General features: G+C 47.6%; 1 protein-coding gene, 1 long non-coding RNA gene and 1 pseudogene across 8 annotated transcripts; 2 read left to right on the forward strand and 1 right to left on the reverse strand.

The window, feature by feature from the left end:
- Positions 1–4,100: 4,100 nt before the first annotated feature.
- Positions 4,101–69,877, forward strand: LOC133069551 (uncharacterized). Its single transcript, XR_009695895.1, has 5 exons — positions 4,101–4,177; positions 13,418–13,501; positions 60,655–60,677; positions 69,168–69,433; positions 69,541–69,877. It is a non-coding gene; the product is annotated as an uncharacterized LOC133069551 (long non-coding RNA).
- LOC133069508 (small ribosomal subunit protein bS21m-like) lies at positions 60,046–60,306 on the reverse strand (annotated as a pseudogene).
- Positions 69,878–75,813: 5,936 nt separating the features above from the next.
- SOX13 (SRY-box transcription factor 13) lies at positions 75,814–121,099 on the forward strand. 7 transcript variants are annotated; one of them, XM_061159859.1, is made up of 14 exons: positions 75,814–75,927; positions 105,791–105,989; positions 107,139–107,280; positions 107,366–107,452; positions 110,886–111,058; positions 111,971–112,039; positions 112,420–112,534; positions 114,953–115,038; positions 115,218–115,380; positions 115,732–115,841; positions 115,964–116,060; positions 116,777–116,920; positions 117,731–117,947; positions 119,410–119,832. In XM_061159859.1, the coding sequence occupies exons 2-14, from the start codon at positions 105,792–105,794 to the stop codon at positions 119,684–119,686; spliced, it is 1,878 nt and encodes a 625-aa protein (XP_061015842.1). In that variant the 5' UTR covers positions 75,814–75,927; position 105,791; the 3' UTR covers positions 119,687–119,832. The 7 variants fall into 7 exon arrangements, with proteins under 7 accessions (XP_061015842.1, XP_061015843.1, XP_061015841.1 ...); XM_061159860.1 differs by lacking the exon at positions 75,814–75,927 and adding an exon at positions 104,491–104,507 and having other exon boundaries at positions 117,731–117,990; positions 119,410–119,550; XM_061159858.1 differs by lacking the exons at positions 75,814–75,927; positions 117,731–117,947 and adding an exon at positions 104,491–104,507 and having other exon boundaries at positions 119,410–121,099.
- Positions 121,100–121,896: the final 797 nt, after the last annotated feature.

A 121,896-nucleotide genomic window follows, 5' to 3' on the forward strand; every position in this document is an offset into this window, starting at 1 on the left:
AGTTTGCCCAAGTTCATGTCCGTTGCATTGGTGAAGCCATCCAGCAATCTCATCCTCTGATGCCCTCTTCTCTTTCTTCCCTTAATCTTTCCCAGAATCAGGAACTTTTCCAATGAGTCAGCTGTTCTCATCAGATGACAAAAACAATGGAGATTCAGTTTCATCATCCATTCAGTAATGGAATATTACTCAGCCATAAAAAAAGAACAAAATAATTACATTTGCAGCAATATGAATGTACCTGAAGATAGGCATACTGAGTGAAGTAAGTCAGACAAAGGGAGACAAACATCATATTATTTGTGGAATCTAAAAAAAAAGTAAAAATACAAAAAATTACGCATGCTATATGAAAATCTGCTAAACTTTACATCCCACATTTTCTTTTTTTATGATTCACTTTTCTTCTTGTTGATGTAGTTCTTTCAGTGGGAGTCTGTGATTACTAAGATTTCTGAGATCTTTCGTGCCTAAAGATGTCTTCACCTTTACTCTGGTATAATAGTCTCATTGGGCATAGAATTTTATATTTAACACTGTTTTATTTCACTATTTTGATGATTTTATTCCATTGTTTTTTGGCATCTGCTGTTAAATATGAGAAAGTCTGGTATCAATCTGATTCTTATTTCTTGTTATGTAATTTGTTTTACTCCTTGGGTAGCTTTTAATATTTCCTTTTCTTGTTCTCAAGTTTGGCTTTTAAATCTATTTTCTCCCTCATTTTCTGTGTTCAGAGAAGAAAGAGGAGGTTTCAGCAATTGTTTCCCAAGCTCTCTTGACCTAGAACTTGGCTCTTGCATTATTAAATGGAGTGAATTTTTTTGATGACACATACTCATCATTTTGAATTGTCCATTTTTATATGATGTTGCAGAAGCCTGATTAATATTAATAAATGGTGTCTTTTTAGTTCTTGTGTCTTTCTGTTTTTAGCGATTTCCCCCTTTTCTTTCCAGCTATCAGCTGCCACTTCATTCTAATGTCCATATAACTAGCCATAGCAATCTTCTACATGTTGGCCTCTTCACTTCTCCCAGACAGTTCAGAATGATTTCTTCTACTTCATTGTGTAGAACAATTGTGTTCTCTCTAGCCCCTGCTTCCAAACTCAGCTTGTGACTTCACTTTGAAAATTTACAGTATTATTCACATGCTCTAGTACACAATGGGATATCTCTTTTGACTTTTCTTTTTTCTAGCAGTTCAACAAACAGAAAGAAATGGTATAGAAATTTCTTCCCTTGTTGATGTAAATCATGCCACTGTGTTAGTGAGATTTGTGTCTGAGTCCTAATAATAAAGGCCCAAATTAGAGGGCTTAATCAAATAAATGCTTTTCTACCCCACATAAATAAACCTCATAGTAGGAAGTTTGAGGCTAAAATTGTAGTTCTTCAGTCATTAGGGATCCAAGCACTTTCCATTTTTCTGTTTGGCTTTCCTTAACAGAAAACTTTCAAACTCTCTTCATTGTCCCTTTGTGGTCTCAAGATGGTTGCTAGATCTCCAGCCATCTCAACCATATTCCAGCCAGGTCAAAGAGGGAAGTGAGGGGCTTCCCTGGTGACACAGTGGTAAAAAATCTGCCTGCCAATGCAGGAGACAGGGGCTTGATTTCTGGTCCAGGAGGATATGTGCCACAACTATTGAATCTGTGCTCTAAAGTCTACATTCCACAACTACTGAAGCCCTTGCAGCTAGAGCCGGTGCTCCACAGCAAGAGAGGCCATTGCTATGAGAAGCCTGCATATTACAACTAGAAAGTAGTCCCTGACCATCGCAACTAGAAAAAAACCTGCAGCAGTGAAGACCCAGCACAGTCAAAAATAAATAAATACATAATTATTTTAAAATTTAAAACAAGAAGTGTACAATTCAAAAAAAACGAGGAAAATGGGAAAGGGCAAACAGTTCCACCCCTTTAGGTGAGGTTCCCATAGGCCTCCCTGCTGCAAAGACAAAATAGAGGGATGAGTTCCTCGCTTCTTTCCTGAGAGCAAAGAAGATAAAGAGAACAGTAAGCAGGACTGATCACTCCTACTTTGTACTTTAACTGTTCCTAATCTGTAGTCTGTAACTAAGTTTGCTTTTCTGACATTTTGCACCTATTATCCTTTCACTATGCAAATTACATCCTGTATCTGATGCTCACCTTTATAACACTCTCTTTGCAAACCACCCCTTGTAGTAGTTCTTCTCTTTTTGAAAACAGAAAAAATGCCACAGTAAAATACACAAAAGACAGTGGACCCAACTACTGGGCTACCAGACTGCCAGACCCGATTACTGGATGCCAGCCTATGACTGTTTTTGAAACAAAGCAAAGAAAGAATAAGATCCTCATATCTTTGTTCCTCATCTCTCACCCCTGACTGCAAGCCCTCTTGTTTCATAACCCCCAGATTCCTCATGGAGAGGGGAAATGGTTTAGAGGCATGAACCTACCGTATTTTCCCCCTCTGCTGGGTGAGGACTAAAACCACCTTTCTATTTCCTCCAAACTCTGTCTCTGTATTTTTTTTTTAATTTGTCTTCAGTGGCAGAGAAAGCTAAGATTTCAGCAGTAGTGTCACCTATTCCATTTATATTTCATTGGTCATCCCTAGCTACAAGGGAAATAATTTAGTCTCAAATAAATTGAATATATTGCCTGGTACACAATCACCTTTGATGGTTCGACAGTGTACCTTAGCTTACGATGGTGCAACAGACTCAACCCTTAAGGCAGAGAAAATTATTTTTGTGTCTCCTTATGCTTAAGAGTATTAAGAATTTAGAGTTAATTTTGGCTGGAAAAGAGGAATGGGGAGAAAGGCAGAGCAAAATCAGAGCAAAAAGGAGAAGTGTTGAATGGAGAGGAATAAAAATCAGGAGGGCAAGTTCGTCCTCAAGGCCCACAGCAGCTTCCCCTAACCCCAGACTGCCCCCTCCCGTTCCTTTTCCCCTTCCTCCTCCTCTTCTTCCTCCTCCTGTCTCCTCCCAGCCAAGCCTGGCTTCCATTCAAAGTTTCCGGAAATCCCCTACCCAATCTCCAGCTTTTGAAACAATGACCCTCTGGAGACTATTCCCATTGTCCTTGGAACTAGAACAATGAGAGAGTAGAGGCTTCTCTCTGGCTTCAGGCTAAGTCCGTACTCTTAGCCTTCCCCCAAAGTAGAAACTTCCTCAACTCTCCAATCACTGTCCTCTTCTGTACAGAGGCCGGAAGTTGGGGGAGGCAGACAAAAAGCACTTTCTATCAGCGGCTTCGGAGGCTTCAAGTCAATGCCAGCCCCTTAAGTACAGCCTGAGGCCTGTCCTCTCTTGGCTGGAACTAAGGAGTCTGTCTGCAGGGCTGGGTGTCCACTGGACACCTGAGCACACTGGGCAGTGGCAGGCAAACTCTAGGCCTTAGTCCTATATTTTCTAAGTCTCTTTTGATGACTTAATGTCCCCTGTCATTGAAATGACAGAACCACAGGCCATTCTAAAGGAACTGGCAGTTTTATCTTACTGCCAGCCTCTCTTCCACTCCCAGCTCTGACCCTAGGAGACCCCTGTCCCCTGCCTTACCCAGTTCTGCCAAAAGAGCTGTTAGATAGGGGGAGGGGTGCGGGCGGGGCTTTTCTTGCACCATCCTGGCGCCTGACTGGATCGGATTACTGGAGGCAGTCTGGATTTGAATGTGCAAATAAACAGAAGTCGCTTTGATCCAGGAGGCTGAAAAGGAGGGGAAAGAAAAATGAGTGCCCTGGTCAGAGACGTGCATGCGGGGGGCACTTGAGAGAACGTTTGGGGGAGGCGGAGTGTGAGCATGTCCTATCCCTTTGACTTGACCCTAAACCTGATTTTTAAAAAAAAGAGAAAGAGATCCAGAAAGAGACAGGGACCCACTTTAGGCATTTCAGACTTCCTCCTGGAACCAAATACCCCATTGGCCTTCCGCACTGTTACCAGGAGGGGAATGGGTAGTTTGTACCCCACCCTCCCTCCAGGCTCTCCCGCCTTTGGGACATTTTGGGTGCCACTTAGGAGAGCAAGAACTGTGGTGTGTGTGGCTCAGGGTGGGGCCATAGGTTGGGAGTGGGTAGGGCCTATTGTCTCCCTGGGCACCAATCCACGGCCACAGGCAGGCTTAGAGAAGTAGAGACAAAGGAGGAAATGGAAGAGCACAAAGGCAGCAAGGAATGAAAGGGTAAGTAAAGGCAAACAAAAGTGAACCGGGGGAGACAAAAGCTGGGAACAATATTCCCCAGGCAATAGGCTTGGGAACAATAGGGACACTGACAGCGCCACAAAGACACCAGTGTCTCCAAGTAGACGTTATCTCAGGCAGTGGTTGGCAGCCCCGCTCTGGCTGCAGCTATTTTCAGTGCCGCTTTTGTGCCATGCTGAACAATATTCCTTGCATGGCTGCTGATAGAAAGATGAGAAGGTTTCTGTTTGATTCTCCTCTTCCTTCCCTCCCCCTTCCCCCTCTTCCAACCCCCACCAGCTCAGGCATTCTGAGCTCAATCAACTGGCCTGGTAAGGGGAGTGTGTGTGAGTGTGTGTGAGTGTGTGTGTGTGTGTGTGTGTGTGTGTGTGTGTGTGGACCAAGGGGCTTAGGGGGAGGCTCTCTATCAGGTTTTCCAGTTGGCCTCCACCTTAGCAGGGCCACCATGGAGGGTAGAGAGTGGGGATTAGGGCTAGGCAAACAGGGACTGGAGAACTGGATTGTAGCGGGAGGACTGTTCAGGGAAGTGGTTTCTGCTTTCACCAACAATCATGAGTCTAGCCTGAGCTATTCACTGTGAAAAGGCCTAGTCAGCAAGCGTTTTGCTTGTTGTGGCCAGCTGTTCATTTCATAGCTAACGCCATAAGGGGAATCACCTGGTCCTTCTGCCACCTTCCTCCTCTGGGCCAGTGAGGTTCCCCACCCCATCCCTCATACTATCGCATTTTCCCACTTTTGTTTACAGTTTTACCGGTTTTTCCGACTACCTCTCAGCTCCTCCCTCCCCAGCCTTTGCCACTCTGAGTTGAACCTAAGGGATCAAGGTCCTTAGCTTGAAAGACTGCTTGATAATACTGGCCCTTCTGAACGCCCCATGACCATTCCCATCCGAGCACGCATGATCCCTATCCACAGTAATAGCCATTCCCTGCTGAGTATCTCCTCCATTCCTTCTTGGGGGAACTCAGAGACATCCTTTCTCAGAGCTATATTGTGCATAAGGCTGTGTACTCTTAGTTTTCTCAGGGATGCAGCCCAATACATTTGACATTGTGGGATTAGAAAGAGCACTACACTTTTTCATTGAACTGATTTTCTTCTTCTTCTTATCCATCTGTTTGGGTTAGTTTTCTAGGTGGTTAAAATACCACATTTCAGATTCCTGGCTTTCACCATGGGGCCAAACTTCTTGGGAAGGCAAGGCATTGATACAAAAGCTTCAGAAAGAATGCCTTCCTAAGAGTCCAGACACTCAGAGGTGGACCAAGAAATTTGAGCCATCACTTAATTTGAAGCTATTTGTTCAGATTTCTCAGTGTAAGTTAGCACTTTGAAGGCAGGAAATACATATTTTACACCTCTATTGGCTACTTCATACTATCATGGCACCGAATAAATTCATCGAGAATGGCTGAATTGCACCAAATTTTGAGAATCAGAAAGGACCTTAAAACTCATCCAGTACCTTACTACTCAAAATGTGACCCCTAGACCAGCAGGATTAGCATCACCTGGGAGTTTATTAGAAAGGAAGAATCTCAAGCTGTACCTCAGAACTGCTGAATCAGAATCTGCATTTTGATGAGCTACCCAAGTACTTCATATACTCCTTGAGAAGCACTGATCTAGCAGAGCTCCTCCCGCCTTGCCTCCTCGCAACTGCTGCCCGTTTCACGGCAGTGCTGACATTTAGAGCCTAGTCACTGAAACTGCGAGCTGTGCCGCACCATCCAGTAGGGAAGAGCTTAGGATCTGCGCTAACACTCCAATCCACTTGGAATCAAGTCTTGGGAATGGGACCTTTTACCTATCACATACTCAATCAAAGGCTGTTCTTTGTGTGTGTGTGTGTTTAAGATATTTACTTGTTATTTATTTTTGGCTGCATCAGGTCTTACTTGCAGCACAAGGGAACTTTGCTGCAGCGTGCAGGCTCTCTGGTTGTGGTGCCAGGGCTCAGAGTGCATGGGCTCAGTAGTTGCAACCACTGCACCACCAGGGAAGTCCCTCAGTGAAAGCTTGTTAAAGGAAAGGCTTTAAAATTCTATTATGACCTCCTTGGATAATCTCTGTGGTAGGTACACTTATGGACCAACTTGACTGGGACGTGGGTACCCAGACATTTGGTAAAACATTCTGATTGTGTCTGTGAGGGTGTTTCTGGATGAGGTAAACATTTGAATTGATAGACTAAGTAAAGAAGATTGCCCTTCCTAATGTGAGTGGGCCTCATCCAATCAGTTGAAGACCTGAATAGAACAAAATGCTGAATAGAGGAAACTCCTCTGGCCTGGCAGCCTTCAGTTGGGACGTTGGTCTTCTCCTGTCTTTGAACTTGAACTGAAACATCAGCTCTTCTTTGGTCTCAAGCCTGCCAACTTTTCAACTGAAATTTACTTCATCAATTCTCTGGGTTCTCAGGCCTTTGGACTTGGATTAGAACTTAAAGGTGATTCTGGTGAGATTTCAGCTGGAAATAAGGAACATGTTGTTGGAAATTAGAGGAAAGGTTATGCTTGTCACAAAGTGGCAAAAAGCATGGCCACACTTAATTCTTGATGTTTTATGGAAGGTAGAATTTATGAACTATAAAATTGGAGATTTTCAAGCAAAGTATTGAAGGAGTGGCTTGATTCCTCCTAACTCATAGTAAAATGTGAAAGGAGAGAGATGAATTGAAGAACCCCAATATCAGAACTGTGGAGATGGGACCACTGCTCTACCTCTTAAGCAAAAAGGAATAAGAACTTGAAGATTTGGAAAATTATCAGCCTATTCACATTGTAAAAAAAAAGAGAGAGAGAGAGAAACTTTGTTGTGAAGAGAATCCTAAGGGTACATGAACAACCATTTGATAAAGTGATCATGGATGCAATTCCTGGACTTAATCAGTTCATCTCAGCAGAAGCCAGGAATATAGATGTGATTGTACCTGATTATACCTGACTTCCTTGGTGGCTCAGATGGTAAAGAATCCAGCTGCAATGCAGGAGACCCGGGTTCAATCCATGGGTCGGGAAGATCCCCTGGAGAAGGAAATGGCAACCCACTCCAGTATTCTTGCTTGGAGAATTCCATGGACAGAAGAGCCTGGCGGGCTGCAGTCCAAGAAGTCATGAAGAGTTGGACACAACTGAATGAGTTTCACTTATTTTCACTTATACCTGGAAAGACACAGTCAATGTGAACTAAAGGAGACAGAAAAAATGAAATAAAGTGAAGGAAGGCTATTGGACTTTTTAGGTTTTAAGAACAGGACCATTTGGAATGGGAATGTCTACCCTATGCCTGCCCACCACTGTATTTTGGAAGTGCATAGTTTATCTGGTTTGGTGGCACTAGCGGTAAAGAACACACCTGCCAATGCAGGAGACATAAGAGATGCAGGTTTGATCTCTGGGTCAGGAAGTTCCCCTGGAGAAGGGAATGGCAACGCACTCCAGTATTCTTGCCTGGGGAATCCCCATGGACGGAGGCGCCTGGTGGGCTACAGTCCATGGGGTCACATAGAGTCAGACAGAACTGAAGCTACATAGCTTGCATGCACCAGGATCACAGCTGAAGAATTTTGCCTTAGGATGATTTTACCCCTCAGGCATCATGCATACCTGCTTTCGATGATATTTACCTGAGACTTTAAACTTCAGAGTTGATACTGGAATAAGCTGACTTTGGGGGCTGTTGGGATGGAGTTGATGTATTTTGCAGGCAATAAGACATGAATCTGGGGGGCTAAGAATGGAATGCTATAAGTCAAATTGTGCCCCTCTAAATTCAAATGTTGAAGCCCTACCTCCCAGTGTGACTGTATTTGGAGTAATAAAGTAATTAAGGTTATATGAAGTCATAAGGGTGGGACCCTGATAAGTTTATGTAACAGGAGACACCACAGAGCTTATTCTCTCTCCCCACCCTGTGAGGACACAGGAAGAAGGCAACCAGGAAGAGAGTCTTTATCAGAAACTGACCCTGCTGGACCTTGATCTGGGACTTCTCAGTCTTCAGAACTGTGAGAAAATATATTTGTCTAAGCTACCCATTCATTAGTAGTTTGTTATGGCAGCTTGAGCTGGTTAATGCAATCCCTCTGATGGGAGAAAGGAGAGGTCTCAAGGCCTGCACAGGGTGGGCTGAAGGACACAGCAGAGGACACAGTGAATCTCATCACTCCTCCAGAGCAACATGGTAACATCTCCTTTCCTCTGATGCCTTCGGTGCAAACAAAACAACAGCCAAGTGAGCCACTTGGGGCTGCTGCATGTCCTACAGCTCAAAGCAGTTCCTCGGCAGAGATGAACATTCAAAATCCTTACGATTGTCTCAATTCAAAACTCTGTTCTTAGATTGAAAAATTTTGTTGCTGTTGTTCAGGCAATGCCCTATCTTCTCAATCTGTGGAAAATTACAAAGGAATAAAGGTTAAATTTTTACAATTACCATTTTTTTCCTCCCATCGGCTGGGGAGAAAAAGCACCTTTGGTGGTGTCTGCTTATAAACAGCTTTATTCATGTGGTTGTTTTAATCCTAGTATATAATTTCATCACCTTCTATAAAGATCGTCTTGACTCCTATGTACTCAAGCAATCTAAAAGAATTTATAAACAATTGCTGAGGGTTTATTTGACAGTCTTCCTCCACCAAACCAGTCAGTTCCCTCCAATGAAATGAGTAATAGTGTAGTTTCTGATCTACGGGCATTCAGGTTTTGGGAGGAGGGGAGAGTAACTGGGGCTGGCAATCTACTGGCCAGCCAAACTGGAAAGTCAGCTTTTCAGCAGTTTCTTCTTGACTCCTCCCAGCCCATTTATCTCAGATATCCTCCACTCCCACTCCCCAGATTAGGGTAGGGCAGAGAAGAGAACAAATATTAAGGTTTGGGATAAAGGACCAGTGAACATATTTATAATCAGTTCTGCATTCTCAGCAACAGAGGACCGGAATGAGGCATGATCATTATTTTCAACACTTGGCAAAGGGCAGCCACTGCAACAGCAGCTGTGTCCTGGCTCCCCTAGTCCGCACACGCGGCCATCAGGACGACTGCGGTGAGCCTCAGGGGTTCTCTCCTTCCTCTCGCCTGTTCATGTGCGTCTTTTGACAAGATCTGATCATCCCAGATCGACTGCCTCCGTATACACGAGTGTGGGTACAGAGGGTGACATCACCTTCCAGAGTCTGAGAATCCTGTGTGATCAAGGCAGCTGGTGCTAGGTGATGGCTCACAGTCCCCAAGAAGTTCAATGAAATGGAAATTAAGTTACTACAGTGGTGACCTAGGAGGGGGAGCTGGGAGCCTACTCATAGAGCTATGAGGGTTGCAGAATGTACTGCCCCCAAATATGCCACCTTGGCATAAGAATGATTTTGAGCTGAAGGCAACTGAGGAGAAGCAGACACAAAAAAAGCTCTCTGTTCTCCCCCTACTTGCCCAGAAGCAGGACATAAATCCGTAAAGGTGTCCCCATTCCCTGTTCAAGGGCAGAGGTAAATCACAACTCTAGACCCTTATTAGCCCAGAAATGTCACCAGAGGGATCTACATCGCAAACTCTACTGAAACAACTCCTATCACCCATCAGTTCGTCCATATGTTAATATTCACCTTCCCTCCAACTGCTCCCTTAGAAGCTCAAAATCCTTTTCCTTTGTCTTGTCACTTCTCCAAAAATTTAGTTTTAAGAAACTATATAAGCCCAAGTTCTAACCACCACTTTGAGTTACTCATCATTGAGGGCTCTTCTGTATATGTACCATTCACATGTTAATAAACTTGCGCTTGTTTTCTCTTGTTAATCTGTCCTTTATCAATCTAATTTACAGGGCCCCAAGCAGTGAATCTAAAATGGGGATAGGGAAAGCAGTTTTTCCTCTCCCATATCAGGGGAATGCCAGGGCCTCTGGGGCCCTTAGAGAAATGATGGGAGGGTTGTTGTTGCTATTGTGGTTCTTCTTCAGTCCCTAAGTCAGGAATGACTCTTTGCAACCTGATGGACTACAGCATGAGAGAGTCCCCTGTCCTTCACTATCTCCTGGTGAAAATGAAAGTGTTAGTCACTGAGTCATATCCAACTCTGTGCAGCCTCATGGACTGTGGCCCACCAGGCTCCTCCGTCCATGGAATTCTCCAGGCAAGAATACTGAAGTGGGTTGCCATTTCTTTCTCCAGGAGTTTGCTCAAATTCTTGTCCATTGAATGGGCAATGCTATCTAACCATCTCATCCTCTGCCTCTCCTTCTCCTTCTGCCCTCAGTCTTTCCCAGCATCAGAGTCTTTTCCAGTGAGTCACGACTTTGCATCAGGTGATTTAAAGTATCAGAGTTTTAGCTTCAGCATCAGCCCTTCCAATGAACATGCAGGTTTGATTTCCTTTAGGATTAACTGGTTTGATCTCCTTGCAGTCCATGGGACTCTCAAGAGTCTTCTCCAGCACCACAGTTTAAAGTATCAATTCTTCAGCCCTCAGCCTTCTTTATGGTCCAACCCTCACATCCATACATGCTACTAGAAAAACCATAGCTTTGATTCTATGGACCTTTGTCAGCAAAGTGATGTGTCTGCTTTTTAATATGCTGTCTAGATTTGTCATAGCTATTCTTCCAAGCATCTTTTAATTTCATGGCAGCAGTTACTGTTCACTGTGATTTGGGAGCCCAAGAAAATAAAATATGCCACCGTTTCCATTGTTTCCCCATCTATTTGCCATGAAGTAATGGGACCAGATGCCATGATCTTCATTTTTTGAATGTTGAGTTTCAAGCCAGCTTTTTCACTCTCCTCTTTCACTTTCATCAAGAGGCTCTTTAGTTCCTTTTCACTTTCTACTATGAGAGTTACATCATCTGTGTATCTGAGGTTGTTGATGTTTCTCCTGGCAATCTTGATTCCAGCTTGTAGTTTATCCAGCCTGGTATTTCACATGATGTACTCTGCATATAAGTTAAATAAGCAGGGTGACAATCTACAGCCTTGTCATACTCCTTTCCCAATTTTGAACCAGTCTATTGTTCCATGCCTGGTTCTAACTGTTGCTTCTTGACCTGCATACAGGTTTCACAGGAGGCAGGTGAGGTGGTCTGGTATTCCCATCTCTTTAAGAACTTCCCACAGTTTGTTGTGATTCACCAAAGTCTTTCATGTGGTCAGTGAAACAGAAGTAGATAGTTTTCTGGAACTCCCTTGCTTTCTCTGGGATCCAACAAATGTTGGCAGTTTGATCTCTTGTTCCTCTGCCTTTTCTAAACCCAGGTTGTATATCTGGAAGTTCTTGGTTCACATACGGTTGAAACCTGGCTTGAAGGCTTTTGAGCATTATCTTGCTAGCATGTGAAAGAACTACAATTGTACAATAGTTCGAACATTCCTTTGCATTGCCCTTCCTTGGGATTGGAATGAAAACTGACCTTTTTCAGTCCTGTGGCCACTGCTGAGTTTTCCAAATTTGCTGACATATTGAGTGCAGCACTTTAACAGCATTATCTTTTAAGATTTGAAACTGTTCAGCTGGAATTCCATCACCTCCACTAGCTTTGTTCATAGTGACGCTTCCTAAGGATGACTTCACACTCCAGGATGTCTGGTGAGTGACCACACCATCACAGTTATCTGGGTCATTAAGTATAGTTCATTTTTGTATATAAGGTCATTTTTGTATAGTCCCTCTGTGTATTCTTGCCACCTCTTCTTAAGCTCTTTTTATTGTTGTTATTGATGGGAGGGTGAACCTCCAAAAATAAACAATCTTTTGAGTTGTAGAAAGTGAAGAAGGGATTTTAGCTTCTGCTGATGGATATGTAAGGCACATGTAAAATAACTGTAACTTGAGCTCTTATTTTTGAGTTAATAATGCAGGGTTTTGTTTGTTGTTTATTTTGCCATAAACGCTAATTAGACCAGCAGAGTTCCAGCATTATGTACTATCTACAACACCCATGGCCCCCATGAGCTCCACATACTTGATATACATCTGGAAGCAAGCGGGTTGTCAGTCAGTCTCCCTTTTAAAGACTCATTGGAAGTTGGAACATAGGAGGTTCACAGAGACTGCCATCAGAATGATGCCTCCTGGAATGAGCAATGATGTGGTCTGACCCATTTTTGCTTCACAAATTGATGCCCCATCAATAAAGCCCCAAAGTCACCCCACTCCCTTTTCCAAACCATAGCCTTTGGTGCCAAGATTGCTCTATCACCCATTTTGTGGCTTTCCCTGCTATCTTTGTAGAGAGATATAATGTCAGCCCACCCTTGACTTTTCAGGAATTATTAATTTAGGCTGTGATGGTGAACTAGATGTCTAATACTAAGAACTACTTTCCTTCCAGGCAAGAAATTTTAAATTCTGAAGCAAAATTATCCTTCTTTTCTTCAAAATTCATTCATTCTAGGGTCAAATCCTGATTAAACCAGCCAGACTGCGGTCAGTGAACACAGCCCGTTTCGGGGCTCATCACCTCCTCAGCATTGCATTCATCTTGACTCTGAGGTTTTGGTTTCTGGTCCTCATTCCGGGTCTGAGTTTTCTCCCTGAGTGACCCTGCTGTTAACATTAGGGGTTAAGCTATGAGATGAAAGGCCTCATCTAATCCTGCCTCAGGATCGAAATCAAATCTGCAAATAATTTTCAATAGCCATCAAATGTAAGGCACAGTCCCAGGATGAGTACTGGAAGATGAGAAAGAGATACAATGAGTTGGGGCTACTCCAGCCTTGAAGTAGTTTATAGCTAGTTAGAGAGAGAGACCTAATCACAAGTGGAGTGAACTGATAATGAGGTTTCAAGAAGACAATAAAAGAAAAGTGGGAGGGAAGCATAAGAATGTTCAAAAAAGATAAAGTTTATGTAGGTAATAAGACAGGCAATGAAAAATAAACCTTGAAGTAAAGATGGAATTGGCTAGGCAAAAAGGAGAAAGAAGACCATTATGGCCTTAGGAAATTATATAAACAAAGATACGGTCAGTTTTGCTCTGAGGCTTATTTTGGAAACATGAATTTGTTCCAACTTGGTTCATATATTAGGGAGAAATTTGAGCACAATGCAAATCTTGGTTTTGCTTAAGCTTGCTCTTACCCTGAGAAACACTAGGTGAATGGACAAAAATGCCCTTAACTGCACTAAGTAAGGTAGGAATACACAAAATGTATACAAGCACACCCCTCAAATTTCTGCCACCTAGCTAAGCTCAGAAACTGTGTTATATCTTTCTTTCCAATTTTAGATAACCCCTCTCCACCACTGAAACTCATAAACTGCACCCCTTCTGACACCCACTTCCATATGCAAAATTCAAGTCCGTTTCAAGGTATGTGCCCTATTTATTGTAATATTCATGTATTTCTTAATCATTTAGTAGCATAAATTGTGCTGCCCTTTTATTAGGTTCTTATGCTTTTTGTGGCTGTGGCTGACAAAGTTAAAGTGTATTGAAGTTTTGTGACCCCATTTTCCCCATGTGGTTTTTATTGTATGGCGTTTGCATAATGAGGTGATTTTTAGGAGCACATACATTATGTTATAGCAGAAGTGACCCCACAGGCTTTGAAATAAAAGTGATTCTTGGAGAACTGTGAAAAAGATTAGAATTATAAGTAAATTTATGTAAGAGAATTTTCAGACAGAAGGCTGGAATCAGATTCATTCATTTACTTATGCACTTATTTAACAAATACTTGTTGAGTGCAAGCTATCTGTCAGACTGTTCTAAGTACTAGGGACATGACAGTGAGCAAAACAGACAAAAATACCTGCCCTTCAGAAGTTTACATCCTAGTTAAGGAGGAAGACCAAAACAAGATAAACAAATAGCATAATTAATGCTAAGAAGAAAACACAAAGCAGAAAAGTCAATGTAATGTCAGGGAATGAGTTTGGATATGGTGTGTCTGGATTATTTATTGCTGTATGACAAATTATTCCAAAGGTTAACAGCTGAAGACATAAACATTTACTATTTCACACACTTCTAAGGTTAGGAAGACAAGAATGACTTAACAGGAATGGTTCTGGCTCAGGATCTCTGATGAACTTGCAAACAAGATATTGACTATGAGCTTCCATGATCAACTCGCCTAGCTATTGGCAAGAGGCCTTGGTTCCTTGCCTCTCCATAGGACTACTCATGACATAGCAGCTTGCTCTCTCAAACACAGAGAGAATGATTCAAGAAGGAGATCACATGCTCAAGATGGAAGCTGCAGGCCTTTGTCACCTAATCTCAAGCAGCACATCATTACTTCTGCCATCACAAAAAAAAACCCATGGTACAATGTGGGAGGGGACACAAGGGTATGAATATCAGGATGCAGAAATCACTGGGGCCATGCTGGAGGCTGGCCACCACAGTGACCAAGGAAGCTCATCTAATGTGATGACCTTTGGATTACTTTATTTATTTTTATTTTGGCTGCACTGGGTCTTCATTACAGAGCAATGAACTCTCTAGCTGTGGAGTGCAGGCTTATTTGCCCCACAGCATGTGGGACATTAGTTCCCCAACCAGGAATCAAAACCCATCCCCTGCATCAGAAGTGTGGAGTCTTAACCACTGGACCACAGGGAAGTCCCTGGATTACTTTTGAGGGAAGTGGAGGAGATGTCCATTAAGATGTCTGTAGGGGATGCCTGTCTCCTTCTATGGAGATGAAACAGCGTGAATAAATACACATGCCTGGTTTGTTTGAAGGACAGCAATGTGCAGTGAGCTAGGGTAGAGTGAATGAGAGGGAGAGAAAGAGAAGAAGTCAAAGAGTTGATGGGGAGAGGAATGCTTTCATCTTTACTCTCAGATACACGTTTAAGTCAAGAAGTGACATAATCTGACTTAGGACTTAACAAAATAAGTCTGGTTGCAGTGTTAAGAATAGACCAACAAAAGCAAAGGCAGGAACAGGAAGACAAGTTAGGAACTTGAGAAATAATGAGAGTCTAATTCTAGAAGCATGCTGAAGGTAGAACAGACAAAATTTGCTGATGGTTTGGCTATGAAGAAAAGTCAAAGATGACACCACTTTTTTTGTCAAAAAATGGAGTTTTCATTGATCTGCTTGGCAAGGCTAAGGAAGGAAGAGTGTTAAGGTAAATAGCAAGTGTTCACCTTTGGACACATTAAGTTTGAAATGCTTATTAGGCATCCAAGTGGAGACATAGAGTAAACAACTGGATCATCAAGACTGGAGCTCTGGAAAGCGGTTCAGTTTAGAGATGCAAGGTGGGGAACAGTCAGATGTAGAGAGAGTTTAAAACTCTGAGGTTGGATAAAATCCCCTAAGCAGTGAACGCAGCCAAAAAGCTGCCAGACCCAAGGACTAAACCTTGGGGCATTGGAATCTTTAGCACGGGAATGTGGGGATTGTGTGGACCAGCAAAGAGGACTCTGAAAGGGTGGCCAGAGAGGTAGGAGTGTAGTGATACAGAAGTCAAATGAAGAGGTTTTTTAGAGAGAAGACTTAGAGAGATCCCCTTTGTCAAATGCTGCTGAAAGGATGAGACATGATCACTGGATGTAGCATGCAGAGGACATTAGCTACCGGAACAGTTCTGATGGACTGGTAGAGGCAAAATCCTTTTTGAAGTGGGTTGAAAATAGAATAAAAGAAGAGAAATTAGAGACTGAATATTCTTTCAAATAATTTTGTGTGAAAGGAAGAAGGGAATTAGGGTCATAACTGAAGGGGAAAATGGAGTCAAGAGAGGCTTTTTTAAAGATAGGAGATATAACACCATATTCGTGGGCTGAGGAAATGATAGGGAAACACTAATCTAACCAGGGATACAAAGGGGACAATCACAGAGGCAAAATCTTGAGTGGGTAAGAGAGAGTAGGTATAAACTGGCATATGTTTGGAGGGGTTGTCCTCATCAAGAAGGATAGATAGTATATACACAACAGCAGAGGAAGAGGCAGAACAGGTACATGGAAGTAGGCACAGAGTGGTAAGAGAGTTGGGTTTAAATGAAGCTGTGGTTTGGCTGAGCATGACAATGAATAGGAGGTGTCATGCCTCTCCCTCAAGAGGTTCCATAGCTGTGAGGACCACATGTGCTGGTTTCCCAGAATCCTCCTAAATTTGTGCCTGGTTTTTCAAGGCAGCTAGTAATAGTGGCCCCTTTCACTTTCAACACTACTGATTTGGGTAATAAATGAAATGATCATTCTACCTAGAGCCACATGGAGTCACTGAAGTTTTCTGAACAGGCGCATTCATCATTGACATTTTAAAAACACTAAATAGATTGTAAATTCCTTGAAATCAATGTCACATTTCATACGTCTTGTCCCACTTCTAGCATATCTTTTATATGTGATCTTCTCATCTCTCAGTTAACCCAGCAAAGGCACAATTGATTCAGAACTAGAAGAGCCATTGAGGATAATGCCAACATTAGCCAAACTCTCCTAAATCTCAAAACAAAGGAAGAGGATTGAGTCAACTTACACACCAAGAGGACTGTTCATAATCCTGCTGAGGAAGATTATTAGGGCAAAGTCTTGAGTAGGTAAGAGTAGAAGGGAGGCCACTGAAGACTTAGAACCAGGCAGGGAACAGGCTGGCCGAAGGAAGGATTTCAAACTCAGATGTTCTGCTTATCTTTGCTATGCAACAAATGACCCTAAAACTTAAAGAGTTAAAACCACAGCAATTGCTTTATTATCTCTCATGATTTCTGTGGGTCAGGAAATTGAGTAAAGTTTGACTGGGCAGTGGTGGCTTAGGATCAAGTCTTACCCAATTACAGTCAACTGGTTAGAGCTGATACACTGGAGATCTGAACAATTTGGGATTGGCAAGACATCTCACTCTCTTCATGGAGTCACAGGGCCTGTCCATGTGGCCTCCTTGCTTGGGTTGATTTCAGGTTGCTCCCAGCATGGTGGCTGTAAATCAGACTATTTACATAGTTGGTGAAAATTTCTAGAATGAATATGCTGGTGACTTTGCCTTGGAAGTCAGAGTGTTATTTCTGTCACAAGTCTGCCTAGTGCAGATGAAGAGGATATGGAAACTACTCTTCAATGAGAGAAATGTCAAAGTCACTTTCTAAGCTGATCATGTGAGATAAGCCATATTGTTTTGACCATTTGGGAAAAAGTATAATTGTGATATCAAGTTTGGGTACGTATACCTTACTTCCTTTCAAGGAGTCTTATTGGAAGACTCAAGATCCCATTTTTTTAATTTGTAACTTTAACCACTTTGTTAATCACACCAGATAACCATGATAGTGTGATCACTCACCTGGAGCCAGACATCCTGGAATGCAAAGTCAAGTGGGCCTTAAGAAGCATCACTATGAACAAAGCTAATGGAAGTGATGGAATTCCAGTTGAGTGATTTCAAATCCTAAAAGATGATGCTGTGAAAGTGCCGCACTCAATATGCCAGCAAATTTGGAAAACTCAGCAGTGGCCATAGGACTGGAAAGGTCAGTTTTCATTCCAATCCCAAAGAAAGGCAATGCCACAGAATGTTAAAACTACCATCCTCATCTCACACGCTAGTAAAGTAATGCTGAAAATTCTCCAAGTCAAGCTTCAACAGTACATGAACCATGAACTTCCAGATGTTCAAACAGGATTTAGAAAAGGCAGAGGAACCAGAGATTAAATTGTCAACATCAGTTGGATCATCGAAAAAGCAAAAGAGTTCCAGAAACACATCTACTTCAGCTTTGTTGACTATGCCAAAGCCTTTGTCTGTGTGGATCACAACAAACTGTGGAAAGTACTTAAAAGAGATTGGAATACCAGACCACCTGACCTGCTTCCTGAGAAATCTGTATGCATGTCAAGAAGCAAGAGTTAGAACTGGACATGGAACAACAAACCAGTTCCAAATTGGGAAAGGAGTATGTCAAGGTATATATTGTCACCCCGCTTATTTAACTTATATGCAGAGTACATCACGTGAAATGCTGGGCTGGATGAAGCCCAAGCTGAGGTCAAGATTGCCAGGAGAAAATATCAATAACCTCAAATATACAGATGACACCACCCTTAAGGCAGACAGAGAAGAACTAAAGAGCCTCTTAATGAAAGTGAAAGAAGAAAGTGACAAAGCTAGCTTAAAACTCAACATTCAAAAAACTAAGATCATGGCACCTGATCCCATCACTTCATGGCAAATAGATGAGGAAACAATGGAAACAGTGACAGACTTTATTTTAGGGGGGTCCAAAATCACTGTAGATGGTGACTGCAGCCATGAAATTAAAAGATGCTTGCTCCTTGGAAGAAAAGTTAAGACCAACCTAGACAGCATATTATAAAGCAGAGGCATTACTTTGCCCACAAAGGTCTGTCTAGTCAAAGCTATGGTTTTTCCAGTAGTCATGTATGGATGTGAGAGTTGGACTATAAAGAAAGCAGAGTGCCAAAGAATTGATGCTTTCGAACTGTGGTGTTGGAGAAGACTCTTGAGAGTCCCTTGGACTGCAAGGAAATCAAACCAGTCACTCCTAAGGGAAAACAGTCCTGAATATTCATTGGAAGGACTGATGCTGAAGCTGAAGCTCCAATACTTTGTGAAGTAGTGACTCACTGACTCATTGACCTGATGCAAAGAACTGACTCACTTGAAAAGACCCTGATGCTGGGAAAGATTGAAGGCAGGAGGAGAAGGGGACGACAGAGGATGAAATGGTTGGATGGCATCACCAGCTCAATGGACATGAGTTTGAACAAGCTCCAGGAGTTGGTTATGGACAGGGAAGCCTGGCATGCTGCAGTCCATGGGGTCACAAAGAGTCAGACATGACTGAGTGACTGAAATGACTGAACCACTTTGTTAGATCCATGAACCAAGGAAAATTGGAAATGGTCAAACAGGAGATGGCAAGAGTGAACATCGACATCTTAGGAATCAGTGAACTTAAATGGACAAGAATGAGTGAATTTAATTCGATGATCATACATCTACTACTGTGGGCAAGAATCCCTTAGAAGAAATGGAGTAGCCCTCATAGTCAACAAAAGAGAAACACAATACTTGGATGCAATCTCAAAAATGACAGAATGATCTCAGTTCCTTTCCAAGGCAAACCATTCAACATCACAGTAATCTAAGTCTGTGCCCCAACCACTGATGTCAAAGAAGCTGATCAGTTCTATGAAGGCCTACAAGACCTTCTAGAACACCAAAAAAAAGATGTACTTTCATCATAGGGGACTGGAAGGCAAAAGCAGGAAGTCAAGAGATATCTGGAGTAAAAGGTAAGTTTGGCCTTGGAGTGAAAAATGAAGCACAGCAAAAGCTAACAGAATTTTGCCAAGAGAACACACTGGTCATAGCAAACACCCTCTTTCAACAACACAAGAGATGACTCTACCCATGGACATCACCAGATGGTCAATACCAAAATCAGATTGATTATACTTTTTGCAGGTGAAGATGGAGAAGCTATATATAGTTAGCAAAAACAAGACCTGGAGCTGATTGTGGCTCAGATCATGAGCTCCTTATCGCAAAATTCAGACTTAAATTGAAGAAAGTAAGGAAGACATTACTACACCATTCAGGTCTGACCTAAATCAAATCACTTATGATTAAACAGTGGAAGTGACAAATAGATTCAAGCAATTAGATCTGATAGATAGAGTACCTGAAGAACTACGGACCAGAGGTTCATAACATTATACAGAAAGCAGTAACTAAAACCATCCCAAAGAAAAAGAGATGCAAAAAGGGAAAATAGTTGTCTGAGGAGGCCTTACAAATAGCTGAGAGAAGAAGAGAGGTGAAAGACAAAGGAGAAAAGGAAAGATATACCCAATGGAATGCAGAGTTCCAAAGAATAGCAAGGAGAGATAAGAAAGCCTCTTTAAGTGAACAATGCAAAGAAATAGAGGAAAACAATAGAATGGGAAAGGCTAGAGATCTCTTCAAGAAAATTAAAGATACCAAGGGACTATTTCATGCAAAGATGGGTATAATAAAGGAGAGAAACAGTATGGACCTAACAGAAGCAGAAGATATTGAGAAGAGGTGGCAAGAATACAGAGAAGAACTATACAAAAAACATCTTAATGACCCAGGTAACCACAATTGTATGGTTGCTGACCTAGAGCCAGACATTCTGGAGTGAAGTCAAGTGAGCCTTAGGAACCATTACGATGAACAAAGCTAGTGGAGGTGATGGAATTCCAGCTGAGCTATTTTGAATCCTAAAAGATGATGCTGTTAAAGTGCTGCACACAATAGGTCAGCAAGGGACTTCCCTGGTGGTCCAGTGGCTAAGACTCCAAGCTCCTAACACAGGGGGCCTTGGTTCAATCCCCGGTCAGGGAACTAGATTCCACACACTGCAAAGACTGAACATCCTGTAGCCAACAGTAAGACTTAATGCAGCCAAATAAATACATACGTTGTTTAAAAAAAAAATGTCAGTGAATTTGGAAAACTCAGTAGTGGCCACAGGACTGGAAAAGGTCAGTTGTCACTTCAATCCCAAAGAAAGGCAATACCAAAAAATGTTCAAGCTACCACACAATTGCTCTCATTTCACATGCTAGCAAGGTAATGCTCAAAATACTTCAAGCTAGATTCCACAGTAAGTGAACCAAGAACTTCCTGATGTACAAGCTGGATTTAGAAAAAACAGAGGAACCAGAGATCAAACTGCCAACATCCACTAGATCATAGAAAAGTAAGGGAATTGCAGAAAAACATCTACTTCTGCTTCATTGACTACTAAAGCCTTCACTGACTTCTGCTAATGCCTTTGATTGTGTGGATCACAACAAACTGTGGAAAGTTCTTAGAAAGATGGCAATACCAGACCACCTTACCTACCTCCTGAGAAACCTATATGCAGGTCAAGAAGCAACAAGTTAGAACTGAACTTGGAAAAACTACTTCAAAATTGGGAAAGCAGTATTGACAAGACTGCATACTGTTACCCTGCTTATTTAATTTATATGCAGAGTGCATCATGTGAAACACTGGGCTGGATGAAGCACAAGATGGAATCAAGATTGCTGGGAGAAATATCAACAACCTCAGATATGTAGATGACACCACTCTAATGGCTGAAAGTGAAGAGGAACTAAAGAACCTCCTGATGAGAGTGAAAGAGAGTGAAAAGCTGGCTTAAAAACTCAACATTCAAAAAACAAAGATCATGGCATCCGGTCCCATCACTTCATGGCAAATAGATGGAGAAACAATGGAAACAGTGACAGACTTTATTTTCTTGGGCTCCAAAGTCACTGAAATGGTGACTCCAACCATGAAATTAAAAGACACTTGCTCCTTAGAAAGTCACTCAGTCGTGTCCAACTCTGCAATTCCATACAGTCCGTGGACTTCTCCAGGACAGTTCCTGGAGTGGGTAGCCGTTCCCTTCTCCAGGTGATCTTCCCAACCCAGGGATCGAACCCAAATCTCCTGCATTGCAGGTGGTTTCTTTACCAGCTGAACCACCAGGGTTGGGAAGATCCCCTGGAGAACGGAATGACTACCCACTCCAGTATTCTGGCCTGGAGAATTCCATAGACTAATCCATGGGGTTGCAATGAGTCGGACATGACTGAAGAACTTTCACTTTGCTCCCTAGAAGAAAAACTATGACAAACCTAGACAACATATTAAAAAGCAGACACATCACTTTGCTGACAAAGGGCCATAGAGTCAAAGCTATGGTTTATCCAGTAGTCATGTACAGATGTGAGACTTGGACCATAAACAAGGCTGAGTGCTGAAGAATTGATGCTTTCAAACTCGAACTGTGGTACTAGAGAAAACTGTTTAGAGTCCCTCGAACAGCAAGTAGATCAAACTAGTCAGTTCTAAAGGAAATCATCCCTGAATATAAATTGGAAGGACTGATGCTGAAGCTGAAGTTGAAGTTCCAATTCTTTGGCCACCTGATGCAAAGAGCCCACTCATTGGAAAAGACCCTGGTGCTGGGAAAGACTGAGGGCAGGAGGAGAAGGGGAAGCAGAGAATGAGATGGTTGAATGGCATCACTCCAGGATACAGTGAAGGGTAGGGAAGTCTGGCATGCTGCAGTCCATGGGGTCGAAAAGAGTCAGACACAACTAAGCAACAACAGCAATTGTTTAGGTTGCTTCCCCTAATGAAACTTCTTACCTAGCTCCCCCTCTTGATATGTGGTAATGTGTGTAAATGGTTTGCATAATATCAGAACAGAGGCTGGATGTTGTAAGCTATACCTCCTTAGAGAGAAAATTGACAGCATAATATGAACAAACTGCTCCATTAAGCAGTTAAAAAAATTATCACTATGATATCACACAATATATTAGTTTTTATTGATATGAATCAAATCACCACAGGTTTAGTGGCTTAAAACAACACTGAGTTGTCATCTCATAGTTTCTGTGGGTGAGGAGTTGGCATGTTTTAGCTGTATCCTCTGCTCACAGTGTCACAGGCTTAAATCAAAATGTCATCTAGCTTGTCCTTATCTGGAGGCTCAACTATGGGAAGGCCCAGTCTCAAGTTCCCTCAGCTTATTGGCAAAGTTTCTTTCCTTGCAGTTGTATAACTGAGATATGCACATTTTGGCTAGCAGTTGGCTGGGCACTGCATTTAGCGACTAGAGATTACTCACAAATCCTTTGCAATTTGGACCATAGGCTGTTTAAACATGGTGGCCTACCTCTTCAAGGCCAGCAGCAGAATCTCTTTCATACTTCAAATTTCTGAGTTTTAAGATGGGTCCTGTCCCTTTTAAGAGCTTACATGATTAGGTCACGCCCATCCCATCTGGGATAATCTCCCTTCTGATTAATTCAAAGACTGGAACCTTAAGTACATCTGCAGAATCCCTTCATCTTTGTAATATGACATAATCTAATATTGGAAATGAAATCCATCCTCCTCCAAGGTCCCATACACTCACGGGATTATATAGGGCCTATACTCTGGGGGCTGGGAACCTTAGGGGCAATCTTAGAATTTTACCTGATCATGGGGGAACTTCTGACTGGTGGGCATCCTATATCAATCAGGATATAGGACGAATATACCCTATATATTCACCAGGAAGGGAATGTTGGGCCCACTGAAGGAAGCTAGAAGGGTAAACTAGAGGGGGAAAATACTTCAGCCTCCTTAGTTTATGGAGTGGGTCATATATAACACAGCTCATTTTAGAACTGTGTTTGTAACTCCCACTTGGCAGTCCAGTGGTTAAGACTCCATGCTCCCTGGGCAGGACATGAGCTTAAACCCTAGTGGGGAACTAAGATCCCTCAGGCTGCACGGTACAGCAAAAGCAAAATAACAAATAAAGGTATCTTTAAATAAGAGCAATTAATGAAGAGATAAAATAAAGAAAAAAGATATAAACAAATGAAAAATTATATCTTTTTAAAAAAGAAAGAAGTACAGGCTTCCCTGATCACTCAGTTGGTAAAGAATCCACCTGCAATGCAGGAGACCCTGGTTGGATTCCTGGGTCAGGAAGATCTGCTGGAGAAGGGATAGTCTACCCACTCCAGTATTCTGGCCTGGAGAATTCCATGGACTATCCATGGGGTTGCAAAGAGTGGGACACTGAACGACTTTTACTTTCACTTTTCAAATGAAAAATTAAAATTGTAATAATAAGGTAAAGAGATAAGGTAAAGAGAGGATAACCATAAAGTTAAAAGTGATAAAGAGAAACAAAAAAAGTAATTGAGAATAAAAAGTTTAAACGAAAATAGAAGAGGTATAAAATAGTAAGAAAAGACAAGCACACTCAGAACAATTAAACTGTGGCAAATCAGTTCAAATTAGACCGAAAGATTAAAAGGACCAAATAACTTTTAAAAGCAAAAATGATGAAAATAAATAAAATGTAAAAAGGAACGAAGGACCTCATAGTAAATGTGTCTAAATATGAAGTATTCACAACTTAGTTAGCAATCTCAAGCTTGCTAAGTCAACCAGAATTCTTTAAGCTGAAGCAACCGTAAAATTCAGCATACCTGTATGAGTATCCTTGTCAAGCAGGTACCGCATGTGAACTACAGAACACAGAAAACTGAGTAATGATTTTTCTCAAATCTCCCAAGGATGGTACACAACTAGTACAATTTAAATGCAAAGGAGAGAAGTTAATTCATTGCACACAGTGGGTGCCTCAAGCACTAGGGCTTAATTCTTTCTCCAAACTGGCTAATCCATGTCAGAAAGTATGCAACTGAGAAAAGATCAGTCTGTTAGGCGTAGAGTCCTGTGATGGTTTGAGGAACAAGTTTTTTGTGAGAAGTAGAAGCTGAAGTCAGATTCCTGGGACATTTTCTCCTCAAGAGCTGTTCAGTCAGATGATGACTGACTAAAGTACAAGTCATTTTGGATCACTTACTGAAAATAATAAAGCCATCAACAGATGTCTTGACTTCACCCAGAGGAATTCAGAGAAGTAACAGAGAACATTTATTTGATTTTACTCTATAAGCTTCCTGTCCAAAGCTTAAACATCCTTGGTACCATTAAAAAAAAAAAAAAGACTCTTAGCCCAAATTCACACTGTGATGGACCAAAACCATCTTATAAGTAGGACGATGCTGGATCCGCTTCCAGATGCTCCTTTCTTTTCTTTCTTTCCAACAATACATCAGTGAAAAAACAAATGACTGTTAGTTTCACATAGTTGAACTCATTCTGTTGTTGTGTGGTCACTAAGTCCTATCTGACTGTGATCCCATGAACTGCAGTGCACCAGGCTTCCCTGTCCTTCACTATCTCTTGGAGTTTTATCAAACTCATATCCATTGATTCAGTGATGCCATCCAACCATCTCATGATCTGTTGCCACCTTCTCCTCCTGCGCTCAATCTTTACCAGCATCAGAGTCTTTTCCAGTGAGTCAGCTCTTTGCATCAGGTGGTCAAAGTATTAGAGTTTTAGCTTCAGCATCAGTCCTTCCAATTTATATTCAGGGCTGATATCCTTTAGGATTCACTAGTTTGATCTACTTGCTGTCCAAGGGACTCTGAAGAGTCTTCTCTAGCACCACAGCTTGGAAGCATCAGTTCTTTGGCGCTCAGCCTTCTTTGTGGTCCAGCTCTCACGTCCATACACGACCACTGGGAGAACCATAGCTTTGAGTCTACAGTCGTTTGTCAGCAAAGTGACGTGCCAGCTTTCTAACATGCTGTCTAGGTTGGTCACAGCTTTCCTTCCAAGGAGCAGGCATCTTTTACTTTCATGGTGCAGTCACCATCTGCAGTGATTTTGGAGCCCTAGAAAAGAAAGTCTGTCACTGTTTCCATTTTTCCCCATGTTTTTGCCATGAAATGGTGGGACCAGATCTTTGTTTTTCAATGATGAGTTTTAAGCCAGCTTTTTCACTCTCTTCTTTCACTCTCAAGAGGTTCTTTAGTTCCTCCTTGCTTTCTGCCATTAGAGTGGTATCCTCTGCATATCTGAGGTTGTTGATATTTCTCCCAGCAATCTTGATTCCAGCTTGTGATTCATCCTTTTGCATGATGTATTCTGCATATAAGTTAAATAACCAGGGTGAACTCATTCTGGCCAAGGTAAAACTGAGCGGAACTCTGTGAGGCTGTCCCAGGTATAAATCCTTTCTGCATCTCTAGTTTTGTATTTGTAGGAAAAAGGCTTCATTCAGCCTCCTTGACTCTCCCTGAGTTCCAAAGGTCAGATTCAAACAGTTGCTAATCAGGGAAGGGAGGGATTACAAAAATAAAAGAGAAGCAATCAAGAAACAATAGAGCCGCATAAAACAGGGTCCTGGTTCTTCCTCAAAGTATACACATAAAAATACCTCTGAGTTCTTCTGCAGGAACTAGAGCCCCCACCCAGGAAGGGAATGGTAGCTTCAGTCTGAGTTTCCTGGAACACCACCCTGTTACCTTACCACCAACCAATCAAAAGAAAGTCTGTCCACAGTGGGAAATAATGAAAACTCTGACCCTCTCTTCAAATGATTTACTGTGGTTAACTTCCCCTTTATCCCTTTAAAAACTTTTGTAGTCCAGCAGAATCGTCAGAGTTGGTTCTTGGACACGAGTCCTTCTTCTCCCCATGTTGCCAGCCTCCTGAATAAAAACATTTCCTTCCAACCAACACTTGTCTCCCGGGTATTAGCTTTAGCTTTAGAGTAGCTAAACTTGAGTTTGGGAACAAAGGGACTCCTACAAAATTTATTTAGCTTTCCTCAACTCTGGATTTTAGTACCTACCAGAAGGTTACTATGGGTACTGTTGTAGGAAAGGGGACCCTTTTCAGGACCCAAAAGGGGGTTCTTGTCTAACATTCAGAAATGAATTATCTATACAGTCCATGGAATTCTCCAGGCCAGAATACTGGAGTGGGTAGCCTTTCCCTTCTCCAAGGGTTCTTCCCAACCCAGGAATCAAACCCAGGTCTCCTGCATTGCAGGCAGATTCTTTACCAGCTGAGCCACAAGGGAACCCCAAGAACACTAGAGTGGGTAACCTATCCCTTCTCCAGTGGATCTTCCCAACCCAGGAATTGAACTGGGGTCTCCTGCATCACAGACGGATTCTTCACCAACTGATCTACGAGGGAAGCCCCAAGGAGACACACATGCTGGCAAAGCGAGAAGCTTTATTGTGGAGGGGACGCCTGAGCAGAGAGCAGGGGGTAAGGGAACCCAGGAGGACTGCTCTGCCACATGGCTGTCGGTCTCATGATGACGGGATTAGTTTCCAAGTCGTCTCTGGCCAATCACGCTGACTCAGAGTGGCGTGTACACGTTGCTCAGCCAAGACGGGTGCCAGGGAGAAGGATTCTGGAAGGTGGAAGGACAAGTGACCTTTTGACCTTTCCTGAATTCTTCTGGTTGGTGGTGGCTTGTTAGTTCTATGTTCCTTACGAGGACCTCCTATCATAAAATAATTAACACAAATGCTTACTATGGTGCCTGGCCAGAGTGGGCAGTTTCAGTCAGTGTGTTTCCCCTAACAGTACAATCTACTAATTTCTACTTGACTTCTTAGTTGCATGGCTCTTCCCTTGAAATACTTTTTTGTTGTATTAGTTATCTGCTGTCATGTAACAAATTATTCCAAAACTTTAGTCACCTAAAACATCATATGTTTATTATTTCATGCTTTCTGTAAGTCAGGAATTCCAGAGTATATTCTGGGTGGTTTTGTGCAAAGTCTCTCATATAATTATGGTTAGGATGTTGGCCAAGGCTGCAGTTATCTGAAGGCTAGATTAGGGCTGGGGATACACCAAGGTGGCTCATACCTCTGGTTTTTGGTAAAGGACCAAGTTCCTCTCTGGTTCGCAGCTAGAGGGTTTAGTCCTTTATCATGAGGATGTCTCCATAAGCGGTTTGTGTGTCCTTACAACGTGGCATAACTTCCCCCAGAAAGAAAGAGCAGGAATTTGCCATCCTTTGATGACCTCACCTTTAAATTCACACACTATCACTTCTGTTTTATTCTATTTCTTAGAAGTGAGTCAATAAGTGTAGCTCACATTCAAAGGGATCAGAATTAAATTGCACCTTTTACTTTTTAAATTTTTAAATTTTTTGGCCACACTGGACATCATTCAAGATGCAGCATGTGGGTTGCAGGATCTTAAGTTTCCCAACCAGGAATTAAACCCTTGCCTCCTGCAGTGGAAGTATGGAGTCCCAATCACTAGACAGACAGGGGAGTTCCTAAACTCCGTCTTTTAAAGGAAGGAGTATGATAAAGGAGGAAAGAAACTTTCTTCCTCTACACTTTTAGGTTGATTGCCTGAAGCCCTGAAAATTAGACTGACAAAAGATTTTAACAAGACACTGCTGCTGCTAAGTCGCTTCAGTTGTGTCTGACTCTGTGCGACCCCATAGATGGCAGCCCACCAGGCTCCCCCGTCCCTGGGATTCTCCAGGCAAGAACAATGGAGTGGGTTGCCATTTCCTTCTCCAATGCATGAAAGTGAAAGTGAAGTCGCTCAGTCGTGTCTGACTCTTCGAGACCCCATGGACTGTGGCCCACCAAGCTCCTCCATCCATGGGATTTTCCAGGCAAGAGTACTGGAGTGGGGTGCCATTGCCTTCTCCGTTAACAAGAGACAGAGTTTAATTAACAAGAGACAGAGTTTATTATTACTTGCAAAGCTCATGTATTCAGGGAAAACAGTGATGAGTAACTCAAAGGGTGGTTAGAACTTGGGCTTATAGCATCTCAACAAAAATTAATTAATTAATTAAATTTGTAGAGAAGCTACAAGAGAAAGAAAAAGGGTTTCAAGCTTCCAGGAATGGCAAATTGTGCAAAGTAAATTTATCCAGAAAATTAAAGGAAGAAAGGGTTATTTCAGTAAGGTTTGTTATGTAGTCCTTTTGGTGCTGTGAAGAGACAACACTAAGTCTCTGGTAATTAATAATAAGAGTCTCTGGTGATTAAGAATTCAAGCCTGCTTTTAGGCAAACAGTTGGGGAGGACAGAGAATTTTTTTTTTTTTCCTGGTGTTTGCTGTTTCTCATTTGTCTTTAGTTCAACATAATCTTTATGCCTGGTGCTGGCGAAGACTCTTGAGAGTCCCTTGGACAGCAAGAATATTCGTTAAAAGGACTGATGCTGAAGTTGAAGCTCCAATACTTTGGCCACCTGAAGCAAAGAGCCACCTTACTGGAAAAGACCCTGATGCTGGGAAAGACTGAGGGCAGGAGAAGTGGGCAACAAAGGATTAGCCTGTCACTGACTCAATAGATATGAGTTTGAACAAACTCCAGGAGATAGTGAAGGACAGGGAAGCCTGACGCGCTGCACATTTCATGCGGTCGCAAAGAATCAGACACCACTTAGTGACTGAACAACAACAATCTTCATACCTAAATGGCATATTTTGGGGTGACATAGTCTGACCTCCTACAGTATCAGTGAATTTGTAGACATGTTTGAAGACTGTCATACTTGTCTTCTGCAATAAGACAGCACTCCTGGTTGTCTCCTTATGTCTCTGGCTACTTACTCTGGATGTCCTTCTATGGCTCCTTGTATTATTCCCATTCCTTGAAGGCTGGGTTTTTCAGGTCTGCTCTGCTAAAGTAGAGTCACTTCAGTCTAACTTATATCACCCTCTTCAGACCCTTCTTCTGAGCTTCAAATACATGCCCACCTCCCCTCTGGCTCTTTCTTCTTAGATGTCTCAGCGGTAGCGTACACTCATCTCTCCCTGTTTTTTCCATCCCCCACACCTGGGATTTCTCATATTTTTCTCTATCTTGTAAATCACAGATATCCCTATCTGGTCAGTTCCTGGAATCCAAAAGTGAGAAGTGATCCCTGCTCATCTTCCTTCATCTCCCACATCAAATTAGTCAACAACGAATATACCTCCTAAAGTTATCTCAAATCAGTCTTCTTGGCTCCACCTCCATTGCGCCTACTCAATTTAAGCTATCATTATGTTCTGCCTGAAATTCCACCATAGCCTCCTATGATGGGCAGAAGAAGGGCCCCCAAAGATATCCATGTCCTAATCCTCAGAACGCGCGAAAGTGCCACCTTGCATGACAAAAGGGACTTTGCAAATGTGATTAAATTAGGACCTTGAGATGGGAAGATTATCCAGGATTATCTGAGTGGCCCCAAAGTATTCACAAGGGTCCTTATAAGAGAGAGGCATGAAGGTCAGGCACGGAGACGGGACGTGACGATAGAGGCAGAGACGGGCATGAAGCTCCTTGAATATGGAAGAAGGGACCAGAACCCAAAGGATGCACCCTCTGGAAGCTGAAAAAGAAAAGAAAATGGACTTCCCTCTTAAGCCTTCAGAAGGAAACATCCTACCCAACATCTTAGCTTTAGCCCAGTGAGTCTGACTTTAGACTTCTGACCTCCAGAACTGTAAGATAATACAGTTGTGTTGTTTTAAGCTACCAGAGTTGTGGCAATTTGTTACTGAAGTGATAGGAAATGAATATACATCCTAATCCTTCTTCCAATCTCACTGTATTCTATTCTGCATACACCCCAAACACAGATATCATCTGTCCAACATCCTCATTCAAAACACTTCCATGACTTCCCTGCATCCTTAGGATAAACTCCAGGCTCCTTACAAGACTCTATCTCCAGCCCCTCAGCAGCTTATGCTCTATAAATTCATATAATAAATTTAAATCATCCTGCTTTCTCCCCGTAGGACTGAAGGCTGTGTCTATTTAGACCTGTTTTCCTCCCCTCTCTCACCAAACTCCTCCAAGCCAGTTCCCAGCTTAGACATTGCTTCATCAGTGATGATCACTACCCCCATTCTGAGTTCAGGTCCTCTGTTGGAGACATTACTGTAATTTCCCTATCATATCCTCGACCCACTAAACTGCTGTGACTTGTGAAAACAGAAAATATACATCTGTCTGGTTTGCCACTCTGTGCCCAGCACCTTCCATGATGGCTGGCACATACCAGTGTGAAGTGAATGAGACAGTGGTGGGTCCAGGGAGCCTTAGTGGAGGTGGTGGTAAGGGGCTCCAGGCCTGCTTCGTTTCCACTTAGAAAACTGGGGAAGAAAAGCCCAGGTGGGAGAGAGATCTGGAGCTCACCGGGGAGCAGGTGAGAGTCTGAATTGCCCTCATTTCCCTTCCTGCTCAGCCTGGTGGGGAAGACGCTGGGAAGGAGAACACGGCGTCACTGCCCTCCTGCTACAATTAGCCGAGCCTTTCATTCTCCCTCTCCAAAGAGGAGAGAGCAAATCAAAAGAAGATAAAAGTGCACATCCCACAAAAGACATCAGATGAGGGGGAAGGAAGGGAGGGTGGTGGGAAAGAGAGGCAGAAGCAGAGAGAAAGCCCTGCGGCCCAAACAAAAGCCTAAAACCAGCCGATCCCAAGGATCAGACAGTGGAGACACAAGGACAGGAAGAGAGCGGGCTGCGTGGGGATCAGCAGCCCTGTCAAGCCAAGGAGGAGAGGAAATGAAGGAAGATAAAATACCTATGTGAATCATGTGAATGGCCGGGAAGAGGGTGGTGAGGGACCCCAGATGGAGTCAGGACAAAAGCATGAAAAGACAAGATTGCCACCATCCATGAGCTACTCCACCCCAGGGAAAGCAAAGAGGCGCTAGAGATAAAGGCTGAGAGAGAAAGGTAGAAAGGGAGGGAGCTCGGCACTGGTGGCAGGACTGAAAGCCTGGGGGGACAACGGTGTGCATTACCCATGGAGGTCAACCGAGGCTCTAAGGGCCAAGAGGTAATCAGGGTCCTGGCCTGTATTTGCTGAAAGAAGTCCTACCTGACTGTATGTCTTATGTTTGAATCGTATGTGTGTGTGTGTGTGGTGTGCGCACTCAGTCATGTCTGACTCTTTCCAACCCCCATGGACTGTAGCCTACCAGGCTCCTCTGTCCATGGGATTTCCCAGGCAAGAATACTGGAATAGGTTACCATTTCCTCTTCCAGAGGATCTTCCTGACCCAAAGATCAAATCCAAGTATTGCAGGCGAATTCCTTACCTGCAGGGAATAAAGAAAAGTAACATGGTCTTGAGCCTTCCAACAGATATGCTTTTGTGTCTGGCTTCATTCTATCAACATGATGTTGCATGTAGCGTAGATAAGTCATTGTCATTGCTGTGTAATATTCCACTGTGTAAACACACCACTGTTTATACATCCATTCTTCTATCCTCTGATGGAGGATTTTGATTCTGGTCCACAATCTCTTACCTGAAACCTTGGGGCCAGACGTGTTTCAGAATTTTAGAAAGACAATAAGGTGCATACAATCTTTATTACACAATCCCCCATGCAAACACCATCATTCCCCTGTAATCAAACATATCAATGTTTCTGCAAGGAAATACATGAATCTTCCTCATAGAAATATCTTCACTTCCATTCAGGTTGGGTTTTGCCACCGAATGAATTCTGGCCAGATCAGGTTATGTATCCAGATAAGAGAAGGCAAATTCTTGGTTTTTAGGGCTTTTTTAATTTTAGAATTGAGACTTGGGCATTGTGAACCTATACTTTACTAGTTTCAAATAATATTTGCTTTGGGAAACCCTGGCAGAAAAATAAATAGGATACCGCCCTACAGATATCAGCAAAAATCAGGACAAAGTTCCAACGATATTGATAGATGTAATTTAGAAGGGTTGTCAGAGTGGCTAAACGTGGTTCAAACCCTGACCCTGTGTGAGAGACAAGAAAGACTCCTGCTGACTCTGTACATCCCTGATTGCCTTGAGCTGTTTGAACACCATAAACTTTCTTTGTTTTTATAACAGCTCCTAATCTTACAAATTGCTGATTATATTTTGTGTGTAATTTTAAAATTCATTTCTTTTTTATTCTTTTAATTTGTTAGTTCTCTATTTCTGTTTTACTTATCTTGATCATTCCTCATCTTTATTTTGTCCTTTGTAATTTTATATTACATTCTTTTACCTCATCTTATCTTCTCATTTTTATTCTTATTGTGCTAGTTTTTTAGTGATAGGGAAAAGACCCCTGGGGTTTGGAAGAGCAAGCAGGGATAATTTATCCCTTCCCTCCCTTGAAGCCAGATTGCTCTGTACTCAAGAAAATTTCTTTCCTTGAGATTTCTAGGTGGTGGGGAGTCCTCAAAATTTAAACTCAAGACTTAACAAAGAATTGGTCCTAGGACTTTTGAAGCCTTGGAAAACCCCTGGTCTCAAAGCAGGAAACCACTCTAAGTGGCGGAGATTTTTTTCTGGGCAGATGTTTCTTTGCTCTGGGAGGCCAAGCCCTGGAATTCAATAATCCGGCATAAATACCTTTCATTGTCTCCACATACAAGTACTTGTCATCCTGTCATGAGCTGAGGATGCAGCAATATGTGTTTAATCTTTTCCCAAGTTGCCAATATTTCTTTTCTATAGGGTTGTGGAAGGCATTGTTCCTAAGTCAGGGATGAGTGAAGATATGGCCCTTTCCAGCTATTGCTACAGGGGGGCCCAGAGAGAAGCTACCAGAAGGAGAGCTGGGCATTATATTCTCCCCACCTGGCAGAGATGCCCTTGAACTGCCAGGCTGATAAACTTAGACACTCCCCCGCCCACCCCACCCCCACCCCCACCCGGCCCAGGGAGAATGCTGAAGTCTTCTCAAGGGTTAGGCCAGACTGAAGAATCCAACTCTGGGAAATGTATGAAATGGGGAAAGAGGCTGGTTAAACCCTTTACTCAGAGCCAGTCCAAGTCCTAAACTAGTTCTTCTGTCCCAAAGGGATGCACGTTCTGTTAGCTACCCCAAGAGGGAGACCTGGGAAAAGCGGGCCTAAGAGTGCTTTGGGGTTCCAAGGATAAGGTATCCTCCCACTGCAGGAAGGCGAAGGCAGCCCTGGGGAGCAGAGGAGGGCTGAGAATGAGGCTGGGAACGCTCAGAGAATGTGCCTACTCATAACTGGTTTATGTTGTGTGTTTCTCCACATCCCAGTGTCTTTCTGAGGGGCCCAGTCCTTCACGCAGGTTTTATCTGGATGGTCCCACCAGCTTCCAGCTCAGCTGTGAGCAGTGCTGGGGTACAGGAGGACAAAGCAGTAGAGGGCAGCCCCTCGACCTCAGCCCACCCTCCCGGTCAGTGCCTTTGGGAACCTCTGGCGTTCCCGTGGTCTACTCAGCAGCCTCAGGCCTGACGCTTACTGGAGATCTGCAAGCCAAGTTGGGAGTTGTTTTTAGTTCCTTTCATCATTTAGCTGCACACTGCTTTCTATACCATTTTAATAACCTTTTTATTTCTTTTAAATACTTTATTTAAGTACTTTATTTTTCCACGAACTGCTATTAATATAATATTTTCTTTTCTGTTTCTTCAGTTTAATAAACTGGGTGCTGGGGCCCCAGTTCCCAGCTGAGAGCTGTGAGTCAGCCCAAGCAAAGAAGGCTGGCTGCTCTGCCCTCTCTGATTGGACCCCCAAGTCTCCTTACCAGATGCATCTTGTCCCCAGTGACCCCTCCTGACTCTGAAAAACTTCTGCCTGTGGAATTCAGAAGCCCTTAGGCCAGAATTCCTTCCCAGGGTGATAATAACACCTCTGAACCAAGGAGATGATAGTAGCTCTTATTATGTTTATAATTATTAATAGAAAGGTAATAGTTGCTCATTATCAAGAAATGCAAATACAAAAGGGTATGAATTTGAAAAATGTATGTCCCCCAACTCCCCCAAATTCTGCTTCAGACTCAGAGTAACATTGTTAACATATGCATGGAAAATGCACATACCCGTTTAAAATTTGGTAGATAATGTCAAATTGTCCCCTCCAAACCACTAGGCTAATTTATATTCCCACCAACAGCTTCATCCACACCCTTACCAGCACAGCAGGGAGTCTAAGCCAGACCTTTTGAAATTCGGTCCGGCTCAGCCTGCCCCTGCCCTGCACCCCTCCTCACCCCTTCTTAGGTTGTTTGGACTCAGGAAATGCGGTTGAGGTGAGTGCTTGTCCATCAAGCACAGGAGCTGCGCGTCCTTGCTGGGTGAAGCTCCCGCTCTGGGCCCACCCCCAGGCAGCCTGCAGGCTGTCACCTAGCAAGTCCAGCTTCTGCAGCACGCGCCAAGGGGTTCCCGTTAGCTCAGCACAAGCAATAACTTACCCACTCAAGCAGGAGACCCCCAGGCATGCTTGAGAACGGGCGATTGCCTCCTTGTTCACATGGGCAAGCACCCACTGAGCATCAAGTATAAGTCACATATGAAGGTCCATCTGGATTCTTCCCAAATCCTAACTCCTTCCCAGCAGGGACAGGCAGAGCCTTCTCCTCCACACTCTCCCGCCACACATGATAACATTGCACTAATCTGGGGACTATTCCCAGTAGTGTGTGTGTGCACCCAGCCTGGGGCTGTGGTTAGGATCCGGGCTGTCCCTGCCAGCCTGCCACAGTGGAGTGATCAGGCTGTCAACATTGTCAGTTCAGAGATACTTCATCTGCAAGTGAGAGAGACAGATGGGAAGGTTAAGCTGACACTAAGGTGTAGCTCTCAGGTGGGACAAGGTGGCAACAGAGCCAGAGAGAAGAGAGGGGAGGGTGGAGCCGGCTGGCACGAGGCCCTCAGGCACCCTCGGACCTGGACGCCGGCTACCTCATCAGGGCCCAACGGCTGGTTGAAAGGTGAGAACTAGCGGCCATCCCAGACAACTGGTTTGACTACTTCCTCTCTGAGTTAACTGACTATGTGTCTTTGACCAAAAAATAGTCCTGGTGGACTATTTCCGGTGGTCCTGTGGTTAAGAGTCCTGCTTCTCACCTCAGAGGGCACAGGTTGAATCCCTGGTCAGGGAACTAAAATCCTGCATGGAATGTGGCATGGTCAAAAACAAAAACTGCTAAGTTTCATTACTTGAAAGTTAAGACAGACTTCACCCTCGTCTTCAGATGGTGTGGCTCTGTGAGATAGGAACCGCCACAGAGGGAGATGTTAGTGGGCCATGGGGCCAGGTGCCTTGATAAATCATCTAGGGTCTGCCTGTTGTGGTGGGTGAAGGGGTCCTTGACAGGGCAAGAGGCCTGTTATACCCCAGCTGCCCTCAAAAGGATCAAAAGACCTCCTTTAGAAAGAGGCGATTTGAGGACTTCCCTGGTGGTCCCGTGGTTGAGAATCCACCTGCCAATACAAGGGACACAGGTTTGATCCCTGCTCTGGAAAGATTCCACATGCCGCAGAGCGGAGAAGCCCATGCACCACAACTGCCGAAGCCCTCGCACCCTAGGGCCGGAGCTCCCTAGCAAAAGGAGCCACCACAATGCCCGCACACCTCAACCAGAGCATAGCCCACGCGCGCTGCAACAGGAGAAAGCCCACGCGCAGCAAGGAAGACCAGAGCGGCCAAAAATTTACTTAAAATTAATTAATTAATTTTAAAAAGAGGCAATTTGAGTAGCTTATCCCATATCCACTCCAAACCTCATTCCCAGTCCAGTCTTCACTCTAGAGGCTGGAAAAACTAAAACCACCTTTTTATCATCGGTAGCTGTAGGTGACTTCTGACAATGTCCTGGCCTATTAGACATAGCAAAAACCTGTGTGGGTTTTGAGAAACCCTTGTTTTTAATAAATAGGATAGTTATAACTCTTCGCCTCTGTTGCCCACCCTGAATGGGGATGTAATACCTGGAGCTATAGCAAAACTATTGCGACTCTGAGGAAAAGGTCAAGAAAAATACAAGATTGTTATCCCTAATATTATAGTGCCCTCAATCAATGCCAGCTACTGACAACCTCCAGTAAGGAAAATAAATCCCAATTTGTTTAAGCCCTTGTAAGTTAGCTTTTCTGTTTCTTGTTATTGAAAAGCATTCCTAAGTGATACATTTATTTATGGATGTTTTCAAAGGAAGGACGCTTAAAGGAGCCCCTCTGCCTTTACCGCCGAGGAGATGAGTCAGCTCGGTCCTGCATCTTCCCAGCATGACCTGGACCTCCCAGCTCTGCTTGGGGCCCCACACTTGCCTCATCAGCCCCCCAGGTGAAGGGCCCAATACTGCTTACTCAGCACAGGACAAGTCTAGGCCCCCTGGCTGAATGCCAAAGAAGTGAAAAAGACAGCTTTGCCCTGCCGTCCCACTGCCCTCTGTCCCCTGAGGACCCCACCCGTGCTCCTGAGACAGGGGCCAGGCCTCGGAGGCACGCTTCCGTCTGCGCTCTCTCAGCGCTCCTCTCAGAGCTCCTGGGAGCAATGAGACCCCACCTCACGAGGCTGCCCAGACAAACTCTGGGGATTCAGGCAAGGCAGGAAATACAGAGTGAACCCCAGGGAGTAAGCAGTGAAACCAGAGTCTTCCCTGTGTTATTCCTTTCCCACCTTTGTGAGGGGATGTTAATTCCCTGGTTAATCCTTTCCAATTGCTCCTTCTCTCCCCTTCAAGGGTTCCTCTGCTTTTCCTTCTTGGCCTGCCTTCCAAGAATCCTCCATCTTCTATTCTTCTCATTCTCTTCCTTTATTCAATTTTAAGGCTTCCAAATCTCCTGAAACCACAGGTCTCTTTCCCCAGCCCAGAGGTCCCTCCTAAGCTGCAGCCTCAAATACCCAGCTATTTCTTTTACATCTGCACTTGGGCTCTATAACTTTACATATTCAAAACATTAATTTTTCTTGTCCCCAAATCTTTTCCTACCCCTTCATATCTTAATGGCGCCAATACCCACTAAATTAATTTCCTGTTGCTACTGTAGCAGATTATATCAATAACCTCAGATATGCAGATGACACCACCCTTATGGCAGAAAGTGAAGAAGAACTAAAGAGCCTCTTGATGAAAGTGAAAGAGGAGAGTGAAAAAGTTGGCTTAACACTCAACATTCAGAAAACTAAGATCATGGCATCTGGTCCCATCACCTCATGGGAAATAGATGGGGAAACAGTGGAAACAGAGGCTGACTTCATTTAGGGGGGCTCCAAAATCACTGCAGATGGTGACTGCAGCCATGAAATTAAAAAACGCTTACTCCTTGGAAGGAAAGTTATGGCCAACCTAGACAGTGTATTAAAAAGCAGAGACATTTTTGCCAACAAAGGTCCGTCTAGTCAAGGTTATGGTTTTTCTAGTAGTCATGTATGGATGTGAGAGTTGGACTATAAAGAAAGCTGAGTGCCGAAGAATTGATGCTTTTGAACTGTGGTGTTGGAGAAGACTCTTGAGAGTCCCTTGGACTGCAAGGAGATCCAACCAGTCCATCCTAAAGGAGATCAGTCCTGGGTGTTCATTGGAAGGACTGATGTTGAAGCTGAAACTCCAATACTTTGGCCGCCTGATTCGAAGAGCTGACTCATTTGAAAAGACCCTGATGCTGGGAAAGATTGAAGGCGGGAGGAGAAGGGGATGACAGAGGATGAGATGGTTGGATGGCATCACCGACTCGATGAACCTGAGTTTGAGTAAGCTCTGGGAGTTGGTGATGGACAGGGAAACCTGGCGTGCTGTATTCCATGGGGTCGCAAGGAGTTGGACACGACTGAGCCATTGAAATGAACTGAACTGAACTGATAGAGACAATATGAAATGAAAAGAGGTCTTTGGACTCCTAAAATTCTACTGGTAGGAAGCAGGCTGAGAAAACTATTCAGCTGCAAATACACGCTAGCTTTCATGAAAAAGGAAGGATGACACAGAAGTCAGAACCAAGTGCTCAGAGGGGAAAGCCATGAGCCATGAGGAGTTATTCTTGCTGGATTTCGGAATTGCTGCGGACTACTTTCTCCCTTTTTGTATAACTATTTTATGCCTTTCCCCCATTTTTTATTGGGTGTATCATGGGGGAAGGGTGGTGGTCATCTCTTTGTTTAACTGGTCAAGGGAACATTTCATGGGAGCTGTCCGGAAGGAACCACACCTGAGGTGCCTTATCAGCACCGGGACTTGACTTAGATGATGAAATACAGCTGATGCTGTAATGGGGTGGGGCTAGGGTCTCGAGGGGTGAAACGAAGTGTCGTCACTCAGTCGTGTCCGACTCTTTGCAACCCCATGGACTATAGCCCGCAAGGTTCCTCTGTCCACGGAATTCTCCAGGCAAGAATACTGGAGTGGATTGTCCTTCCCTTCTCCAGGAGATCTTCCCCACCCAGGGAGTGAACCTGAGTCTCCTGCACTGCAGGCAGACTCTTTACCATCTGAGCCACCAGGGACGCCTTTGAGGGGTGGGGTGAATGCTTTTTGTATGTGAGAGGGATGTGAACACTAGAGGCTAGAGGGCAGCCTCCACAATGGCCCCCAGTGATTCTGGTTTCCTGAAGGTCACACCTTTGTGTAGTTTCTTGCACACTGCACCACTAGCATAAAAGTGATGGCATGCCACTTCTGAGATAGCTTATCATAGACTATGGCCATTGTTTTGGGTGTGCTGTCTTTCTTTCTGTCTCTATCTCTGTCTCGGATTACTCATCTGGGCAAAGTCAGCTGTTGTGAGTAGCCCTAAGAAGAGGACCATGGGTGAGGAAGAGAGACCCTGAACCAGAAGCACCCAGCTAAGTTGCTTCCAGAATCCTGGTCCTAAGAAACTATGAAAGATAATGTGCTCATTGTTTCACATCCCTAAGATTGGGGGTAATTTGTTATGAGCAATCACTATTTCAAGAAGCTGGAGAGGTAGGAGTGAAGGAATCGTTTAATGCAATTCCGCTGCTCTCATGTCTGCAGACAGCTCTGCTGACTGCAGCCTCCTTTGGAAGCGGTTTCTGCTGCCCAGGATGCCTTCTTTTCACAAGGCCAACTTTCTTATTCAGCTCTGGTTAGAAAGGCTCTTCTGGCTGCCCAAACCAAAGTAGTGCCTCTGTCACTCATTCCCATGCCTTCCGGCAGTGATTCTCTGCTTGCTGTTTATCACTCTGATAGGTTTGTTTGCTTGGTTTTTACTGTCTGTCTCCCCCACTAGAATAGAAGCCCCATGAGAGCAGGGAGCTAGTCACAAATAGTGCTTGGCATAAATAAATGAACCCCGAAAGAAAATGAAAGTGAAAGTCGCTCAGTCGTGTCTGACTCTCTGCGACCCCGTGGACTATATAGTCCATGGAATTCTCCAGGCCAGAATCCTGGAGTGGGTAGCCTTTCCCTTCTCCAGGGGATCGTCCCAACCCAGGGCTCGAACCTGGGTCTCCCACACTGCAGGCGGATTCTTTAGCATCTGAGCCACGGGGGAGCCCAAATGCGCCCTACCTGCTCTAGTTGCCTGCCAGCACTTCCCTAAAGCCATCCCGCCTGTCTGACTGAACCGAAGTTTCTTTTCGGTTATTCTGTTTCACACCTTGTTCTTTCTCCTAGAACGCCTTTTCCCTTCCTCCTCAGTTGATGAAAATCCACAAATCTTTTAAGAAAGCCCAGCCACCTGAGTCAGGGGTCCCTGCGGAGTCCCCCATAGCATTCAGAGCTTTCCGCGCCCTAACATTTATCATCCATCAGGTGTAAGGAAACGGCTCGGTGTCTGTGCCCTGCCAGACACTGAACTTTGAAGGGCCCGCACTGTGTCTCCTTCACCATCGCATCCCCAGGGGCCCAGCAAAGTGCTGAGCCTATGGCCGTGCTCAGCGAGCATTTGACGAGAGGAAAGATGGATCGAAAGAGAGGGAAAAGCTCTGTCAGAGGTGGCTGGCACCGGTGTTTACCCACATTGCGTCCTTGCCCCTAGGGTCTTGCTCTGCCTAAGTGAAGATCACTGTGTGAAATGATTCTTGAGGGAACCAGGTGAATTGTGGGCATTGGAACTATCCCTGGGGGTGGGCAACGGAGTGACCTCAGTGGCCAGGCGCGTAAACCCCAAGGGGGGATGTTGCTGCTTCACCTGGCCCCCAAGCCCCGCTCTGGATCAGATGGGTTCTGGGGAGCTTCCAGTGGTCCTGGGACCTCAGAGGACTAACATTGCATTACCATCTTGCCTGCTGTACCATCACATAAAGATTGCAAAGCCAAGTGGTTGATGACATTGGTGATAGGAGGGAAGGGATGATTTAGGCAGGAACAAAGTGGGGGAGAAGGGCCACTGCTGACTTGGATGATTTAAGACTCTCCCACTTTGAAACTTCTAATAGCCCGGTGCATGCACAACATTCCTCTCAACCCCAACATAAAAAGCCCTTTCTCAGAACAAAAGCCCTGTCACCGAAAGCACTTATTTAAGAACAATAACAGCAAAACACACAAGGTACAAAAACATTTTTCTCAAAAAATTTTTCCACTTCAATTCAACAAATATTTATTTTCCTGAAACAGCAGAGATAAATAAAGAAATAGAAAAATGTGGATTTTTTTTTTCTTATTTTTGATTGAAAAGTACAACCAGGAGAACAACATTGCCCCAGTGAGCCAAAGCACAATGGGAAAGCATTTTTAAAATAGAAAAGAACTCTAAATATACCAAGATAATTTTAAAACACAGTGGAGCCTCAACTCTTGAGTAGGGGGTGGGTCTCATATGCAGAGGTAACTTGTGTCCAGACTGCCCAGTGGGCTGCTTGGGGATACAGTTTAATCCAGGGTGAATCGCCATCATCGCATTAATAAACCATATGACATAGGGCACATGTAAAGCTATCACAATATCCCTAACTCACAAAAGTCGCAGTGAAAAGTCCTTTAGAAAGCAAATGAGAGGCCAGACAGCTTTGGGTTAGGAAAGAACAGCTTCCTTATCTGTAAAATGGATTTGGAGACTTCTACGATTCCTTCAGGTGCTAATGGACTGTGACTCTAAAGGGGTTTCTCAGGAATCTAGGGGCAAACATGGTGGAGGAGATATAAAAATCCCATTATGGCCCTTATAGTTACCTCTATTAGAAACAAAGAACCAGGCCAAGTGAAATGCAACCCCAAAACTCCTCTAAGGAAAACCAGTGGGCCCAGCCCAAATCCCAGCAGGAGTGGGTTGTGATTCCCTCACAGCTTTCAGTCCTGTGTGAAATTGATCTCTGCCACTGCTGGGCTCTACGTGTATGCCAATTAGTGATCTATGTCATATAGAATGTGGATCTGGGCAAGTTGTGTGAGATGGTACCAGGCTGATCGCTAGGTAGAGGCAAGAGGCTCTGTTGAATATGATAGAACTTGGCCAGGATGATATCAGAGAGAGAGAGAGAGAGACTACCCCAATGGTGACAAATTGGGGTGAGAAGGAGACAACCGCAGATGCTTCTCACAACGTGGACTGCAGTAGTGATGCAGTAATTAAGCTGACTTGTTTAGTGCTGTTTGACTTCTTTCAGTCCTTTCAAGGACCCTGCCAACAACTGTAGTATTTGGAAAGGAGCCATGCAGAGTGTAAAGAATGCCTGGGTACGAGGCTCCACAGAGGGCAGCTATCCCCGAGTACCTGCCTTACCAGGCAGAGAAGTAAGGCTCCACTCCCGTTTTCTTCCTGGCCCTGGCGCTCTTGTTGGCCTCCACCACCTCTCCTCCTTCTCCGGTCTCAGTCCCCACCCCACACCCGACCCACACAGATGCACCAGGAGGGACCTGCATTGTCCTCTTCCCATCCTCCCCCCAACCCTATACCCACAGACAACTCTTTCGTGAAGCCTATTCCTCAGCTTAATTATTTGCAGACCTTCTTTCTCTTTTGAGTCTCTCAAAGTCCAAAGACTCTTAAGATAATTAAATCTGGAAGGACAAGAGGAAGAGACCCACCCCCGAACTCTTGGAATGGACTGGGCGATTAGGTCATAATTGGTCTTTATCATTGCAACTGAAGAGTATTTATCCCACTTCCAGTGGAGCTTGTGTTACCTGCCTGCCCCACCTCCAGCTCTGCAAAGCTGAAGCTGACCTGCCTTGGACTTGGAGTCCTGTCCTGGGCCTGCACTGAGAAACCAGGGCCAGTGGCTGGCCTGTTTCCTCATTTTCTCTCCTTGGGGGACTCAGCAGTTGTGTCCCTGCCCCTGCCCCAGACTTGACTGCCTTTCTCACTCTCCTTGTCATTGCCACGCCTTCTGTCTTTCTGGTCATCTCAGCCCTGGGCCTCCCACCCTGTTTAGCCCTCCTGGGGACCACGGCCCAGGGTCAAAGAGAAGAACTGTTCAAGTGCATCCCAGCAGTGGCCTCCAAGCCCAAGTTCAGAGAGCCTTTCCAGGCATGCCCTGGAAAGAAAACCAGGGCAGGAGGAATGAGTTTTCCTAAAACCATATTTAGATTCCCCAGTGGAGGGATGAGTGAGAGGGTGGAAAACAGGACCATGAACTATTTCAGGTCCACTCTGAATCTGAGGGGCAGAGGTTCCTACTGGGAAGGAAAAAAAAAAATCCTCCCTGGAAAACAATGGAAAAAGAAAAAATTCTTCTACCCACAAATAAATTTCCTAGGGATGTTCTTGGCCATGGAGATTAAGTACATTATTGTTTGTGATAATAATACACTTCATAGAGTACTCCAAAATATTTTCACTGATTTTATTCTGCTCATCAGCATGACCTCATTTGTCTAGAGTGATGAGACAGGCAGAGAGGAGCTCCATGTTCTAAAGGAGAGAATTGGGAACAAGAACAGCTAAGTGACTTGTTCAAGTCAACACCAGAATTCAAGTTCCCTGTCTCTCTGCCTCAGATCAATTATGCAATTTCCTTGTGGTAATATGGGAGTCTCCCCTGGAAGGTTGTGACTTTCACTTGCTGGTTTGAAATCTCCTGGTAGGAGACACAGAGCTTTACCAGACAGGGGATTCAAGGTCTCCTGCTTCTTTTAAGTGTCAGGTCCTTCCTGGGCCCCCACCCCTGCCCCATGTCATCTTTAGTGAGTGGTAACCTATTTGAAAAGCCCCTGATGCCGGGAAAGATTGAGGGCAGGAGCAGAAGGGGACAACAGAGGATGAGATGGTTGGATGGTATCACCGACTCAATGGACATGGGTTTGGGTGGACTCCAGGAGTTGGTGATGGACAGGGAGGCCTGGTATGCTGCAGTCCATGGGGTTGCAAGAAATTGGACACGACTGAGCAACTAACTGAACTGAACTGAGGAGTAAGATGTTTTCGTGAAAAAGATTTTAGAGTTGGTGATGGACAGAGAAGCCTGCGTGCTGCAGTCCATGGGGTCGCAAAGAGTCAGACACGACTGAGCAACTGAACTGCACTGAAGTGAACTGAACCCCTCAAAGGGCTCCCCAGGTGGCGCTAATGGTAAAGAACCCACCTGTCAATGCAAGAGACATGGGTTGAATCCTTGGCTTGGGAAGATCCCCTGGAGAAGGTCATGGCAACCCACTCCAGTATCCTTGCGTGGAGAATCCCGTGGACAGAGGAGCCTGGCGGGCTACAGTCCATAGGGTCACAAAGAGTCAGACACTACTGAAGTGACTAAGCAAGCACACAACCCCTCAGGATGGACTGACCACAGCTACCATTCATTACTGCATCCCCACCGTGTGACAGGGTCTATCCAAGAGGTCACACAAATTATCCCACTTAATTCTTCCAGTAACTCTGGGTAACTCTCATGGGATCAGCAATGTCAATCTTCCCTAGGTCACACAGCTAGTAAGAGGCAAGAGCTGAGATTTAAGCCCAGAACTTCATGGACTCTGTGAAAGATGTACTGCAGAGGACAGATGAGAAAGTGGAGGCCCAAAAGGAGGCATTTGCCAGAAGGAGACCTGGGTGTCCTGGCTTCCAGGCCCAGAGTGTGCCCTTGACTCATCCAGGTCATTGGCAGCTTCCTCCTTCAGCATCATAACTTTATTTGCCACTGCCTGCTGTGTCAGATGACCTATGATCGTCACCCATTTTCAGTTTATAAAGAAACTTCTTGCATTAAAAACAAATCCCTAGGTGGAGCCAGGATGGAGGAGAGGGACAACACAGAGTCCGCATATCCCCATGCCTAAGATACTCACCAGGTGCTAGTGGGGGACAGTAGCAGACAGGCTGGCAGACAGGCTGAGGGGAGGAGCCCGGGGGCCTCCAGATACTGGGGAGGGGAGGCTGGGGGGGGGGGGGACCTGTGCCGACCCTCAGTCTGGGGGAGTGGGAGCCCTTTGGGGACCCAGAGCAGCGGGCTGATCAGCGGGGTGGGAGGAACTCTTAGAGACTGGAGGATCCATTGGAGGATCGGAGGATCCATCAGGGAAAGCCTCTGAGGCTCCACTTACACTTGGCCCCAGGAAGATTGCTGGGGCCCCCGCTGCCCTCCAGGGCTCTCTCTACCCTCCTGGCTGAGCCCTCTGCCCTCCAAGGTGCCCTCCACTCTTCAGGGGCAACTCCCCCACCACAGGCCCTGCGAGCATGATAGGGAGCGGGTAGGAAAAAACGCCAGGCCGGCAAGGGAGCATCCTTTGGGGTGTGAGGGTGTGCCTGGTGTTCCCCCACCCGCTAGGCCCTGAGGAGCTCCCCGAGACCCCGGGCCAAGCCCTCTGCCCCTCCGGACCCCCTCTGCCCCCTGGGCCTCATCCACCCTCCGGGCCAAGCCCTCTGCCATCTGGAGGCCCCCTCCACACTCTGGGGTCTCCCTGCACTCTCCGCATTGCTCCTCCCTCCAGAACCCTGTCCTCTGGGGCCACCTTCACCCCTCCAGGGGGCCCTTCTGCCCTCTGTCCTGGGCCCTCCAACCTCCAGGATGCTCCTCTGCCCTCCAGTTCCCTCCTCCTTCCAAGGCCACCTCTGCCCTCTAGGGGAAGCCCTCCACCCTTCAGGGACCCATCTCTGCCTTCTGGGACCCCTTCTGTTCTCTGGGGCCCCATCCCAGGGCACCCTCTGGCCAGCGGGTGAGGATGGGGGTGAGGCGGAGCAGGGCTGACAGGGTGGAGGAGCAGGGAAACTTTCTGGTGTTCCCCTACCCACTTGGTCCCAGGGAGCCTCCTGGGACCCTGGCATGATCCTCTGCACCCTGAAGCCCGAAGCACTGCAGAGGCCCCCTTGGTTGGGTGGAGCCTGGGCCACCCCCACCTAGGGCCTTTTCTGGAGACATGTGTCTTAAATCAATACCCCACCCCTGCGTAAATCGCAACCCTCCCCATACACGGACACCACCTAAGCCCTCCCTGTCCTTCAGTGCTTTTTTCTGCCTTTTTTGTTGATGTTGTTTTGGGCTTTTGTGGGGTGTGGGAGTTTGTTGTTTGTTTTGCTTTGTTTACTGTTTGCCAGTGAAGTTTGGTTTTGCCCTCCAGTGGTTGTTTCATGCCTATTATTTTTTCTACCATTTCTGTTAGTTTTCTAAATTTATTTTATTTTTTACTTTTGTTATTATTCTACTCCCTTTTATTTTTATTTTTTTATTTCTACCTGTCTACATAAATATACATTTTTTTCTTCTCTCTCTTTGCAATTGGAGTCCATTTTTACTCTCCAGCAATTGTTTCAAATATACTCTTATTTTTTCTAATATATCTGTTACTATTCTAAATTTATTATCTTTTTTATTCTTTGTTATTGTTCTGTATTTTTTTTTTCTTTTCTCTCCTTTTTTCCTTAAAAAAAATTTTTTTTTTCTGTCACCTCATAGCTTGAATCCCAGTTCACAGGCCAGAGATCAGGCCTGAGTCCTTGTGGCCAGATCACTGGGTCCAAAATGCTGGAATAACAAAAAACACCAGGCCCCAGGGAATATTAATCAGAGTGAAGTATCACAGATGTCCACATCTCAATGCCAAGACTCAGCTCTACCCAACTGCCTGAAAACTCCATTGCTGGAAACCATAGGCCAAACAACTAGTAAGACAGGAACACAGTCCCAACCATCCAAAAATAAAAAATGAAACAACAAAAAAATATGTTACAGATTAAGGAGCAAATAAAAAGCTACAATATTAAATAAATGAAGAGTAAAACGCAATCTATCTGAAAAAAAATTTAGAGTAATGATAATAAAGTTTCAAAATATTGAAAATAGACCAATTTCAGACCTTGGAACATATACACACTGAGAGTCAGGGGATGGAAAAAGATATTCCATCAAATAGGAATCAAAAGAAAGTGGGAGTAGCAATACTCATATCAGATAAAATAGACTTTAAGATAAAAACTGTTACAAGAGATAAAGAAAGACACTACTTAATGATCAAGGGATCAATCCAAGAAGAAGCTATAACAATTCTAAATATTTATGCACCCAACATGCCTGTGTGCACGCTGGTTGCTTCATTCTTGTCTGACTCTTTGTGACCCCGTGTACTGCAGTCCTCCAGTTTCCTATATTTGTGGGATTCTCCAGGCAAGAATACTGGAGTGGGTTGCTATGCCCTCCTTCAGGATATCTTCCTAGTCCAGGAATCAAATCTACATCTCTTATGTCTCCTGCATTGGCAGGAGGGTTCTTTACTACTAGTACCACCCAAGAAGCCCACCTCAATGCATAAGGCAAATTCTAACAACCATAAAAGGGAAATTGACTGTGACACAATAGTAGTAGGGACTTTAACATCCCACTTACACCAATGGACAGATCATCCACACAGAAAATTAATAAGGAAACACAAGCTTTAAATCACATATTAGACCAGGTGGATCTAATTGATATCTTCAGGAAATTCTACCTCAAAACAGCAGAATAAACTTTCTTAAGTCCATATGGAACATTCTCCAGGATAGATCACATCTTGGGTCACAAGTCAAGCCTCAGTAAAATTAAGAAAATTGAAATCACATCTTTCCTGACCACAATGCTATGAGACTAGACATGAATTACAGGGAAGAAAATGTAAAAAGCACAAACACAGAGACTAAACAATAAGCTTCTAAATAACCAATATGTCACTGAAGACATCAAAATGAAAATTTAAAAATACCTAGAAAAAAAAATGACAACAAAAACACAATGATCCAAAATCTGTGGAATCCTACAAAAGCAGTTGTAAGATGAAAGTTTATAGCAATACAAGCCTACTGCAAGAAACGAGGAAAACATTATATAAACAACCTAACCTTATACCTAAAGCAAATTGAAAAAAAAAAAAAAATCCTCAAATTTAGTAGAAGGAAAGAAATAATAAAGATCAGAATGAAAAAGAAATGAAGGAAACAACAGCAAAGATCAATAAAAGGAAAAGCTGGATATTTGAGAAAATAAACAAAATTAACAAACCACTAGCCAGACTCATAAAGAAAAAAAAAGGGGAGAAGAATCAAATTTCTAATAAAATTAGAAATGAAAAAGGAGGTTACAATAGACAACACAGCGATACAAAGGCTCATAGGAGACTCCCACGAGCAACTAGCGCCAATAAAATGGAACCTGGAATAATGGACAAGTTCTTAGAAAAGTACAACCTTCCAAAACTGAAGCAGGAAAAAATAGAAATCATGAGTAGACCAATCATAACCACCAAAATTGAAAATGCAACCAAATATTTTCCAACACACAAAAGTCCAGGGCCAGATAATTTCACAGGTGAATTCTATCAAAGGTTTAGTGATGAACTAACACCTATCCTTCTCAAACTATTCCAGAAATTGCAGCAGTAGGACTACTCCCAAAGTCATTCTACAAGGACACCATCACCCTGAGATGCAAGCCAGGCAACGATGCCACAAAAAAAGAAAATTATAGGCCAATATCACTGATGAACATAGATTTAAAAATTCTGAACAAGATACTAGCAAACAGAATCCAAAAATACATTAAAAGGATCATACACCACGATCAAAAGCAGACACATTAGTTTGCCAACAAAGGTCCATCTAGTCAAGGCTATGATTTTTCCAGTGGTCATGTGTGGATGTGAGAGTTGGACTATATAGAAAGCTGAACACAGAAGAACTGGTGCTTTTGAACTATGGTGTTGAAGAAGACTCTTGAGAGTTCCTTGGACTGCAAGGAGATCCAACCAGTCCATCCTAAAGGAGATTAGTCCTGGGTGTTCATTGGAAGGAGAGAGGTTTAAGCTGAAACTCCAATACTTTGGCCACCTGATGCAAAGAGCTGACTCATTTGAAAAGACCCTGATGCTGGAAAAGATTAAGGGCAGGAGGCAAAAGGGACGACAGAGGATGAGATGGTTGGATGGCATCACCGACTCAATGGACATGAGTTTGAGTAAACTCCGGGAGTTGGTGATGGACAGCGAGGCCTGGAGTGCTGCAGTTCATGGAGTTGCAGAGAGTCGGACACAACTGAGCGACTGAAGTGAGCTGAACTGAACAGCATGATCAAGTGGGGTTTATCCCAGGGATGCAAGGATTCTTCAATATATACAAATCAATCAATGTGATACACCATATAAACAAATGGAAAGATAAAAACAATATGATAATCTCAATAGTTGCAGAAAAAGCTTTTGACAAAATTCAACACTGAATTACAATAAGAACTCTCCAGAAAATGGACATAGAAGGAACCTATCTTGACATAATAAAGGCCATATATGACAAACCCACAGCAAACATTATTCTCAGTGATGAAAAACTGAAAGCATTTCCTCTCAGACCAGGATCAAGACAAGGGTGACCACTCTCACCACTATTATTCAATATAGTTTTAGAAGTCCTAGCCACAACAGTCAGAGAAGAAAAAGAAATAGGAATTCAGATTGGAAAAGAAGTAAATCTCTCACTGATACTATACATAAAAAACCCTAAAGATACCACCAGAAAATTACCAGAGCTAATCAATGAATTTAATAAAGTTTTAGGACACAAAATTAATACACTGAAATCCCTGGCATTCCTATACACTAACAATGAAAAATAAGACAGAGAAATTAGGGGAAAAAATCCCATTCACCATTGCAGTAAGAAGAATAAAATACCTAGGAATAAACCTATCTAAGGAGAAAAAGGACCTGTGTACAGAAAACTGAAAGACACAAATGAAAGAAATAAAGCTGACACAGGTGATAGATATATCATGTTTTTTGATTGGAAGAATCAATATTATGAAAATGACTATACTACCCAAAGCAATCTACAGATTCAGTAGAGATTACAGTTCAGTAATCCCTATCAAATTACCAGTGGCATTTTTCACAGAACTAGAACAAAAAATTTCACAATTTCTATGGAAACAAAAAAGATCCCAAGTAGCCAAGGCAATCTTGAGGAAGAAAAATGGAACTGGAGGAATCAACCTTCCTGACTTCAGACTATCCTACAAAGCTACAGTAATCAAGACTGTACAATAGTGGCACAAAAATAGAAATATAGATCAATGGAACAAGATAGAAAGATAGAAAACCCAGAGATAAACCCATGCACATACAGGTACCTTATCTTTGACAAAGGAGGCAAGAATATACAAGGGAGAAAAGACAGACTATTCAATAAGTGGTGTGGGGAAAACTGGACAGCTCCATGTAAAAAAATCAACTTAGAATTCTCCCTGACACCATACACAAAAATAAACTCAAAATGAATTAAAGACCTAAATGTAAGGCCAGAAACGATAAAACTCTTAGAGGAAAATATAGGCAAAATACTCTTTGACATAAATCACAGTGATCCACCTTTGATCCACCTCCTAGAATAATGAAAATAAAAACAAAATCCACAAATGAGACTTAATCAAACTTAAAGGCTTTTGTTCAGCAAAGGAAACTATAAACAAGAGGAAAAGACAACCCTCAGAATGGGAAAAAAATAGTTGGAAATGAAACAACTGACAAAGGGTTAATGTCCAAAATATATGAGCAAGTCATTCAGCTCAGTACCAGAAAAACAACAAACCCAAGCAAAAAGTGGGAGGAAGATCTAAACAGACATTTCTCCAAAGAAGACATACAGATGGCCAACAAACACATGAAAAGATGCTCAACAACACTCCTTATTAGAGATATGCAAATCAAAACTACAATGAGGTGTCACCTCTCACCAATCAGAATGGCCATCATCAAAAACCTACAACCAATAAAATCTGGAGAGGGTGTGGAGAAAAGAGAACTCCACTGCACTGGTGGTGGGAATGTAAATTGATACAGCTGCTCTGGAGAAGAGTATGGAGATTCTGTAAAAAACTAGGAATATAACTACCATATAACCCATCAATCCCACTACTAGGCATATAGCCTGAGAAAGCCATAATTGAAAAAGACAGGTGTAACCCACTGTTCATAGCAGCACTATTTACAATAGACAGAATATGGAAGAAACCTAGATGTCCATCAACAGGTGAATGGATAAAGAAGTTATGGTACATATACATAATGGAATATTACTCAGCCATAAAAAGGAACGAATTTGAGTCAGTTCTAGTGAGGTGGATGAACCTAGAGCCTGTTTTACACAGTGAAGTAAGTTGGAAAGAGAAAACAAATTTCCTATGGCTGATTCATATCAATGTATGACAAAACCCACTGAAATGTTGTGAAGTAATTAGCCTCCAACTAATAAAAAAAGGAAAAAAAAAAAAGAAAACAAATTTCATATATTAATGCCTATATAAGAAATATGGAAAAGTGGTATTGATGAACCTATTTGCAGGGCAGGAATAGAGACACAGACATAGAGAACAGACTTTGAACACAGTTGCGGAAGGAGAGATTGGGACCAACTGAGAAAGGAGCATTGAAACATACGCTTTACCATATATAAAATAGAGAGCTTATGGGAAGTTGCTGCATAACACAGGAAGTTCAACTCAGTACCCTGTGATAACCTAGAAGGGTGGGATGGGTCAAGGAGGGTGGGAGGGGTTCAAGTGGGAGGGGACATTTGTATACTTATGGCTGATTCACGCTGTTGCATGGCAGAAGCCAGCACAGTATTGTAAAGCAATTATACTCTGATTAAAAGTAAATTTAAAAAATATCCCAAAGTCAAGCAAACAAACAGTTCCTCAAATAATAGTTTTTGATGGGTCTTCATTTCTATGTGCAGGCTTTGTCTAGCTGCAGTGCACGGGCTTCTCGTCGTGGTGGCTTCTCTTGTTGTGAAGCCTAGTCTCTAGGCACACAGGCTTCAGTGGTTGCAGAACACAGCTTCAGTAATTGTGGCTCACAGCCGCTTTAGAGCTCCAGCTCGGTAATTGTGGCACATGGGCTTAGTTGCTCTGCAGCATGTGTAATCTTCCTGGAACAGGGATCAAACTCTTGTCCCCTATGTTACCAGGTGGATTTTTATCCACTGTACCACCAGGGAAGTCCTCCTCAAATAATTAATGAGATCGCTGAGTTATCCTCCTATGAGTCTTCTCATAGATGCCTGATGTGTTCAACTCATGTGATCTCCCAATCTCATTCTTAATCCTTATGTGTTTGGACAGGCCAAAGAAACACCTGGAGCAGAAGTTGTCCTTAGCACCCAGCTGGAGTTTTGGTTTGGCTCTCAGACCCTCAGAGCTCAGTATGGTACAGAAGAGACAACTCTTCTCCTAGCTCCAGCAGTGAGTCCAATAACCTACACCTCAGTAGCCACTCCTGCCCCACCACTGCCAGGATGGGGCACATTAACTGCTCAGGCTTCCAGTCTCCAGGGGCCTCTGTTCAGAAGGCAAACGGGCCATATCTGCTTGGTGAGACCTGGATGGGGAGTGCAGTGGGGTCAGAATAGCACTGATTGAGTCTTCCAAAGACCCTATCTTGAGAAACCAGTTCTAAAAAAGAAAAAAAACCCACCTGATCTGTAGGGATTTATGCAGTATGAAAACCACCACAGCAGCTAATTGCAAGCTACCAATGGATTTACTCTCTTGAGAAATCTGTATGCAGGTCAAGAAGCAACAGTTAGAACTGGACTTGGAACAACAGACAGGTTCCAAATTGGGAGAGGAATACATCAAGGGTGTATATTGTTGCCCTGCTCATTTAACTGATATGCAGAGTACATCATGAGAAATGCTGGGCAAGATTGCCGGGAGAAATATCAATAACCTCAGATATGCAGATGACACCACCCTTATGGCAGAAAGTGAAGAAGAACTAAAGAGCCTCTTGATGAAAGTGAAAGAGGAGAGTGAAAAAGTTGGCTTAAAACAATATTCAGAAACTAAGATCATGGCATCCGGTCCCATCACTTCATAGCAAATAGATGGGGAAATAATGGAAACAGTGGCTGACTTTATTTTGGGGGGCTCCAAAATCACTGCAGATGGTGACTGCAGCCATGAAATTAAAAGATGCTTGCTCCTTGGAAGACAAGCTATGATCAACCTAGACAGCATATGAAAAAGCAGAGACATTACTCAGCCAACAAAGTTCCATCTAGTCAAAGCTATGGTTTTTCTAGTAGTCATATATGGATGTGAGAGTTGGACTATAAAGAAAGCTGAGAGCAAAGAATTGATTCTTTTGAACTGTGGTGTTGGAGAAGACTCTTCAGAGTCCCTTGGACTGCAAGGACATCCAACCAGTCCATCCTAAAGGAAATCAGTCCTGAATATTCATTAGAAAGATTGACACTGAAGCTGAAACTCCAATACTTTGGTCACCTGATGTGAAGAACTGACTAATCTGAAAAGACCCTGATGCTGGGAGAGATTGAAGGCAGGAGGAGAAGGGGATGACAGAGGATGAGACGGTTGAATGGCATCACCAACTCGTTGAACATGAGTTTGAGTAAACTCTGGGAGCTGGTGATGGACAGGGAGGCCTGGCGTGCTGCAGTCCATGGGGTCGCAAAGAGTCGGACACGACTAAGCGACTGAACTGAACTGAATGGATTTAATACTCCTGAACTTTGAACACTTGGCTCTCTTGGTGAGCTGCCACGGGCTGTCTCCAGCACACCATTATACCTTCCTATGCTGCTCACCCATGGCTCGCAGATGTCCTTGACGCAGGGACAGTTTAATTTTGTCTCAGTCTCTGGCAGGTGTCTGACAAACAACCTAGGAAAACTGGGTCCCAGACCACAGGGGAAAGAAGCAAACAATATAAAGCCTTGATGTCTAAAAGGGTTTTTTTCTTCCAAGGAGTTCAAAGCAGTTGCTGTGTTGGATCTGACATTATCCTCCCAAAAACCCTGGGAAAGTAGAGACACAGCAGGAAGAATTCTGGTATCCCTTCCTGAAAGATGGGACACTGAGGCCCAGAAAGCTTAGCTTGGTCAAGGCCACCAGCGGTTTGGAACAGAGGTTAGAGGGGAAAGCCCAATTAGGCCTCCCAGTCTCAACCCCGCAGCCCTCCCCCCACCCTGCCTTCTCATGACCCCACAGCAGGAGGCAGATGGGGAGGAAAAGCATGAGCTCTCCCTGCGGTTTTCCCAGACAGAACCCAGGTCTCTACTTCCCAGCTCTCCCAGTCTCAGACCACACACCCTCCGTGCCTCCAGGGGAGCTGGCCCGACAGGCTTCCCTTGGGGCTGTGCCAGCTCTGTCTCCGCTCATTAGCAGGTCTGTTTCCAGGTGGATTCACTGTGGGGTCATTAAAGCAATAAACAAGTTCCCGATTGTTGGTGGGCTGAACCTGGCACCCACTGATCCCTGCATTGTGCAGAGTTCCAGCGGGCCCACACAGCCCCCGAAACAATGGCTCACTTCCTCCCAGGAAGCCACAGACCCGAGCCAGTCTCCTGGGCTCGCCCACGTGCTCTGGCCAAGTCATTGTCTTCAAGTCGGACGGGTCCAGCCATTCCCATGACCAGCATAATTGTATCCTCTTTGCCGTCCAAAAGTAGGAGGGAAATACGGGGCTGAGGGGCAGAGAGCCATAACTCCCTTAAGCATGCTGTGGCCCAAATCCCCACAGCCTCTGGCCAGGAGGTCTGTGGTCCCCACTGCCTACCTGAATTCATGCTTTAGCCTTTCCCTGGAACAGGGGTATAAGTAAGACTCTAGAAACAAATGCAGGGCAGGAGCCCTAGCCAAGCTTCCCAACCCTCCTGGCACCTTTTTACATGTTTAGCTAGGATTGTTTCCTATGTCCCCAAATGGTTTGTATATATATCTCCCCCGGGGAGGGCAGGGTCCATGAATATTGTGAGCAGCAAGGTTATCCTGTCTTCCAGAGAGTCATTCTCTTGGTGGGGAGGAACAGCTCAGGCTGTTCTTTCACAAGTGATTCCTACAGATCACCAGTGGTGCCCTAAGACACAATCACTGCCAACCTGGATTGTTTTAAACACTTCTATTTGGGATTTCCTAGGTAGAATGATGTCTCAGGGACAGGAGAGGACCTGGGACAGAGGGAGCTAGGATCTGAAAAGAGGATGAGACTCAGGTGGGGAAGAGACCGAGAAGCCTAGGTCAGGAACTTCAAATGCAGGCCAGAAAGCCTGGCCCTCATGGTCCACAGGATAAGAAGTGTTGAGGTTTGGAGGCAGAGGTGCCAGAGACTCTGTGTGCAATCTCTTACCCTTGCCAAGACACGGAAGAGCTGGTGAGGCTGATGTGGTTAGTCGAGGGCCAACTCTGCCTCAGCTGAACATAGTTTGCTAAGACTGTTCAGCTTTGGCCCCAAGCCCTTACCTGGGAAGAAACACACCACTTACCCTTAAAGCCAGCTGGTTTGGGGTACAGGAGGTTCTGGATTGTGGAGGTGGATGAGCAAAGGCCTGGCTGGAGGTGACAGGTGGGGAAAGAAATCTTTCCCAGAGAAAGGAGTCACCATTGTGGGATGGCTTTGGGGTAAAGATGTTGACAATACACTGAAGGGAATGGGAAGATGGAGACTGAGATCAGCCTCAAACTCCACTCCTTCAATGTAGGATTTGGCCAACATTTCCATTTTTCTTTTTGTTTTTTTATTATTTTCCTTTTTTCTTTTTAAATTAATTGTATTGAGGTATAATTTACTGAAGGTAAAACATACCATTTTTAACTGCACAGTTCAATGCGTTTTGACAAATTTTTAAACCTGTGTGACCACCGCCACAATTAAGACATAGAACACTTCCATTTTCCCCAAAAGGTTCCCTCCAACTACTGACCTCAGGCAACAACTGACTTCTTTTCTGTCACTGTAGACTAGCTTTGCAAATTTAAGATTTTCATGTAAACAAAACCATGGAGCATGGTCTCTTGTGCCTGGTTTTTCCCAGTTGTTGCATGATCCTGTAGTTTCTCTTTTCATTGCTGAGTAGTATTTCATTGTGTGACTTTACTACAGTTTATTTATTTATGCTTGTTCATGGATATCTGGATTATTTCCAGTTTGGGGCTGTTATGAATAAAATTTCCTTCAACATTAGTATAAAAGTCTTTGTGGGTATATATTTTCATTTCTCTTGGGTAGTGAATTGGGTATATCCAGTAGGGTCATATGGTAAGTGTATGTTAATTTTATGAGAAATTGTCAAAATCTTTTCCAAAGTGGAGATAGCATTTTATGTGCCCATCAACAATATGAATGTTCCAGTTGCTCTGCATCCTTGCTCACACTGCATTGTTCATCTTTTTTCTTTTAGTCATTCCAATAGGAGTGTAATAAAATCTCACTGCATTTTTCATTTCTATTTCCTTGATGACTAATGATGTTGAATGTGCCTTATTGGCCATTCATAGATTTTCCTCAGTGAAGTGATTGTTCAAATATTGAAGTGATTGTTCAAACAAAATTTGTCCATTTTTAAAAAATTGGGTTGTTTGCCTTCTTATTGAAACATATGAGTTCTTTACATATTCTGAATACAAGACCTTTGTCAGCTACATGTATTGTAAATACTTTTTTCAATAGCATTTACTTCCTTTTTTGGCCTATGACTTCCTTGTTTGTTTTCCAAAAGTGTCCTTGGAAGAGCAGAGGTTTCTAATTTCAGTGGAGTCAAATTTACTCTTTCTTTTTTTATGTTCTTAGAAATCTTTAATAACTCTAAGGTCACAAAGATTTTCTTTTATGTTTTATTTTAGAATTTTTATTATTATCCCTTTTATGTTGAGGTCTAGGACCTATTCTAGTTTGTTTTTTGTTTCTTTGTTTTTTGTTTTTATTCTAGTGTGTTATCAGGTTGTGGTCAAGGTACATTTTTTTCCATGAGACTATACAGTTGTTCTGGGCTTCCCTGGTGACTCAGACAGTAAACCATTTGCCTGTGATGCAGGAGATCAGAGTTTGATTCCTGGGTCGGGAAGTTCCCCCGGAGCAGGAAATGGCACCTGGAGAATTCCGTGGACAGAGGAGCCTGGTGGGCTATGGTCTATGCATGGGGTTGTAAAGAGCTGGATATGACTGAGCGACTAACACAACAACAGAAAGTTGGTCTAGCTTCATTTGTTGAAAAGATACCCTTTCCTCTTTAAATTATTGTGGCCCTTTTGTCAAAATCAATTGACAAAATATGTTTATATCTATTTATGGACTATCTATATGTCCGTCTTTACACCAATACCACACTGACTTCATTACTATAGTTTTAGAGTATGTCTTGAAGTCAAGTAATATATCCTACTTTGCTCTTCTTTTTCAAGATAGTTTTGAATATTCCAGGTGCTTTGAATTTCCATGTAAATTTTAAAGTCAGGTTCTCATTTTATTGTTGTTTTTTAAAATTTTTATTTACTTATTTTTGGCTATGATGGGTCTCTGTTGCTGCACTCAGGCTTTCTCTAGTTGTGGCAAGCAGAGGCTACTCTTTTTTTTTTTTTTTTTATTAGTTGGAGGCTAATTACTTTACAATATTGTAGTGGTTTTTGTCATACATTGACATGAATCAGCCATGGATTTACATGTATTCCCCATCCTGATCCTCCCTCCCGAGGCTACTCTTCATTGCAGTTATGTGGGCATCTCATTGTGGTGGCTTCTCTTGTGGACTCTAGGGCACCCGGTCTTCAGTAGCCATGGTGCATGGTCTTAGTTGCCCCACAACATGTGGAATCTTCCCAGAGTAGGGATTGAACTTGTGTCCCCCACATTGGCAGGTGATTCTTAACCCCTGGACCACCAGGGAGGTCCCTCCATGTAAATTTTAGAATAAGCTTGTCAGTTTCTGCAAAAATTACTGGATGGTTATCTTAGTCCCTTGGCTTGCTATAATAGAATACCATAGGCTTAAACAACAGAAATTTATTTCTCAGTTCTGGAAGCTGGGCAGTCCAAGATCAGCAGACTAGCAGATTCAGCATCTGGTGAGAGCCTGCTTCCTGGTTCATAGATGCCATCTTCTCATTGTGTCCTAACATAGCAGAAAGGGCAAGGGTTCTTTCTGGGAGTTTCTTATAAGGACACTAAACCCTTTTGTGAAGGCTCTGCCCTCATGACCTAATCACCTCCCAAAGACCTCACCTCCTAATGCAATCACACTGGGATTAGGGTTTCAACACACAAGTTTGGAGAGGGGGGATACATTCAGTTCATAGCAGTGATTTTGATTGGTATTGCGTAGACTCTATAGGTTGATCTGGGAAGCATTAATGTTTTTACAATACTGAGTTTCCCCATCCATGACAATTGTGTATCTCTTTGTTTAGATCTTTTAACTTCTCAGCAATGTTTTATAGTTTTCCATGTAAATGTCTTAGACAACTTTCATTAAACTGATCTCTAGGTATTACATGTTTGTTGATGCTACTGCAAAGGGTATCTTTTCATTTTATATTCCAATAGTTTGTTACAGGTATATAGAAATATGACTTATTTTTGTATTCTGATCTTATATTCTGCAACTCTGATCAACTGACTTATTAGTTCTAATAATTTTTGGTAAATTCGTTAGTTTTCCACACACATATCATTTTAATTGTGAATAAAGTCAGTTTTATTTCTTCTTTTACACTTTTTATGCCCTGTATGCCTGAACTATCCCACTTGGTCCTGTGTGTTATCTTTTTATATCGCTGGGTTCTATCTGCAAAAATTTTGTTAAGGCTTTGTGTCTATGTTCAAGAGATATTACTCTGTAGTTTTCTTTCCTTGTAATATCTTTTATTGTGGCATCATGGTAATTCTGGACTCATAAAATGAGTTGGGAAATGTTTCTTTTCCCTCTGTTTTCTGAAACAATCAATGTATTATTAGTATTATTTCACCCTTAAGTAATTGATAGAATTTTATCAGTTTCTTAAAAAATTATGAACTCAAGTCTTTAATAGATAGAGGGTTACTCAGATTTTCTATATCTTCTTGGGCCAGTTTTTCTAATGTGTATTTCAAGTAATTTGTTCATTTTATGTAACTTGCCAAATTTTTTCTAAAAAGTTGATAATAATACTCTTTTATCCTTTTAATATCTATAGAATTTGAAGTGATGAGCCCTCCCTTTCATCCTGATGTTGATATTTTTGTGTGTCTTCCCTTTTTTTTAAGTGTGTCTTTCCTCTTTTTTTTTTTTTTTAATCAATCTAGCTAGGAGTTTATCAATTATATTGATCTTTTCAAAGAACCAGGCTTTGCTTTCATTGATTTTCTTTATTATCGGTCTGTTTCTTATTTCATTAATTTCCACTCTTATCTTTATTATCTTCTTTCCAACATTGCTTTTTGAAGGTCCTAGAAGAGCATAAGTTCCCACTTCCATCTTCAATCATAAGATGTCTGAATGGAAAGGGATTTTAGTCATAAACTTGTCCAGCCCCTTCAATTTTATTGGTGAACAGAAATCTGAGGGGGTAGTAATTTTCCTCAGGCCACTTAGTTTTCTTCCAAGGCCAACTCATTTATTCATTTGCTTATTCATTCCTTCATTAATATATTCTTTTTTAAATTTTTAAAGCCTTTGTTGAATTTATTATAATATTGCTTTAGTTTTTGGCTGCAAGGCGTGTGGGATCCTAGTTCTTCAACCAGGGATCCTGCCTTGGATCCTGCCTTGCTTGGAAGGTGAAGTCTTAACCACTGGATCACCAGGGAAATCCCCATTAATATATTCTTATTCAGGACTTCCCTGGTGGTCCAGTGGTTAAGAATCTGCCTCCCAAAGCAAAGGACACAGGTTTGATCCCTGGTCCTGGAAGATTCCACATGCTGAGGGGCAACTAAGCCCATGCACCACTACGACTGAGCCAGTGTGCCTAGAGCCCATGCTCTGCAACAACAGACGCCACTGCAGTGAGGAGCCTCTGTGCCACAACTAGAGAAAGCCCGCATGCAGCAACAAAGACCCAGTGCAGCCATAAAGAAAGAAATTTTTAGAATAAACATATCACTCCTTGTAAGTAAAAATCAAATATGTATATATATATTCTCACTCATTCATGTAAAATATATTTGTTGATCTTGTACTATAAGTTAGAGACTGTTCTGTTCTAAGAACAAAGTTGAATAAGTCCGTCTCTAGGTTCAAAAATCTCCCAGCCTAATGATGCAGATAACAAGTAATCAGACAATTACAATACACTGCCAAATGCCATAACAGAGGTGTTCTCAGGGTGCCACGGATGGCTTATATGAAGATAAGGGTGGAGGTTGGGGTTGGTCAGTAAAGACTTCAGACAAGACACAAAGGCAGGAGGAAAAGAGGATGACTGAGGATGAGATGGTTGGATGGCATCACCAACTCAATGGACATGACTTTGATCAAGCTCCCGGAGATGGTGAAGGACAAGGAAGCCGGGCGAGCTGCAGTCCATGGGGTCGCAAAGCGTCGAACATGACGGAGCAACTGAACAAATATATGTAATTGAGTTTATTTTAAGAAAGATATAGAAGAGGGTTAGAGAAAGAAAAGATGTGGAGTCAAATGAATAAGGGTTTTCATACTTGGCCTCCTATCCAAAGGCCTCAGGAGCTCTGCCATGGATCTGCCCGATTCTTTCACATCAAGAAGTTAATCTTGTGAGCCATTCCCATGTTGTAGATTCACTGTCAAGTTTCATCACTTTCTCTCTATCTCTTATAGCAAGGCTTCTAATACTGCCATTGATTTATATCCTCAATGAGCCCATCCATGGTAAGGATTCTGTTTAGGGTCCTGTATGCACCTTCCACATTCCCTTCTTGTGCCATCATAGTCCTGGTAATGAACTTCAGACGTTTTGCCATGACCCTTGGAGTTAAGTCTCTAATCTATAGGACCCCTTAGTACCTAGCCAACTGGAAGCCCAGACAAGACTAAAAGGATTCACCAGGCAAAATAACTCTTCTTTGCTTCAGAAGAAGCTTTGTGAATATACTAAATATTTGTTTTAAATAAGGCAAATAGAAAGCAATGCAAATCTCAATAAGCAGTCATCAATTAATTAGCTAATTTTGTGTCTAGTCATGACAGGAGGTTTGGGAGAATAAAAATTATGTATTCAATCATGATTGAAGCAGATGATTCAATTATGCTTTCCAGAGGATAAATATTCTCTCAGATTCTCGTTTACATTCTGACTTCCTTTTTTGCAGGTGGCTGATCCCCTCCAGAGAAGGTAAATATATGTAGAAGCTGTGGCGTTATCTTACTAGTATTGACATCTTATTATCTCCTTACCTATTGCTGCACAAAAAATCACCCCCAAACTTTGCATCTCAAAATACTAAACAGTATTACCTCACACAGTTTCTGAATTTTAGGAATCCAGGTGTGCTTAGCTGAGTGATTCTGGCTCAGATTCTCTTAGGAGATCTCTTCGGAAGTTATCAGCCAGAGCTATAAGTCTCTGAAGACTTGACTGGGCTGAAGGGTTGGCTTCTAAGTTCCCTCACATGCCTGCTGGTAAGAGGCTTGGTTCCTTACCACATGGGCCTTTCCAAAATGCTGCTTGACATGGCAAGTGACTTCTCTCAGAGTGAATGATCCAAATGCCAGTCTGTTATGACATAATCTCCAAATTATATATTGTCACTTCTTCCTTAATCTGACCATCAGAAATGAGTCACTAAGTCCAGCTCAGCTCACACTCAATGGAAAGGGATTACAATAGGACAAGGGCATGCAGGCCTAGAGATGGGGATCATTGGGAATCCATCTTGGAGACTTATTCCCACAGATACCCTCACAGACTGACTACAATTTTAAGGGTTTGGAAGCTTAGTGACATTGAGAATGAAATGGCCAATTCACTTTTGTCTTATTTGTCACATAGAACCTAATTATTAGAAATGAAATTATTTTATAAATCTCCTCTTTATAGATATTATACTATTACATCCTAAAATAAAACATAATAGGAGTTTAGGGCCAAGATGGTGGCATAGAAAGACCTTGAGCTCACCTCCTCCCACGGGCACACCAAATTACCACTATTTAAAGAGAAACAATTGATGAGAAGAAGTGGAGGACTAGCAGAAAACAGCTTCTGCAACTAAAGAGATAAAGAAGAACCACAACATGATGGGTAGGGGGGCAGAGATGTGGTATCATCAAGACCCATACCTCAGGGTCACGTACAGGAGGATGATCATAATTGCAGAGGTTCCCCCTGAGGAGTGAGTGATCTGAGTCCCACATCAGGCTCTCCAGTCTTGGGGTTTCCTGAACCAGGAGGATGAGCCCCCAGAATGTTTGGTATTAAAGGTCAATGGGACTCGTTTTGGGGGAGAGCCAGGGGACTGTGGAAAATGAAAACTTCACTCTTAAAGGGCACACACAAAATCTCACCTGCTCTGGGACCCAGGGCAGAAGCAGTGAGTGAAAGGAACTGATCAGACACACCTGCTGATCTTGCAAAGCCTCCTGGAGAGGCAGGAAGAAACTGGAGCTCAACCTGAGGACAAAGACACTGGCAATAGCCATTTTGGGGAGTTCATTCCACCATGAGGACACTGGCTCTTATAAGTGCCACTTTGGGATCCTCCCTCTAGCCTACTAGGGCTGGGATTTAGCCCTGCCCACCACCCTATGGGCCCCAGTCCTGGGATGTTTTAGGCCATGCAAATGCCTGGGCAGACTCACAGCCCCACCTACAACAGACCTAACACCGAAAGACCCCTGAGCCTGCAGCAGCACTGAGACGGCCCCAGGGCCGGCCAGCCCCAAATGCCAGTGCACTGGCTCTAGTCCTGGGACCCTCAGGTCCTACAGCCAGAGACCCCCCGGACCCAGCCTCACTCTTCAGTGGAGAGCCACCAGCCCTGGGGTCCCATGGACCCTGGCTCTACCCATCAGCAGCAGAAACCAGCCCTAGGACTGCGACAGCTCTGCAGCTTCCCAAACCAGGATGCAGCCCACCCACAAGCAGGCCAGCACCAACTCCAGACTGTAGACTCCAGCCCCACTCACCAGCAGGCCAACACCCCAGACCCTGCAGTCAGCCAGGTCAGGAACTGGCCCTGCCTACCAGCAGATTGACACTAGATCTGGGACCCTCAGCACTCACAACCTTCTACTGCAGAGCCCAGCTCTATGCGCCAGTGGGCCAGCACCAGCCCCAGGGCCCTTCAAGGCCCTGCAGCTAACAGCCCCGTGACCTGGCCCTGCCAAAGCGTGGCCTGCAGGCTCTGCATAAAACAGGCCCTGGCAACCAACAAGACTAGGGTCCAGCCATGCTTATCAAATGGCCCATAGTAGTCAGCCAGGCACCACAGGAAGACCTATGCAGCACAAACACGGGGTACCCCTAGGACATACAGCTCTGGTGACCATAAGGGAGAGCACTGCTGGGACACATAGGATCTTCAAAAGGCCATTTCTCCAAGGCTGAGAAATGTAACCAACCTACCAGATACACAAAAATAAAAATAGCAAATTAGAGATGACAGAGGAATATTTTCCAAATGAAAGAACAAGATAAAACCCCAGAAGAAGAACTAAGTATAGTGGAAATAGCAGTCTACTCAATAGACAGTTCGAGGTAATGATCACAAAGATGTTCAAAGAACTTGGGAGAGAATGGATGAAGATGAACAGAGTGAGAAGTTAGAAGTTTTTAACAGTTAGAAAATATAAAAAGAACCAAACAGAGATGAAGACTACAACAAATGAAATTAAAAATACAAGATTCCCTGGTGGTCCCATGGTTAAGAGTCTGCCTTCCAATGCAAGGGACAGAGGTTCCATCCCTAGTCTGGGAACTAAGATCCCACATGCCAGAAGGCATCTAAGCCTGCACCTCAACTATTGAGCTCATCCTGCATGCCACAGCTAAGACCCGATGCAACCAAGTAAATAAACAAACAAATATTTTTTTTAAAATACACTGGGAGGAATCAACAGTAGATTAAATGATACAGAGGAACAGACCAACAAGCTGGAAGACACAGTAGTGGAAATCATTGAAGCTGAAGACAAAAAAGAAAAAAGAATAAAAAGAAATGAGGAGAGTTTAAGACACCTCTGGAACAACATCATGCAAACTTACATTCACATTACAGGGATCCCAGCAAGAGGAGAGAGAAAGGCTCAGAGAGCATATCTGAAGACACAATAGCTGAACTTCCCTAATTCGGGAAAAGAAACAGACATCCAGGTCTAGGAAGACACACAGTGTCTCAAATAGGATCAGAGGACCACACCAAGACACACCATAATTAAAGTGAAAAAAAAAAAGATAAAAGAGAATATTAAATGTGGCAAGAGAAAAGCAACAAGTTACATACAAGGGTGACTATCAGGTGACCTTTTAGCAGAAATTCTGCAGGCCAGAAGGGAGTGTTCAAGAAACATAAAAATTACAAATGGAACATCTCATTGGTAAAGGTTAATATACAGTAAATGGAGTAAATCAGCCATGTATAAAGCTAGTAGGAGAGTTAAAAGACAAATGCAGTAAAATCAGCAATAAGTAATCAAGGGATACACAAAACAAAAAGATATAAAAAGTGATGTCAAAAACATTAAATGTGATGAGTGTGGGAGGGGTAAAAATACAGAGTTGTTGAAATGCATTTGAATTTAAGAGATTAGCAACTTAAAATAATCACACACACATGCATATATATAGATTGCTATGTACAGTGTGGGGAATATGTTGCATAGCTATATCCTATCTTTGTATAGTGACATATCATAACTAGACTTGTTGTGGTGATCATTTTGAAATGTACATTTGAAATGTTAAATCATTACGTGTTTCACAGGAACTAACATAGTACTGAAGGTTAATTAAACTTCAAAAAAAAAAAAAAAAAACAGGGGCAGAGAATGCACTGAGAGATTGACATTGACATATGTACATTACTGGGCTCCCAGGTGCCACTAGTCGTAAAGAACCCGCATGCCAATGCAGGAGACTTGGGAGATGTAGGTTCGATCCCTGGGTCAGGAAGATCCCCTGGAGGAGGGCGTGGCAACCCACTCCAGTATTCTTGCCTGGAGAATCTCACGGACAGAGGAGCCGCATGGGCTATAGTCCATAGGGTCGCAAAGAGTTGCACACGACTGAAGTGACTTCGCATGCACACGACTGAAGTGACTTCGCATGCACGCACATATGCACACTACTATATATAAAACAGAAAACTAATAAGAACCTACTGTACGGGAACTTCCTCGATGGCTCAGTAGTAAGGAATCTGCCTGCAGTGCAGGAGACCCAGAATCTGCATGCTCCACCCCTGGGGAAGAACCATCCCCTGGAGGAGAAAATGGCAACCCACTCCAGCATTCTTGCCTAATGGAGAGTATCCATCCATGGACAGAGGTATCATAGCACAGGGAACTTGACCAAATATTCTTTAACAGCCTATATGAGAAAATAATCTAAAAAAACAGTGAATACATGTATATGAGTACTTTGCTGTACATCTAAAACTAAGATAACATTGTAAATCAACTATACTCCAATAAAAAAATGTTTTAAAGTAAGCAAATTCATATGAAAAAAGGTCAGATTTGTGGTTACCAAGGCTTCCCTTGTAGCTCAGTCAGTAAAGAGTCTGCCTGCAATGCAGGAGATCTGGGTTCAATCCCTGGGTCGGAAAGATCCCCTGGAGAAGGAAATGGCAATCCACTCCAGAGTTCTTGCCTGGAGAATCCCATGGACAGAGGAGCCTGGCGGGCTACAGTCTACAGGTCTCAAGAGTCGGACACAACTGAGTGACTAAGCACACATACACACACAGAGGCAGGGGTGGCTGGAGGGAGAACAGAATGAAAGTAGTCAAAAGGTATGAACTTTCACTTATAAGATCAATAAATAGGATGGATGTAGTGTACAGCATGATAAATGCATCCAGAATTGCTGTATGTGACATATGAAATTATTAAGAGTAAACCCTAAAAGCTCTCATCACAAGAAAAAATATATATATTTTTCTGTTTTTTTAATTTTGTATCTAAAGGAGATGTTGGATGTTCACTAAACTTTGTGGCAATCATTTCATGACATATGTAAGCCAAATCATCATGCTGTACATCTTAAATATATAAGGGCTGTATGTCAATTGTATCTCAATAATCCTGGAAGGGGGAAAAAAAAGTAGTAAGAGTTTTTACTGAGAACCCTGTCCAGTTCTGTGTTGGGAGAGCTACCTTAGATACTTATCTATAGAGAATGACCTATCAGGAGGCAACTTCAAGGAATGTTTTGGTAGGCTGTAACTATTATCCTTTGTTGGTTTAGAATTATGCAGGATTATGACTCAATTTGTTTATTGTAAGGGCTGAAGACAGACGAGAGTGGGCATGAGGGGTATATGGACTGAATGTTTGTGTCTTCCCCCAATCCAAGGTGAAGCCCTAACTGCTCAGTGTGATGGCATCTTGATAGGAGACCTTTGGAAGGTAATTAGGTCTAGAATAGATGAGATCATGAGGGTAGGGCCCCCATGATGGGAATTAGTGTTCTTATAAGAAGAGATGAGAGTTCTCTCTCTTCACCAAGTTCAGATAGAGGAAGAATTCAACAGCTTTCAAGCCAGGGAGAGAGTTTTCATCAGGAATTCAATCATCTGGCACCTAGATCTTGGACTTCCAGTCTCCAAAACTGTGAGAAGTGAATTTCTGTTGTTTAGGCCACCCAGTCTATGGCATCTTGTTACAGTAGCTCAAGCAAACAATTATAAGGGGTTATTGTCATCTGATTGAGTAGAAGCAAAACTAAATTCACAGTGTTAGGATTCTACTGAACTTTCAGTGGTGGAAGAATCTGCAGGCTTTCACAGAAGCCTCTGTCTGCAGAGGGGCTGGGCTGATGGCAGGGAGTTCCAACAGCTGAGGAAGTAACTGAAAACGTGACTAGGGAGCACAAAAGTAAACATTTTAAGGGCCAACTTGGACTTCTAAGCCAACAGTAGAAAATCTGGAGCGGAATCACATTGCTGGTTGGAGGCGTGGGATCAGTATAGTCATTGGTGTAGATTCCTCTAATCAAAAATTGTTTTTAACAGAAGAGGTTCTTCTGTTTGCATAAATCATTTTGTCATGAAAAAGATTTTAAAAGTGGGAACAAGAGCAAAGACCTAGCTTACTTTTCCAGATTCAAGAGAAGAAGATGCAGCCAGGAGGCTTGTATAATCATAAAATGCAGCAGCTCATCCACCTTCATGCACCTGGTGACAAGGAAGGGTTCTCTTTCTAACCTACAGGAGCAACCCAGCAGGGATATATCTAACTCTTCTCTGAAACTGCTCAGAAGAACATCATTCTAGGCTCACCTCAAAAGAAGGGAAAGTTTGGGGGGAGATGTACATGCTAAAGAGAACTGATTCAGCTGCTATAACAAAGGCCAATGTCACAGTGGCTTACCCGACATATCAGTTTATTAGTGTCTCCTGTAATTGTTCAAAACTAAGTTGTATAGAGCTTCATGGGGGCTCTGTAGTATCAGAGTATTCTTTTTTAATGCCCCAAATCATGGCCTGAAACACCTAATACAGTTCCTGCCACCATATGCACATTCTAGCCAGGAAAAGGGAGAAAGAATGGACAGAGTACATCCTTTCTTGTTAAAAACATAATCAGGGAGTTGCATGCATTATTAATACTTTGTGTAGGTGTTACAGGGCAGAACCAGGAAGTTGTATTATCACTTCTGCTTACGTCCCATAGGGTAGAACCTAGGCACATGGCCATGTTTAGCCTCAAGAGAGGCTAGGAAATAGTTGTTTGATTGGTAGTCAGTTTTTCAGCTAAAACTTGTATTACTCTAGAAGAGAAAAACATGTTATGGGACAACTAGCAGTCTCTGTCACAAAAACCTTCTGTAAGCTTGCATGGAAGGAGGGCAAATCAGATTAGTCATAGATAAAGATCCTTTTATTAGATTATAAACTTATGACAACAAGAAGCCTAGCTCTTTTTGCTCTTCACTTTGTCGTCATTGCCTAGCACAATTCATGCACATAGTAGGTTCTCAATATTTATAAAATACATGAATGAATGAGAGGCAACTAGGATGTAAGTATTTCAGAAGACCCTCCACTGTGCCTCTTCCCAAGGACTTTTGTTGCAAGGATCCAGAATATTTGATTTCTTGTCAAATTTAAACAGGAGAAAGTATGCTGAAATTCCTTCACAAAGCAAAATTTCCTACCCACCATAGCCATCTTTAAAAATAATGTGGGCTTTTTTTATAACTCTGGTCTAACACCTAGTGATGTCAAGTGTTGGATGACACACTGCACATGGAGCAGTCTGATGGCATATGATATGAGAAAATTAGGCTCTTCCAGCAGTTTTAATGTGCTATTACTATAAGCAAACTTGGTATGTTCCTGGGAGGATTTTATCCCAAGTTCTTCTATAGTACACAGATTAATTCTTACAGACAGGAGGGGCCAGCCTTGGAGCAAACTGGACATCTTTGGGGAGTTGCTGAGAGGGATCAGCTCAAGGAGGTAGAGCCTCCAGCCTCAGCTTGGGGGCTGGGTTAGCCTCCCAGCTCTCCCCTGGGGGTTATGTTTTCAGATCCAGCATTTAATAAGCTGAGAAAATAAAAAACAGTAAAATATGGAAGATAATACAACAGTCAATAGAAAGATAAAGTAAACTAAGAAGAAATAAAAAGATAGTAAGAGTAGTTTTAAAAAAAGGCAGCAGGCAAAGTGACAATATGAACTAAAAATAAATTTAAAAAATAAGCTAAAAAGAAATTAAAAGATGGAACAAAGACATGATAAGGCAAAGGGTTAGAAATAACAGATGGAAAATAAAAATATAATAAAAAATCTAGAAGATAAGATGAGATAAAAGACATAGTATAAAATAGCTAGAAGAAAAAAAAACGGGATTAAAAAATGACTGAGATAAGTAAAATCATTAAACCCACAAAAATAAAAGACTAAAGGGATTAAAACAATAAAACGTGTTAAACCAATACCAAAAGAAATAAAAAATTTAAAAGACTAGGCTCTGAGGGAAGAAAATAACAGATCAATTTTGTTTCAAGTTAAAATAAGGCTGCACTGCAAGGGTAAAACCCTTCCCCTCATGTAGACTCATTCCTTTGAGTCTGGGCAGTCTCAAGGTTGTGCAGACCTCCCAACATAGTAATTAGCATCCATAGCATTACATAGCATCTGGAGCAATTTGCTAGAGCTGCTCTAACAAAGTACCACAAACTGGGTGGCTTAAACAGCCGAGCCTAGAAGTCCACGATCAAAGTGTTGGCAGGGTGGGTTCCTTCTGAGGGCACAAAGGAAGAATCCATCTCAGCCCTCTCTCCTGGTTGGAGACAGCCATCTTCCCCTGGTGTCTTTCCTCCATGTGTGTCTGCAGGTAAATGTTCCCTTCTGATAAAGACAACAGTTCTGTTGGATTAGAGCTCACCCTAATTACTCCATTTTAATTTAATTGCCTCTGTAAAGACCATGTCTCCAAATATAGTCACATTCTGAAGTATTAGGGGTTAGGATATATGAATTTGGGGGAAGGGCCCATAACAGCATCCCTACAAGTTGTTCCTGGGAGGATACCCTCTAGGCAAAGAGAAAAAAGCAGAGAGCAGATTCTTCAACCTTTTGCCTAGTTTGGGGCCCTTGGTGGAGCTGAAGTTTTTTGGATTTCTGATTAATATTCTTCATTTCTCTTGGACCCACAGGGCAGTAAAGCTGAGTCCCAGAAGGATAAGGTTCTGCAGTCTGTGACCCATTTTCTCTCATGACTTTACGGCTGCTGGGAGCAAGAAACGTCCTGGCAGCCCTGTTCGGTGGCTAACAGAGAGGCCCACCCACGAGGCTGGGCTGGTGTGCCTGGCTTCTGCTGCCAAGACATTTCTGCTCTGGCTACAAACACCTTGCGAGATTGAAGGTGCCTTCTAATTCTCTGCAAACCCACAGTATGATCACCAGCCAGGTTTTGGCGCTTGTAAGTCATTTTCTTCTGCCTTTTCCAAGCAGGAAAGCCAGGGAGAGCTGGGCACTGGAACACCTCACTCTTAGGAATGACTGTTCTGTTCTTGGTTTCTCTCTGAGGTGGAGCTCAGAACTGCGTGCAGTGAGAAAAGACCAGAACATCCTCCTCCTGGAAAGGTGAAAGCCCTGACCCACAGATCACCTAATTCAATTTCCAGGCAGCCTTCTGACAGGGACAGCTTCCTGGGCCTTCAGCCTGTGTGGCTGCGCAGGGCCTTGCGCTCAGAAGGGCCCTGGGCTTGACTGAACGCTCTGCTGTCACCATCTTGAATTCTTAATCATCTGAAACAAAGGCACCATGTATCATTTTGCAGTGGGCCCTGCAAGTTGTGGCAGCAGGTCCTGCCCCTCACCCCCACTTCCCACTGTGTTCTGATGAAGAAGGAAGCACAGGCCATCCCAGCTCTTCTTGGCCACGAGCTGGGGCAGAGACTTCGGGTACTGTTCTTAGCACAAGATAAGCCCTTCAGAGAAGGCAGAGGAAGGGAGGATGCCTTTGCTCCAGGCCCAAGGCTGTGGCTCTGGCCTCCTCTCCTCAGCGAGTCCTCAGCTGGGGCATGAGCCTCAGTCACTCCCATCAGATCTCTGGCCTGCCAAGATGGGCCGTCCCAGCCCTGTTCCTTTCCAAAGCCCCTCAGTCTCCCTGGCAGAAACCCAAGGGGGCGGGAGAGGGGAGGGTTGAAAGGAAAGTGAAAGTCTCAGCCTCTCTGGATGGCCCTTCTCCTCCTCCTCCCTCCTCCCCCTGCCCCCCTGCCGTTGCCATGGAGACCAGAACAAAGCCTCTCTTTCCCCTCTTTTCTGGATTGTTAATTGTCTTTACTCCATGGTGCCTTTGTTAATTGTTGCCAGTCCCTCCCAGGATGAGGATCTAGGTCTCCTCAAGACAGGAAAGAGCGGAAAAAAAGTTAGGTGGTGGGGGTGGGGCAGGGCAAGCCAGGTGGTGGGGGTGGGGATCCAAGGAGGAGGCTGCTTTTCTGAATCATCCTGGCTTCTAGGAAGCGAATACCCTCTTCACCTCTGTCCCTCTGTCCCTCAAGCAAGTGCCTTTCGAGGTGGGGCCCAGTGACCCCCCTCTATGGGAAAGGATAGGAAAGAATAGAAAGAGAAAAGAAAAAAAACAGCCATTGTGCATATGTGCCGCGTGTGCAAGTTTGTGTGTTTGTGTGTCTGGCAGGTGCCCTCTCAGAGGGAGGTGGCTGTCTTGGCAGTGCACCCATTCCAGCTGATCACTGAGACAAGCGACTTGGTTTTTATCCCTGACTTTTAGGATTACTAGTGATTAGACTTACAGAGTAAATGTGTGCTAGTTCAGGAGGTGAGAATGACTACACCAGCCCTTTTCCCCCTGCATGATTCCCCATAGTAGCTACACACATGAAGAATGGAGCAATGAAGTTTCAGAAGCACACACGAGTGTATGTGTGCGTGTGTGTGTGTATAAAAAGGACCCCAGTCATAGCATTAGCACATTCAAGAGCACATGCACTGAGTGGGGTCACGTCTTCGCATGCATGCATGTGTGTCAAGAGATAGTGATATGGGTTGAGAGTGATATGGGTCTACCCTTACATGGGAGAAAGTCCTCCTGTTGGCTGACAGGAGGTTGACTTTCACATAAGAAGCAAAGAGTTGTTTGTACTTCTGGGGTCTAAGCTAGAATCTAGGCTGTTAAATAATACTCAAGTGTTAGTTTATATGGTTCGGAGTCTAAGGACCCCATGCGAAGTGGAGCAGGGTGGTATAGAAGAAAAAGCCTGGATTTGAGGGCCAGAAACCTGGATTCAAATGTCACCTCTTGCCCCTTCACTATGTGGTCTTGGAAACTTCCCTTCCCCTCTCTATTATTTTCCTCATCTGTAAAATGGAACTGTTCCCATCTTCACAGACCTGTTGAGAGATTAAAGGAGATTATGCGTATAAGGTACCAGAGTTGGGCAAGATACCTCTCCTTTCTGTGCACAGAGAGAGGAGCTGGAGGAGATGGTTCTAGAAGGCTGATTCCTTCCAGACCTTATATTCTCAGATTCTGATAGGCAAATGAAACATTCTATGAATCCACTTGTTATCTTCTTGATTAGCTTCCACAGTAATTAAGAGTGAGGATGACTTTCTGGAAGAATTCAGATAGAACCAAGTAGAGGCCCACCAGCGTCAGCTGGAAGGGAGTGCCTGCCGTGAAAGCTGAAGCCCACCCATGCACCACGGGGGCACTCCTGACTTACTCCTGACTCCAGTGTCTGACTATAGGGATCTAGAAAAGCACTTCCTTGGTCAGCGGGAGGAAGAGCTGGTACCCAAACTAGCTCTGCTAGCCTGGGCCTACCCTGACCCCCAAGACACAAGCTCCCGCCTCGAGGCTTCACAGAGAAAATGGCGCTCCGGAGGTCGCGGTGGTTGGCCGGAAGCAGGAAGGGCTGCAGGCAAAGCAGTGAGACAGGGCTTTCCGTGTGCTCTCAGCTCACTTCCTCTCCTTCAGCGTCTCTCCCGGCCCTGCTCCTGTAACCGTGAGGAGAGTAATACACACCAATCTGTGACTCTAATCCTTTTATGACTTCTCCATAAATAAGGAATATTTATACTCCTTCAGAAAATATTTTTTAAGCATCTCCTGTAGGCTCTGGAAATTAAATGAAAAGTACAGCAGACAAGTTTCTTTTCTCACAGAGCCTACAGTCTAAGGGTAGACAGAAAAGCACAAGAAAACATAAAACCAATAAAATAAGCGTCACTTGTGATATGAAGGAGGCAAATGGGGTCTAAAGGAATAAAGGTGGGAGATGGGGGTAGGAGATGATTGTAGGTAGGGGAGGAGGAAAGATGGAGGAAGGGACATTTGTGTTGAGACAGAGAATGAAAAGGAGCCACTCTGGGAAGGGCAGAGTTTGGGGAGGCACTTTCCAGGTAAAGAGATATTTATAGGGTTTGAGGTCTGGTTTAAGACTGATCCTTTAATAAGGAGATCTGACTGGGACTGGGCAAATTTTGCAAGATAACAGTTCAGGATTGGAGCACACAGCAAGGGGAGAGTCTTTAAAAATAAACAGTTGTTTGATAAGCTAGTGGTTTGCCAGGTTAAATAAACTATTGTCCTGAGAAGGGGGCTGTCTGAGCAGTCTATTGTTCAGATAAATTGATTTTTAGCAAGTTCCTGAAGCAAATAATGAAGTTATTTACTGGTTTGCAGTCTTACCTTCCCGGGCAAGAAATTTCTGGAACAAATATTAAAGTCATGTCATTGTAAGCAGCCTTATTTAAGTTTTGTGGCCTGTAAGAATTCTTGGTTCTCAGAAGCAGTGAGTTTGTGGTAGTCTAGCTGAGAGACTACCACAGTGGCCTGGGCTAGGGTGGAGACAGTGGAGATAGAGAAGTAGATGGATTAGGATATACTTTTGGAGACAGATCAACAGTACCCACTAATCAGATTAGATCAGAGAGAGGGAATGGAAGATGACTCCTAAGTTTTAGGCTCAAGCCACTGAGTAAGCGGTGGGTACCTTTTACTGAGATAGGAAACATGGAACAGGTTATAAACAGTCTTAGGGGAGTGGTTATAGGCTCAATTTTGAACATGTTAAGTTTAGGATGTCTGTGAGTTCTTGGGTAGAAATGACAAGCATGTGGTTGAATACATGAATTCAAAGTACATTAGGCAGTCCTAGAGATTTAAATAAAAAATTGGGAGAATCACCAATGCCTCATTGGTATTTAAAGTCATGGAAACAGTTAAAATTTCATCTAGGGAGAGAAAGTAGAGAGAAAGGAAACCGGAATGCAGGCGAGCCCTTAGGACACTCACCTGGAGACAACAGTGGAGGGAGAAATGCAAACAGAGTAGGCTGAGAAAGGGCGACCAGTGAGGTCGGAAGATATTCAGGAGAGTGTGGGATCTTGAAGTGAGTGTTTTAAGGAGGGAGTGGTCACATGGGGTTAAACGTGTAAGTTTGGTACTGCCAGGAAATAGTGCGGTAGGTATAGAAAGTCCTAGAATCTTCAAAGTCAGATTACTTATTCCCATCACTTACTAGCTATGACCTTGAGATTCATTTTTCTTACCTAAATGGGGGTAGTGATAACACCCTCACGGGACTGGCATGAGGTACAAACTGATAGTATACGTGAAAATAGTACTATGCCTAAGACACAGTAGGCAGATATGATGAAGATCCCAATTCAAGTGTCGGTGATTGGGAAGAGTGGACAGCAGTGACCTGAGATATAGTTGGGGGGGGGGGGGGGGAGGCACTGGAGAGAGGAAAGCCCACTTCCTAAGCTCTCTTTTCGTCCTATCTCATTTCCTAAAACTGAGGATAACTACAAGGAGGGATCCATAATGAGGTTACCCACTGAAGCTGATCAGCGGCCAAAGATAGCCTGATACGTGGAAAACCCTAGCATGTTGACTGGGAGGAGGAAAAGCTTGGTGGCACCTGAGAGACTTCCATAGTTTCTGAAATGGCTTCACCCACAGTTGGTTTCATCCAAATGCCAGCCCCTGAAGAATGAATTTTGACTTTTCTTACCTCCTCAACCACACGCATTTCTTCCTTTCCACTCTCCTCACCCATACCTTAACTCAGGCCCACATTATTTTTACCCTGGTGACCACCACTGTCTGGTCACTGGCCTCCCTGCCTTCAGTTAGTTGGACTGATCTCAGTAGAGGCCTGCTTAGAATTCCTCAGTGACTTCCTATTCCTTTCAATCAACCAAGATCGATGAATATTTATCACGGGGCTGCTCTTTGCCAAGACCTGGCTACACACAAGCAGTCTAACAGTATGCCTGAGAGACACATTCCTGCCCTTGCAGCGCTTACAGGGGAGTCAGACAAATGAACAGTCACCATACTATCTGTGACTGGGGGCCGGGGGGCTTTCTGAGCCAGATTTGGCCATCAAGAGAGGCTCTGGGAGAGTAGATGTCTGGGTTGAGACCTAAAAGGTGATTAAGAGAAGTTAGCCAAGGAAGGTGGCGAGGAATGATGAAATCCAAAACCTCAGAAAGTCTTAGAGCCTGGCTGACCATCAACTGAGATCCTGGCCACCTGCACTGTGAGCACAGTGTTATTTGCAGATCCAAGATCGCCACACCTTTAATCTGCTCTGTTTTCCAAGATCCAGTTCAGATGGCACCTCCCCCAGGAAGACTAATCTGTCCCAGGCCCTAGCACTTTTGGTGGTCCCCATGCTCCCTGCCTGGCTGATCTCAGCACCCTTCCACTTCACTGTTCACTCCTCTGTCTCCGCCAGAAAGGACAGGGCACTTTCTCATTCATCCTGGTGTCCCTTGAACTCAGTTGGGTCAGGCATAGGTATTAATAAGTACACTGATTCAAATGAATCCATCCTCCCCTCCCCCACAGTATCAAACAGGTCAGGGAAAAAATAAAGGACTTGAGAGAGTGCAGAATGACAGGGTTGGGGAGTGGTCTGACACATTAGGAAGCCGTCCAGCTGCAGGTGGGATCATGTTCCTAAGGGAGGTTCTGAAACAGGGTTTGTAAGTCCAGGTTGTCGGTCTGGAAGGGTTAGGAGGCTCGGCGTTGGATCGACAACTTCTTGGGTCTTGCTCTAAGGAGCGAAGATCCTCTGGAATGACCTCATACCTGGGCAGTGAGAGTGAGAGGAATCCACCTCTTTCTTCTATCCTCTCCATCCCTTCACCCATCTCCACCCGCGTCCGCCGCCCAGGAACCTTCGCTCTTCCTTTGCAGCAGAGGTTTCCAGCTGTTGCTGCCTGGAGGGACCTGGCCGCAGGGAGGAGGAGGGAACTCTCTGTCCCTCCCTCCTCCTCCATCTCCCCACCCTTCCTCCCTCCTCCAACCCCAGCCCGCTCTCGGTCTCCCTCCCTCTTTCTCCTCTGAGGCTGTGGAGTCGCCTCGCAGCAGAGAGCAACCGGCTGCGAGCGCCCGGCTCCCAGTCCCGGCTTGGAACTGAACTGTGTTAAGTGCGGGTTCTGGAAGCCCGGCCCGGGAGCGGTGAGCCCGGGTCTGAGCCTGGGGCGCCGCGATCAGCCTCCGAGGCCGTGACTGGGGACCGAGCCGAGGCGCGGATCGCGGAGTGGGAGAGCCGGGCGGGCCGGCGCCGGAGCCCGCGAGTCCGAGCACAAGACCGCTGAAGGCCGGGAGCCGGCTGCGAGCCGAGGGCAGAGGGCAGAGTGCAGGGAGCGGCCTGGCCCGGCCGAGGGCGCCGCCCGGCCGGAACCGACCTCTCCGCCCGCAACGGCGGCGCGCGGCGGGACGCGGACCCGGGGTGGCCGCGAGTCCCGGCCGACTGCCCGGCGGACGGCGGGGGGCGTGCCTCCTCCCCGCGCGGCCGCCCCGGCCCGGCGCTCCCGGCCGCCGCGCCGCGGGGGCATGTGAACGGGAAGCCCGGGCTGCCGGCCTCGAGGACCCGGACGGAGGAGGAGCGGGAGCGCCGAGCCGCGAGCCCGGCGCCCGGCTGAGTCGTAAGTGCGCCCCTCCGTGCCCGGAGCGCGCCGTCGCGCCTCTCTCGCCCGCCCTCCGAAGTTTTGACACTCGCGACCCGACGTTTCTGAGCACACGCTGGGTCTTTTCTCTGCGAGTTTCCATCCTCGGCAAAGTTTTTCACAAAGGAACGGGTCCCCACCTACCCCGCACTACGCGGGCACTGGCGGATACCCACGGGCAGACTTGGGCTGGTGTGAGAGAGGGCTGGAAGCCTGGAAAGGCCATGGGTGGCTGTCTGTGCGCACCACACAAGCCGGGCTTGGGGTGCACCGCCCCCCGCTTCTCATCGACTGTTCAGGGGCATTGGGTTTTTCTCACTTGTACGTCCAGTTCGAGGATTTCCTAGCGAGAAGCCGGGGCGACCAGTGAGCGCCCGGCTTGGGGCTCCGGTGCCCGCCCCGCAGCGCAGATTTGCCCCTGTCCTGCTTATGTGGGGTGCGGGGGGCCGGCCACGCAGCCTCTCTCACCCTTCCAGGTTCGTTTCCCAGCGGACCAGCTGGGCGCTGCATCCTGTTTGTTTTCTGCTCCGGCTGCTCCAGTTTCACCCCCCTTTCCCCTCCCACCCTAGCCTTCTTACCACCCCCAACCTCCCGCCTCTGCTTGTGGAAGGAGAATCTTTTCATCCCCATTTCTCTGCAAAAGCAAATCGTGCCTGGGGGCGGGGGGGAAGGGGGTCTAGACGCTCTGTTCCCAGCGGCTCGCCATTGTTTTCCCACCCCGCGCGTTCTGTACGTAAACACACACACACACACACACACACACACACACACACACGTGTGCGCGCCGGCTGCTTCGAGTCACACGCATGCACACACACTCACACACGCACGTGTGCGCGCCGGCTGCTCGAGTCCCCAGACGCGCGGGGATCGCCCGCGGGACTCTCCCATCTGCCCGCCTGGTCTTCGGGCTGGAGGTGCCCCATTACTTAACCGGAGCTGGGGAGGGCGAGACACAGGGGGGTTGCCGGAGAGTCCAGGTCAGAGCCGAGAGCTGGGCTAGGGCGGGAAGTGAATTTTGAACTTCAGCCCTAGACCTTTCTGGGAAGACCCCGAGCGCACAAGCGGCGGCTTCCCGCCCTGGAGGGCCGACGGCAGCTGCAAGGACTCCAGCGGCGCTCTTGGCAGCCTCCTCCGTGACAGGGGCTAGGAGGAAGCCCAAGAGTTTTCCTGGGAAGTTTGCTTTGACTCTGTGGGAATTTCCGGGCAGGGCGCCTTGGCGCTGGTGAAGGGATCTGGCGAAAGACAACCAGAGAAGATGCTGCTGCTCTGGGCAGTTTCCAGAGACCCTGCTTTCTACTGTGCTTCCTTGGGAAGTGGGGCTGGAGATGCTGGGGTACTAACTCCCCACATATGGACAGCGGTTGCTTGCTCAAGTCCCTTAACTTTTCCAGATTTCTCCCCATGTAAAATGGGCAGTTACGCACACATCTTTGAAACTGGGGTCTAACGATCAGGTAAAGGATACAGGTTTGGGAGGTGTGAACTCCAAGATGGTAGTTGGAACACTGAAAGCCTAGCTTAGTGGTTAAGAGACAGTGCTGTAGAGTTGGATCCCAGATACTGCTACTGGAGACATGATCTTGAGAAGTTTAACCTGTATCTGTTTGCTCATCTGTAAAATAGGTTTAATATGGACAGTATCTACTTCATGGGGCTGTCTTAGTGAAGCTCATGCAATAGTACCTGGCACATAGTAAGTGCTGGAGAAATGTGACTTATTGCCATTATTACTTAACTGACTTTGTACATAGCTCAGAAGAGCATTCTGGGATTGTGCTCATTTAATCAATTATAATTATTGTCCATTTCTGGGAAGGGTAAAAACCTCACACTTCTTCCCACTCTTTTCTGATTTTAGCACCTCCCTACTCCTTGTGTGATCTTCCCTAGCAGCTCGGTGATAAAGAATTTGCCTGCCAGTGCAGGAGATGCGGGATCAGTCCCTGGGAAGATCCCCTGGAGAAGGCAATGGCAACCCACTCCAGTATTCTTACCTGGGAAACGCCATGGACAGAGGAGCCTGGAGGGCTGCAGTCCATGGGGTCACAAAGAGTAGGACACAACATAGTGATTGAACAACAACACTCCTTGTATCTTGTGAAGTCTTTTTGCTCTTTTCTTTCTTTTTCTCCTTCCTCTCCTCTTCCCCTCCTCCCTCCCTTCACAATATTTGTGAAAAGCATTTTTATTCCCTCCTTTTCCTCATTCTTAAAAATCAATCTTGGCTCGAGGCAGTGTTCTCTCAGTGGAAATCAGGCCCCAGGAAGGGAGCATCCCCAAGAGCGCTCTGGCCTGGGCTCCTGGCTCAGGATTGGATGCCCATCTCTGTCTCTGGGGCTGGGTGAATTTCTGGAGAGCGGAGCCCAGGTGTCTGAGGCCCCAGGAAGAGTCAAGTGGGATGAGCTGAGGCTGTTCCTGGGGGAGCTCTGCTCCCAAGGTGCCATCTGTGTTGCCTGCTGCTGGGGCTCACTTGGGAACTTGGAATATCCCAGCTGCCTGGGCAGACTGGATGTAGGATTTGGGGAAAGTAAGGTGCAAAGATTCCACCTTCAACTTTCCACTTGCAGTTGGAGTGGTCACTAGGAATCTGGGTTTGTCATAAGCTCCTTGTCTGATTCTGGACCCTGCAAATGCACCACACAAGTAAGGAGGAGCTGGGCCACAGGAAGAGCAAGGCAGCTGCTGCCCACCCACCCTGCCTTGGACAATAGGCTCCTCTCTCTTCTTTCTCTGACCCCCGAACCCCCTCCCCAGTCCTGGGAGAAGATGGCCAGGAAGTTGGTCCTTGGAGATCCTGCAAGTGGGCTCTCCATGATGAGAACCAGCATTTCATTCTCTTCATTCATCCCTTTAAAAGAAATGTGTTGAGCTTCTATTATATGCCAGGCCTGTGCTAGGCCTCGGGGCTTCAGGGTTGAATAAGACAGGTAGTGTGCCTACCTTCTGAGAGCCTTCTTTCTGGAGGGAGGCAATAAATATCTTGAAATAAGTAGCCAAAACAGTATTAGATCCTATGTGATGTTCAGAAATACAACATGGTGATGAGATAGACAGTGTATGTGTGGGGACCGTCAGCAGAAATCCTGGGTGGGGAGGCCAGTGAAGCTGACCTGGGGAAAGACTAGCTTAGTCCAGGCCTAAAGGATGAGAAGGAGCTCGCTGCACAAAGACCTGAAGGAAGGGGATTCCGGGCAGAGGGAGCAGCAAAAGAAAGACCCCTGCAGCCAAAACAGGGTTTGCAGCAACAGTGCAGCTGGAGAGGGAGCCCAGAGAAGCCAGGAGGGCCGGGGCTGGTCACCCCGGGGCCTGGTGAGGAGCCTGCATTTCAGGACCAGGGCCGTGGTCCCAAACTTTTCAGTAGAGGAGTGACATTCTGATTTATGATTTTAAAAGATTATTTGGAACACAAAAAAAGGTTACTTGGTAATCAGAGCTGCCCCAGGAGAGGGAAATGGTGGTTGAGGGGTGGGATGAAGGGAAGATGGTGTTTCTCTGTAGACTCTTTTGTCCTTCCTGAATGTATCAATAGTACCGTGTGTATATGTCCACTCTGCCAAAAAATACTCAAAACCAGAAAGCATAGTTTAAAAAGTATAATGTAAGCCTGGAAAAGGTGTATAATAATAAAAAAAAATCTGAAACTGTATATTTTATATTTTAGTACCAATTTTGTAAAGATAATGGTATGTACATCACACACATACATAGAAGACTAGATGATTACCTTAATGTTTGCAGAGGTCAATTCTGGACACCAGATGTATGAGTGATTTTCCTTTATCTTCTGTTCATTTTTCCGACCTTCTACAATGGTCACGAATTACTTTTACAAGTAGGGGAAAATGTGAAAAAAAAAAGGTATCACTTTGTTACTAAGCAAAGAGTAGTTTGAAGGGGAACAGGACCTGAAGAAGAGAGGCTGGCTAGCAGGCTGTTTCTGAGTTGAGGTGACTTGGGTAAGGTGCCTGGTGGGGATGATTCTGAAGGTAGAGCCAGGGAATCTCATTAGCACACCATTGCCTAACAGTGCTCTGCACTTGCTGAGAGGGCATTCTTCCTCCAGCTCAGATTTGGTAATCAGGAATGCTGGGATCCACAATGCTGACAATTTCCAGTGCTGCCTTGGCTTTGGAAATATCTTGGGTTTCGTCTACATCCTTATTCCCATCTTTCCTCCTAGTAGGGAGGGCCCCATCCTGAACATTTGAACATTTTGCTACTGTGATAATTAGCAGCCTCAGGGCAACATGATATATACAATAAGAAGGATTTAGAGCCAGGAGAGCTGTTTATCACATAACATCTCTGAACCTCCATCTCCTCATCTATGAAATGGGATGACAGCAATACTTCCCTGTTAGAATTTGGGAGGCTCACATCTGATTGAGTCTGTAGGTGGTCCATGAATGGTAAGGATCTGGGTTTCCTGTTGTCAGACAAGTGTTTGTTTGAGCAAGGCCTGCTCCTCCAGAGGATCTAGGTGTCTTGGACCCCTAGGATCAAGGACCCCATCCTTGAGGGCTAACACCTGATTCTATGCAGGTTTTCTGCTCTCTGAGGGTGCTTTGAGTCTGGCCCTTATTGGGCAGCTCCCTGAGTAGGTCACTAGGAAGCTGATGCAACTGGAAAAAGGGGAATTCAAATGCAGCTGTGCCCAGATGCCCCTTCCCCAGCCTTATTCAGGGGTGAAGCTGAGTGTTTGAAAAGGGCTCTGTGCTGGGAAGGCCTGGCCAGGCCCACAATAAATTGTGCTTTGAATGGGAATTATTTTTGTGTTCTGTGTTTGCTTAAGAGGGCTCACTCCTGCCTGAACTCGCTGTGATCCTCACCCTGTGCTAGTCCTCTTCCTGGAACTCAGGTATGTTAGCCAGGAAGGCTGTCACGGTGCTTGTCACCACTCGGGGGACCAGGACACATGTAAGATTGCTTTCACATCTCCTGTCATCTGTCTCCCCGCTCCCAAGTAGGAAAGCATGCCCTGGGTTACCCCTGTTTTGACTGCCCTTTCCTTGGCCTACCTTCCAGCTCCTTGGGAAGATTCAGTTAGGAGATTTGTTACAAACCAGCTCAGCAGCACCACATCCACCTTTGCCAGCTTCTCTGATCAGGAGTGACTCTTCCTTCTAAAAATTCAAATACTTTCTCTAAGCATCAGTGATATGGTAGTTCCCTCCTAAGAGGGTGGATGGGACATTCGGTTCAGCTCTAGGACCTGTTGCATCCACAGGCCTAGCCAGAGAGCCCTGAGACTGACCCTGTTCAGGCCTCATGATGGTGAAGGCCCTTGTGGTTCCCCTAGGAACACATCTCTGTCCAAAGTGAAGTGGTCAGAACTCTGAGCGGCTGAGGGCTGAGGAGAAAGTGGCCAGAGTATCCCCTGCCTGTTCCCAGGGTCATCAGGGGGTGAATCCAAGGCCCCTGGGCACAGCCCAGGATATGCTATGTGGGGCCCAACATCTCAGGTGTGCACATGAGGACAAGCTAGAGGAGCAGCAAGGGTTGGGATCTCATCCAAAGGTTGATGATACCAGCCCAGGAGTGTTTTTATGGGGGAGGGATGTTGGGGTCGTAGAGGAGAGGAAGGAAGAAGTGAGGACAGTATCTCTAGCTGCCATGTTTTTTCCTTAAATAGCATCACTGCCTAGGCCTGCTTGGTCACTCTGGGAAGCCTGACACATGCCATCAAAACTTAATTCAGTTCTCTTTGATACATCCAGCAGACTCCCCTCCCACCATCAGTGGCCTTAGCATTTAAATGGCCTTGGCATGAAGCCCCATCCATAAGCAGCCCCGGGATCGCGGCCTGGTTGAGGGGGGATGATTTAGCATTACTCCCCGTCCTGTCCCTCTGTGTCTTCTGGGGACATGTCCGAGGTAGAGTGTCACTGCTTCGGCTTGAAGAGAGGGTAACGCGAAGGAGCTGCAGATAGGGCACGCCCACTCAGGCTCCCTTCTCTGGTGGCTTGGGTCCCTAATCCCTGCCAGACCTGGAACTCTTCGGGGGCCCCACCCCAAAGGAGGCCAGACTGATTTCCCCGGCCTCACCTCCGCTAGGCCCGCCCCTCGCTTGACTCGGAATGGAATGTGCCGCCTGTGCAACAGGAAGGGGTGGGAGCCAGCTCCAGAGGGCCTGGCCCCGTCCGACCCTCCCCCACGGAGGGGCAGGGGCCTCAGGGTTGGGTCCTTCTTGCTCCTTGGCAGGGCTGGAGGTGCCCCACTCCAGCCTCAGGGCCTGTGCTGAGTGGGCACGAGTGGGTGCCCTGGGGATCCAGGTGCAGCCTTTTGAAGGAGCAGCCAGGGTGGGGGGATTTCCTTCCAAGTCCAAGACGAGGGTCAGTGAGCAGTCAGAGTCAAAGCGCACAGCAAGCCAAGCACCAGTAGCTGGGAGTAGCCCACCCCAGACCTCCATCCTTTCTTGACTTCTGTGTTGTTTTTTTGACTTCTGTTTTAATTGTGGCTTATATTTTCTTATTCCTATATTTCTTTAGTTTCCAAAGGTAGTACAACAATAGGTGTTCTAATCAGAATGGAAAGGATTTTAAATATTTGTAGAATTGCCAGACAGTGAAATGGAAGAAGTGGTCCGTGTTTCTTCTCTGGAAGACTGGAAATCAAGGTTTGACCAACACTAGAATATTCTGCTGAAAGAGAATGGTAGGAGGGGTGATAGTTGGAAATATAAGAGGCCTGTAACATTGGGCTGATACCCTTTCGGGATGACCGCTGAGCAGGCCTGCCCCCGCCCCCACCGTGGGCTGTGGGCTGGGGTGGGCTGCCTGGGCTGGGCCGGTAGGCCTCCTACTTCTGGCACCTGGGAGGAGGCGGGAAAGGGAGTGAGCTCTGGCCAAAGCTGCCCTCCTGCTGACTCAAAAGAATGAAGTCCTACCTGGCCACACAGGCCGGCCCGTGCACCCCAGGTGTGCCGGTCTGACACGGCCTTGCTTCAGCACCCTCACCCCAGCCCAGAGGAAGGAGCCTGAAGTCATTCAGCCATTCCTGTGAGGCTCTGGTTCCAGGCCCGTCCCTTGAAAGGTGGGGTGGGGTGGGGTGGGGTGGGGTGGGTAAGGAAGCATGAATAAAAGGTTAGTGGGGAGGGGCTGGAAGGACGCCTGTTTGCAGGTACAAAAAGGCGGTCTGGGGCCAGTGGGGTGCGGACAGTGGGGAGTGAGCGGGGAGCCGCTGAAAGCAAAAGGGAGGGGCCCTCCAGTGCCTGCCATTTCTCTGACTTGCTTGGCTCCCCTGTCCTTGGCAGGTGGAGAGGGAGGGTGTGTGGAAGAGCGTGTAAACGCGTGTAAGCCCGTGCCTGCCAGCCCTGGGGAACGAGGCAGTACCTCTAACAGCCCCTGGAAGACAGTGGGGACATTAGACCGGTGTCAGGGAGGCAAGGGGAGAGAGTCCAGCAGGGCTGGTGCTCAGGAGCCAGAGTGAAGCCTCCCCTCCCCACTCCCCCCAAGCTTCAGTTCTTCAGGGTTTCTGGTGCCCACACAGACTGGGGGCTCAGTTCTAGCCTACCAGGGTGGCGATCACCCACCATTCTCCTCTCTGCAGGGACACAGTCTCCTCTTGTGTCACTGGGAGGGGGGGCGGGGGGACTGTAGCCCCACCCCCCCACCAGTAGGCTAGAGTTGAGGAGGTCAGTGGGATCCCCTCGTTTGGGCTGGTGAGGCCAGGAGATCAAGGCTTCCCCCCTTAGTGGGGGTGAAGGGCTCAGCGGTCCCAAGTCCCCAAGCCAAAAAACAGGGCAGAGAACAGAGAAAGGGCATCTTGCTTGGGGTAGAAGTTGGTGGCAGGGGAGACTTTTCTCTTTGGTGTGTGAGGAAGTCAGGGATGAACCTGACTCTCAAGTTGGCGTACAAGCACACACGTCTGGGTGAACGGGGTTCTTGGAGTTGTGCAGCTATACATGCTGGCCCTTTCGGAACTGGTGTAGAGCATCAGGTACCTGTGGTTTTCACAAGGTAAGCTCCTTTGTCCCTGACCAGACCTCCCTGCCCTTAGATCCATACTCCTCAACTTGAGACTCACAATTTGGAGGTGATATTTAGATATTTGTTTCCTCTCTCTAGGTGTTGATTGACTTGGAGTTTGGGGAACCAGATTGAGGAAAGTGCTTGTACGTGAGCATGGGTGTGTGTGTACCCGGCAGTTTTAGGGGGTCTGGAGAGGGACTGCTGCCGCCCTCCTGTGGAGTCAGCATCCTGTTCGGAGTCCTGAGTCAAGGCTCTCAGATGGGGCAGGGAAATGGGGAGAGGGAATGTCCCTGCCTCCCCTAACAGTAACCTCTCCCCCAGGTGCCTTCCCTGGCCTTTGACCCGCTGGGTCTTTGTGTCCTTGCCTTCCCCACTCCATCTCCCATCATTAGACTCATTCATCCCTTGTCCTTCAAGATCCTGCTCTTTGATCTCTTAGGAGATGACTGGCTAATCAGATTTACCCATCTAAATTCATGTGCTGGTGGCAAGTTAACAGGTAATTCCTGAAGCTCTTTCAACTGACCTTTTAACTGGCCACCAGGCCTTATCAATCCAAGAGGTGACTGTCCAAGTGGGAACCTGGGGTGGAGGTGGGGTGGGTGTTTGGCCCAAGGGCTCTGCTCCATCACTCATCCATCCAGCAGGTAGGAGGGGAGCGGCCTCAAAGCTGTGCCCTGCACACTGGCTGAGAGACCGGTGAGGCCGTCACACAGTTTTGAGGAAGGTAAAGGTTAGATACTGACTGACAAAGTGAAGGTCAGGAGGTGCAGGGGGGCGGGCTGCAGAGCTTCCAAGCATCGGGGAGGGCACCACAGCCACATCTGGGCAGTCAGGGAAGGCTCCCTGTAAGAGGAAGCATAGTGACCTGGAAGGTGAGGAGACAGCTTTTCGAGAGCAAGTCAGGGAGAAGGTTGTAAGGGCAGGTCTCCCCACATCTCCCAGGGCCCCACTGGGGTCTCCAAGGGCATTTCAGATATCCTGTCCCTCACCAAGGACCTGGAGCATTGTGACTTTGCAAGGGAGGGCAATAGGTGAGTGCTCAAAGACAGGGTAGCTGGGGGCTCCTGGCAGCCTCATTTGGCTATGGATTGTGTGTGGCAGCATGGGGAGCATGGGTTTCGGGGTACACTGATATGCATGAGACGTGTGGGGGCTGCCTGTGGTGGGAAACCCAAGTGACCCCGGGACTGGAAGCCCAGATCTCTCCCAGGCAGCTGGGGGGCAAGGAGTGGAGGGGGGGCTGGACGAGGGATGGGGTACAGGATTGCTAGGACCAACTGCAAATTAGCCAGGCGGGCGCTAAATGCCTTTGCTGCTTCTGCCCTCCCGTCCCTCCCAACCCTTCTGAAAATCAGCAACTGTGTCAACAGCAGGGTGATTGTGCTTGGCGGGCGGCAGGGCCAGGCAGGTGCTGGCAGGGCCGCCCAGCCCCATGCTGGGAGCAGGCCGCTCTGGCTGCCAGGGCCGTGGGGTAAACAAGGCCGCACACAGGCCAGCCTGGAGGGAGGGCGGCCACAGGCGGGCAGGAGGGAGAACAGGTGTCTCAGGAGGCTGCAGACACAAAGGCCTCTTGTCTCTTCCGCCCTGGCCCCGGGGAGCAGCCCCTCCCCGGCAGGCCCGCCCCAGACCAGTGGCCAGGTCAGCCAGAGGGTGCTGGGCTGAGGGGAGGGCCGGTGCTGACCTCCAGACTCCCCTATCTCGGGGCTTGCTTTTTTTTATTTTTCGCTTGAGGCAGAGGTAAAACCAGTCCCTATTGGGCGCTACTGTGGGGGCAGGACACCTGACTCTGAACAGATTCACTGTCCGTGAGGCCTCTATGGATCTCAGTTTCCCACTGGAAAGCCAGAAAGACCCTCGCAGCGGCCGGGATGCTGCAGGAAGAAATGGACGGGAGCGAGGCAAAGGCCCTGGAGCTTTTCGGAAGAAGGGCAGCCAAGGTCAGGAGAGGTGGAAGGTGGAGTGACAAGCAGGGCTGCAGGCGGGCTTTGGAGTAGAGGTGGAGGGTACAGCGTTACCCCGTCCCTCCGTATCTTTAAGGAAACAAACCTTTACCGGACACATGCCAGGGGCCAGGCACTGCCCTGAGGATGGGGGAAGCAAGGAAGAATAGCAGCACCTTCGCAGACAGGAGGATTCTGGAGCCAAACGGCCTGTGTGGCTTTGGGCAAGTAACTTAAGCTCTCAGAGTCTCAGTTTCCTCATCTGTAACATAGGGTGATAGGAGCCACTGCAGACAGGTAAACAAGTAATTGCAGTCCAGTCAAGTACTCGAGACCAGGGGTGTCCAAGGGCTCTGGAACACCCTGGAGAAGCAATCACCTCTTCTAGGATTTTTAGGGAGTGATTCACAAAGGAGGAGCAACCTTGTTTAATTAATTACTTTCCTTCGTTTAGTTTTGCCTGCGCTGGGTCTTCGTTGCTCTGCACAGGCTTTCTCTGGCCGCAGCGAGCCGGGCTGCTCTCTTCTCTGCGGTCGGGCTTCTTGCTGAGGAGCAGAGCACAGGCGCTGTAGCTCCAGCTTACTGGCTGGGGTGCACCCGCTCCGTGGCCTCGCCGCGTGTGGAATCTTCCCAGAGCGGCGATCGAACCTGTGTTCCCTGCCCCGGCAGGTGGATTCTTAGCCACTGTTTCACCAGGGAAGTCCAAGGAGGGGCAACATTTGAACTGGGCTTGGAGTGAGGTCTGGGCGTTTTCTGCTCAAGAATGTAAGCAAGGGCCTTTCAGGCAGGAGCAATCTTGTGAACTGCAGCCCTGAGGCGTGAAGGCGCCTGTTCGCACCTGCATTAGGGTCTGTGAGCCTCAAAGCTGGAGGCCAGGCCGCAGAGGGTGAAGGGGTTTGGGCTCATCCCTAGCCTGCTCCAGGGTCTGGTATCTGTCTTTCTCCTCCCACACCAGTACAGTATGAACCACTCAATCTCACTCTGGAATGCTCTTCAACTCAGAGAAGCAGGATGGTTTGGTAAAAACACCGTGGAGTCTTAGAGTCAGAAAGTTCTGGATTGGAAGCTTTTGGATTTTGAACCTTGATATTGGGCCGTTTACCTAAATTCTCTAAGCTGCGTTTTCCTTATCCGTAAACTGAGGCAGTGGGTTGTACTTTCTGGCAGAGTTGTGGTAGTCATTGGAGGGAAGTCCTGAGACACAGCACTAGCGGCATCAGGGAATGCCTGGGCTCTGAGGATCTCTTGGCAGCTGCAGGGGGCCCATCCTGGGCCCAGATCTGGAAGAATAGTTGCCTTGGCAGAGGCCACCACCCTCCTCCCCTCCCTCATTTGCTACCTTGGCTGTGCTCCGCACGGGCATGGCCCCGTTTTGTCTCCCTCCTCTGTACTCAACATTTCCCAGGTAGCCTTCCTGGAGAGGTGAGGTCAAGGAGAGAAGTTGATACAAAGGGGAAGGCTGGAAGATGGGACTGGGAAAGTACTCTGCGGCACCCTGGCCAGGTGGTCAGATAGTAGCTTCCTAGGTAACCCTGGAAACAGCTTGAGAAAGAGACAGGCAAAACAAGTAGCGGCAACACTTGGATTTTTCTGAGGGCTGTGTGCATATTTACATATAATTTGCATATAACCAGTACCCCGAACACGATTTCTATAATGTATACCTGGCCACATCCACATTGCTCTTTTCAAAGATGGCCACTCCTGGCTCTCTGCTCTTGTCCAGCCACACTCCTGCTCTGTTCTCCCAGCCCCTTCGCAGAGGGCAGGGAACGTTTGTGGGGAGGGACAGAGAGCCGGCTTCTCGGCGGCCTGCGTCGATCGCCCTCCCCGGGGTGAGCACGGAGGTAGCCCCCAGTGACGCCCGCCTGTGAATGGGACTCAGGGTGCCTTCGCAGCTAGGTGCGCAGAGCTCAGCACTTAGCAGGTGCTCAATAAATCTGAGGATAAATCAAGGTTAGCGTCGAGGAGGGACTTTGGAAAACAGATGTTTCCTGTTCAGACTCGTCGGGGCCCAGCTTTTGTGCCTGAAGACAGGTGGATGGGGAGAAGTGAGCCTGTGGGGAGCAGCTTTCTCCCCTGTGGCCAGAGGTTACATCTCTTTCTCTTCTTGGTCTTGCGGAAATAGTGGTGCGGATGCTGCTGCTGCTGCTGCTGCTAAGTCACTTCAGTCGTGTCTGACTCTGTGCGACCCCATAGACGGCAGCCCAGTCCCTGGGATTCTCTAGGCAAGAACACTGGAGTGGGTTGCCATTTCCTTCTCCAATGCATGAAACTGAAAAGTGAAAGTGAAGTCGCTCAGTCGTGTCCGACTCTTTGCGACCCCATGGACTGCAGCCCACCAGGCTCCTCCGTCCATGGGATTTTCCAGGCAAGAGTACTGGAGTGGGTTGCCATTGCCTTCTCCGTGGTGTGGATGAGAGGAGCAGAAAAGAAGGGCCATGCCTTCTGTGATTTTGTTTTTCAGATAGAGAGTCTGTTATTAGCGATTTATGATGGCCAGGTCTGCAGCCAAGCACATTCTGTTCTCATTGTTGAGGGGAGACTTGCAGGGCCTTAGCAAGAGGCTTGACAGGAAAAACACCCAGGTCACTAATTTCAGGACTGACCATGCAGGGCCTCAGCCTGTGCTGGCGGCAAATTTAGCGCGCGGCAAGTTTGAGCCCAGCCCTGTGTGGGGAGATGCCTTTCTGAATGGCACGGCCTCCCCATGGGACCCCAAATGGCTCCTGTAAGTAGAAGGAGCCCCCTCCCACGTCAGCCCACTGGGTCTTGGGTTGCTCATTGCTTTCTGTGAAATGGGGTCAGGACAGTGATTAGAGCAGAGTCACTGTAGTTTCTTGAGACGGCAGGGCCTGGGAACACTCCTGCAGAGAAAGACGAGCGGCTGTGTGAGAGAAGACCCCGGAAGACGGGCAGTGGGCATGACCACCCTTGTGGAGAGAATGGTGCACAAGCAAAACAACCCCCTTTCTGCAAAAGAGCTGAGCTGGTGGAATCTAGCTCAGCGGCCGCGAGATCGGGGCAGTAGATAGAGCTCTGCGGGCGCCGGGGCCGTGTGTGTGCAGGTTGTTGTGGGGCGTCCCGGAAGACCATGGAAAGGGCAGGAGCAGCACCTGCAGCGCCCCCTCCTCCAGGCTGGCCTCCGCACTTCCCTGGATTCCTCACTGGTCCCCGTTCCTGGAAGCAAGCCCCCTTTCTCCATCCATTCCTCATGTAAGTCGGTTTCATTCTCTCTGTGATTTCCCTTCATTCTGTTCCCAACTGTTTGGCTTTGACTAGAAGTAGCCACATTAGCCATTCTTCAAGGGGTCTGCATCCCCCAGGAGGCCAAAGTGCCAAAGGACAGAGAGCTTTGGTCGGCGGGGGGCTTCTCAGGGTCAGGTACAGTGTTGCCTGGTCCCCGGCCTCTGCTTCACAGCTGGGAGGAGCCCAGTCTGCTTCCGGAAGAGCAAATCTCTCAAGTAGCCATTTCTCGCATCCCAAGCATGTCTCCAAGCTTGCTGCCGTCGGATGGTTGTTGAAAAGGCAGACTCACTGGAACGATAAGAAGCTTTTGTGGGACTCCGGAAAGAGCCAAGGGTGAGAATGTAATGCATTGGATAGTGGGGGAGAGAGATGCTGGGCAGTGAGAGAACCGCCCTGGTTTCCAGCTGTGAGGATTCACTGTTATCTTATTATTATCCTCACACAGCTGACGGCCACTCAGTCCTGAGGCGGATTCCCTGTCCTCTCTTCTGTGGGTTGACATCCTCTTCTCCTACTAGCTCAAGGCTCTTGCCAGGGGTCCATGCCAGGGTGAACTCAGCTCTGATCCAGCATGGACAGGTTTGTTAGATGTGGAACACGCGCTCTGGGCCCGGCATGAGTCTCGGGGCCCACTAGCAGCCCCGTCCCCTGCTAAGACAGATGTTAGTAGGGCGCCTCTCTGCCGGGTGCCCTGGAACAACGGTCACTAAGCTACCAGCCAAGAGGCTGAGGAGCCCTGCTGGGGTAGAAACAGGGTGGGGGGTGTTAGCTTAGAGAGCAGTTGGGAAGAGATCTTCAAGGTCAGAAGGAGTCTTGAACGCAGGCCAAGGAGCCGAGACTTGGTTGACAGTGAGGAACCAGACAATGTCTCAGAGAACTTTCAGAATGGGTGGCTCATTCGTTGAAGCTGAAACTTCTCTCTGTTCTGCAGCAAAATTCCAGCAGAACCCTGTACTTTTTCTTTCCATTCAAAGACATTTTTGCTGCCTTCAAATTGTGCTGAACCGTCTGGTAATAGAGACAACTTTCCTTCCTCCGCAGGGCTTTGGGCTTCCAGGATTGGGACCAAGCCTGGTAGCCTGCAAAGGGAATGTTCCTTTTCTTGGTCTGCCCTGACCACACTCACCTGGGCTTTAGTCTCATGGGAGCTCAAGTGAGTGAGTGTAGCCAACTTCTGAGATGTGCCATTTCTTGATAAATGAGCAAACTTATTTTGTTCAGGCTTGATAAATGTTAATCTCTAAATGTCTTTTTTAAAGACAATGGTTTGATATACTTTTTAACAACTAAGATACTCAGAGGATGGATAAGTTTTCAATTCAGTTCAGTCGCTCAGTCGTGTGGCTTCCCTGTCCATTACCAACTCCCAGAGCTTGCTCAAACCCATGCCCATCGAGTCGGTGATGCCATCCAACCATCTCGTCCTCTGTCGTCCCCTTCTCCTCTCACCTTCAACCTTTCCCAGCATCAGGGTCTTTTCAAATGAGTCAGCTCTTCATATCAGATGGCCAAAGTATTGGAGCTTCAGCTTCAGCATCAGTCCTTCCAATGAATATTCAGGACTGATTTCCTTTAGGATTGACTGGTTTGATCTCCTTGCCATCCAAGGGACTCTCAAGAGCCTTCTCCAACACCATAATTCAAAAGCATCAATTATTCGGCTCTTAGCTTTCTTTATGGTCCAACTTTCACATCCATACATGACCACTGGAAAAACCATAGCTTTGACTAGACGGACCTTTGTTGGCAAAGTAATGTCTCTGCTTTTTAATATGTTGTCTAGGTTGTCCATAGCTTTCCTTCCAAGGAACAAGTGTCTTTTATTTATGTTTTTTTACAAGCGTCTTTTAATTTCTTGGCTGCAGTCACCATCTGCAGTGGTTTTGGAGCCCAAGAAAATAAAGTCTGTCACTGTTCCCATTGGTTCCCCATCTATTTGCCGTGAAGTGATGGGACCAGATGCCATGATCTTAGTTTTTTGAATGTGAGTCTTAAGCCAGCTTTTTCACTCTCCTCTTTCACTTTCATCAAGAGGCTCTTTAGTTCCTCTTTGCTTTCTGCCATAAGGGTGGTGTCATCTGCATATCAGAGGTTATTGATATTCCTCCCGGCAATCTTGATTCCAGTTTGTGCTTCATCCAGTCTGGCATTTTACATGATGTACTCTGCATATAAGTTAAATCAGCAGGGTGACAATATACAGCCTTGACATACTCCTTTCCCAATTTGGAACCAGTCTGTTGTTCCATGTCTGGTTCTAACTGTTGCTTCTTGACCTGCATAAGCTTTACCCATACCTCATTTTGTGAAGGCACTGGGTGGGGGTGGGGAGGAGACCAAACCCTGCCCGCAGGGAAGCAGTAATCTGTCTGAGGAGGTTTTGACAGGACCATCGGAACCAGCTGCCTTGTGAGAACAGAGCCTTTTAGCTGAGTGGGCCAGGGCACCAGAACTGTTTTTTTTTTTTTTTTCTTTTTTATTATTTGTTTTAAAATTTTATTTATTTATTTATGTGGCTACTCTGGGTCTTAGTTGTGGCATGTGGGATCTAGCTTCCTGACCAATAATCAAACTTGGGCCCCCTGCATTGGGAGCTCGGAGTCTTAGCCACCAGATGACCAGAGAAGTCCCATGTCAGGACTTTTGAAGACATTTTTGTCTCCATGGGGTTGGTTTCAGAGGCTGGGTGCAAGGTGGAGTTAGACAGATCCCTCTTTGCATCCTATCTCTGCTTCTTCTGACCTGGGAGATTTCTGGCAAATACTAGAACTTTCTTTGAGCTTAGTTTTTTCACCTACAAAGTGGGAAAAGAATAACACCTACCTCCCAGGTTTAAAAGGATTCAATGAAATGATGTATATACTACAGTGTCTGGAGTATACTAGATTCCAGTTAGTGGGAGCTGATGTTAGTATCATGGCCGTGGTGGTGCTTGTGGGGACGATGATGCAGCTCTCCTGGGGCCTGTCTGGATGTGGGGGCAGTTCCTCCCTTGAGTCGTGAGCACGACTTGTATGGGATTTAGGAAAGGAGAGTGTGGTGGGCAGACTCCATCAGCTGTGACACCTCTCTCAGCCTCCCATCAAATTCTTCCTTCAGATGTGTACAGATGTGTTTCGTGATCCTGGCCAGGCTACTTAGCCAATCTGTGCTTCAGCCTCGGGCATTATAAACTGCTGCTGACAATCATACCTGGTACTAAGAAGATTAAATAAAAAGGGTTACCTGGAAAATTCAGACACTGTCTGCCATGGGGGGCGGTGGGGGGGAGTTCTTATCCAGGCATTTGCTGCTGTTACTATTGCTATGGTTATTCTGCTACAGGAGTGACCCATGCACTCAAAGAAACAAGGGCAAGAGCTGCTGCCCCAAGCGTTCCCGGAGCTTGGAGCAGGGACAGGGTATGGGGTGGAGGTGGGCTGGGGTGTGGACCCCAGTGTGTGGACCTCACTGCTGGCGCTGGAGGGCAGCCCAGAAAAGACGGTGAACTTTCTCACCCACCAGCTGCAGCCAGTGTGTCACCAGGTGGAACATAAGCGGTAGTTTGGCTCAGAGTGTACAGCCTCTTGTCCTTTACACAGTGTTGTCCCTTAATCGGGTCACTAAGGGGGACAGTTCTACCCCAAGTAGAATGGATTTTTGCAAAACTGGTGAAGCTCACTTGTAAGCTGGGGTCGCTTGAAAGCATGAAACCACTGCATTCACCAAACCCAACTGCTGGTGAATTTTTATAATTCATAGTAACAGACAGCCTTTAACTAACCTTTGGACTCTGGGCGCTCCAGAGCTGCCTGCAGGAACCCAGCAGAAGTGGAGCCTGTTCTCCAGGGTCCTTGTGCTGTGGTTTTGGAATTGGAGACAGGTGGACCTTCTGTGGGATTTTGCTTCCGCCCTTTAGCTTCAGGTGACTCAATTATAAAATGGGTTTTGTTGCTACCAAAAATATCTGTGAGGTGCTTAGCTGGTCGCGCTCACTCAGAACATGGCAGGTGCTGTCACCGTCTTTCTGCTGATGCGGGCCGCGGCCTGACGGTGGAAACCAGGGCCTTAGCAGCACTTGTATTTCTGCAGCATCAAAGACCTTGGAGCCCTCCCTGACTTAAAATTTTATCTCTGAGAGAGGAAATAATAATATATCCCACGAGCAAATGGAAAAACTGAGACCCTGTTGTGTCCCAGGCCCCACAGTGAGTTCCAGGTGTCCAAACCCCTAACAGTTGTAGGGGGTTTTCTAAACCATCAAGCGTGTGAAGCATTTTGACATTTAGAAAATCACTATGCTGAGGCTCCAAGCAATTTGGTGGTGGCTATTTTGACTCCCAATTTACTGATAGGAAAACTGAGGCTTAGAAAATTAGGACTTACCTAGGATTGTACCTTGGTTTTGTGGCAGAGCTGGGGCTCCAACTTAGAGCCTTAGGCTGGAGCCTCCAAATCCAGGGTTCACGGCCACTGTGCACTCAGAGTTATCACGTGGGTCTGTGTGGTCCTCTCTGCAGTAACTTTTCCCCTCCAAGCAGGTAGATCTGTTAGGGTGACTAGTCATGAGCCATCAGGGAGACGGTTAAATTCCTTCCTAAGCAACGGCAGGCTTTGAGCTGGGCGCAGGCTGTGGGGGAAGGGAAGGAGAGCTGGCTCTAAGGGCCCCGGGAGTGGGTGGGCGCCTGGAGCGGCAAGGAGGGGGGCGCTCATCTCCCTTCTTCCCTGGACAAAGACGGACAGAGGTGCCAGTGGCTTTTCAGTCTCCATAGACAGTCCCTAAGGTTCCCCTGTGGTGGACGGCCATCAGCAGGGCCTGCCCTCTCAGTCTGGCCCTGGGACCCCGGCAGCGCTTAGAGACACTGGAAGCCCTGTGATGTGTTCTTGGGTAAGTGGGAGCTGGGCTAGTTTTTTACCAGTAAAGGCACCAGTAATAGAGAATGGAACTATCAAGTGACCCTTCTGGCGGGATGGGACTTTGGTCCCAGCCTGTCATTCATTGAAGAGGAGAAGGAAGATCTGGGTGGCCCACAGAGGCCAGCGTCTCTGAAATAAGGGGTGACTCTGAACACTGGGAAGTCTTCTCCATTTCCTCCTTGTCTCCCCAGGGGGCCCCCACCCCAGTCACCCCTTCTGTTAGCTCAGACCTACTTGAAAGCGTTTGTTTGGATTTTTGTCCCCTTGTCCTCCCTAGATGGACCTCAGGAGGTCCAGAGCTGTAGAGTGGACTGCCCAGGGCTGCTCAGCAAGTCGGGGATGGGGAGAGCCGTTCTGGAAGCAAGGTGTCACCCAGCGCTTTCCTTGAGACTGCCACCCCAAGAAGGACAATTGAGGAAAGGATTTCCAGGAAAGCAAGAAGCTGACTTAAAGGAAGTGAGCAAAATCTCTTCCTGCATCCCCACCTTCCTGCCCCCAGACCCTCCCCCTCCCCACAGAGGAATCCTAAATACACCTGTCTCTGAGTGACAGGGAAAAGCCTTTAGTTGTACCTAGAGTTGAGGGAGGCACTGAAGGGAAAGCCTGCTAACCGGTGGGGCAGATCTTGCTCTGTCTGGCTCTGGCCTTTTTAGACACTTCGATTAGCGATGTTAATGATGGCTCTGTGCACGGGGGGGCTCTACAAGGCAGCTGGTCTCCAGGCTGCACGCCCCCATACCTGGCCAGACCTGAGTCCCCAGCCTGTGAGTCTGTGTTTTGCCTGTCTGCAAGATTAAAGGTGCCATGAAAACTGTAAATTATTAGCAGTTTCATGTTCTCCGTCTTTTTTGTGTGGTAACATACATAATAATGAAATTGACCGTTTCAATAATTTTTAATTGCATAGTTTGGAGGCGTTAAGTACATTTGTGTTGTGCAACTGCCCCTGCTGTCTATCTCCAGAAGCTTGCCTCACCCCAAACTAAAACTCTGTACTTGTTAAATAATAACTCCCCCTTAGCTCCTCTCCCCAGCCCCTAATAACCTCTATTTTACTTTCTGTCTCTATAAATTTATTGTAAGTACCTCATACAAGCAGAATCAAGAAATATTAGTCTTTTTGTTATTCCACTTAGGCTTATTACATTTAACATTTTCAAGTTTCCTCCACATTGTACCATGTCAGATCTCCTTTTTAAGGGTGATGATATTCTGTTCATATCTGTGCCACGTTTTATTTTATCCATTCACTCTTCCACAGACACGTGGGTCATTTCCACCTTTTGGCTGTTTTGAATAACGTTATAAAAGCACAGGTGAGCAGCATCCCTTCATGGCCCTGCAGCACATGCTTTGGTTATACACCTAGAAGGAGAATTTCTGGGTCACATGGTTATTCTATGCTTCAGTTCGTGAGAAACCACCATATTGTTTCCCATAGCAGCTGTAAAATTTTACATTCCCACCAGCAATTGTCTGCATCCTTGCCCACACTTCTTTTTTCTTTTTTTAAAATAGTAGCCATCATGGTGTGACGTGGCATCTCACTGTGATTGTCCATCTTTTTAAGGGGAAGCCAGACCCCAGGAAGCACTGAGACATGTCCTCCACGTTGCAGAAGCAGCTAGGCCCCGGGCCCACGTTTCTGGTCTCTGTCACAGCCTCCATCCTCTACTTTTGCTGCATGCTTGTCCTGGCAAGAGGAAGCAGACAGGGGAGAGTTTATAGATTAGGAAGTTGGGATTAACGGATACATTCAACTGTATATAAAATAGATAGCCAGTAAGAACCACAGAGAACTCTTCTCAGGATTCTGTAAGAACCTATAAGGGAAAAGAATCTGAAAAAGAATATATATGTACATGTATAACTGGATCACGTCACTGAACACCGGGAACTGACACAATGTTCTAAATCAACTCTACTTCAGTAAAAAAAAAATTAAAGAAAAAGAGGAAGCAGGTGAGGCCCTTCTCCTACCTCGCTCTTTCTGCTGATTGCCAGGGCCTTTTCCTTGCCTCTGTCATAGGAGCAGAATGGCCCTGTCCCATCAGAAGTGTCTGGAGGGTGAATGACCTTCAGGGGGAGAAGGGGGTTTCAGTAATATTGAGATTTAAAGAGTTGGATTGTTATAACCCTGGGCGTTGGGCAAATTACGGTACAGCCACTGCAGAATGAATTTTCTTTCTTTTTTGAAGAAAAGAATCCCCATGGCTTGTGGGATTTTAGTTCCCCAACCAGGGATCTAACCCAGGCCCTCGACAGTCAAAGTGCAAAGTCCTAAACACTGGACTACCATGCAGTTCCCTGAAGAATTTTAAATAATTTCCAGTTTTTAGTAACGTGAAAACTTTTTCTGATATGCTATTACATGTATATGGAGGGGAATAGTGTAAAACTTCTTTATGAGCTTAATGATGAAAAAGAAAACTAGACATAGGAAAAAGATTTAATGGAAATATGCCAAAGTGTTATCAGTTGCCACCTCTGGATTAATGTGAAGTGGGTGACTTTAATTTTTTTGTCTTTATGTTATTCTAAATTTTTCAGATTATCTATTATACAATGAGTACATATTCCTTTTATAGTCAGAAAAAGATTGATAACAAGGTGACTGCCACTGTTCATTTGGCACATGTGTTGAGAGGTCTGAAGTGTACAGCGCTGCTCAGGCTGATGGTGGGATGCTAAGGTGTGGAGCTGTGGGGACAGAGGGCAAGGAAGGATGCTCAGGACCCTGGCAAAGTGATAGCTGCAGGAGCTTGGGGGGGGCGGAGCATCTCTGCGCCCTCCGATGCTGCCCTGAACTCACGACATTAGGACCCTGGTTTTGAATCATTTGATGTCTGCATGTGGCATTTGCCTGTGACTTTCTCACTTCAGCTTAGCTAGGACCTGCCTGGATCCCGTGACCCCCGTCATGAGAGCAGCAGTGACCCTACAGAGGTTAAGATTGAGGGGCAGGTGATTCAGCCTCCAGTAGCTGATTTTCCATGGCTCTTAGGACCTCAAACAAGTGGAAGAGAAACCAGGATAATCCAGTGCTTTAAAGAAAGTGCTCAACAGCCAGTTTCTGGGCCAGTGTTTTGCTCACCACTCATTGGCCATGACCTTTGGCAGTTGTTTAGCCTCCTTAAGGCTTGTGTCCTCAGTAGTAAAACAGAGATGATGATAGTAACTATTTCACAGGGCTCAGCAAAGTATTAAAAGAGCTAATGCCTATTGATGGCCCTTAGCTTATTGTGTGCCTGATTCCTGTTGTCTGGTTGAGAGGAAGATTCTGATGCTAGAACTCCTGGATGCAAATCACCTCCGTGCCTCAGTTTCTCCATCTGTAAAATGGAGATCATAACAACTATCTCAGATGGTTATTGTGAAAATGAAATGCTGCTGCTGCTGCTAAGTCACTTCACTCGTGTCCGACTCTGTGCGATCCCATAGACGGCAGCCCATTGGGCGACCCCGTCCCTGGGATTCTCCAGGCAAGAACACTGGAGTGGGTTGCCATTTCCTTCTCCAATGCATGAAAGTGAAAGTGAAGTCGCTCAGTCGTGTCCGACTCCTAGCGACCCCATGGACTGCAGCCTATCGGGTTCCTCCGTCCATGGGATTTTTCAGGCAAGAATACTGGAGTGGGGTGCCATTGCCTTCTCCATGAAAATGAAATAAATTATTATAAATAAAAGTGATTCAAATAATACTCAGCACATAGTAAATACTTAGGAAATGTTAACTATGATCAGAGGGGTACACACCAGGGTGGCAACCAGTTGTGTGTGTGTGTGGGGGGGCATCCGCCAACTCATCTGATTGTCCGCCCCAACTCACAGGTTAGTGCCTGCCATTCAGTTGTTAAATACTTTGAATGTCACCATTGTTATTATTACCAATTTGGGCTCCGGATGTCAAGATCCCTATCTCATCCCACCCCTTTGCCAGATTTCTCTCTTTTCTTAGTTGAAATGGTCCTGCTCAGTTTCCAAAGGGTGCTCGTGCTGGAAGTTGGGGTCTCAGGCAGACTGGGGTGCAGGCTGGCTGCTTTGGGGATTGCTTGATGAGCATTTTAGATGAAATCAGAGACTTGAAGCTGATCTCCTCCCCTTGCTCCCCTGCCCTTTTGAAAAGGAGCCAAAGCCAAGAAAAAGCAACGACTCACAAACATAAAGGGGACCATGAACATAGCGGACAGGAGAAATCTTCCGCGGCAGTCTTGGCTGCCGGTGGGCCGATGGGGTAGATAATGGGAGAGGAAACACGGCCTTTGCAGAGAAATAGAACGGAACACTTTGTTCACTGGAAGAATGAACGCTGCTTGAGTAAGAGCCGCCCAGCCGGGGTTTCCGATGATGAGCTTGTCTTTGGGGAGATGATGGTGATTAGGTTTTCTCAAGGTGCAGGTGGCGTCCCACCCAGAAACCCTGGGGTGGGGGAAGCGAAGGTGCCGGGAAGCCGCAGCCCTGAGCAGGGCGCCCAAAGGTGCAGCCAGTGCGTCCCAGGGCTGCTCGTGGGTCCTGGCCTCTGAGCGCAGTGTCGCCAGCCACCGTGTCCCTCCGCTGTCTGCCCACGCCGAGGAGCGGGCTGTGCAAACCCCTCTGGAAGCCGCCGAACCTTTTCTCAAAGTCTATCTTTTTATGGAGCCTTAGGGAGTAGGGGCTTCCATGGTGGCTCAAATGGCAAAGACTCTGCCTGCACTGCAGGAGACTCCGGCTTGATCCCTGGGTCGGGAAGGTCCCCTGGAGTAGGAAATGGCACCCACACTAGTACTTTTGCCTGAAGAATCCCATGGACAGAGGAGCTTGTTGGGCTCTGTTGTCCACCGGGTCTCAAAGAGACTGAGCAACTTTCAGTTTTTTCACAGGGAGGAGAGGATGAGGCCAGGTGTATTTTCTGATTATTTGCACACCAACTTTCTGGGTCAAGACGGTATCCTGTCAACACTTCCCTGGACATATATTCTGTACCAGATTCTCTAAGCTTGTGATTACCTTCTAATCACAACGTAGGTATTGGAATCTCTGTTTTACGTGTGAAGAAACTAAAGTTTTGAATCTTTCCCCCAAGTTTCCAAAGTGACTTTGGTTTTTTTTTTATTAATTCTTCCTTGGCATGACTCAAGTCAGAAATGAGTGGAATCCTGTACACGGCAAAGACAGTGGCAGCTCGATCTTTGCTGGACTGGATCCTGTTACCTGGGTTAGAGGGAGCCAGGGCACAGCCAGCAGATGAGAAGACGTGGATCCAGGTGTTAGTGATGGCTGAGTTCAGATGCCTCCGCTGGGCCTTGGGTGGGTCAGGAAAAGGAGAGGCGAGCCCCTGCCCAGCGCCCTCAGCCAGGTGGTGTTCCGGCTCTGCTTGCTCCTTCTCCTCCTGCCCCATGGTGAACGCTCTGGGCTACCCTCAAAGGCAGGTCTCTGACAAGGCCGGTCAGCCCGGGCCGCACCAATTCTGCCGCGCGGGCCCTGGGCGGGATCCGGCTTGTGCCAAGGAGCAGACGTGCCCTCATCCAGGCCGTGGGCCTGGGCCTGCCGCTGGGAGGGGCGGGCAGGACTGCAGCTGCCCCAGCCCTGTGGCCGGGCTGCTGACGGGGCTCAGCCTCAGGTCCTGAAGCAGGAGGGCCCTGGACAAGGGGCTCTAGGAAACGCTGTCTACCTCCTCGGCTTTACCCAGGCCGGTGGGGCAGGCCCCTTCCTCCTGGGAATCTCAGCAGCCCTTCCACGCTGCCTGTTCTGTCTCTGCTGGATTCTCCAGGAAGAGGAGACTCAGACGAGGCTCTGGGTGGGAACGGCACAGCTCGTTTCTCCCAGCTTTTTAAGTCCTTTGGGGGTCAGCTGAATTTTGGCAGCTGCCAAAGCTCTGTCTGGAGCTGGGTTTCTGTGCCGGCGATGCAGGGGGCTGCGTTCTCTCACAGGCTAGGACAGGGGCTCCCGGGGGCTCAGCACACCTCGGTCTAGCTAGTCTTGGCCGCTGTGCTGGGTGATGTATTACCTTGGTCAACCCAGAAACAGCCCAGGGACAGGGGGTGTTGGCCATTGTCTCCACCTGAGCTGGGCTAGACGGGGCCACACCATGGATCTGTTCACCCCCAGGGCCCACAGAGGCCGAGGAGAGGGAGAGAGCCTCGCAGGAAAGCTTTGTTCCAAGCCTGTGGCCAGCCCAGCTCCCAGCTCTGAGTAACAGCAGAGATAGGATCGGGCGTAGCCAGGAAGGGTGGCAGGGTGCGGCCTGGGAGAAGAATGGCAGGATGTGGCACCGGGCACCGTGCTGGGCACCCACGCCTCAGGCCATTGTTCAGGGCTGCCCGACGCTCTCAACTCTCAGGGGCCCTGAAAGGAAGCGGTGTTCCCCTGGGACCCGTCCCCCTGGCCCTGCCCCTCCCGGCCACATGCTTCCTCCCTGGCAGTGCCCTCTGCACCACCCACACAGAGCCAGCCTGGGGGCGGGGGTCTCAGTAGAGGGTCAGGTGTGTGCCCAGCGGGGAAGTGTCGTCACTGGCCCTCCTAGGAGGGTCTGCCTTCCTGTAGCCCTGGGTCTGAGTCACCCGTCATGCTCCGATGACTGGAATTTATCTCTATCTTTATCTGTATCTAGATTGTGGGGGGGAGGGCTGTTGTTATGGAGGGAGGAAGGTCTGAGAGTAAAAAGTCCTTTGATTCCAATCTGGCTGGGCTGGTTGTTGTCTGATTGGGAGAGGAAGTGGCTGGTGATTTGTTTAGGGGTAGAAAGGGGCTTAGTTTGTGTGCCCCTGGGGTGGGAGGGGGTCAGAGGGGCTGGGAGAGGGTTGACTGTAGGCAGGAGAAAAAGGAGCTTAGCACCTAGAGTCTGCTTGCTTGCAGTCAGCTCAGAGACTCAAGACTCTGCGGCATCCAGGGTGGGGCTGTCGGGAGCCCTCTCCCCTAGGGGCCTTCACTTCTCAAGATGCTCAGGTGAGGTTAAACCCAGGAGAAGGCGGCGGAGGACCTGTGGGGTGGGTTCCCTGGAAGGGAAGGGAAGGCAGAGCAGGAACGCTGCTCCGTGCCCCAGCTGGTTGAAGGTCCTCTGACTCTATTCCTAAATCAGTATGCCCAAACAAGCCAGGTGAACCTGACCTTTCTGGGCCTCAGTTCCTCTGTTTATAAAATATGAGTAAGACTGGGCGAGAGTGAGGAGACTGGGTACATGGAAGCGCTTCTACCTGAGTGAGAGCCCCACCAGCGTGGCCTCTGACCAGGACCTGGGTGGGAACTGGGGGAGGCCCGTAATCCACATCTCCTGAGCACCAGAAGAGTCTGACTTCTAGGCATTTGGGGAGAGGGGAGGACGTGACTGCTGACCTTAAAACCTCCTGAAAAATCGTGTTTATATGATTGAAGCATGGAGCATGGTTTGTAGGGAAGGGGTAATAAGAGAATTTTTTTTTTTTTAATCTCTGGAAAAGACTTAAGGGAAGACTACACAGGGTCTTTATAAATTCATAACGTTTGGAAAATGTTTCTTACAGTCCCAAGGTAGGAACAAAAGGAAATGGATTTGCCTAGCTACTGGGCAATTTGGGTCATTCATAGGAAGAGCTTAGATGCAAGGAAGATGTGGCTGAGGATAACTGGGTGTGGGAGGTGGGGGTGTGGGAAATTAGCCCCAGAGAGCAACATCCATCTGATGATGATGATTATAATAGTTGTCACTTAGGCATTCAGATCTGCCTTGTCCTATGCTGCTGAACTATATTATACTCTCTGAGTGTTGTACAAATGTTTATTGAGCACCTATATGTGCCAGGCACTGTGCTAGACTCTGGGGCTATAATGATGAGCAAAACTAAGCTTATTTTCACACTGTGGGGTTGGATGGGTTCTCAGGCTACTGGCCCAGTCAGAAATAAAACATGTGAAAGTATCATTACCAATTGTGAAAAGTACTTTGAAGTCGCAAGTTCAGGGTGCCAAGAGAATGTAAAACAGGCACATCTTATAGGGCCTGAAGTGTTAATGGAAGGCTAATGTCTTCATCTTTGGCCTTCCCTTGTGGCTCAGCTGGTAAAGAATCTGCCTGCAATGTGGGAGACCTAGGTTCGATCTCTGGGTTGGGAAGGTCCCCTGGAGAAGGGAAAGGCTGCCTGCTCCAGTATTCTGGCCTGGAGAATCCCATGGACTACAGTCCATGGGGTTGCAACATGGGACAGCATTCCTGCTCTGCCTTCCCTTCCGGGGTTGCAAAATCAGACACAACTGAGTGACTTTCACTTCAGTCTCTTCATATTGGGAGTTTTATTCCCATTTCACTGAAGAGGAAATTGAGATTTAGAGAGGTTATGTCAGTTGTCCATGGTACACAGCAATCAATTAAGCAAAGTTAGGATTCAAATGGATTCAGATCTTCTGACCCAGAGACCTCTCTCAACCACCTGGCTCTAGGAGCTTCCTGGGCTATACGGCAACCTAATGGATGCTCACCCTGTATTATTTAATTTCCAAGGACACCTGTAAGGGATGGATTATTATACCCATTATATGGGTTAGGAGGTGGAGGCTCAGAGTTCATTAGTTTCCCAAGGTAACACAAGTCAGTTGGTGGCAGGGCAGAGATTTGAATCCAGACTGTTAAACCCTGAAGGCTGCAGTCTGCATCAACCCTGGGCTGTTGCGTCTCCGTAAACCAGTGAATCCAGGGAGGGGACCAGTGGAGAGCCAGGGCCAGTGCCTGCAGTGGAGACAGACGCCTGTGGGAATGAAGGGCCCTTTTCTGGGCTGCTAGCAGGATCTGGGGGCGTACCTCGCCCTGGTGAACATACTGACACCTCCAAGCTAGCTTGACTGGTCGCCAAGAGCCATTTGCTTTGTTACCAGGCGCGCCAGAAGCTGGGATGCACTGTTGGGAGCCCCCCCAAAATAAAGCTAATCTCCGTACCCAGTTGGGTGTACTCTTAGGAGTTAGGAGTGGGTAGAAAAGGCCATCGAGGTCAAAGGGAAGAGATGTCTTAGTGCCGCATGGTCCAACAGAAATATAATGTGAGCCACATTTACACACGTTTTTTCCTAGCTACAGTAAGAAGTGCGAAAAGAAACAGGTGAAACAAATTTTAACGATATGTTTTATTTAACCCCCAAATGTCCAAACTATTACAATTTCAACGAGTAATCAATAACCAATCATTAATGAGCTGTTTTACATTATGTTTTCGTCCTAATGCTTCCAAAACGGGGGTGTAATTTGTACTCTGCACGTTTCCACTGGGACCAGCCGCGGTTCAGGTGCTCAGCAGGGGGGTGGCTAGGGTACCGGGCCGTGCGGCCCTGGGGTTCTCTAGGACCGAGCATCACCTCCTCCGCCTCGGCCTTCAGCGGCGGGGCGCGGGGTGGGGGCACAGCGGGACCGAGCTCTCGGGGGCGGCGGGCGCTGGGGGGCCCCCGGGTGCCGCCGGGGCGCTGGGCCGCGTGGGGAGCGCCCTGAGGGTGCCCGGAGGAGAAAGCCCCTGGACCTCGGCCCGGGCGGGGCGCGCGGGGCGCGGAGCCGGCCGGGGATCAGAAGCCCGCGGCCCTGCATTGTTCGCCCGTCACACTTCCTTTGCCTTTATTGCCTTTGTCCAACACCCTATTGTCTGATTTCCTTTTGTCCCCCTTTCAGCGCTGCTGTCTTTTATTTTCCAGCCAGCCTGGTTGTTTTCATTTCTTTTGTCTGAAGTTCCTGAGAGGAAGGTTTTATTTTCAGCGGTTTGATTAATTCACAGCTTGAGCCCCGGGTTGTTTGTTATGTAATTGCGGCCCTCGGCTTCAGGATCGCGCCCCTCCCCCGCCGCCCCGGTCCCCGCGCCCCTCCCCGCCCGGGTGGGCCGCGCGCCGGCTTCCTGGCTGCTGGCCCGCCCGCGCGGGCCGGGACCCGGGCGCACCCCAGAGCCGGGCTGGGCCACGCGGGGGTCTCCTCTCCTCTCTCCTCACCCTGCAGTGCCCCTCCTGGACCCCACACCAAGCCCCCAGGGCACCTTGCCCTTTCAAAGTGGCAGGAGAGTCTGGTCTGGTCTGGTCTGGTCTGCAGGACGGCATCAAACCGAGCAGATACACCTTATTCGACTGGAATGCTTTCAGTTATTTCATGTGAAATTCTGTGCATGTATACAGTTGTGTACATCTATCGTGTGTAGCACATCGCATCATTCCTTATAAGAAGTATTTTGTTATACAGAGGTGATGTAATATACAAATATTATACTTCCCCTGCAGTTTAATTTGAAGGATGTTTTACTATATATAATTCTTGCCTTACATTCCCCTCCTAAAAATGTAATGCCCGTGTAAACAAAAATTTTTTAAAGTTTTAACAAAGCTTTTCAAACTACTATGTATCAGAATCACCAGGAGGGCTTGTTAAAACAGATTCATGGCCTCACCCACAGAAATCCTGATTTGTGCCTGACCCATGACTTCACCTTTCAAACAAGCCCCCAGGCTATGCCGGCCGCGTCCCTGCGCTGCATTCCAACCGACTGTGCTTTAACAAAGGCTCCGAGCACTCTTCTGAACACCTTGTAAATATCAATTCATCACTTCACACTGTCCATTTTACAGATGAGAAAACAGTATGGGAAGGTTAAGTAACTTGCCCAAGGTTACTCAGCAGCTCGTGGAGCAGCTGAGGCAAGACCCATGCCTTCTTGGAACCTGCTGTGTGTCCCAGCTGGGCTTGTCTCTGTGACTTTGGAGGGGGAGCAGGGCTTCTGCTGCTCTGGCCTTGAGCCTGGCGTGACCACCAAAAACGACTCCCAGGATCCTGCTCAGCTACTTGGTGATCCCACACGGCATGGTGTCGGCAACAGAAGTAGGAGATCGGGTCTCTGCTTTCGTTACACCGGGGATTGCAGAGGCCCGGAGGGGGCCAGACCTCTAATTGAGAGACTCTAACCAGATACAAGAAAATATTTCTCGGAAAGCTACTTATCTCTTAGGTCACTTCAGCTCACCTCACTTTTGGTAGATAGATAGATGGATGCAAGGAATAGTTGGAAATAGTTCACTTTTATCTTGCCTCTACTATAAGGAAAACAAAGAATAAGTGTATAGGGTAGTCAATACTTGGTTTCTGTTTGGGGCAGTAGGAGGGAGTGTGAAAGTGAAAGTCCCTCAGTCGTGTCCGACTCTCTGCGACCCCATGGACTTGTAGCTCTCCAGGTTCCTTTGTCCATGGGATTCTCGAGGCAAGAATACTGGAGTGGGTAGCCTTTCCCTTCTCCAGGGGAACTTCCCAACCCAGGGATTGAACCCAGGTCTCCTGCATTGCAGGTGGATTCTTTACCAGCTGAGTCACCAGGGCAGCCCCTGGTGAGTGGTGGAGAGGGAAACAATCTGGCCTCTTCATAAAGAGTAACTGCTACTCAACCCCAGCCAGTTATTGCCACAGACTAGCTTCAGGAGAGTTCAAGCCCAGATTTTTATGTGCTATCTCTTGATTTTTAAATTTTGGTAACTAATGACAAATATGTACTTACACATACACAGACACATACTGTATATATGATCTTGGTTTTACTGGGCTCAGAAAGAGCCACTTAAGTTTCTAGCCTTCTTGGTGGAACCCATCAGCCCACTAGTCCCAGCGCTGCAACAGGCAGGGTACGACAGAAGGTGGCCCAGTCTCCTCTAGACCTTTCTATTTAAAAAGGTGGGGGGGGGGGGGGGGACAAGAATCTTTTCCAGTCACAGTGAGTTCCAAGTGGAGCTTGTCTTTTGCATGAGTGTACCTGTTTGGGGCTGGAACAGCAGTCGCTGCCCGGGGGCTCAGGACCCCTCCCTGACTCTGCCCCTCCTCCCCCAGGATGTCTATGAGGAGCCCCGGCTCTGCCCAGCTGGTCCTGGATGAAGTTGGCACCATGGTGAACTGTACTGTCAAGGCAGAGGGCAAGAAGGAGCCTTGTCACGAGGCCCCCCGAGGCTCAGCCTCTGCAGATGAACTGCAGCCTGGAGACCCAGCCCGCCCCCCCCAGGATGGTGCTGACCAGCAAGCTCCAGCCCAGGTTCCGAGCACTCTCTTGGGGCTCCTGGGTCAGGGTCCCCAGCCCACCTCTGCAGCTCCTGTGCATGTGCCCATTCCCCCAGTGGATGGAACAGGCACCCCCCAGCCTAGCAGGGAAGAGGGGCAGGTAGACAGGTGGGCGGGTGGGTCAGGCTACCTGTTTGAGCAGGACATGGACTCACTCCTGTCCTCACTCACCTGATATTAACTGTTTACCTATGTGTGACCGGTCCTTAGCCTTGAGGACTAGTTGAGAAATAAGATACACACGTTTATAGTCTAGCTTAATCTACTAGCTTTGTCTAGTAGTAGAAATCTACTACTTTTGAATCTACTACTGATTAGAGAAAATCAGTCTTATTACCCAAACCAGAGTTTAAATCACTATTAAAGGCAATACAATTCCTCATCCTTAAAATGAAGGAGCTGAACTATATGAGTGGTGACGATTCTTTCAGCTCTTAAAAATTCCATGATTCCATTTAAGAGATGTAAAAGAAATATGTAATCAAAAGCCAAATGAGTGAAAATGAGGAGAGTTTTAGGGCTCTGAGGAGGGATCCAGCCAGGAGTAGGTGAAAGGGGGCTAGAAGTAGGGGTAGTGAATCAAGGAGGACTTCCTGGAGGAGTAAGACTTTAAGCTGAGCCTTAAAGAATGGAAAAGACTCAGATGAGAAGAGGAGAGAGGGAACAATGGCTGAAAGAGGGTAGGAGTGGGGACCCTGAGAGTAATTGGCCAGGCTGGAGTGGTAGGTGCATGCAAGGGAGTAATAATTAATAGCTGACTTTTGGGCTTTGGCTCTGCAATGGCAAACCTCATTCACATGCATTAACTCCTTTGATCCCAGCTACAATCCTATGGCAAAAGGAGGTTTAAGTATTTCCATTTTCAGAAGAGGGAGGTCAGGTTCATAGAAGTTCAGGGACTCATATGGGATTAAGCACATTATGAGTCAGTGAGCCCAGATCTCTTGTCTTAAAACCTTTTGTTCTTTTCACGAAATCTATTAAGCCAAGTCAGAGCAAAGGTCAGGAGGTGGGGAGAGAGAGGGCCCTCCTGAAGGCTGGGAGCTGGGTAGATTCTGGGGCTCCCCAGGGCAGACATCCTTGGGGTGCTCAGCGCCACCCCCACCTGTCCCTCTTCTCTTAGGGTGACAGGGACATCCAGTCTGTCTTGCAGGACGGCAGCCCCCTGGAGAACAGTGAGTCCCCAGAACCCAGGAGACCAGGAGGTTCCGAGGCTGCTTCTGGAAGCCAGGAGAGGCTGGACTTCAACAGAAATTTAAAAGAAGGTGAGACATCTGCCCTAGTTAGAGATGGGGGCCTGGGTGGGGCCGTGTTAGGATGGTTGCTTCTCAGTCTTCTGGTATCTTCCAGTTGTGCCGGCCATCGAGAAACTGCTGTCCAGTGACTGGAAGGAGAAGTTCCTGGGAAGGAGCTCTGTGGAAACCAAAGATGTCAAAGGTGAAGGCCCATGTGGGTGGGCAAGGGGGAGATACCTGAACCCCCTTCCCTTCTCCAGGCCTGGCCATGCAGTCTAGGCCTGCAGGGCAGTTTCTGGGGTTCTTGGCTCCCTCACACCTGACCTGTGCCTCTCTGGCTTCTGCCTGGCCCTAGGGGTCAGCACCATTCTTCACCCGGGGGACCCAAGTGCTGGGCTTATTCCCGTGCAGCAGAGGCCTGGTGGGAATCAAGTCCCCTGGGACCCTTGTGACCTTGGGCATGTCATTGCCACTTCCCATATCTCACTATAAAATGAATGTTCCCTCTCACTGCTGGAAATTAATTCTAGTCCATCAGGATTCAGTCAGTACATTAAAGTGTGTTTGCTTAGGTTCACTCCCAGTGTGGTTCTTTAATTTTCCGAGTTCAGTTCACTGCAGTCGCTCAGTCATGTCCCCATGAACTGCAGCACATCAGGCCTCCCTGTCCATCACCAACTCCTGGAGTTTACCCAAACTCATGTCCATTGAGTCAGTAATGCCATCCAACCATCTCATCCTCTGTCGTCCCCTTCTCCTCCTGCCTTCAGTCTTTCCCAACATCAGGGTCTTTTCAGAAGAGTCAGCTCTTCGCATCAGGTGGCCAAAGTACTGGAGTTTCAGCTTCAGCATCAGTCCTTCCAATCAACACCCAGGACTGGTCTCCTTTAGGATGGACTGGTTGGATCTCCTTGCAGTCCAAGGGACTCTCAAGAGTCTTCTCTAATACCACAATTCAAAAGCATTAATTCTTCTGCACTCAGCTTTCTTTATAGTCCAATACTCACATCCATACATGACCACTGGAAAAACCATAGCCTTCACTAGGTGGACCTTTGTTGGCAAAGTAATATCTCTGCTTTTTAATATGCTGTCTAGGTTAGTCATAACTTTCCTTCCAAGGAGTAAGCGTCTTTTAATTTCATGGCTGCAGTCACCATCTGCAGTGATTTTGGAGCCCAAAAAAATAGTCAGCCACTGTTTCCACTGTTTCCCCATCTATTTTCCATGAAGTGATGGGACCGGATACCGTGATCTTAGTTTTCTGAATATTGTTTTAAGCCAACTTTTTCACTCTCCTCTTTCACTTTCATCAAGAGGCTCTTTAGTTCTTCTTCACTTTCTGCCATCAGGGTGGTGTCATCTGCATATCTGAGGTTATTGATACTTCTTCCGGCAATCTTGATTCCAGCTTGTGCTTCTTCCAGCCCAGCGTTCTCATGATGTACTCTGCATATAAGTTAAATAAGCAGGGTGACATTATACAGCCTTGACGTACTCCTTTTCCTATTTGGAACCAGTCTGTTGTTCCATGTCCAGTTCTAACTATTGCTTCCTGACCTGCATACAGGTTTCTCAAGAGGCAGGTCAGGTGGTCTGGTATCCCCATCTCTTTAAGAATTTTCCACAGTTTATTGTGATCCACACAGTCAAAGGCTTTGGCATAGTCAATAAAGCAGAAATAGATGTTTTTCTGGAACTCTCTTGCTTTTTCGATGATCTAACAGATGTTGGCAATTTGATCTCTGGTTCCTCTGCCTTTTCTAAAACCAGCTTGAACATCTGGAAGTTCACAGTTCACGTTTTGCTGAAGCCTGGCTAGGAGAATTTTAAGCATTACTTTACTAGCGTGTGAGATGAGTGCAATTGTGCAGTAGTTTGAGCATTCTTTGGCATTGCCTTTCTATGGGATTGGAATGAAAACTGACCTTTTCCAGTCCTGTGGCCAATGCTGAGTTTTCCAAATTTGCTGACATATTGAGTGCAGCACTTTCACAGCATCGTCTTTCAGGATTTGAAATGGCTCACCTGAAATTCCATCACTTCCACTAGCTTTGTTCGTAGTGATACTTCCTAAGGCCCACTTGACTTCACATTCCAGGATGTCTGGCTCTAGGTGAGTGATCACACCATCATGATTATCTGGGTTGTGAAGATCTTTTTTGTATAGTTCTTCTGTGTATTCTTGCCACCTCTTCTTAATATCTTCTGCTTCGCTTAGGTCCATACCATTTCTGTCCTTTATTGAGCCCATCCTTGCATGAAATGTTCCCTTGGTATCTCTAATTTTCTTGAAGAGATCTCTAGTCTTTCCTATTCTATTGTTTTCCTCTATTTCTTTGCATTGATCACTGAGGAAGGCTTTCTTATCTCTCCTTGCTATTCTTTGGAACTCTGAATTCAAATGGGTATATCTTTCCTTTTCTCCTTTGCCTTTTGCATCTCTTCTTTTCACAGCTATTCGTAAGGCCTCCTCAGACAGCCATTTTGCTTTTTTGCATTTCTTAATTTTTGAGGGATGGTATTAATCCCTGTCTCCTGTACAATGTCAGGAACCTCTGTCCATAGTTCATCAGGCACTCTGTCTATTAGATCTAGTCCCTTAAATCTATTTCTCACTTCCACTGTATAATCATAGGGGATTTGATGTAGGTCATACCTGAATGGTCTAGTGGCTTTCCCCACTTTCTTCAATTTAAGTCTGAATTTGGCAATAAGGAGTTCATGATCTGAGCCACAGTCAGCTCCTCGTATTGTTTTTGCTGACTCTATAGAGCTTCTCCATCTTTGGCTACAAAGAATATAATCAATCTGATTTTTCTCAGAGGAAACTTTAAAATAACTCAGATCCCCAGGTTCAACCCCCACCTACTGACTGAGACCCACAGAGGATAGGGGCCTAGGCATCTGTATATTTCAACGACTCCCTGAGTAATTCTGATGCAAATGGTCTGTATCCTGGCACTTAGGAGTAACTGCTGCACCTGATATGAGCTGCATTGGAGACAAGTTAGACATGGCTAGTTGAGGACCATGTACCAGATCCGCTAAGCTGGTACCATGATCCAGATCCGGACCAAGCTTTACATTCAATTCCTGTTACCCTCACAGCAGCCCTCTGAGGTGACGATCACGGTGCTTATTTATAGATTCAAAAATTATAAAGTGCAGAGAAGTTGGTCGCTTGCCCAACAGCTCCCGGCAGGAATGTGTTAATAGGGGAATTTGAACCCAGATCTATCTTGCTGCAAAGCCTGCATGTATCCCCCTGGACTCTCCCATGGGACAGTTATCCACCTGGCTCGGTGGCACTGGGCTCTTGAGGATACCCCAGGGGTGCGCCAGGCCTGAGATGTCCCACCATCAGCATTTCCAGGGCCTGGAAGAGCAGCTGATGGTGGGGAGCTTCCAGAGCAGCTAGTGGTCAGCTGACTGGATGAGGAGCCTGCTCCAGGGCAAGGATCATGCTCCAGCCTTCTCTGCAGTCCAGTCCCTGGATCATGCTCCAGTCTTCTCTGCGGTCCAGTCCCTGGCAGGGGCCTGGGGGATAGCAATTGCTCAGTGTCCTACGGGTGAGCTGGTGGACAGATGAACAGACAAAAGTTGTCAACAGTGGCTGTTTCCCTGTGGAGCAGGGACCAAGGAGAGCCTGGCAGAGAAGGAGCTGCAGCTTCTGGTCATGATCCACCAGCTGTCTGCTCTGCGGGACCAGCTCCTGACTGCACACTCGGAGCAGAAGAACATGGCCGCGATGCTCTTGGAGAAGCAGCAGCAGCAGATGGAGCTGGCCCGGCAGCAGCAGGAGCAGGTGGGCCCTGCTCCCCGGGGTGGGCACCTTCAGGCACAGCGGGGAGCGTGGTGGGCCCTGCTCCCGGGGGTGGGCACCTTCAGGCACAGCGGGGAGTGTGGGGGGCCCTGCTCCCTGGGGCGGGCACCTTCAGGCACAGTGGGGAGTGTGGGGGGCCCTGCTCCCTGGGGCGGGCACCTTCAGGCACAGCGGGGAGTGTGGGGGGCCCTGCTCCCTGGGGCGGGCACCTTCAGGCACAGTGGGGAGTGTGGGGGGCCCTGCTTCTCGGGGCGGGCACCTTCAGAGCACAGCGGGGAGTGTGGGGGGCCCTGCTCCCTGGAGTGGGCACCTTCAGGCACAGCGGGGAGCATGGTGGGCCCTGCTCCCTGGAGTGGGCACCTTCAGGCACAGTGGGGAGTGTGGGGGGCCCTGCTCCCTGGGGCGGGCACCTTTAGGTACAGCGGGGAGTGTGGGGGGCCCTGCTTCTCGGGGTGGGCACCTTCAGAGCACAGCAGGGAGTGTGGGGGGGCCCTGCTCTCCAGGGCGGGCACTGTGGGGAGCGTGGGGCAGGCCTGGCTGGTGCAGGCCGAGGCCACAGGCGGGTGGGGAGGGGGCCGCAGGAAGGGGCTGGGATTCCCACCTCTGGGAGTGCATCAGTCCTTGCAAGAGGGCCAGGGTGGAGGGTGCTGGGGGGCTCTGAGCGAAAGCAACCAGCTGCTTCCTGGTCTCTAAGAGAAGGGCGAGCTCTCTGCAAAGGGAGAGTAAATCTGGAGGGCTGGCTGGCTGGCTGGCTTCTTATCCTGTCCAGCTATCCTGCCTATCCGTCCACTGGTGTGGAAGGCAGGCTATTGATGGGGCTGCAAAGGCTTATGGGAAGTGGGATCCTGGGGCCTAATGTCCACGCTCCCATTGCCTACTCTTTCCTTCTGCCAGATTGCTAAGCAGCAGCAACAGCTGATTCAACAGCAGCATAAGATCAACCTCCTTCAGCAGCAGATCCAGGTAAAAGGGGGGAGGGCTGGGCTGTGGGAGAGCTGGAGGTTGCGGGGTGGACGCCAGTGTGCAGACGTGCTGTGAACGGGGAAAGACAGCGGCTGTGGATGAAGCAGAACCACTCAGGCATGGCCCCAAGCAGGGAGGCCCATGTCTGCTCTGCCCCTTCCCTTGTTTTCGTCCCCGTGCCAAGGGCAGGGCCCAGAATACCTTCCTCCCAGCTGGGATCTGAGGGCGCAGACAGGGGCCCGTGGAGCGGGTGTGGGGTCCGATAGATCCTTTTGAAAACTGCCCTCTCTTCCCAGGCCAACCCTCTGTGTCCAGGGCTGACCACAGCTGGGTAACTGGTTGGGACCCCCAGGACTTTCCCAGTGTTTCTTTGCCCTCAGCAGGTCAACATGCCTTACGTCATGATTCCAGCCTTCCCCCCAAGCCACCAACCTCTGCCTGTTACCCCCGACTCCCAGCTGGCTCTGCCCATTCAGCCCATCCCCTGCAAACCAGGTGAGTGTGGGAAGGAGCCCAGGAACTGCTGTCTCTGTCAATTTGCAGTGTCACCTTTCTGGGTCTCAGTTTGGGATCTGTCTATAATCCCTTCTTTCTGAATTTCACTGGGAGAATGAAAAGAAACAGCACATAACCATAACGTGCTTTCCAGACTAAGGATGTTGCCAATCTAGGTCTAGTCTCCAGTTCTGGGACACTTCCTGTTCCAGAATATCAGTACTTGAACATTAACTGATTTATACATCTCCCGAATTCACACTCCTGCTCTGCTCTGCCCTGTCACGGGACTCGGTGACCGCAGAGCAGAGCGCCAGCCGTGCGTCCGGAGCTGACCAGTAGCTAGGCAGCCATGAGGTGATAAAATGTGGACTCTGAGCTGAGACAGCAGAGTACCAACAGCCAGGGAATCTGGGAGGGCTTCTTGCGGTGCTCACTTGGGTCCTGGGGGCGCGGACTTGTGAGGATGAAGCTGGGAACTGAGGGTGGAGAGCCGGGGCCTGGATCCTGGGGCCGGAAGCCCAGTGGGGTGTCGGTGTGGGCCGGCGGCAGGGCTGAGCGTGGACTCTGGAGTTTATCTGTAGGATGTGGGATGTGCCCGGACGTTTCAGCAGAGGCCGCGTTGTCACACTGGCTGTGGGTGGTGGGGGACAGGGCGGGTACCAGGTGGAGTTGAGACTGGGTCGGGGGCTGTTGGGGGGATGCTTGAGATGTGGGTGACAAGCCCAAATGAAAGCAGCGAGCGTGGGATGGAGGCGGTGAGGGAGCTGTGAGCACGGAGTCCTTGTGAGCGGCCCTGGGGGCAGGCGGAGGCGCTGCCAGCCCTGGTCCAGGAGGGGATCGGGTTTTAGTCAGCTGGAGAACAGCTCCCTTTGGTGATGTTCTCGTTCCACGTGAGAGACAGCAGAGGAAATCCAGCGTGGGTCCAGCAGCAAGGCCTCTGGGCTGTGGCCACAGTTCCTGGGTCAGCCCCCGTGACTCAGGGTGGAGGCAGGGAAAGCATAAAGGCCTGGAAAGTCAGACCCTGCTTTGAGGGCAGCTTCCTGGGGTGAAGGCGTGGGAACTGGGGGTGGTATGGGGTGAAGGGGAGGGCGGGTTGCACAAAACCACAGCACCTCCAGGTGTTCGCGGGGCCGAGATGCAGGGCTGAGGAGGGCAGGCGCCTGTGCGGGGATGGGTCCACAGCCTCGCGGGCAAGGGTGACAGGAAGTAAGTTTTGGGAGACCTGTGCTGGCCAGGCTACCACCTGCTTTATCTGCTCCCAGATCCTAGTGGGCAGGGAGCCCTGTGGCCGCCAGCTGCGCCGCCAGGTTGCGAGCGTTAGTGGCGCCCACAGCCCACAGGACAGGGTCCAAACTCCTAGGCTCAGCCGTCACAGGCCGCGAGCCCCGCTGGTCCACGGCATGCCGCCCTCACTTCCCACCTTCTGCTTTGGCACCCGCCCGCCTCCACTGCACCTACCCACCCACTGACACCCCCCTCCCCCTGGGAGGCCTGGTCCGGTCCCCCCAGCTGAGCAGAGTTCTCTGGCACGCCACGCACACAGCCCGTATCACCACCGATCTTGTCGGCAGTGGCTTATCTTCATGGCTCATCTCTCCATCTCAATTGTCAAGTCAGTGAGGCTGGGCCTCCTTGAGGGAGAATGAGCCCAGCTACGTAGAAGAGAGCTCGAGCCTATACAGGGGAAGGTCTGGGTGCAGATCTCAGTGCTCCCATTCATTAGCTGTATGGGCACCCGTGCCATTTCTCCCCGTCTCAGTTTCCTTATCTGTAAAATGGGATGATGTAAACTGAGTACCTATTCATATGCCGCACACTAGAGATTATCTTGATAATGCACATAAGACAGACTACAAACCAGGTAGCTGCTTTTGTACCCTGCATGTGTATGCATGTATGCTAAATCACTTCAGTCGTGTCCAGCTCTGCGACCCAATGGACTGTAGCTCGCCAGGCTCCTCTCTCCTTGGGATTCCAGGCAAGAACACTGGAGTGGGTTGCCATGCCCTTGTCCAGGGGATCTGCCCAATCCAGGGATTGAACCTGCCTCTCTTAAGTCTCCTGCACTGGCAGGCAGGCTCTTTACCACTATCGCCACCTGGGAAACCCGCCCTGCCTGTAGTAGGTACACAATCCGTAGAAGGAGTAGAGCTCATCTTGCCTTTGGGTGGGAACTCTGTAGTCAGTGGGTTGGGAAGGGCAAGAACAGGATGAAGATACAGGGGGCGGGGTGGGGGTGGGGGTGGGTGGGGTGGCCAGGAGGCCTCAGCAGCACTCGGGCTGGGAGGCAGCAGTTGGAAGCCAACTGGGCCGCTCTGAGCCTCCGCCTGCTTTGCGCTGCTGGGGCCTCGTCAAGCAGGGTGTCTGCTGTTCTGTGCTCATCCAGGGCTTTTCTCCTTGCCGCCTTTTCCATAGTGGAGTATCCGCTGCAGCTATTGCACAGCCCCCCCGCCCCAGTGGTGAAGAGGCCTGGGGCCTTGTCAGCCCACCACCCCCTGCAGGTACCGTCCCCCACCGGCCGGTGCCCTGGCCCTCGAGGGCCGGCCGCCCCTCGGGGATGGGGGTCCTTTGTGCTCCCGTACTTCTGCCCTGGTTTCCCGCCTCCTTGTCTCCTCCGCCCAGCTCTGGCCCACGTGCCCCTGGCCCCATTGGTGTTGCTGACCCTCAGCGTCTCCCTCAGGAACCCTCCCAACCGCTGAACCTCACGGCCAAGCCCAAGGCTTCGGAGCTGCCTAATTCCTCCAGCTCCCCCAACCTGAAGCTGAGCAACTGTGGACCACGTCCCCCAAGCCACGGGGCCCCCACGCTGGACCTGCAGGCCAACCCCCCTAGCCTGCCTTTGGGTAAGCCCCCCACGCCTTTCCCTGCTAAGGGAGAGCGGGATCTGAACAGGTCCGTGAGAGTCTCTATGACCAGAGGTTAGACTCGCTCCTTTCAGCCCCCTTGAGTTTCAGCACTCGGCGTCCCGGAGACCCTTCCTGCTCTCCCCGCCAGATCTGACTGAGCAGCAACCGCCCCACCATCGGGGATCTAGGCCTTTCTCCCGTCCATCTGTGGGCACCAGGGCTCCCCGTCAGCGCTGCCGCTTGGGGGTGTGCAGGCCAGCAGAAGGGAGGAGGGTGCATCACCCCAGGGGTGGCAGGACACAACCTCGCTCACGCACCCCTCTGCTCCTGTCCCCGCCATCTCCCCAGGCTTCCTCGGTGAAGGGGACGCTGTCACCAAAGCCATCCAGGATGCCCGACAGCTGCTGCACAGCCACAGCGGAGCCTTAGACGCTTCGCCCAGCGCCCCGTTCCGCAAGGTACGGACCCTGCCCTGCACCCGGGGGCCGGGGGGGACACAGAGGCTGAGGCTACCGCGGGAAAGCAGGGCAGGGAGTGGGGTGAGCAGAGGGGGCTGATTACGAGTTCCCTGTCTCCACAGGACCTCATTGGCGTGGACACATCACCAGCCAAGGAGCGGCTGGAGGACAGCTGTGTGCACCCGCTGGAAGAAGCCATGCTGGGCTGTGACATGGACGGTGAGGATCTGCGGCCGCTGCTGCTCCCCGCCAGGGCCAGGGCGGGTCAGGGGAGTCTCTCTGCAACCCTTCTCCCCTAGGGGGTCTGTGGAGTCCCCTTACTGGTCCCTCCCTTGCCTGCCTCCTCCCTGTGGCCCTGCTGGTCTTCCCTGCCTGCTGCAGGAGGCTCCAGTGACCCCTGGTGGTGATGGAAGGGAGGACGATCTGCCAGCCCTGGAGGACGATCCTTACCCCAAGCTGCCCTGGGGGACTCTCCTGACCCCAGGCTGCCCTAGGGTCTCTCCTGACCCCACACTGGCTGCCCTGGGGGACTCTCCTGACCCCACACTGGCTGCCCTGGGGGACTCTCCTGACCCCACACTGGCTGCCCTGGGGGACTCTCCTGACCCCACACTGGCTGCCCTGGGGGACTCTCCTGACCCCACACTGGCTGCCCTGGGGGACTCTCCTGACCCCACACTGGCTGCCCTGGGGGACTCTCCTGACCCCACACTGGCTGCCCTGGGGGACTCTCCTGACCCCAGGCTGCCCTAGGGTCTCTCCTGACCCCACACTGGCTGCCCTGGGGGACTCTCCTGACCCCAGGCTGCCCTGGGGGATTCTCCTGACCCCAGGCTGCCCTAGGGTCTCTCCTGACCCCACACTGGCTGCCCTGGGGGACTCTCCTGACCCCAGGCTGGCTGCCCGCCCAGGCTGATTCCTCCCCTGCTCCCCAGGCTCCCGCCACTTCCCTGAGTCCCGGAACAGCAGTCACATCAAGCGGCCCATGAATGCCTTCATGGTGTGGGCCAAGGACGAGAGAAGGAAGATCCTCCAAGCTTTCCCAGACATGCATAACTCCAGCATCAGCAAGATCCTTGGTGAGGGCCAGTGGGGTCTCGGGGCTGGGGTGGGGAGGGTATGGGGCCTCTCGGAGCCGTAGTCCAGCAGGATCTGGCTGCAGAAGTCAGCTGGGTCTAACCGGGGCTTACTGGGTGAGGGCCCAGGCCATGGTGAACTCCACGGAATCTGCCGGTGTTTGGGAATCAGGCAGGAAGTGGGCCCAGTGGGTCCTAGAGCCTTGTCATACGGTGGGGCTCTTCTGCACCTACGAACTTGGGGGGAGAGAGAGTGTGTGTGTGCACATTGTCTAGCTCTCCCTCTTCTATCTCTTCCTAACCTGTCCTTCTCTTTGCCCAGACCCTTGGAGTTGGCTCTGGCAGGAAACAAGAGAGACATATTCTTGGGCTGTCAGTAGAAAGGGTTTTGAAAGTATACCTCCTCATTGGGGGCCAACGAGAAGTGGAGGGTCGCGCAGGTGGGGCTAGAAAAAGCAGTTGTTTTCAAGCCTCAGCTCCTCCAGTTTAGGCCTGTGGTCATTGTTGAGGGCCTGGGGGCCTACTCTTTTATTTATGCAAATCATGCAGACCAGAGGCTTCCCAGAGTTGCCGGGTAGTTTGGTATGTGGGTGGGTGCAGTCTTAAGCTAGCAGTTGGGTATCCTTCTACCTGTCAACCTCATTCATTTGCTCAGTATCCATGGAGCACCCACACTGGGCCAGGCCCTTACTGTGTATATATGATTGCACATGAATCTGGGACCCGAAACCTTGGTGGGGTCTCCGGCACCCACAGAGGGTGGGCTGTGTCAGCATAGCCCAGTGCTGACTGCCTGCCCTGGGGCTGGGCCAGGCTCCCGCTGGAAGTCCATGAGCAACCAGGAGAAGCAACCTTACTATGAGGAGCAGGCCAGACTGAGCAGGCAGCACCTGGAGAAGTACCCCGACTACAAGTACAAGCCACGGCCCAAGCGCACCTGCATCGTGGAGGGCAAGCGGCTGCGGGTGGGCGAGTACAAGGCTCTGATGAGGACCCGGCGCCAGGATGCCCGCCAGAGCTACGCGACCCCGTGAGCGGGCCTGCCTGGCGGCCGGGGCTGCACGCGCGCGTGTGTGCGTGTGAGAGACAGGGCTCAGTGTGGGCTTCCAGGGGAGCTGTGTGTGTGTGTGTGTGTGTGTGTGTATGTGTGAGAGAGAGACAGGGTTTAGTGTGGGCTTCCAGGGGAGCTGTGTGTGTGAGAGAGATAGGGCTCAGTGTGGGCTTCCAGGGGAGCTGTGTGTGTGAGAGAGAGACAGGGCTTAGTGTGGGCTTCCAGGGGAGCTGTGTGTGTGTGTGTGTGTGTGTGTGTGTGTGTGTGAGAGAGAGAGAGACAGGGTTTAGTGTGGGCTTCCAGGGGAGATGTGTGTGTGAGAGAGATAGGGCTCAGTGTGGGCTTCCAGGGGAGCTGCGTGCGTGCATGTGTGTGTGTGTGAGAGATAGGGCTTAGTGTGGGCTTCCAGGGGAGCTGCGTGTGTGTGTGTGAAAGAGAGATAGGGCTCAGTGTGGGCTTCCAGGGGAGCTGCGTGTGTGTGTGTGTGTGTGTGTTTGTGTGAGACAGGGCTTAGTGTGGGCTTCCAGGGGAGCTGCGTGTGTGTGTGTGTGTGTGAGACAGGGCTTAGTGTGGGCTTCCAGGGGAGCTGCGTGTGTGTGTGTGTGTGTGAGACAGGGCTTAGTGTGGGCTTCCAGGGGAGCTGCGTGTGTGTGTGTGTGTGTGTGTGTGTGTGAGAGAGAGAGAGAGAGGGCTTGTGTGTGTGTGTGTGTGTGTGTGTGTGTGTGAGAGAGAGAGAGAGAGAGAGAGAGACAGGGCTTAGTGTGGGCTTCCAGGGGAGCTGCGTGTGTGTGTGTGTGTGTGAGACAGGGCTTAGTGTGGGCTTCCAGGGGAGCTGCGTGTGTGTGTGTGTGTGTGAGACAGGGCTTAGTGTGGGCTTCCAGGGGAGCTGCGTGTGTGTGTGTGTGTGTGTGTGTGTGAGAGAGAGAGAGAGAGAGAGAGGGCTTGTGTGTGTGTGTGTGTGTGTGTGTGTGTGTGAGAGAGAGAGAGAGAGAGAGAGAGACAGGGCTTAGTGTGGGCTTCCAGGGGAGCTCTGTGTGTGTGTGTGTGTGTGTGTGTGTGTGTGAGAGAGAGAGAGACAGGGCTTAGTGTGGGCTTCCAGGGGAGCTGCGTGTGCACACACTTGACCAAAGCAGGCATCCCAGTGGTTCCTTTAAATAGGAAACTCCCTGGCACATATGAAATATACAACTTCCCCAAACTGAATTTACACATGATCCTCTAGGAGTATCTGAACATGTGGCCCTGTGGCTGCATGGGGCGGGCAGGGCAGGTCTGTAGCCCACAGTAAATTTGCCATCAGCAAAGCGCCAGGGAGCAGGTGTGTGTGTCTTGGAGCCAGAAGGGTGGGGGTGGGAGGACGTGCCCTGCGGAGGCCCAGAGGACAGTGGGCCGGGGGTCGGAGTCGGGAGCACCTGTAACCGCACCTGTCCCCTGCCCGCAGCCAGCAGACCGGCCAGGTGCAGACGAGCCCCTCGGAAGTCCTGTACCCGCGGGTGGCAGGCCTGCCCCTCGCACAGCCCCTGGTGGAGCACTACGTGCCCCGCGGCCTGGACCCAAACATGCCCGTCATCGTCAACACCTGCAGCCTCAGGGAGGAGGGCGAGGGCCCAGAGGACAGGCACTCGGTGGCTGATGGTGAGATGTTCCGGTTCAGCGAGGACGAGGACTCGGAGGGCGAGGAGAAGAGCGACGGCGAGCTGGTGGTGCTCACGGACTGATCCCGGCGGCCCGAGCCCGGCCCTCCTCCCCGCGGAGACCTGGGCACAGCCGCCCCGCCCACTGGTACTTGGACTCGGGCCTGCCAGAAGATGGGCACAGCTGTGCGTGTGGAGATGCATTCGCGGCGGGAGGTGACCGCTCTGCACACCCCCTGTGGGCACACGGAGGCGCTGGTGGCCTCGGTGGCTCCTGCTCAGTGGCGATGGGCTGGGCTCGCCGGGCTCCACTGAGGCTCTTGGGGCCCATGGCCAGCGGGCACTGTGTGACCCTCCCCCCCTGCAGGTCTGCCCGTCCTGGGGGTATGGCAGCTACAGACCTGTTCCTCTAGGGCCACAGTTTTGTTATTTCCATTCTTGTTCTGGCTGGACCAGCTGCCGCGGGACCAACATGCACCCCGCCGTCACCACCACAGTGCCCCAGATGGCTGCTTTAACCAGCAGGCTCTTTGTGCACAGAGGTCTGGCTGTCCTCGCTGTCCCTCCCTTCCACCAAGCCTCTCATGTCTCTGGCTGCTGTGTGCACCTGTGTTTTCGTCTGTTCTTGCATCGCATAAGGTATTTATTGAGTGCCAGGGGCCCTTGCTGAGCTCCCGCGGCTGTGTCTCCTGGCGCCATTCTTGCTTCTCTGGGGGGCTCTCTGCGCCTCTGTCTGTCCCCGAATTGCTACCTCTCCATGTCAGTCTGGGCGTCTCAGGTTCTGTGTGTCCGTAGTGCATTTCTGTCCTTGCCTCTCTGCAGGGCTTGTTTGTGTCTCTCCCTTCCCCAATGCCTGCCCTTGCCCCTCTGACACCCACTGGGTTTCTGCAGGCCCCAGTCTGCCCCGGGTCCCAGGCATCCCGGCCGCTCCTGCCCACTCCGTCACTGCCTCCCTGACTCCCCTGTAAGCTCCCTGGGAGTCACTTCCACTTCCAGCTCCCGAGACCGGGGACGTGCTGGCCTCCAGACGGGGCGCCTCAGCCCCGTCCCGACCTGAGTGCCAGGAGCGGGGCGGAGCACTGGCAGTGCCCCTTCTGTGAGCGGCAGGAGCGTGGGAGGGCTCTCGAGGCCACGGGGCTCCACAGCCTCTGGAGCTGGAGGTGGGCAGGCTCCGTGTCCTGGGGGGCTTCATCCTCTCCCCCTGCCCCACGCCACACCGGGAGCTTGCCCCGGTCCTGGTCCCTATCACTGAGTCTTTCCCCAAGAAAATCAAATCCTGCTGGCACCTGACTCCAAAGATCTGGAACAGCCCTGGGCAGGGTGGGAAGGGAACCCACACCCCACAGGGACAGATGTGGAGTTTGTGTCTGTTCCCCCATCTTCCCCCTTCTCCTGCCCCACACCCAGCTTTTCTCCAGCTGTTTCTTTTTTTTTTATGACTGTAAACATAGATAGTGCTTTATTTTGTTAATAATAAGATAATGATTAGTAACTTAACCAGCACATTTCTCCTGTTTACACCTGGGGGGATTTTTTGTTTTTGTTGATATAATAAAGACAGACCGTTTCAGAATCTGGCCCTCGCCGGGAAGGGTGGGGAGACAGGCTGGCCTAAGGCCACAGTCCCTCAGCGCGCCCCAGCCCGGCGCCACTACCCCTGGTGGCAGCCCCGTGGAGCCAGGCAGGAGACATCCCGGGCCAAGGAGGCCAGGCTAGATGGCCCCCAGGGCCCACATGCGACGGCCACCTGCTCCAGGGAGGGGAGCCCAGCCTCACCACAGCGCCCCCTGAGGTCCGAAGAAGAGAATGCAGTGTTAAGAGCACCATGGTAGTAAGTCAGGAACTCGGCAAGTTCTCCGCAGGACTGGCCGTGTGGTCCTGTGCGTGAGTTGGGGGGATGTCGTTTCCCCTTTGTGCCTCATTACCCTCATCTGAGAAACAAGGTATGTTATCCTCTCTCAGAGAAGGAGCCCTTTGAAAATCTAATGACTCATTCCACAAAAGGGCTCACGCAGACACCATGAGCCCCCCAGGATACTGATGAATGAAGCAGGGTCGCTATTTCTGTATTTCAGGGCTCTGTGACCTTACACTTTGAAATGAGGATTTCAAATATCTGTGTATCACAGAAGGGAAGTAACAGTCCCTAAGAGCTGGATGACTGAAACTCTCAAAGTGCAAGAAGAGCTGATAAAAAGACCAGCTCTTGCAGCTGAAATAATCCCATGAATATGAAATTGGGGCAGCAGAGCTAACAGTGCTGTGTCAGTTAGACTTGGGGTGGATTAACGGAA

This window comes from Dama dama, chromosome 14, assembly GCF_033118175.1.
Source record: "Dama dama isolate Ldn47 chromosome 14, ASM3311817v1, whole genome shotgun sequence".
Lineage (NCBI taxonomy): Eukaryota > Metazoa > Chordata > Mammalia > Artiodactyla > Cervidae > Dama > Dama dama.

Bases quoted from the DNA above. Each gene is read 5' to 3' on its own strand.
- SOX13 (XM_061159859.1), top strand. From the start codon at position 105,792: ATGTCTATGAGGAGCCCCGGCTCTGCCCAGCTGGTCCTGGATGAAGTT. The intron at 111,059-111,970 runs GTGGGCCCTGCT...TCCTTCTGCCAG, and splicing joins CCCGGCAGCAGCAGGAGCAG to ATTGCTAAGCAGCAGCAACA. The intron at 115,381-115,731 runs GTAAGCCCCCCA...CCATCTCCCCAG, and splicing joins CCCCCCTAGCCTGCCTTTGG to GCTTCCTCGGTGAAGGGGAC.